Source organism: Lissotriton helveticus, chromosome 3_1 (assembly GCF_964261635.1).
Source record: "Lissotriton helveticus chromosome 3_1, aLisHel1.1, whole genome shotgun sequence".
NCBI lineage: Eukaryota > Metazoa > Chordata > Amphibia > Caudata > Salamandridae > Lissotriton > Lissotriton helveticus.
The window spans coordinates 1,752,830,055-1,752,974,233 of NC_136061.1; the positions used below are offsets into that span (position 1 = coordinate 1,752,830,055).

General features: G+C 44.7%; 1 protein-coding gene across 1 annotated transcript; it reads left to right on the forward strand.

Moving 5' to 3' along the window:
* The first annotated feature begins 18,293 nt into the window (after positions 1-18,293).
* LOC144823755 (uncharacterized) lies at positions 18,294-73,931 on the forward strand. The gene is made up of 4 exons (XM_078682559.1): positions 18,294-18,753; positions 55,299-55,480; positions 56,799-56,947; positions 71,177-73,931. The coding sequence occupies exons 2-4, from the start codon at positions 55,314-55,316 to the stop codon at positions 73,252-73,254; spliced, it is 2,394 nt and encodes a 797-aa protein (XP_078538685.1). The 5' UTR covers positions 18,294-18,753; positions 55,299-55,313; the 3' UTR covers positions 73,255-73,931.
* The last annotated feature ends 70,248 nt before the right edge of the window (positions 73,932-144,179 follow it).

Here is a 144,179-nt window from a genome sequence, read left to right on the forward strand (position 1 = left end):
ACGATACTGAGGGTAACGATTGCTAGGACAGCCATGGACAAAGAGAGGGAGTCGTTTCAGTTCCAGTAGATCAGAATGGACCTTATGTCGAGGTAATTACATCAGGAGTGTCAGAGCCATTTCTGCTGGATACTGGTGCTACAAAAAGTTTTATTATGCACTCGAAACTTCCTGGCGCACCTTTGTCTGGCAAAATGAATGTCTCAGTAGGTTTCTCTGGCGCCCCTGTTAGAAACCCGATCTCTAGTCCTATATTACTTTCTGTTGGCCCATGTGAGTTGGAAGCACCCCTCATTCTTACGACAGGTTGCGGTGAAAATTTGTTAGGTTTGGATTTGCTAAAAAGGTTATATGCGACTCTATACTGTTCCCCCTTGGGAGTACAACTTACTTTAGGTAAGAAAGTCATTTCTCCAATGTATTTGTCAAAGGAAAATATTCCTTTGACAAATACACTTCCTGATATACTTTGGGCTAATGGTTCTAATGATGTCGGTCGTTTGGAGATAGCACCGTATGTCATAACTTTGAAAGCCAACGTTAGGTTGCCACTTATTCCTCAATACAAAATATCTAGCGAATGCGAAAAGGCGTTGTTGACGATCGTTTATGATCTGATCGATAAAGATGTTATCGAAGAAACAACAGGTAACGTTTGTAACAGTCCAGTTTTGCCAGTCTTAAAACGTACTGATCCTTCACAGCCCCCTGTGTATAGGTTTGTGATTGACCTCAGAGAAGTAAATAAGGTAGTTATCCCACAGTTTCCAGTTGTCCCCGACATTACTGCTTTATTGACAATGGTTCCAGCTTCAGCAGCTTGGTTCTCGGTGATTGACCTGAAGAACGCTTTCTTCAGCATCCCGATTGCTGAAGAGAGTAGAGACCTTTTCGGCTTCAATTTAGGAGGACGAAGCTTCCGCTTCAAGTGCGCTCCTCAAGGCTACTGCGAAAGCCCATCAATATTCAGTCAGGCTCTGAAAACACAATTAGACGCAATTGTGCTGCCAGATGGGTCAACTTTGATTCAGTACGTAGACGATCTGCTGATCGCTGCAGACACTGAAGAAATTTGCAAACATGCCACATTGTCATTATTGCATCACTTATGTGACATGAAGCACAAAGTCTCTCTTTCCAAACTACAATTTTGCCGACAAGAAGTAACCTACTTAGGTCACATCTTATCGAAGGAGGGAAGGAGACTGACACCAGAAAGAATACAGGCAATCGCAGAACTAAGTGCCCCAAGGACACAGAGAGAGGTTCAAGCCTTCTTGGGCATTACATCGTACTGTAGACAATGGTTACCGAATTTCTCACTACTAGCTAAACCCTTGCTGGCACTACTCTGCAAAGACACACCCAATCCTATGCCCTGGTCTGAAGATTTAGTAAATATTGGGGTTGAACCCATATAGTCAATGGGACCTGGGTATTTATTCGGTATAGGAAGAAAGGGGTCCCAGACACAGCACAACAAATTCCACAATTCGAAGTAAAGTACATGGGAATATTTCACAGAAGGTCAAGTCAAGGTGCAAAGTGTTTTAATTTTCACAGCACCAGTGCTAAACATTCATTAGCTCATTACTCACAGCATGAATACACACATATTAAACATAATTACAATAAGCCCGGAAAGGGGGGAAAGAGGGAGAGGGAAGTGCAAGGGGGAAGGATTTAACATTTCTTGCTAGTTAGACATCACTATTTCAAAAAACATATTTACAAATACATGTGACCATGTTTGGAAATTCACAAGAGAGAATATACACAGATCCCCAAGCGTGGGGTCTACAACAGCGTGTGAGAAAACAACATCATATTTTGTTTTGTTAGTGTCTTTTTTATACAGAATCTCCTATATGGCTGTGTACATTAAACCATTCCGTGGGAGTTCAAAACAGTAGAGAAGTCTACGTTTCGACCCTAGATTGTAGGACAGTGTATCCTTACTAGGCGGGTCTTCGTCAGGACGTGAGGGAAGGGGAGGAGTGTAGGGCTGTTCCGGATTATTATGGCTCATTACGGGTGCACTGTTCCGGCGAGTCCGCATTGCATAAGGCAGAAGCGCTTAGGAATTCTCACTAGGTTCACATGCTGGACTTCACCGCAGAACAATCAGCCTGTTGCTTCTAACTGGAGGAACTGCATGGGACTGACAGGTGCAGGGGCTACGGTGACCGCCTGCCCGTTAACTACTAGTGCACCCGTAATGAGCCATAATAATCCGGAACAGCCCTACACTCCTCCCCTTCCCTCACGTCCTGACGAAGACCCGCCTAGTAAGGATACACTGTCCTACAATCTAGGGTCGAAACGTAGACTTCTCTACTGTTTTGAACTCCCACGGAATGGTTTAATGTACACAGCCATATAGGAGATTCTGTATAAAAAAGACACTAACAAAACAAAATATGATGTTGTTTTCTCACACGCTGTTGTAGACCCCACGCTTGGGGATCTGTGTATATTCTCTCTTGTGAATTTCCAAACATGGTCACATGTATTTGTAAATATGTTTTTTGAAATAGTGATGTCTAACTAGCAAGAAATGTTAAATCCTTCCCCCTTGCACTTCCCTCTCCCTCTTTCCCCCCTTTCCGGGCTTATTGTAATTATGTTTAATATGTGTGTATTCATGCTGTGAGTAATGAGCTAATGAATGTTTAGCACTGGTGCTGTGAAAATTAAAACACTTTGCACCTTGACTTGACCTTCTGTGAAATATTCCCATGTACTTTACTTCGAATTGTGGAATTTGTTGTGCTGTGTCTGGGACCCCTTTCTTCCTATACTGGTCTGAAGATTGTCAGACGAGTTTCCACGAGTTGCGTGATGCATTATGTTCGGCTCCTGTGTTGGGAAACCCCAACTACAGTAAGCCTTTTACATTATATGTCCACGAAAAGGAAGGTTGTGCATTATCAGTCTTAACGCAAAACTTTGGGGACAAACAGCGCCCATGCGCGTATTTTTCGGCAACTCTAGATCCCGTGGCTAAAGCCCTTCCAAGTTGTCTGAGAGCAACCGCCGCAGCAGCTGTCTGCATTCGACAGTCTGCTGGATTAGTCATGAATAATATTCTGATCGTTATGGTTCCGCATGCAGTAGACATTCTGCTAAATAGGACAAAGACACAACACCTCACTAGCGCTCGACTATCCAGTTACGAACTTACACTGCTAGCAAGTCACATCCACATAAAGAGGTGTGATACACTCAACCCCGCTACGCTACTTCCCATCCCGACAGAAACAGACACAGACAAGATTGATAACCATGACTGCTGCTTTAGGACAGAAGAAGAGACAAAAGGGAGAGTAGACTTACAGGACACTTCCCTTCCCGAATGCAATGATACTTTATGGGTTGATGGTTCATGTTTCAAATTGCCGAATGGTGATACGACTACAGCATATGCCGTAACGACATTACACACCATTGTAGAGACCGCGCGCATTTCCCACAATTCTGCACAAGCCGCAGAACTTATTGCGCTTACTAGAGCATGTGTGTTGGCGAAAGGAAAGCGAGTGAATGTGTACACTGACAGCCAATACGCCTTTGGTGTGGCTCACAGTTTTGGGAGATTGTGGCGTGAACGTGGGTTCCTTACGTCACATGGTGCAAAGATACAACATGGTCAGCTAGTTAATAAACTCCTTGAGTCACTGACCTTGCCACTACAAGTTGCCATCATGAAATGCAGTGCACACAAAAAGATTCAGGATGATGTTGGCCGCGGGAATGCATTTGCAGACGAGGTTGCGAAAGAAACTGCAAGGAACACAATGAGTCGAATGTATGTTGTGGGTCCCGCTAGATGGGTTACTGATGTGGGAATGTGTGAGGACACCATTGAAAGCGTGAAATCTATACAAGCCGAGGCCACTGAGAACGAGGTGAATGAATGGAGAGAAAGCACAGGTAGATTAGATGCAAATGGTTGTTGGGTCGAACTATCAGAACACCAGCGATGGCTATTACCTAATGCATATGTATTTGCAGTAGTAACAATGGCTCATGGAATTGCACACATCAGTTCGAGAGGAATATGGAAACTATTGGCCCCAGTATGGCAGAATAGTAATATCCCAAAATATGCAGAGAATGTGGTCAGAAACTGTATGGTATGTTTAAAGTACAATCCCGGTAGGGGAACCCCAACTCCAGCTGGTCATTTTGCGCCTCCAACGTACCCGTTCGAGGTTCTGCAGCTCGATTTCATCCACATGGAGAGGTGCAACAATCTGAAATATGTGCTCGTTGTTGTTTGCGCCTTTTCAAGGTGGGTGGAAGCGTACCCCCTTAAGGACAATACCGCCTTGTCAACTGCCAAAGCCCTTGTCAAAGAGTTCTTCCCGAGGTTTGGTATGCCTAGAATTGTCTGGAGTGATAACGGAAGTGAATTCATAGGATGCTTGATGAAGAGAGTGTGTGAGTGTCTAGGCATACACCAAAAGTCCCACGCTGCAAATCACCCCCAATCAGCTGGATTAGTAGAGTGCTACAATGGCACTTTAAAACTAAAACTAGACAAGATCCAAGCCAGTACAGGTCTTAAATGGCCCGACGCCTTGCCTCTAGCACTCTTGTCAACCAGAATGACTGTCCATTCCAGATTAGGACTTAGCCCCCACGAGATAGTGTTTGGCCGCCCAGCCAACGTCTGGGGCGTGCCAAGGCCAAAGAAACTCAGTGAAATAGAACACCCCGTACTGCTTGACTACTTGTGCGAATTGACAACTAAATTGTGTGTTTTACACCAACAGGTTCACAGTTCCTCTCCGCCAGCCTCTGACGATCCAGGTCACACCATCGTACCTGGCACGTGGGTTTTGGTGCGGAACTTCCAGCGCACCAACAACGAACAACCGAGGTGGACCGGACCGCACCTGGTACTTTCCACGAGATCTGCTGTTCGGGTGGAAGGCAAAAAGAACTGGGTACATGGGACCCATTGTAAACGGGTCCCTCTGCCCCTTCCATACGGCCGGTGGGTCAATAAAGGACTTGCCGACTCCGAGACAGAATCCGTACCTCGCTTCATCCCTTTCAGCGATGCACGTTTGAAAGAAACTAGTACCGAAAAGGAGAGTGATCATATTTTACAAGGACTTGTGTCACCGTCTATGCAATTGGACACTACCGAACCCGAGACATTGTTTGAAGACCACACCGTACCTGGGAAACGACGGTACAACCTAAGGTCTAGACAAAGAGACTAATAAAAATGCAAACTAATGTGAATTTCTTTTCCCCTAAGAACTATTTTTGATTTTTCAGCTCTCTCGTCCCAGGGAACTTGCTCATTTTTGATTTTCGAACCGCCATCCGGTTCTGCTGCTAGGGTCGCGGTTGAAGTCTGGGGAGTGCAACTGGGGAAGTTTTAGGTCCACGGTTCTGGTTGGTCCACGGGAGTTACCCCGGACTGAACAGAGCGCGCTCCCTGGCAGAATCAATCTACCACCGCGGGCAGCAACTAGAGGATGGAGTTTCCTAGGGTAGAGAGACCTATCAGACTCACGAACTTTGAAAAACAGTTCTGCACGATACTGTCCAAAAGAAGATTCCTGATAATATGTGTTTTCATGTTATGTAGCATAGTTGTGTTTTTGACTGGTTATACTCTATTCGTATTTAAAGTTACCTTTTTGAATGACACCCAGCCACCACCTCCTCCTACTATTTCTCCACACTACTTTCACCCTCTACCTCAACACGAGTCTGCCAGAAGACTCGAATTTGTAAATAACTCTTTCATTCAACTCCTACACCAACACCAATCCATAATGAACACATCAAACTGTTGGATATGCGGACTCATGCCACACACAACCGATAAGGGGATCCCATACTTCATTCTGCCATTCAGTTATTATGGTTCTCTGTGGGCTTTCCAGACCATGTTCCTATTCGCCCTAGAACCATACCCGACCCGTTCCACTGAGAGCGATTCCAGTAACAAGGCACTAATTGCAGGGATAAGAAATATGAGTAGGGATATCGACACATATCTGACAATCCCCAAAGATGAACTCAGTCCCTACACCCGTTGGAACGTGACCAAACATGGGGTTTACCTGATCAAGAGCCAGGCAGCAAAGAAATCCCACCCAGTTTGGGTAGTGCCCCACCGAGGTCATTTATGTTTACAGGGCATTGGTAGGGATCCCACAGCACAGTTAGGAAAGAGCATTTGCACAGAAACATACGTGTTCGCTTCCCGAACTTCCCCTATACTCTTAGCAGCCAAAGGCACGTATTTCGTCTGCCACGACCAAGCCTACACGTGGTTGCCCCCTGACTTCTCAGGTACATGTTTTATCTCATTTCTGCTGCCTCCCACCTACACGGCCAGAGCAGATTACCATCGGACAAGGACAGCTAGGGGTGTCGTGAGTAAAGACGACACCGCAAGTCAGGAATTCGCTGACTTTACAAAGGGTTTTCTGCCATTTTGGGGGCCTATGGTGAACAGCAGGAATATTCGTCAATTAGCAAGGCTAGTTGAATCCGCCGTGATTGAAACGGCCGGAGCCCTTGGCAATTTGACAACCGAGCTTCAGTCGGATCGACTTATGACCCTTCAGAACCGAGTTGCCCTAGATATCATACTCGCCGATCGTGGTGGTGTGTGTAGAGTCATCCAATCCAGTTGTTGCATTTTCATCCCTGATAACGCACCGACAGTGTACCAGGCCATCTCTAAACTACATGAAATATCTGGTTCCCTTCACGTTGAGAAAGGGGATTGGTCCTTGCTGGGGTGGTTCTGGGAACTGATCACCGGCTGGGGATGGAAAACACTGATCTTCATTGGGATGATCTTAGCACTTCTGTTTATGTTCTGCCTATGTGTACAGTGAGCTCCTGCACTATGTGGCCTCTGTGCTACTTCGTGTGTACGGAAGCCTGTGTCAAGGGACGAACGGAGTAACAGAATGATGCTACAGCAGCATCTCCACGAATTTCTTCATACCGATTTGGACTCAGATTAACGTGAGTTATTGCCTTACATAAGGGCAAAAGGAGGGTCTGTGGTTCTGGAAATCTGGACCCTGTTGTTATCCCGATATCGAGGTCCAATACCCGTGTCACAAAATATCAACGTACCATGACAAATTTGGTGTCAACAGACCGATAATGATTAGGACATCATTCCTATGCATTTGCATCATAATCGAAGGTTTCTAACACCCCTAAATCATAGTTTCCGTCCCGACCCTTTAGACTCCATTTTGTAAACGACATCCATCTTACGTCTTGCCCTCATGATAAGTCAATTAAAGGTCGAGCTTGATCCAAAAGGACACGTCCACCTTCCCTGACTTCCCCCTGACCTGTCCCAACTGACTCCACCGCTTTCAGCCAGACCTGTTTGGGCAGTTCCTCGCCCAGTGGCCGAATACGATAGCATCAATGCATAACATTCCACAAACCATTCACTACATACAGACCATGCTTTCTGCAAACATGCACCTGTCCACGTTCCTTGTTTATGGCCAGTTTTATGACTAGGAGGTGCCCTTCTTTATTGAGGTTTCATCGATATCTGATGGGAGTTCCGGGCCTAACTGGGTAGTCTATCAACGAACTGGACATCTAAAATGTGGGCTTGCTTACATGACTTCGCTCTTTGTATTATTGTAGAAATATGTGTATAGCCATATCATAAACTCAAGAATTCTTGCTCGAAGCTATTACCTTTGTATATAAGGAGAAGGCTGGTTCTGTAAAAACGAACAGTCTCCCGAGAACCTACTATCCGTGTGGTGTACTTCTGGGACACGTGTTACTTGGTAGCTACCAATAAAACTTGATCTTTGACTGCGACTAGAAGACTCCGTGTTTCTGTGGTCCGGAACAAGGGAGAACTCAGAGGTCTTCGGGTGTTATCCCCTGACACCAACGGGTTCCTAAAAACCTGTTACCTCAGTGGTGGTTGCTGACGCTTGGAAGAATTGTGATGGAGTAATAGGTCTAAAGACCATGTGCGGACTTCCTCGTAGAGGAGACCGTGAGTAAGGCAAGGAAGGCTTTCCTCCATTGTGCTCTGCGTTTAGTGTAGAAGATGATGTCGGTGGTCATGCGTCCATAGATGGGTGAGAAGTAAGGATCTGCAAAGGGGGTTTCTGGGTGGGATTTCAGAAAGTTGTGTTTGAAGGTTTTGGCAAATTTTTTTGAGAGCTTGGGGGGGTAGCTGATTGAGTACGTGTGGGTGCCGGAGAGTTCCAAGTCGACCTTGCTGGTCAGGGCGTGTTGGCATTTCTGGGGGTGCAGGGGTGGGGGGAAGGGACAAACGGAGTGCGGAAGGTACAACGGCCGGGCCAGCAATTATGGCTCACAGTGTCAGGGGCGTGGCAGCACCTCTGTTAAGTACCAGCCATTCCCTTACTGCATTTTGTTGCTAGGTGACAGAAGGCCCCTTTGTTTCCAGGACCAGCCAGACACAGGTTAGGAGAGGTGGGTGAGGGGAGGAGGGAGCAGGCAGATCAACTGGCTTTTGTTAACTTTTGCATAACCCATTTTTTTTATGGGAATGTGTATTTAAAATGTTTGTAGAACTGCCTTTGCCAGGGCAGTGTTTCGATGGCCCAGGAGAGGGGGCCCCTTTCCCTGGGCCTCTAAGCACCAGAGCAAGCTGCAAGGTCCATGTGTGAGGGCCCCCTTCCCTGGGCCTTGTAGCCAGTACTTCCTATTTCCTTTCCTTTATTTGTTTTTCTGTGAAATGAATCCAAAAAATAAAAACACTTTTGCTGGAAAGGGTCTTTTTTCTGACATTTTTCACTTCCAAAGTGCAGCCTTGGGATGGAGAGAAATAAAGAATCAAAATGTAAAAAATAATTAAAGCAAGACAGAGTGGGTCGAAAAGGGGCCAGATTGATGTTATTCACACCCAAAACATACTAGTGCCACTTTACAGAGTTTGCCAGTTAAGCGCTACTTTCGTTTTCTTGTCTTTCTCTGAACAGCATTGTTTTCCCCGGGTGGGGAAGTGCACCATTCCTGGATGTACTGCCATACCTGCTTGATGGGTGGATTGGAAAACAAAATGCAGACTCTGTATTCACGAATGTGGTCTTATTAAACCATATTGCTTATGTTTTGTAAAGATATAAGCAATGGACATTGAAACTGGTCCCTTCCGGGCCCTGTAGTCATGGCCATAACTTTTCATGCAAAAGCACTCATTGATTTCTGAATAATAAGATCAAAAGCGTTAAGGTAACAATGTTGCTCGTGCTTACAATTCACATGCTTTTACTTAATCTTACATTCCTTATGAGTGTTTGCTTTTTCCAGGATGTTGTCACTTTTTTGTTTTAGGCAGCATATTGCTCTTGTCTTGTGCCTAATTTGAATTGAGTCACCTTCAGGTGTTTATAACGGGCTCTATTGGGTTTTAGTTGAAGGCAGTGCGAGTTTCTCTCAGTGGGGCAGTATGGTGTTCAGTGGGGAAGAGGATGTGGCATTTTGGTCGGAGCTGCCGAATTTGGAACTGAGGATCGAGGTTCAGCCTTGATGACCAGTCCACCAAACCCCTCTCCTTGCGTCATGCTGTGATAGCACAATGGCTATTATACTTAAAGAGATAAGGAGGGTGGGGGGCGCCCTTCCTTTATCAAGCGTGTGAAATGGGCTGGGGCTTCTAGTCTGTAAACTTGTCCCATGTAGGGAAATGCACTGGCCATACTAAGGTGATTTCTATCTCAGATATTTTTCTATCTTCTATTTTTGCTTTGCTATGTTACGGTTTTACTCGTGATTTTGCATTGCTTTGTAATATAAATTTGCTCATAGCTTTATTTTAAAACGTTAGGTTTGTTGCTTGCTTAGTATTTTTGCTGACCCCTTGTAATTTCAACCGCTTAATGGGGTACAGAATGGGGGCGATGGGCAGGGGCACTGTATGGGAGGGTGACAAAGGGAATACCTCTTTCCGTGTTGGTTGCATATATAGCACAAATGGTTGCCAAGGGTAGGATTAGTGCACTGCAATGGGAAACAATAAATAGGAGCCATAATAGGGGGGTGTAGGAGAGAATGGAGGGACCATGTCATACTGGATACTTAAATACACCATACGCCACTTAAGACTGCATCTAAACACAATAAGAGAAGGGAGTTGCATCCTGCTGGGGTGTATTTTGAGCGGAGGGGCAGAAAAGTGTTGGATGAAAAGTTGACTTGGTAAATGATTAAGCAGTGGTTAGGAAGAGATTTCATTAGAATGACTTGGCCCATCTGCTCAGGAATGCCGGAGTAACAATTACCCTCCACTGTGTCTCTCCTCATCAAAAGCCGTTTGCCGACAATTCTCTATCTTCATCTCTTTTAAAAGTCATAAACTGTTCCTAAGCAGAGCACACGCCTCGCATGAGAAATGTTCTGTATCGAAGCACACAGATCAAGCACCCACCTTACCAGTAATATCTGCGGAACAATGGATACTCAATGGCAAATGCTTGATCAGTTTTATATCCTTTCACCCCGAAAAAGATGTTTCAGATTAAAGGTACATCCATGTCATCTGAGATCTGCGGAATAAGTGGAGTTTGCATAAAGCTACTTATCTGTCACCTCCATTGGGTAGCGGAAGCTGGTGCTGTAGAATACCCTTCTACACTGACATGCTTTCCTGCAGGTTGAATGGCTGGCATATGTTTTTGTCTATCAGCTCTTGTTATGTGATAACCTGTACTATTGCATTTTTGCTGATTTACGTAGAGCAAACATAACTAACATATCCCCCACTAAAATTACTTTCATGTTTCACCATACTAATTCAACACTAATACTTATGGGTTCCAAAGTAGCGTGCTACTTGCGCTACAAAACCCCTTCAGGGGTAGCAAGCACTATATAAATACAAACCTCTTTCCCTCTTCTATCCCGCCTCCTACCCTTCTCTACCCAAATAACTGAATAACCTATCCACTACTCAAATTACTTCATATTTTACTATACTAATTTTCAACACTAATCATTTATGGGTTCCGGAGTGGTGTGCTACTCGCCAGAAAAGCGCTTCAACACCCATCAGGGGTAACAAGTGCTATATGAAAGCAAACCTTTCTTCCCCTTTTATCCCTCCGCTATCCTTCTCACTCCAAATAACTGACTAATATCCACCACTAAAATTACTTTCACATTTCACCATATTATTTCACCCCTAATCCTTTATGGGCTTCTGGAGTAGCGTGCTTCAACACCCCATCAGGGGTAATCAGCGCTATATAAAGACAAACCTTTTTTCCTCCTCTATCCTTCTGCTATCATTCCAAATAACTGACTAACCTATCCACCACTTAAAATGTACTTGCATCTTTCACTATACTAATTCAACACTAATCCTCTATGGGTCCCGGAGTAGCATGCTACTCGCCAAAAAAGCGCTTTTTTATGCCTCGTCAGGGGTAGTAAGCGCTATATAAATTCAATTACAATACAATACCTTTGTTAAAGCCGTTTTTTTTCTTCACTAATTGCTGTCCCCCTATAACTGCCAAACTGAAGAAGATCGATACATTTATCAAAATAGCTCCAAACAGTGCCCTAGCAAGGCTTTGATGCCTACAAATTCAGCAGCTAAGTCCCAGGGGCCCATAGCTGATTGGACATCCATGCAGGATGGACAGAAGGGGCAGGGGAACAGTACCACCAGTAAAAACTTAAGTCCATATTACAATTTGCCAATGAAAATTAATGGTCGGGAGACTAAAGTTCTGCCAAGTATGAATCTAATCTCATCACAGAGAATCTCAGCCACCGTAGGAGTCCAAGAAAACTGGGAGGGAGGCACCACAAAAAAGAAACTAAAAACCTTCTGATAATTCATTCACCATCAGCAGCCTGCCCACATGTGGTGATGGCAGGAGTTCCACCATTGAGAGATGGACAGATCGGGTCTCATAGGGATCTGAAGAACGAGTGACTAAATATGGGTGGGAAAGTTCAGGGGCTATCAAACATCAAAAGCCCACGACATTCTTCTTACCTGTCGAGTAAAGAGGATTGGTAGGTGTTAGATCTGGGGGTCTCTAATTGGCAGAGGTAAGTACCTTAGACCAAGTAGGGACCCTTGCTTCTAGTCAGGGTGAAGGAATACACACAGTAGATAACCCCTGCTCCCCCTCTAGGCAGCTTGGCGCGAGCAGACAGGCTTATCCCCAAGGCAATGTGTATAATAAATGCACTTAACACAACAGTAATCCCCAATCCACCACAAACTGAGACCACACAGGTAAGTATATTTATAAAAAATATATCTTTATCTAATTGCAGCAGTATAAATCAACAGTATACGATAATTACTTCTTTTAGGCAGATGTTGCACTTTATCTTAATGGTTGCACGTAATGTAGGAAGTTCTTCTTAATAATGAAAATAGTCTCCAGTCTCTAAAATCAGTAGTGAAAAATACTGCTACTGACTTAACTCTAATGGGCTCTTAAAAGCGAATAGTCAAGCAATGCCAGCAGGTAAATAGCTTTTCAATTAAGCCCTCAATACTGAGCCCCCAATACTGAGCCCCCAGCCAATGTGAACGCGCCTCACTGGTGATCTTTGCGCCTTCGCGCCAGCACTGCAGGCTGTCTCTCTGCCCCGGCCGGTCCCGGCAGCCCTCCGCCCGCACTCAGGTCCTCGGAGAGCGGCGGGGAGCTGACTCGGCGCTCCAGCGCAGGGACACAGGCCAGGGGGCAGAGATCACTCACGCGGGATTCCTCGGCGAGGTCGGGTCGATCTTCCCCGGCTTCGGCCCTTCTTTCACGGCTCGCGGTGGTTTCCTGCAGGTCCCGGTCCCGCCAGCCAATCCTGTCGCAGCTCCGTGGCAAGCCTCCTTACACACCCGGGAGTCAGCCAATGGCAGCGCGGCTCCCGGGGCAGACCTACGATGACGCGTCCTGGGCAATCCAATACCTGCACTGCCTCGACGATGATGCTACGGCGCACGGGCCAATCCCGTCGCGGCGTCAGTGAGGGGGCTCGACTCGTGGGACCAATGGGAGCGCGGCGGCTTCGGTCTCCGCTACCGCAGCTCCTGGTCACAAAGGCAACTTGCAGAGGGTGTTTCTAGCCCCGGGCCGCGACGGTGATTTGGCGGCAAGAGATTTTCGGGGCCGTAGATAGCGGTCAGCCTGTTTCCTCACCAGCAGATCGACAGGGGGGATCCTGGACACAGGAAAACACCACGGGCCTTTCCTCACCCCTGAATCTGTGCCGATGAGCACAGCGATCGTTCCACACAGCTGGCAGTTAGAAAACACGCGTTTGGGCAGACCACCACACGATCTCCTCAGCAGTTCTTGGCAAAGCTTACGAACCTTTTAACCCTGGGTTCCAAACAGGAGGCCAGCTCTTCTCAGGCCCTTGGAGATTCAATTTAGGAGACACAGCACACAGCAAAGTCTCTTGGAGTTCAAGTAAGCAAGGTCACAGCACACAGCAAAGTCCCTCTTCTCCTCAACTTCAGTTGGTCAGCAGAACAGGTCAGCCCTTAGAGCACACAGCAAGGCAATCTTCCTTCAGTTCTTCAGCAGTCCTTCTTCCAGCAGAGGTTCCTCTTGATTGTAGAATCTAATTTTCTGTTGTCAGGGGTCCTTCTCTTATACCTCAAAAAGTCTTTGAAGTCCTTTGAAGTCTTTGTGCAAGTGGGCCCTGAGCCCGGTCTAAAGCAGTTCTGGGTGTTGCTGGAGCACTGGGGCTTTCCTGGCTTCCTTCTTCCTCTCAGTATTAGGGACAGAGGTGACAGTCGCCCAGCAGGGGGGTGGAGCCAGCATTGTGGTCAGGCAGGCACAGCCCTATTCACTATCAGATGCTATCTCCTCCCACTTCCCTGGCAGCAGATGCTGCCTTTCATCCACGGGCTGACTCAGACAACCTCCTGGGGGCTCTGCAGCCCCTGCCACACTCAGGCCAGACAGTCAATCCACAAACAGGCCCAGGCACACAGAAAGGTTAGACAAGAGAACAGCCACTTTCTAAAAGTACTATTCTCCAACACAGAATTTAAAAACAACCTTTACTAAAAGATGTGTTATTAAATTCTGAGTTCAGGGATATCAATCACTTATGTCCCACCTTGTTCCTATGAGAAGATAGGCTGGTATCCATTGGGACCAGCCTCCCCCATGTTAGTCTATGGAGCAAGATAACCTTACAGCAGTGAGCACACAAAATAGCTGCTGCTCACTACCAGAGCATGTGACCTGCACTAGTACATGCTCTACCTTACCCATACACTGCACCCTGCCCAGGGGGGTACCTTGAGCCTTCCATAGGGGTGACTGATGTGCACAGACAGGGAAGGGTTAGGCCCAGCCAGTGGGGACACTGGCCAGGCGGACATGGCAGTCCACTGACTGCACACAGGCACTGCGCTGGCAGGCCTGAGACACCATTTTAGGGCTACTCATGTGGGTGGCGCAATCTGCGCTGCAGGCCCACTAGTAGCATCTGTCATCACCAGCCCTGGCACACACAGTGCACTTTACTAGGGACTTCATGGTGAAACAAATATGCCAATCAGGTATACCCAATCAATATGACAATTTACATAGGGAGCACTTACACTCTGGCACTGATCAGCAGTGGCAGAGTGTCCAAAGCATCTAAACCAGCAAAAACGAAATCCAGCACAGCATCAAAAATACAGGAGACAGAGGCAAAAAGATGGGGGAAAACCACGCCAAGGGTGTCAGGTCTAATAGTAGGGGAACGAAAGACCGCCCAGGTGGCTGTGTAATCAGAATCAGGATACTCTCAGGAGATATTCTAAAGGGAATGGGTGGAATGCTTTTGTGTTCATCTCGCGGTACAAAAGGGGGTGGTGATGGACGGAGCATCTGAATCAATCAAACACTCACACCCAGTCAAAGGATCTGGGTTTAATCCATCACCGTTCTTTAGCCCACTCTGCCACCCCAGTTCAAACATGGCTATATGCAAATCAGTCTGACCCTGTGCCTCATGGGAACAGTCCAGCCCGAACTGCCAAGCCATGCCTTCCCTGGACCGCAAACAAGCTTCCGAGGACCGGTTTCTGGCATTCCAGCCGTCTTCAGCCCGGCTTGCTTGAATCTAGTGGCAAAGTGAGCAAGGGACTCACGTCTGAGCATACCCTGCCACACTTATGGCGGCCAAAAGCGGTACAAAAGGGGGTGGTGATGGACGGAGCATCTGAATCAATCAAACACTCACACCCAGTCAAAAGATCTGGGTTTAATCCATCGCCGTTCTTTAGCCCACTCTGCCACCCCAGTTCAAACACAGTCTGACCCTGTGCCTCATGGGAACAGTCCAGCCCGAACTGCCAAGCCATGCCTTCCCTGGACCGGAAACAAGCTTCCGAGGACCGGTTTCTGGCATTCCAGCCGTCTTCAGCCCGGCTTGCTTGAATCCAGTGGCAAAGTGAGCAAGGGACTCACATCTGAGCATACCCTGCCACACTTATGGCGGCCAAAACCCACCCCCTTTTGTACCGCTTTTGGCCGCCATAAGTGTGGCAGGGTATGCTCAGACGTGAGTCCCTTGCTCACTTTGCCACTGGATTCAAGCAAGCCGGGCTGAAGACGGCTGGAATGCCAGAAACCGGTCCTCGGAAGCTTGTTTCCGGTCCAGGGAAGACATGGCTTGGCAGTTCGGGCTGGACTGTTCCCATGAGGCACAGGGTCAGACTGATTTGCATATAGCCATGTCTGAACTGGGGTGGCAGAGTGGGCTAAAGAACGGTGATGGATTAAACCCAGATCTTTTGACTGGGTGTGAGTGTTTGATTGATTCAGATGCTCTGTCCATCACCACCCCCTTTTGTACCGCTTTTGGCCGCCATAAGTGTGGCAGGGTATGCTCAGACGTGAGTCCCTTGCTCACTTTGCCACTGGATTCAAGCAAGCCGGGCTGAAGACGGCTGGAATGCCAGAAACCGGTCCTCGGAAGCTTGTTTCCGGTCCAGGGAAGACATGGCTTGGCAGTTCGGGCTGGACTGTTCCCATGAGGCACAGGGTCAGACTGATTTGCATATAGCCATGTCTGAACTGGGGTGGCAGAGTGGGCTAAAGAACGGTGATGGATTAAACCCAGATCTTTTGACTGGGTGTGAGTGTTTGATTGATTCAGATGCTCCGTCCATCACCACCCCCTTTTGTACCGCTTTTGGCCACCATAAGTGTGGCAGCGTATGCTCAGACGTGAGTCCCTTGCTCACTTTGCCACTGGATTCAAGCAAGCCGGGCTGAAGACGGCTGGAATGCCAGAAAGCGGTCCTCGGAAGCTTGTTTCCGGTCCAGGGAAGACATGGCTTGGCAGTTCGGGCTGGACTGTTCCCATGAGGCACAGGTTCAAACTGATTTGCATATAGCCATGTCTGAACTGGGGTGGCAGAGTGGGCTAAAGAACGGTGATGGATTAAACCCAGATCTTTTGACTGGGTGTGAGTGTTTGATTGATTCAGATGCTCCGTACATCACCACCCCCTTTTGTACCGCTTTTGGCCGCCATAAGTGTGGCAGGGTATGCTCAGACGTGAATCGCTTGCTCACTTTGCCACTGGATTCAAGCAAGCCGGGCTGAAGACGGCTGGAATGCCAGAAACTGGTCCTCGGAAGCTTGTTTCCGGTCCAGGGAAGACATGGCTTGGCAGTTCGGGCTGGACTGTTCCCATGAGGCACAGGTTCAAACTGATTTGCATATAGCCATGTCTGAACTGGGGTGGCAGAGTGAGCTAAAGAACGGTGATGGATTAAACCCAGATCTTTTGACTGGGTGTGAGTGTTTCATTGATTCAGATGCTCCGTCCATCACCACCCCCTTTTGTACCGCTTTTGGCCGCCATAAGTGTGGCAGGGTATGCTCAGACGTGAGTCCCTTGCTCACTTTGCCACTGGATTCAAGCAAGCCGGGCTGAAGACGGCTGGAATGCCAGAAACCGGTCCTCGGAAGCTTGTTTCCGGTCCAGGAAAGACATGGCTTGGCAGTTCGGGCTGGACTGTTCCCATGAGGCACAGGGTCAAACTGATTTGCATATAGCCATGTCTGAACTGGGGTGGCAGAGTGGGCTAAAGAATGGTGATGGATTAAACCCAGATCTTTTGACTGGGTGTGAGTGTTTGATTGATTCAGATGCTCCGTCCATCACCACCCCCTTTTGTACCGCTTTTGGCCGCCATAAGTGTGGCAGGGTATGCTAGACGTGAGTCCCTTGCTCACTTTGCCACTGGATTCAAGCAAGCCGGGCTGAAGACGGCTGGAATGCCAGAAACCGGTCCTCGGAAGCTTGTTTCGGGTCCAGGGAAGACATGGCTTGGCAGTTCGGGCTGGACTGTTCCCATGAGGCACAGGGTCAGACTGATTTGCATATAGCCATGTCTGAACTGGGGTGGCAGAGTGGGCTAAAGAACGGTGATGAATTAAACCCAGATCTTTTGACTGGGTGTGAGTGTTTGATTGATTCAGATGCTCCGTCCATCACCACCCCCTTTTGTACCGTTTGTGTTCATCTCAGCTTGTTTTGCTCTCAGTGTGTGTGCCTGCTTGAGAATATATAGTATGGTGCCAAACAACAACAAATAACATATGGCATTAAGAAGCGGCAAATATGACAAAACAAGGAAATGTTAACATATCATCCTGGTTGGCTTTCATTTTGTGTAATGTGTTAACCTGATTGGTTTACATAAACGCATTTCTCATGCGTTTTGATATGTGCTGCAACTGGTACAGAAGTCATTATGTCTCATCATATCTTGCCCCTAGCCCCGCCCATTTGACACACCTCTAATTTATTTAAATGAGTGCCTGCACTTATTTTTTTCCATTTAAAGCACTGGTTTAAGCAGAAGTTAAGAGTCCCGAAGAAGAGCAGAGGGCATGGAAGGTAGCCATGCGAGTGAGGAAGATGAGGCAGTGAGAGACAAATGGGTGGAAGAAAGGGACAAGTGGCTCTCAAGTGGGAGCAATGTGAAGAGCAGAGAAACTAAGGAAGGGGTCATAGTGTAAAGTAATCTGATGCGCATATAAAGCGCTCGAATGCCCTGGGGTCGCGTTTGGGCTGTAAGCATGAATAACTTGAACGAACCGGGCTGGAGAAAGAGGGATATAGAGAAGTGCAAAGGAAAAGACAAAGAAAGAGAACGACGGAACCAGCTTAAATTGACCACGGGAAGGGAGTTAGGAAAATTACGGACGGATTTATACATTTCAGACTGCTGGTCCTTGTCGTTTAGTGATTGAGCCCTTCAGCGCTCCGAGGGGGTGGAGCTCTTCATGTCTCACTGATTAAGCGTGAGGGTGACGCTTCCGGTAGGCGGGAACACTTCCTGTTTGCTGTCTGTGCGCGTACTCGTCGTGAAAGACGTGCGGCGGCCTCCGACGGATTGACAGGATTATTTTTCAGCCGGTCTAGCGGGCGTAAGAGCCGTCGGTGCGACAGCGGGTGCGACGCACTGTATGGCTGGCCCGTGCCCACCCGGGGTGGGCACCGCTACCCGGAGGAACTTGCTACGCGAACTGAGGTTCTGTAAACAGAGGGGGGGCATTATCTTTCAAGGGGGCGCTGCACTGAGGGTCTGCGTGGGTGGCTGCACCGAGAGCTCTCACCACAGGAGAAGTAGTGGGCTACACTTAGTGTCTCTCAACTAAGGACTGCTGCTCTGGGGGGCTTTCACTACCCGGTGTGCTGCACCCTGCTGTTTCTGTTCACGGCAGTGCCTCGGCTGCTCTACCATCCACCGCCTATACTGGTCTGTGAGTATCTCCTGCTTGCTCTTTTTGTAATACATAACAGAGTAGCGACATCGAAATAATGGTTCTCTTTTGAAGGAATAGAGGCTTTGGCCATGCTTGCACATTGTGTCATGCCAGTTAAGAAATACTCTATCGCACAGCTCTTTATTGGCTTTTAAGAAGGCAAATATGCTTTTTTTTTTAATGACTATCTATACAAGTAGTACCGTAGTTATATTTTTATAGCATTTCTTTGAGTTTTCTTTAAATACTTTACGAAACAGAAGGCACGGGTCTACTGTTGTGCAGCCCAAATACTTTGTGATGGCTATAAAGTCGTCCGGGTACCTTGGTCCTTGCATGGAATTACACACCTAACATCTAACAGAGGATGCTTCTTGCAGGGATGCGCAGACGACTTGTGACAGACTGACCGAATATTACTTATCCGCAAGCATAGTCTGTTGTTGAAAATCAGTCACATGTTGTTTATGCCAAATAGGCATAGATAGACTCTGTTGACAGACGTACTCGAGCAGCTGCTGATGAAAGGCATAGACTACTGTCGAGCGAATGCTGCAGTGAGCAGGCACCCATGAAATGTAAATGTAGCCTGCTGCTTACAGCCTGATACAGACAGACACCCGTTACCAACCATAGACCCGCTGTGGAAAGACACATGTTGCTGCTATGAAGAAGGCATATGCTGCTGACAGACATTGACTGCTGCTGGCGGACTACCCATAACAGCCATAGCAAACTGCTTTTGAGAGACAGGCATAGACTGGTGCTGGCATACTCGTCCTGATACTGAGTGGAGTTGCCAGACCGGTAAGAAGACTAGGGCATACTGTTGCTAGCCACAATAGATTGCTGCTGACAGAGAGACCGTGGATGACATGCTGATACTCCCACAGACTGCTGCTGACAGATTCTTATACGGATTGTTGCTGACTAACTGGGATGCACATCTGTTGACAGACTTGATATTTCTGCAGCTGGCTGCCAACCGACTAGCATATATTGCTGACAAGCTGGTACATACTGTAGCTGGGAGAGACTGACACAAAGACAGACAACTGCTGACAGACCCGATACTCTCACAGATTCGTGGACATACAGGTGTGGCTGCCACTGATGTACTGATACTGACATACCTTTATTTTTCTATAAGAGTTTATTTATTTTTTATTTTTTTTAAAACAATTTTTATTGCAGATTTAGAAGTGTACAATCATAGAGACAGTTCCGCCTGTATCAGCTTATCGCCGGCCCCCAAGCATGAACAAATTAACACACAGCCAATCAGCCCTCATCCCGGAGGCAGGGCGGCGACAACCAGTAGTCCGTACAGAAACCAGGCGAGAAGACAACAACAGCAATATCTATCAAACATCAATACGTTCAAAAAGATCTGCTTTTCTTTTTCCCTACCTAACCCCTAACCCCAACCAGTAATATGTCCCCCCTGCCATAATAAAAGAGTATTAAACCAGGTCAATGTCCCGTGCCTCATCAGATGGGACTCGCCCCAACAAACTCAGCATTCTACAATCATTTCTCCATCCACTCTCAACAATCATCCTCAGTCTCGAGGCAAAGGTCCCATATCCCCCCGCCCACCACCCCCGCCTAGTCTCTCGACGGTGTGAGCTGAATTCAGGATGAAGTCTCATTACTCAGGAGCTGGGGAAGCAACAGTCATACACTCGTGCACCACCAGGAACCCTCCAGTACTTTCAGTCTCCCTGGCCTCTTTCCTGTGAATGATACTCATGCAGGGCAAGGACAAGACCCTCCCACGCCCGTGCCGCCTCCAAACCCTTCTCATCAGCTAGACGGGTCGCCTGTCTAAGCCTGACCATACTTTCACTTCTTGCCCACTTTTCCAGTTCCGTTGCCCAGCGCCTGCTGGACGGGCCCTCTAACGACTTCCAGTGCCAGGTGATTTCTCTCTGGGCCAAAATAAGTCCTAGGTCTATGAATTTACTAGTGATCTTCGTTTTCTTCGTGTGTGGGAACCAAAGCAGCAGACAGGTTGCCTTGTCATAAATCACCTGTCTATCTGTCACTTCCTTCAACAGCTCTCCCACTTCCGTCCAATACAGGCCCAGCTTCGGGCAATCCCACATCATGTGGTCCAGCTCCGCCCCTGGGAAGGAGCATCGTGGGCATGCCGCCCCCTGCGCATGGAAATGCCTTTGTATCCTGCCCGGTGTTAAGTAGGCCCTATGTAGTACAAAAAAGTGTACTTGTTGGAAACGGGCATTCCTACACCCCTTCCACGCCCTCCTCAGGATGTGACCCCAGGTGGCATCCGGGATAGGTTTCCCCACACTCTCCTACCATTTTAGTTTTAGCGTCGTGAGGGGTGACAGGTTCTCATGAAGCATTCGAGAGTGCAAACATGTAATTGCCTTAAACGTCCCCGCTGACATCACCACATACTGGCACGCCATCGTGGTTGTAGGTTCTGACTGCCCCGCCCTCCAATGAGTCTTTATGGCCGCAGTCACGGCTAGATGTAACAAAAAGTCCCCAGCTGGGATTCCAAATATGCCCTGCACCGCTCGGAAGGGAAGTAACTCGCCGTCGGAATACAAGATTTTTCTATAAGAGTTTAGTATTTGTTTTGTCTTTGTATTCAGATTAGTAAATCAGATCTGTTTACATAAATATCAAGAAAGGTCAGATCTGTTTACATAAATATCAAGAAAGGTCATAGTTGGAATCAATCAAGTAAATTGCAACGTGTTCCTTAAAGGAAATGAATCCCTATCCTTCTGTAGGAAGTCTAACCTACCAGAACCCATAGAGAGTCATTATGGAAAAGAACAAGATTTAAAGGAGCATTCAAATAGAATCAGATTGAAGCCGAACTCCCCATGAAGAGTAGGTCTAGAAACTCAACCGAGTCTCTTCTTTCAAATCAGCATCCACAAACAGTCGCAGTAGCAATTGTTCAAAGTTAAAACAAGCAAATAGTTACAGCATTAGCCATAACTGTTAAAGAAAATAGACACCCACAAAGTAGAAGGCGGGAGAGATCACCGTCGGGAGTAGCTCACAGCAAACCGAGTGAGAAGTGCTAAGGGAGAAATGAATGGTTGCAGAAGAATAGCCTAGACTGGACTTTCTTAATTCTAACTAGGAACACGTATATTATAAAATACAAAACATATGCAACAATCCATATTGGTGTTAGATCATCTTAAGCCGATGAGAAAAGGTATCTGATGGTCTGTGCCTTCTTTCTTGTTTCCAAGGTAAACGTACAGAGTCAGCAAGGTGCCATCTACACGTGTCAACTTAGTTGCTAAACATTCATGTGCGTTAGCTTTACTCTGAGTTCCCATGAGAACCCTGCAGTCTAAACTATCAACTATCCAGTATTGCGCTGCATAACAATGAACTGTTCTAATGTCAGAAACATTCTAGTTGTAACCTACAATATTAAGTCATGAGACTAATGTCTTCATGCAAGCATTATTGGGTTAATACACTATTCAATATTCACTATTGTGAATATGTGGAATCTAGAAAACGAACTAAATACGAGAAAATATAGCTTAGGAAAAGAAGACATACCTTTTTAAAGTCAGCACATCTACAGAGATGACACATTTTAAACAAGTGAAGTTGAATCATTTATCAAATCATATTTCATAGCTCAGCATTTCCACTAAGCAGTTATTTTTAAAGAAAATTGACTGAAAGGTAGATAATGGAAGATGTCTAGTCTCCCTAGTAGTGTAATTACAATTGGAATGAGTGCTTACTGCAAAAATCATGCTACACATTAATTTTGTACTTTTAAGAAAAATCTAATTTTCCTACATTTTATTCTAGTAAGCATTTTCGTGTTAATGTCTAGTGTAAAGTATGGCGTGTATTTAAGGTACATTCTTCTACTCAATCAAGCCCCAATCTGTTTATCTTAACCATCACACAGATTCATTTCCTATATGAGTTCGTTTCAGAGTGCACATTCTTCATCTGTTGAGTCTTGTCTATTCCTTTTTTGACCTGTAAATTTCAGTGTCTTCATGTAATCGTCATTCATGATTCCTCTCAAACCTAAATCCTTTTCATATAACTTTTTTGCATCTTTTCCTGTCTTTGTGTAAAATACATCTGCATCTTACTAAGAAAACAAAGAAATATTCAATATAGCCTTATAATAGCTTTCAAAATACCCTTTTCTGCAGTTGAAACAAATTCCCAATTGTGTAAACCTCTTTCCTAAATAAAAAAAAAAACACTTGGCGTTTCCAGTTAATGTAACTCAGGTTCTAAACCTGAAATGTTATCTGCATAGCCTTCCATTTCTTTATTTCCATCAGGTATGTATGAACAGCAGTGAGTTAATTTAAGCATTTGCAGACCCCCCCTTTTCTCGGCGAGTAGAATGTCTAATGCAAGTTGGTCTTGAAGTACCATATAGCAATCAACTCAGTGTTAATTACAAGCAAAGCTCCAGGTGTGCTCGTTGCCATCTTGCCAACGGTAGCCAGCTTTCTTTTTGACATTTAACCTCTTCGAAGCTTAGTGGAGCTGTGCTCATGACGAGCTGAGCTTGTCATAACTGCTGCGGAACGCCCATGCGGGGCTAATTCCCCTCCTGTGCGGGCGTTCCATGGAAGTGGGCGGAGTCGTGACGAGCTCAGCTCATCATGAGCACAGCTCCACTGTGCAGCATGACTAGCTGGGCTCGCCACAAGCACCGCGGCGTTGCGCCCCCCGCACTGCGGGATAATTAGCCCCGCATGGAAGGTGTTAAAATAATCCCTACAGGTGGAATGCTTGCTCCAAATATGTCTCCTACTAAACCTATTCCAGTTTCAACATTTTGTTTCTGTGTGATAGTGTCATTGTTAATGCGTCTAAGCTTTGTACATGATACATCTTAGGGATTCGTATGCCTAAATAACAAATACCTTTCCAAACAGTTGGCAACAAGAAATTAGAATTTAGTCCACAGTTATAGTCCACTCCAGGAAACACATTCTTTTCTCCTTGTAAGATTTGCCAACTTTCTCCTGTCAATTCAAAATTGTGTTCACAACTACTGATTTCTACATGTTTGTTTTGTTTGGGTGTCCATCTTCTGTAAATGAAATTATTTCCTTGGTGGTGGCATTCTAATCGGAATTTTTAGTAAACCATTTCTTTCTACATTCATTCTCTTCCTTTTTTCAAACATTTTCTAATACATCACTATCTTTATTGCTAGTTCGTGATATGTTAGTATGCTTTTCTTCGAAGGCAATTATATATATATATATATATATATATATATATATATATATATATATATATATATATATATATATATATATATATATATAATATCTTCCCCATTGTTTGCAATAAGCATGTTAGATTATTCTTATAAGTGGTAACACTATCTATAGGTCTGTGTGGAAAAAAATATTACTATGATGTATCCATTCCTTTTGCTTTCTGATGTAAATTCATGTTTTCTGCCAAAGGAACCCTGGAAAGTATTAGATCATAGTTAGAATGGAAATATTCAAATTGTCCTCCTCTATAAACTAATGAAAGTAAGATGCTGCATGAAATGGCGTAGGATAAAGGCAAATGGTAGTCTGTTAATTCTTCTGAAGCAGACGTTGGTAAGTGTGTGCAGACATAACAGTCCTTTGTGTCCATGGCATTAGGGTATTCTTGTCCTAACCTAGACAAAACAAGTTTTCAGATTGCTCTCAAGGGGTTCTAGCAGTTCAAGATTCACTTTGCACAAGTCTTCCAAAGTGACATTCAACGATGTGTTTACGTAGATTGACCACTCAGGTGCTGAGTATCTGCGACAAGGCGCTTTCACTTTTTTTTGGGATCTTCTCAGATGATTTGGTTCTATGCCACTTTCTTCACTGGACTCTGTTACATCAAGTATAATTTTGGGTATTCAAGCTATTGATGAGCTTCTTCTCAGGTTTCTGTGTTCATAGCCTTGTTGCCATTCTGCTTGTCGATTTTACTCACCTTGCTCCAGCACACGTTGCTTCACCTGAATCTTCTGTTTGTGCAGGCACAATTTCAGTGACACGTTCTGAGAATTAGTCTCTGCTCCTTTTTCTTTAGAGACTTCACCTCTACTCTGTGTAACTTCAGGCACTTGAGTTTCTTTATTGCAGCTTGTTGATCTTCACCCCTCATGCTGTTGCACAGGCAACAGTTCTGCTGGTCTGGGTGATCTCACAGGTGGTGCAGTCACCTATGTTCTCTGTTCAGGATCATAGACCAATATTGCTTCCTTTGGATTTCTCACATTCTTGGTGTGCGAGGCATGAATCTAGTTTTGAATTCAAGCACACTTAGCAGTAGTATTTGTTGTCAAAATGACCGTAAGGGGCCTTTCCATCTGGGCTCTAGACAAGTCTTCCAAACGTGCTTCTTCATCACAACCCAATCTCCAGGACTGAGATCTTGGCACTTATTTTGGTGTGGATCTTGTATTGCTCCCAAAACCTGATGAGAAATGGAACGGGCTACGTCAGCCAATCCCTTGCAGTAATCCAAATAATATCATCAGTGATATTCAACAGAGCATTTGCGGGAACAGCAGGTAATCTAATGGCCCTACCCATGAGAATTTCGTGCAGCAACAAACCTGTCTTCCATTCTGGAGAACTTTGAATGTTTATTAACACCAAGGGTGGTGCATCTCGTCATTTCAGAAAAGTTGAAGCACAAACTTTGGCCAGTTGAGACTACGAGAGAAGCACAGGCCATGGCAAGCATATTTAAATGGCAAGTGAAATGACAGTGAGCTGCTTGCTCAGGTTCTGCATCACCAGGTTTGAAAGGCTACTTATGTGGGTGGCACAATCTGTGCTGCATGCCCTCTAGTAGCATTTGAAGTACAGTCCCTGGGCATATTATACCACTGTCCAAGGGATTTGCAGATAATTTAAAATAAGCCATAAGCCAATCAAGTCTACACCAATTACTAGAATGTTTAGGAAGAGCTTGCGCACTTTAGCACTGGAAGGCAAAAGGCAAACAATTGGGGAAAGGCCACCCTACAGATGACAGGTCTAATACATTGTAACATGTGTACCTTTTCCGGCATTAATTTGTTGATGTATTACTCATCTGTGGCAAATTCTTTCTGCCAATGTGAAAAAATGAAAGAATGGTCGCACTCCTGTGTTCAAATAAAGGTGAGTAGTTTTAACTTCAGTTCAATTGTAAGGGTGGTATAGAGAATCACCTCCCGGCCTAGAGGTGTTGGGAAAAATGCAAAAAGAAGAAAACAGCCCGCACCACTGGAGGGACAACTCTAGTCAACACTCCTGCGCGAAATTGCAATCGCTGAATCAAGTCAACTCTTCTTTTATCGTTTATCACATATGTTTATTCATTGGTGTATTCCAGATGATAAGTAATCCATGCTGTTACGTAATTGTAATTATGTTGATCATTACGAAAAATATATACAGTCATCAATTTATACAATTCACAGGAATTATCAGTCACATCCCCGATGCATTTCGGGTCTAGCCCTTCTTCAGGGGTTAATTCCTAAAAAGAAAACATTAAGTGCTCTAAATAATCCTGGAGCAGAATGCGCAAAACAGTGTTACCTATTCTCAGTGAATCATGCAGGAAACCAAGTGCCTGTCTGAGTAAAACAAAGAATGCCCGTGACCGTTAGTCATTATCTTGAAAGTGAATGTGAGTCGGGAAAATGATACTCAAATAGCTGTGACATATAGTGCACAAAAGTGAGAAAATATGTAGAGACGATAATGGGGAGACTAGAGGATTAGTCATAGTGTAATAGATCTAAACTAGAAACACTCCCCTGTACGTATGCAGTCGTATCACTTAAAAAAACAAGAAAAGGTGCTTGAAACCGACCCGATTATAACCCAGGGTTTTCAAAACAGCGACGTTTGCAGTTCGAATAGCATGCTGTGTATAGTGAAATGCCGTGCAGAGTTTAATACCTGTGAGAAAAGCTCTAGGAGAGCGTGCTTCTGTGTGGATGTTTCCGCAATGTGGTTTGCCGGCGTTCGTGAACCCGACATTAATCAACACGCAAACCGTAAGTAAAACACGTTGTTGGAAAGAAATAGAAGATAAACGCGAGGAAAGTGCTCAAATGAAGAAAACAAGACTATAATCCGGTTCAGTGGTGTTAAACAAAAGAAACGTGAAAATAGCAAATTTCTAACTAGAAGTGTGAAAGCGGGCTCATTCTTCAACCCTATGCATGCTCAAATTAAATAAATCGTACCTACATATAAGGGTACCATTCAAAGATCAAAATCATGTATAATTCAATAGGCACAAACTCGAAAAAACCGAAACTAAAATTCATGCTCTAATGTTAGAGAATCTGTGAAAGAATGTGTAAGAATTATAATTTAAGCAGGACAATACCAAAAAACAGTTATTAAAACCTCCGCATTTATAAATGTTCCAGATGAAATGCTTTATAAATGACAGCTAAATTCTAGAACTTCATTAAGACCTTTGGGATGTAATAAATTCAGTTTGTGTAGACCATAAAGTTCACGTTGTAACAAAATATTTTTGTTTTCTCTTCATTCTTTAATGTCAACTTGTTCCAGTATCAAAAATCTCAATTGACTGCTGTTGTGATTCATGGCAGAATAGTGTGCTGCGACAGTCTATTTTGGATTCTTCAGTCATATATTGCTTTTATGTTCTATTAAACGTGTTTTAATGTTCAGTTTTCCCTACGTAGGGTAATCCGCAAGGACATTTCAGCAGATACACTACATTGCTCGTATCACAGGTGGCAGTCACTTGTAACTTGACAGGAGTCTCTTGGGTAGGGTGCATTAAAGTTGTCCCTCTTATTATGTTATTGCAACTGCCACGATTATGGCATGGAATAGTACCTGTATTTGTTTGGTCGATATTGTCAGTTTTCATATGCAGAAGTTGTTGCAAATTCTTCGTCCGTTGGTAAATTCTTTCTGCCAACATTCGAAATCTGGGATTGTACCAGCTTTGCCTAAAGTTTTGTCATCGAATCCCTACCTAAATGTGTGTATCCATGATAATGCAGTGTCGTAGGATACAACAATCTATCGGGCAACGCTGGTCTCTCATCAGGAGACATCCATATGTCATTTGCGTTTTTTTCACAACCTGCTTTTATCTAACTGCTCTATTTGCCTCTGAAACTTTTTCCTGCGCTCTCTTTAATTCATCCTAAGTATTAGTGACTTTCATCAACAATGTGAATTAACTCTCTTCCTCGGACTCGCATGTAAAATTTCCATTAAATGTGCAAGCCAGGGGGGCAAGATGGCCGCTGACAGGCCGTAGCACTCGGTCGCAGATCTCTCTCCCTCCTCTCTGATTTACAATGGCGAGTTAAAGAGAATGTTTTTTTTTTTTTTTTATAATTCTTCTTGTTTTAAAGCAAAAGAATAAACAGACATATCCGGTGCCATATATACATCCAATGATTACAGGGTGAAGCGGTACAAAAACAGGATATACATAAAGCTATAAAGAATTCTTCGAGAGGCCCGTACTATTAAGCACAAAATTAAGATTGACATCAGTATAATCGCTAAACAGTTTAGAAGCGGATCCTCGAGATCCCCCCCCCCCCCCACCCAGAAATCAAAACAGCAGGAGAGTCATGGCAACCTGACATTAGAAGATAAGGATTAGAGTCCGGATATTTCGACAATGTTACGAGTAAAGGAAAGACTAAGAAAAATTGAAAAAAGAGAAAAATGATATGGGCGATAACAAAATGAAAACAATAAACCCATTCCCCCCCCCACCATGCACCCCTGCAATCGGCTATCGCCTAACCCCCAGTAGCAGCGTGCCTGTCGCCCCAACTAACTAGGTTCTAAAAGAAGAAGAAGAACTCTACCGAAGTAGAGAAGATAAGTGGAGGAGGGCATATTCGTATGGGCTCCCGGTCGCCCCTCCCCCCCCGCCAGAACCGTTAATCCCCAGATTGAGTCAAGAAAGCTATCGGACATCAAATATGAGTCTCTACTAGGGAAACTTCAATCACTACCCAGCCTTCCTAAAGCATAAGTTTAACCTATCCCGTGTCCATCATACTTAACTCAAACCCGGTCTTTTCAAACTCATCCTTGCCCCTTCCGATAAAACACATGAGTCTCCTCCGGACAAGCCACCTCTTCCACAGGACAGTCCGAGTACGAAGAAAATATAATAGAACTCAATGCAGGACAAAGCAGAAGAGCGAAAGTACAGTGAACACCGTCAGGTCCAGAGACTCCCTTCCCCATTACGAACTCGCAGCGTTGATTCGTCCGCATCTTGGTGGCTCCAATGTATAGGGGAGTGACGCAGTTTCAGTCCGATAACAGTTTTCATCAGAAGACTCTAGAGTGGGAACATCAATCAGTCCTTCCATAGTCGGCCACGATCGTAGGCATAACAATCCATTGATGGCATCGAGTTTGTTCTCATCATCCAGAACACTGATCAAATGCTCCGACACCTCACACAGTACGGGATCTACTTCCTCCGTCAGAGTGGCCACCGTGGGTGTCTCGGTCGTCACCGTGTCTTTTAGTGGAGTAGGGTCCGGTCCAATTCGTACCATCTCAGACAGGCGCGCCACCATCATCTGAATGCGGCCTTCGACATACACATGAATTGACTCTATGGCTGCCAACACAGTTTGTAGCGACGGGTCATTTCCGGTCAGTTCCACTACTCTTTGATCGGTGCCAGTCATGATTGCTTCCCCCATCAAGTTCGATCACTCAGAGGGGGACAGGCGAGTCGGGGATGGTCGACCGCAGAGGGAAACTTATCAGTTGGTCCGATGATATCCTAGGTCCGCCACCGCAGGCAAAGACCCTGACCCAGCGAACACCAGCGGGCCCTTTACCGGGTCACCGGGCAGGACCCCCGCCCACAGCTACAACCGTTGGGCTGTCACCCTTCCTATGACTTTCACCAAGGCAGACAAACGTCATCCACCTCAATGCGGGAAAGCGAGGGAATTTTTTTTTTTCACTCCGGTAGACCGGACCCAATCACACCACCACAGCCGATGTTGTTGAACTGAACCCCGGATGGGCCAGTACTCGAGACCCCGGCTTCTGGGCAGAGCTCGGCTGCAAACTTCCACTCGGCATATCTTCGTCGGTCAAGCAGATAGAAAGCTCGGGATAGTACCATTAATCTCACGGCAGGTTCATACACACAGTGGCTGGGTACAAGAACAGGATAAATGACAGGATATTCCGGCGGGAGTCGGAGGTCGGCGGATCCGGGAGCCTACGTGGCCATCTTGGTTGCTAGCGTGGCTCCTCCCCGAGTTAAAGAGAATGTTGGTGCTCCCTACTTTACAGAATTTCACCTCAGCAGTGTGACGACAGGATTGTGCCTTGAGGCGGCAGCTACTGTATCCTGTAACCTCTTTTGTGGTGCTGGGCTGGCACAGCCTTGAACGAATAGCAGGGCTGCTGCAGCGACAGAGAGCGGGGCACACAATGGCGCAGAGGGGCCCGAAGCAGCTAAAGTATCAGAAGGACCCAGGAGCCGCTAAAGAACCAAGCAAGTATACCCCGGTTGTAAATCCAGGACAGCGTACTACTGGGACAGTGCGCAGGACACTCGCGAAGAAACTAAATGATCAGCAGGACAATGGCGGCAACATCGCGGCCGCCGGTAGTAAAGTCCCCCCTGATGCTGGTCGGAAAGTTGCATCAGTGGCAAAATCGGTGAAGGACACGATCAAATCTAAGGAAACTTCGCTTCGTCAGCCTACCTTAGCCGAGTCCTTCGCCGCAAAACCACTGGAGAGTACGGAAGCGGGATCTGATGAAGCCGGCCTCGTGGAAGCTGGAATCCGGTATCCAGGCAACCCGCGGATAGGGTGTTGCAGGCACCATCTGGGGCTGACGCAAGTGAAGGGAAACAGAGCGCAGAGTCAGCGGGCTCGGTCCGGGAAGATCACACCAGCAAATCGGGAGACTCTGCTGCAAGGGAAACTGGCATCGATGCGGTGGTGAAAGCTGGAACTTCAGCGGGAGAAGAGCTGGTGTTACCGGAGGATGTTGTGAGTAATCAGGAGCTTGGACCCTTATTAAATCCATCGGGCCTGCTGATTTCACAAATATCCTGCAATTTCAGAGGCTAGCACAGGATAGAGGTGCTTTGGGCTCACCTGAGGGTGACTGTTTTTTCTCTTTAAATGATGACTCTGATTTTCTGCTTTCAAGCGAAGGGAGTCTTTCTGGAGATGTGGACTCTGCAGACAGCTCATCTGTACAGAAGGCACCCCATAGGGGCACCCAGCGGAAAAGGAGGACCAAATCAAAAATCAAAATGCCTGATAGTTCCTCTAACACCGGGACAGCAAGGAAGCTCGTTTGGGACTATTCAGCTACATCACAGCTGTACCAAGATGATGGTAGGATAAATAAACGGGCGGAGCAGAATGCATCAAACAGTCCTCCTCAGCCCACCTCACTGGATCTTCTCTACACTACGCTAAAGCAAATGCAGGGAGAAGCCAGGACAGAGAGTCGGAGGGCCAAGCAGGCAACTAAAAAGATACAAAGTTCCCAGAGAAAAATTAACAAACTGTATGAAGACATGGCAGATAGGGTTGCCCACGTGGAGGAAAGAACAGGAAGATTGGAGGATGACGTTAGCAGATGGCAAACTTTCAAACAAGCACAAGAGAAAGCGGTTGAGGACGTCCATTGGAAGCTGGAGGATTGTGAAAACCGCCAGCGGCGCAATAACATAAGGTTGCTGGGGGTGGCTGAAGGGGTTGAAGGGCAAGACGTCAGGCTATTTGTAGTTAATCTTCTGAAGGGCGCTTTTCCCGAGATGGTCTCTTGGAACTGGGAGAACGAGGTACAGAGAGCTCGTCGGTTCCCTCTGACCCAAAAGAAAAGCTAGGAGGCATCTCAAGCTGAAAGACCTAGGGCAATCTTGGTATATGTGGGTAATTATCCTCTTAGACAAGAAGTCATGGAAAATGCAAAGCCTGAGTCTAGACGCACATTTAATGGTATTTCGTTCTTTGCCTGACCTGACTACTGCCACGTTAACGTAGAAAGAAGGTGGAGGTTAAGGCCGCTGATAGCTCCTTTTCAGGGACTCTGATCTAAGGCTTATCAATTGTATCCTGCAAAGCTTAAAGTGATCACTAAAGGGCAAGTCAGAAATTTTTTGCCGAGGTCCAGGCCCAACAGTATATGGATGAATTGAAAGGGCAGAAGGGGAGATGCAGTCGTGAGTCCAAAGGGTAGGCAACGTTATTAGGGGGATTCTCGGTCTATTGTTGTCCACTCCAGGGGATCCTGGGGTTCACCTTTTCCTTTTTTCTTATATTTCATTAGGTATCTGAAGACATGGTCTGTCATTATATGATTTAGGGACACAACCGGTCAGAAATAACAGAGAGGGGGGAGGCTGCGATTTCAGCGTGCCAAGCGGCCACATATAGGTCATGCTTGACCTATTTACCTGTAAGTGGGGTCCAGGGGGAGTGTCTCTTGGGTGAGGTGGTCGGAGGTGGTGGGGGGCAGAGGAGGGGCACACACAGCATAGCACAGCACGATATTCAAGGTTCTCTGATTCACTGGCTAAAAGTTTGGGACAGGTCTTTGATGTATTACGGATTGCTTCAATTAATATCTGCGGGCTTAACGATCACCTTAAAAGGCAACGAGTTATGGCTGTATTGAGATCAATGCGATTAGATCTAGTATGTTTACAGGAGATGCACTTAGAGGGGACAAGGGGCTATTTACTGGAACAACTGGGGCTTTCCCTGCTTGCCCATTCAAAACAGGGCGCCAAGACTAGGGGGGTTGCCATATTAGCATAAAAAACGGAGGTTATAGTTAAAAGAAAGATTGAAGATCAATGGGGTAGATGGGTACTCCTCGAATGCATAATAAATGGGGGAACATTAACTATAGGGTCGGTCTACGGATCTACGGAGGTTGACCTGGATATATTGGAATTTTTGGATCTAGAACTAGCCTTAAGGCCGGAGCGGATTATCCTGCGTGGTGACTTTAATATTAATAGCCTAGGTGGGCTGGGTACAGAAATTGGGCATTGCTATCTTGGCCGCAAAAAGAAGACATGTTGTGCAATATTGAACTTGGCTCGGCATAATTCTTTAACTGGTGTGTGGGCACGTCTGAATCCTGTAGATACTGGTAGTACATATTATTCCGCCCCACACAAGGTCTTTGTGAGATTGGATTATTTTTTTATCTCTAATTCCTTGCTGTCAAGAACCCAGATTGAGAAACAGCCCAGGATAATCTCTGACCACTATCCACTGGTATTAACTCTTAAACTTACAAAAGCAGTCAAACGGGAAAGTACTTAGACTTTTGAAAGAACGTTGCTCAAGGATGAAAGGTATATAAAACATGAATGACTGGATTCCAACTTTTTGGGAGATTAATAGAGGAAGTACCTCTTCTGGTGTCTCTTGGGATGCCTTTAAGGCAGGCATTCATGGGGAGACGCTGAGCTTTAGTCTATATAAGCAAAAACAGGAAGAAACAAGATCAACGAAACGTATTAAAGACGTGGTGGATGCAGAGGAGGAGTTGAACGTAGCAATTTTACAAGGGAACCCTCTAGATCAAGCACTCCTCAAAATTGTACTTACAAAAGCAGAGGCAATCGAGAGTATTGCTAGTAAGGCGGCAGCTAACTTCTTAATTAAGAAACAGCAATGTCACGAATTAAGTGAGCAGGCGGGGCACACTCTAGCGATACTTACAAGGCAGAAGGCAGCCTCAGGGGAAGTAAGAGAAATCTTAGACGGCAGAGGAGCTACAGTAACGGATCCTGGAGAGATCCGTGAGGTTTTTAGACAGTTTTATGCAGGGTTATATAATGAGTAGATGCCAAGAGATTTAACAGTCATTCAGGAGTATCTCAGGGATATATCTGCTCCCTGGCTCTCTGAGGAGGATAGGGCGGCACTCGATCCTCTGACCCTTGATGAGATTACTACAGCATTAAACCGCCTTCCATCTGGTAAAGCGGCAGGTCCTGACCAGATCCCTATTGAGTTCTACAAGGTCTTTCATGGGATTATCCGCTTCGACCTGGTGGATACGATGCTTCAGGTACAAGGTGGAGTCTCCATCCCAAATTCTTGGGCAGGAGCAGACATATTGATAATATTGAAAAAGGGTAAATCGCCTTTAGAGCCGGGGTCTTACAGACCTATAACCCTTATGAATGCAGACGCAAAAATCTTCTCTAAGGCAATGGCTCTAAGACTCTGTAGAATTATAGGGGAATTGGTTAGCCCTACCCAGCATGGATTCATCCCTGGGAGGGGTACAACCCAACACTTATGTAAAGTTATTATCCTCTTCGATGCAGTGGAGGTCTCAGGGGACCCTGTGGCAGTTTTGCTCTTGGATGCAGAGAAAGCATTCAATAGGGTCTCTTGGGACTATCTCTGGATGAAGAGGCGGGGAGGTATTGGGGAGGGGTACATTAGAGCAATCCAGGCTCTCTATAGAGCTCCCACAGCCCGACTCAGAATTAATAGAGGTTATACTGCGTCTCTTCCGATTAAGCGGGGGACACGTCGAGGGTGCCCATGCTCGCCATTTCTCTTCGCCTTGTATATTGACCCACTGATCCGTAATTTAGAAGTGAATGACAGGATTCCGCCACTGAAAATTCAAGGTCGAGATTTTAAAACTTTGGCATACGCAGAAGACGTAGCTATCGTTACTCCAATGCCTGCCAGGGCTATAGTAGAGGTGGAGTTAGAAGCCCAGGCATCAGGCTACGCGCTTAATGGGTCTAAAACCCAGGTAATTAAGAACAGCAGGGCAGTTTGCAATGACGGGCGAGTCATTGATTCTGCTGTCTATTTAGAAATTAGTATCTCTGCAGATCTTGATAATATTGTAGATGGAAATATTGAGCCTGTGATTGCTAAAGTCAAAAGAGATCTTGATAGGATGCACAACCTCCAGCTGTGTTAGTTGGGCGTACGAATGTGGTAAAAATGATTATTTTACCCAAGTTCCTTTTATTTATTCAGGGCAATTCCACTTTTTTTTAGGCCAAATGGTTTTTGGCGTTTGACCATTTAACTAATAGATTCATATGGGCACATGGTAAAACGAGAAGGGCGCATCGCTATATGACACTCCCAAGCCGCAGGGGCGGCTGGACGGTCCTAGATTTTAAAATGTATTACTGGGCAGCTGCCCTCCAGTATATGCAGGGACTGCTAGGTGGGGCGGCGGAGGATCCAAAGGTTAAATCTGGGTCTACTGAGATATATGAGATACTCATGGGCAAGGAAGCAGAGAACTGCTTTCTTAAGTACACTGATCCCAGCTACTTCAAAGGTACGAGGTTTAAGATGCTGCTGGCAGCCTATAAGATATGGGCATCCTTCCGTAAGAAATGTGGACTTGGCAGGTTCACCGTTTACACCCAGATAGTTCGGAATGTGTCCCTACGAGGGGAAATATTCGCGGATGCAGTCATGGCTGAATGGGGAAGGCAGGGAATTCAGAAACGGGGTGATTTGATGGAGACCAATGGGATTCTTCAGTTCTCGGAATTATAGGCTGGCTATGGTATTGATAGAAGGAACTTTTTTAAATATTTACAAGTTCAGAGTTTCTTTGCCAATAAGCGGGGAGGACCCACTGGGTTTGGTAAAAATAATATTTTGGATGTCATGGCGGGCGGGGCAAATTGCACTATCCGTAGGTTTTACTGAGAGCTATCTGCAACTAAGAGTGATGATTTGGGAAAATACGGTACTAAATGGGCAGAGAAACTAGGGATAGATCAGGACTGTTTCCAAGATTCACTGGAATTAGGACGGACCACTATGTTCTGCAGGGCTACAGGCCCAGCAGTATAAGACAATATACTCCCTTTATTACACACCCGGAAGGATAGCTCAGTGGGGGGGGGGCGTAGGTATTACGTGTCCACGGTGTGATAGTTTGGAGGCAGATGTAATCCATATTTTCGCATCCTGCCCTCAGTTATACACATTGCATAGAGCCATCAAAACCTTCATGGATAGATCCTTGGGGATTAAGATTTCCCTTACGCCGACTTGGATCATACTTGGGATAAGTGGTGAGTCTGAACACTGCCCCTCTTATTATTTCCTATTTATGGCTATGTCGGTCCTACGAATGTGTATTGAGAAGGCGTGGTTAGAAAGGGTGCCTCCAACACTGCATCAGTGGTTAGCCAGGCTGCTCTCTGTATATAATCTTGAGAAGGGAATCTATGCAAGGAAGAGTAGAAAGGGCAGAACTCTAGGGAATCGAATCTGGGAACCCATCCAGAGGTGGAAGGAGAATTTATAACGGGTTGTTCTTGTCCCTTTTTGTTTATTCTGGTTTTGTTATACAAGTTGTAATTTTTGCACTATCTGTGTACATCCCAGATGGGTGATCATTTATGTATTTCAATGTATGGTAACTGGATTCTTCACCAGGTTTCTGTTCTGGATTGGTGTACCCAGAGAAGGCAAAAAAAACTTATTGTGACCATAATTTTCCAAAGTTATGGACAACTCCAAACCCATGCTGGCTGGCAGTAAAAATGCTGACTCTCATTTATGCAGTTAAATTGCATGCTCTGGTAAGGTCTAGCAATTTGGCGACTTGTGCTGAGGTAACTCTTTAAAGCCAGGAAGCTTCAATAGCATAATTAATTGTGTACACTGCATATGTTGCTCTTAGTGTGGCATTGTTACCTACATGATCATGCCCAATTAGAGGTTTACCGTTAATGTCTGGTCTTTGTTTGGTGCATAAATCCGTGACATCTAGGTTATTGTGGTTAACCCCTTGGTCGTGGCTCTAATTTCGCCGCGGGTGGGGGGTGAGCGCGGCGCCGCCATGCTTGTGACGGAACCACGCCGTCATGAGTCACGGGCGGCCTGTGCTCATGACGCGTGGTTCCGTCACGGGCCGCCTGCTCTTTAACTCATTCCGTTGGCCGACGCGAGCACTACCTTCTGGTTGCTGCGCATGACCAACGGCCGACCCAGCTTCGCCCACTGCGTAGAACGCCCGCACGGTGGCGCAATGTCTGCCGCGGTAAACTGGTTAATTCGCCCGCCCAGGTTGGGAATTAATGCTGCGTTGGCGGAGCGGCAGCCGCATGGCGGAACCACGCCGTCATAAGCACACGCCGCTCGTGGCTCATGACGGCGTAGTTCCATAATGAGCAGGCAAGAGGTTAATTTCATCACAATCTGCATCATTTACAGATAACAAAGTTAAATGATTAAACACAATTTAGGCAACTGGGAAGACCTGCAGCAATGGGGTCCAGTGTAGTAAAGAAGTATGCCACCGTTTTTTGGGCATCTCGTGCATCTCTGTCCACATGGCCAAGTGATTCAATAAGGCAATGGTGTCTTGTGTACAAGATTCTTGTGTTTCTGATGGCACAAGCATGTCCTCAACATATTCCACAAGGGTCGATTTACTTGGCGTTTGTTAGGTCTCCAGATTTCTTTTCAGAATCTGGTTTAAAATGGATGAGACTCTATACCCTTGTGGGACACCACACCATGCTAATAATTTCTGTTGTAACACAAAGGAAAAAAGATACTGACTTTCTACATGCAAAGGCACTGAGAAGAAACCCAGAGATGAATCAATGACTGTAAACCACTAACCTGTGGAACTGCAACCCCTTGCATATTCCCTTGATCTCCTGCAAAAAGGATTCTGTAAACCTTTCTGAGCCAACCTTGTTTGTACCGACAAACTTCTCTTTAATGTTCTTCTGCTTTATGCCGAACTCGTCACTGCAGTATGTTACTTTTCTCAAGATTTCATAGGGTGACTTGTTCTGCCAACAGATCATGCTTTGAGTAATATGCATACAGATCTCTGGTTTCGGTCCTAAAAACAAACAGTGACACAAAATCCCCATATCCTTTTTCTTCAGTTTATTCTCATCCTATGTGCTGCTGAAATGCCTGAAACAATCGCTCACAATATTTATGCACTGTTTGTCAGCTCTTGGGTCGTTCTTTTAATTTTAATCCAATCCAAATCTCTCAGTGGCACTCTGCCTTTCAGGAAAGTAATCCCTGCCTCGTATTTCTCCATCACTATAGGAGATGATGCATTTGTCCTAGTCTCCCTCACTTTCAGCCATATTACAGCAGTCTTACATTCAGCCCAAAAATCAGCAGGTACTACAATGTCTAAAATGTATTCAAATCTGTCAAAAACGCCATTGGATTCTTTATGAACGTTCCACTTGTGCATACCATTGCACCGGTTTGTCGCTCAATTTCGGCAAATTGTCTGTAAATGCACCCAAATCACCTCTACTCCAAGGAAGATAACCATACATTCCTCTTGCTATTTCTGAGTGTTTATGATGATGTTTCTCCTTTGCTTCCCTTGTGTTCTACCCTGCTATAGCTGCTTCTCTTTTTCTTTTCATGCTCCTTTGCCCACTGAATTTAAAGTTTCTCGGTCTCACTCCATTTACAAATGCATTCGACTAATTCAATAATGTGTAAAAGCATTCCTGAAACTCATTTTCTCTTATTCTGGATTATCCAATTGGACCTTATAGCTTCTCTGCAGATGGAATTTTTTTTGCAAGATCAATCTTCTATTTCTGAGCCCATTTTGTCAATTTGTTATCATCTAAAGGGGGGGCTTGTAATCTTCCTACATAGGTAAATTAATTTCTTTCTTTGGTATTGCTCGATATGTTCGAATTCTAAACGTCCCCTTATTCTTTTAATTCCACCTTCATTTGAGTATCATTTAAAGGCTTTTCCCTTTCTGTGTCTGGCCTCTTCTGTACCTCTGTGCTTTCTGCCTTCCTAATTCCCTCTGCTTCTTCTAACCAAGCTGGCATATAACCCTCTTCAGTAGCATTTATGTCACTAGGAGTAATAGGGGATATGAAGACTAATGTCCCTTCATCTATAAGTGCTTGCACTGTCTGTGGGGGTCTCAACACAACAAGTTGAGAATTTTGTGAAGTCGAAACAAACCTGGTGATAGGTATACCTCCAGCGGCTTGATGAGCTTCTGGCCTTAAATCCTCATTTGGAGGAGCATTTGTAATTACTGGACATTTGCAGGCGTTATTTGGGCTCTGGTATGCACTCCAGACTCATTAGTCACAGTTGGAACTGCAACCTGTGGTCGAGCCACAACTGGTGGGATAACTTCATGTATCTGTACAGGTCTTTCAATCTGTGCTAAATCTGGATCTTCAGGAGCAGTTGCCACTGTGGCACATGTACCAGAACTTTATTCTGTGAAAGAAGTAAGGGTTGTACATGACGGAGGTCTTGAAGTGAGCATCTGGTTCAGAATCTCATTCCCTGAATTCGTATCCATCTCATCCCCATCTTTCTTTTGGTGATCGTTCTTACTTCCTTTCCTAGCTGCTTTCGTAGTAATAGATGGATATGGTCTTGTTCCCTCTATGTAAGTCCACCCATGTTGTTATCCCATCAAGCATCCGCATAATTCTGCACCGCCCGCCTTTGTCCTTCTCTGGTATTTTTTTCCTCTCCTTCTCCCTTGCAGCCTTTTTCCATACACTCAGAGCTTCTTATTGAGATGGTCGAGGTGGAGGCTTCTTCTCATACAACATTCCTTTCTAATCATCAAGAATTCTGGTATTAATGTCCCGTATCTAGGAAAGCTCAATGCACCTTCTTTCTCAGTGATTCTGCTCCATTGGCGAAGCCAAGAATAAGTATGCAACCAATGCTTAGTTGTCATAAAATGTGCAGGCATACCTTCAGAAGGTTCCTCTTCCTCTTTCCATACCAGAATCTTATGAACCTCTTTTTCAAATTCTACTATAGGAGTTATCAAATGCACTCTGTTAGAGTAGGCTACCAATGTCTCTTTCAGGGTTGCCTACAGCCAGTTTTAGCAATAGTTGAAAGAACTCCCCAGTATTGGTTGTCAACGCGTTTCGAACCTCTTGTTGGTTTTGGGTTCTCATCAGGACCCTGACTGGTTGATTTTGTAAGAACATGATTAAAGTTAGTGTTGGGTACCCATTTGTATTTCTATGAATTTGTGGTTGGGCTGTAGTGTTTGGCCTTGTATATTATAAAAACTTTTTACCTTTGTCTCCCTGTGGTTCTAATTATTGACCGTAATATTGAGTTCTTTAGCAAAAACGCACCAACGAACAATATAGGTTAGTTATTTCTGCTATTGGCAAAAACTTCTTGTAGGCAATCCTGGAAGAGACATTTGTAGCCTACTCTAACCGAGTGCGTTTAATAACCCCTACAGGAGAATTTGAAAAAGAATTTCGGAATAAGACTAACAATAGAAGTCTCAATACCATAGAAATTGGGTGATTAGTTTGTTACATTCAGAAATATGCAAAGCCGTGTTCAAGTCTGACATATGTTTTAGATGGGAAATGTATTTGATTTATTTTTTGTAAAGTTGTGTTCAATCTGATTTTTTTGTAAACAACATGGTTACTACCAAAGGGCTGTAAATAATGTGCCTTACACAGCAATTTGGTCTGAATAATATGTTTAGGTGTCTCTGAAATGTATACAAATATTATGAAGTCTAAAAAAACTCAAGAAGATTAAGGCAAATAAATTAGTTGATCTTATGGAAAAAGTGTTGACTGAATAATTACAGTCTGGATTCAGTGTAAATTTGCGAACTTCCTAAAAGTGCTATTTTCAGAATTGCGACTTAAAATAGGACTTTACCATTAAAGATGGTTTTAAACTTCAATTCTTTAGGCACCCAACTCTGCATTCCTGCTTGCTCCCAATGGAAAGTTCTCAGTTACTTTATTAGGAACCTAAAAGTAAATTACAGATGCCAATTGTGTGGGGAGGGGGGGTGCCAGAGCCAATTCCACCCCGTTTAATGGATAGAGCGCAAGCACTTTAGTACTGGTTAGCAGTGGGAAAGTGTGCAGGGTACTAAAAGCCAACAAAAACTAGTTCAGAAAATGGGAGGTTGAAGGCAAAAAGTTTGGGGATAACACTTCAGGGAGAGCCAAGTCCAACTCCAGACAAAAGACGATTCTGCAAATGTTTGTAAACATTGTATTTCTGACAACCCACAGAAAATCAAAAGTAATCCCCAGATCGGGTTAGGCCTTTTTATTCCTCGTCAATAATGTTGGCATTTTTGGTCACACCGTTGGTCTCTTCTTCCATTGCAACTGCTGTTACTGCTGTTGTCCCTTTTGTGCTGGCACTCGTTTTACCGCATTGTCCCTGTCACAGAGGCAGGTTTGACCCCTACTACAGATATAGCAGATAATAGCTGCTATATTCCCTGTTGCACTGGCAGCTGTTGTCGAGTCCCTTCTGTACTAATGTCATTGCTACTGTGGATGCATGCCAACATCACTGGGAGCACCAGGGGTATCATTTGTCTCAAAGAAACTCCGTAGTATGATTGCAAAGCCCCCACCTCCTCCAGTACGGAAACGCAGTGCAAAATATGTAACTGTCAAATCAACACTGCAACCCCCCCACTACAGCCTCTTTTTTGGCATCACATGCTGAAGCACTACAGCCTCTTTTTGGCATCACATGCTGAAGCTGTGTATAGCCAAACTTTAAAGCATTAGAAGAGCTGAGAGTCTGAAAGGGCAGCTTGGGAAACTTCTCAGCTGCAGAAAGACAGTTACTGGTCTGGCAGACAGCAACAAAACATAACAAGCATGTGCAATGCTATCGGTCTCGCCTTTGGGACCTTATATTTAGCTATGCAGCATATTAGCTTGGGTGCTGAAGCATCTACTGTTCTTTAATATGGAGGGAAAGTAAGCACCAAACTGCGTGACACGCCAGGTATGAGAACATTTGGAGAGAAATATTGCCTTTCAGTGGGAAATGGTATAGTCCAAATCTCTGTTTTTAATATAAAATCAGGACCTCCAGTAGTCCTATCACTGAAAAACCAAGATTTAAAAAAAATATTATTGTCTACGGGTGCTCGTGGAAGACCATTTCTATGGACTGGAATCTAGAGAATGCTAAAATGATTCTGGTATTTTACTGACCTCTGCTGGTCGGTTTCTATCAAGAAAATAGAAAAAAGGCCCTAAGCGGAAGCAGACCAGTACTAGGGCTGATCTCGAGAATCCACAAAGTACATACACATATAAGTATATAGTAAATTATATACAAGAGGTCTTGAATGCTCGAACTAAAAGGAATATGTGATTTAAGTAATTTTGGGGGGAACAATCCTGCTTGTATTAGTCGATTGAGAGGTGTTCTACTTGGCAGACAGGCCTGCATTAAACGGATTCAGACTCTGATAATCCCTAGGGCTTCTAAGCACTGCAGAGAATGAACATCTAACCAATAGGGCTCACCCCTGTTACTTGCAGAGACTTGGAGGACGTCAACATTCTTACAAATCTTTCAGACGGTGAACAAATTACAGTTAATATACAAGAAATATCTCAGGAACTCGGGATTGACATGTTGTATCCCAGGTAGAGCAACATCAAACACAAATCAGTATTCACTTGTATCCTCCACTGTGCAACATTATCGATCTGTTGTGCAAATCATCACTTAAGGAATTGGAGGACAGCCTTGCCGAGTATAAAAAGCAAAGACAGTATCTTAAGATGAACACAAGACTGAATAAAAGCTGTTCCCTAAGCACCAATTAAATCATAATATCAATGAACCTGATATTAACGTGAATGTAACCCTCCTTAAAATTATCACTACATGAAAGAAGCTCAAAGACATCTGGACAAAAAGACCGGATGCAAAAAAAAGTACCTCGTGCCCATCTGAAACAATACAACAGGAGCTGAAGCCCAAACTTGGAAGTACTTCTCACATAAGAAGAAAACAATACTTACATATTAGGACTCGGTGAATGGGCCCTAAACTATACAAAAGTAGCTACACATACACAAGAAGACGAATAACTTTGGGAGTAAACTGTATATGCTCTAATTTTGAAGACTATAAACTCTTACAAAAATGCATGAAGGGATTTCCAAGCTACATCTGCGTCACCAAAGACTTTCTACTTAAACTGCAAGACCTACAGTGCCAGACAGATCACACACTTGCTACTATTGATTCTTTACACTTCTGTCAGCCACACAGAGATGGAGATGGAACTGAATCAATACAAAAGTACACTATCGAGAGGCCAACTTGATAATTCTAGAGATGCTGGAATTTTGTCTACTGAATAACATCATCTCTTTCAACCAAAGACATCTACATACCAACCGAGAGGCTACAATGGGAGCGAAATCTGCACCACCATATGCACATCTTTTCATATGACAGGCCACAGGATCATGGGTTGTTGGATGAATACCTCAGAACCATAATCTATGTGTGGCTTTAAAGTACAGGGACATAGATGGCATTACTTTGATTTGGCAATGCAACAGAACTCTGCTATAGATCTATGCTAAACTAATGGATAAGAACCCTTTTAACTTTAAATTAACACCCAAGATATGTAAGTCTAGACGGACTTCCTGAATCCTAGCACGGATAAGAAGATAACCTCTAGACTTGCACTTGAAAATTCAAGTTACAGATGAAACTAACTGTGCCTTGAACTGTTAAAGTTTCAAGGCACTGGGAGCCATCTGGGAGATTAAGTGAGCTATTGTCCAGAGTCATGATGTGGAGCTGAGCTGCTGCCGGCACTGGGATCGAACCGTGATCCCATGCTCTGGAGTCAGAAGCTCTGGCTGCTGCGCCTCACCTCTCCCACATTACATTACTCTGTTACAAAATTACTCTGTTATTAGGGTACAGAAATGATTTCAAACCTTTTTTTTGTCCAAACAAGACACCATCTCGTATTGTGAATTTACTATCTTAATATGCCTCGTCTATGCAATATATATCTCTCTCTGTGCTGACTAATGAACTGATTGTTATATAGATTGTTGATACATCCATTACTACTATTCTCAAACCACCCACTCCATCCTCTCACCCCATATTCCTTAATATGACAGATACATTCTTGCTGCTGTATCTTGAGTCTACATGCAGCAGAACTTAACTGGCGTCTGTTACAATAAATAAGTTGTTTGGGCAGTGGGCCGATGATACTCAAATTATCATCTCCTTCATCTATAGCCTTAGCTAGACTCCACGCAATTTTTTAAAATCTTTGGCCTTTTAGATACCCAACAACTGACTAAAATTAAATGCAGACAAAACTGAAGTCCTTCTCTGTAGTCATCATTTAATTTCCTGGTCCCTCTTTTGTTGGCCTGCAAAACTTGCTTGTTGCCGATGGCACCCACTTCTGCTAAAAACTAAGCATTTTGGTTTGATGATGGTCTTTCATTTGTCAAGCAAATTGTATTATAGTTCTTTATAGCTTCACATCATAGTGCAAGTGCGAAAATTCAAATGTGGTGGAGGATGGCTGCACCCCCCCCCCCTCCCTCCCAATGTTTCACTTCCATCTATAAACTTTCTAAAAGTTACATGACCACATTATTCAGGCATACTCTACTTAACACAAATAGGGGGCCCTAAATGAATGATCGAGCAATTTGGCCAAATATTGCGAATTATTACAAACATTATAGATCTCTTTGTTGTGATTTGATGGTAAAAATGTTGATAATAAATTAAGGATAATTATAAATTAAGCTCATGAAGGGTACAACTAACTTAAATATTCATCTCACGATAGATTCATTCACCTTGAGCTGACGAAGTTCAGTACATAAAGCTTATCCCAAACATCATTAGCTGTATCCTGTGAAACTGTGATCAAGCACTAACCTTGGAGTCGGGATCCAACAGGAGCGATGTAGGGTTTTGCATTTCACCTTATCCACAGTTAATCACATATTTGCGATACGTAGGCCAACCTTGGACACAAGAAGGATAAATGGGATAATAGACAGTACAGAATGTGAATATTATCAATTCGACCTGCTACTCACCTGGGCAATTAGCGTCTGGGGGTTGCAGTGGATATCAAAAGGCAAGACAAACATTTAGCACCTAACCAGTACAGCACATTAACTATTGTTTTCTATAGAACTAATATATTGACAATATCTCTTTTTTTAAACCCTCTGTATTGAAGCAGGTACTGGTAGCTCTATAACACTGGAACATATATAGTATTGTAATTGTGATGGATGTTATACCACCTTCAACATAAACTCACTATCTCTAAAGTGAGGTAGTATTTGGGAAACTGAAATGTGATGCGCATTAATCAATACTACATAGCCCACAATGAATACCAATCAATTCTTTACATAAACATCACCAATATAATAAGTACTTTATGTACATATTGAATATCTAAAAGTCTTAATATAACCTGTAAAATCCCTGCCGTTACTTTAGGTCTACGATCCAGTAATGTTCAACAAACCATATAGTTTTCTACTACTGCAAGTGAGTTCAGCTATAATACTTTTGGTTCCTAAATATGCCTCAAATACTTCTCTGACTTTATAGTCCATGTTCCCAAGCATGCTTCAAGTAAAAGTAAACTGTCTGTAAGGTGCCCGCAGGAACGGGAATCAAGGATCAGGCTGCAGTGTATTGTAACTGCATTTATATAACACTTACTACCCCTGATGATGTGTCAAAGCGCTTTTTCGACGAGTAGCATGCTACTCCAGAACCCAAAAAGGATGAGTGGTGAATTAGCAAAGGGGAATATGAAATTCATTTGAGCAGGGGACATGTTAGTCTGTTATTTGGATTGAAAGGACAGTGGGGAGATCGAAGAGGAAGGGATTGTATTTACATAGCGCTTGCTATCCCTGTGAGGTGTTAAAGTACTTTTCGGTGGGTGGCAATCTACTCTGGAACCCAAAAAAGGATTAGTTGTGAATTAGTATGGGGAAATATGAAATTAATTTGAGCAGTGGACATGTTAATCTGTTATATACCCCTATCAATGATGAATAATACTCAGCAAAGCACTTATGAACAGACCTGGGAGGCTTATCAGAAGTTTGGTGCACCAACATCAAAAAGGAGCAACATCTTACATTTCTGAGGTGATTATATCACCTAATGGGAACATGTTGAAGCTGCACTTGACATCCAAAAACGAATTCAATACCACCAGCTGGGAATATAGAATAGCATTATTATAGTACATGACTTTTGCACCAAACTTTATTGGATGGATTAAGCTCCACTACACTTCACCTGCTAAAAAGGTTCAGGATAGGAGATATCGGAGAGCTGGGTGCTAAGAAAAGTACCAGCCAAGGCTCTTCCCTCTCCTCCCTCTTATTCGCATTAGTAAAGGAACCACTAGCGAGTAAACTTAGACAGAACTTGTCAGACTGGGGCATTCATGTGAAGATCAGGATGCATGATATTTTGCTGAATGAAGATGTATTGATCTAGTTATATCAATAGAAGCCCTAAGTGTTCTCCCTCCTAAAAGAGCTAGATAACTTTGTTAAGCTGACAAGTCTCCAAACAAACTAACTGGTACTACTCCATTTTGTTTGCTTTCGGGGGCAATGGTGGGAAGAGAAATGCAAGCTCTACCAGATCTAAGAATGAGATGTGAGGTTCACCAAAAATAACGCTGGGGCTTACGGCCTCCCCACAAAAGAATGTATGCAATTTATTATAATGTGCTCTTAGATTTTTTGGCTTTGCTTGAGGATGGATACCCCGGGGGGGTGGGGAGGGGAAAAACACTGGGGAAAACATTTGGGGTATCAGTCACAGTTGATGCTTTTTTTTGTCTGTTGTTTATGAATTATGCTTGTCTTCTTTTGTGTTCTGACACCCCAATAAAACAAATTAAAAAAAAAAGCAAGCTCTACCAGATCTAAGAATGAGATGTGAGGTTCACAAAAAACAACGCTGGGGCTTACGGCCTCCCCACAAAAGAATGTATGCGATTTATTATAATGTGATTAGAGAGTAATAGTATTTAAAAAAATGAATCCCATCTTGCATCAGGCTCTGGGTCTAAGTTATGGGAATGGTTGCTCTGGCGAACATGCTTCCCAGTTGTCGCCAAGTGCTCCAAGATTTAATGGGTCTCTCACAAACCTGGTGAGTTTCTTTTTAATAGTCCTCAAACTTTTACCTGTTCATCAATTCTTCAAAGCATTATTCCTGACAAAAATAATTTTAAATTAATATTTTCAGTTTTTCCATTTAGCTTCCTGCTAAGAATTTCTAAAGGCTTCATTGGAAGGGTATTGCTAGATTTTTTTGCCCTGAACTGCACCCTCAAGGAAGCACTTTTTCCAAGTAAAAACTATCACTTTTCAACCCTTGTTAAAAATACTTGGGAATTTAAAACTTTCCCCGAAATAGTCCAGGACTTGAGTTAGAATAGTAAATAAACCTCCTGGAATATCTGGGTGCCAGTTTCTCTTTCCCTAAAAGGACTGGAGTTAGAATAGTAAATGTAACCTTCTAGTGTCCGCCATGCCCACTGCGACCCTGAGGTGCAGTTCATGGCAAGAAAAACAAACGAGCCATTGTAAGCCTGACTACTTAATGCCTTTAATTTGAAAACCTACTCAGTTTGATTTACTAGAAAGGGAGTTTAGTAGCCTCCTAAAATATATGAATTTCCTGTAACTGTTCCTACAAACCATGGCCTTGTGCTTGGTCTTCAAATTTTGTATTTCTAATTCGAGTTTAAACCAAGCTGCGTCTGCTGTCTTCCAGAAATCAGCACCCACAGAGAGAGTCTTTCTCATAGAAGTCTTACACACATCCCAATTAATCTCATCTAAGAAGGGGTAGTTTTTTTTTAAAAAGACGCATCTGTTTCCACGAATTTTTAGCATGAGAATAGAAAGAAAAGTGTTTTTCCTCTTATCCAACCGTGTTCAGGTCAAATTTAGGGATTTGAGACCGTCCATAACCACAGGCAATACAGTATTCTTTAATAAAGTGAGACAAGGATGTGTCTCGCTCAGGGTTCCTTACCAATCTGAGATGTTCACAGACTACAAGCACCCCTTTTGAAAGAGGCTATATGCTGACAAAGATCTGTTAACCTAGGCACTTATCCATCGCTGAAAGCATATGTTAAAGTCAATATGAACATCCGGTCACAGAATTCTCACTTGAGAAAGGGATCTTTCAAAATATACAATTGAGCCTTGATGCCTGGATAAGAGAATGGCAACACCAATCTTCTCTTCTTAACCGCATGCGTGCGGGCGGAATTCCGCCCGTACGCTGGGTTTTGCGAAAGCGCATGTTACGTGACGAGCTGGGCTCGTCATGAGCGTGCGAGGAGGCTACGCCATGACGAGCCCAGCTCGTCATGAGCGTCGAAGGGGTTAACAGATGAGAAATGGAAATTAGATGATCACCACTTCTGGTTTAGAAATGTGCCTCTCGGACAAATAATCTCGGTTCTATCTCCAGCACCATGCAAAAAGTGTTGAAAATCCTACATGTCGTTGTGTAAGCTATATAGCTAGAATATGTTAATCGCTGGACATTGATAAGGTCACAAATCTGCATTTCTACACATGAAGGCATGGCATGTTTAGGATAGATTTATCTATCATCTAGTAGTATGTTTACATCTTGCATCAAGATACATTGTAAACTGGAACAAATGTTGCATCACATCCTAAAGAAGTTTACATTCATAATTGAGGGGCTGGGCAGCTGTAAGGTGAGTCAAGGGCCATGGTCGCCATTGTAGGCTACCTTGAAGGACAAATACAGTATATTGATTCATCTTATTTTCTAGATGCCCTGACAAGACACATGCAGGGCATATGTGAGACTTTAGAAAGTGCAAATTATAATTATTTATCGGTTGTTTAGATCATTTATTGATTTATTTAAAGCAAGAGGAAGGGAACTCCCTATGTCTTAACCTACGACACAGCTCCTACATCCTATCTTTCAAGAAAGGCCTCAAGACTTCACTCTTGAAATATTACCTCTGCGAGGAGTAAACAAATTTCTTGGCCCACATATACCACCTTCAACACAGTGCTCATGTGTTATCTTACTGTCATATCTGAAGTGAGCACATGACTTCTACTCAATTGTTTCATGTTGTTTGATCCTACCACCCTCTCTCAACCCAGCATCTCTCGCCTCCGCGTTTCTTGAGTTACTCACTCATGTACACCGTTTTGTTCTCTGTAAAGCACCTTAATACTGGCCAGGTGACAAGGCACGATATAAAAACTTCAAATAAATAAAATAATATACCGAACATATCACTTTGAAAAAGAGAAGAACAGTCTTTGTTGCTGAAACAAAGCTTGATCTAGGCCATTTGGAACTAGAGATACAATGCATCTAATGCACATCCAAAACGTTTGCATGTAACAAGGAAGGCCGGAGAAGGCATAACGATAGCAGGAATAAAGTGAGTAAGCGAAAGCCTTCCCTTACCACTGTCCAACCTAAAGTGCCCCCTTTTCCAAAATCACCATTTGTGAAAACAGTTGCAAAAGCATTTTGAAATGATTTTAGGGGAAAAAATCGATACCCCTTATGCTGAGAAATATCAGTATGCACCGCGCACCTTTTGTGAAGCTCCAGGAGTCATCGCTTGAAACCTTATGCAAATCCATTGCTGTGGTAGATAAGCTCTTGGCCTCAGATGAAGCCACCAATCTGTGCACTCGAACAGACTCCCCAATGCCATTGGTTGCCATTTCTAAACAATGTGAACCTTCCATTAAATCATGGGAATTGCAGTTTGTATTTGGAAACTGACACATAGTACTTCCTCTAGGTATGTAAAGTGTTTTGCCAGGCATCTGTGACATATTGTGATCTCCTTCAGTCCTTGTTTCCTTTTTGATGCTCGTGGCGCAAGCAAGTTTGGAATGTGACACTCCTGTATTTGCCAAGAGCTGCAAGGAGAGCCATAGATCATGACGAAAACAATCCCAAAAAAGTTACTAACGTATGCAGTACTTCGCCAGGCTATTTGCAGATTAACTGATGAATAAAAAAACAATTATAATGTACAAATAAATGCAGGCTATAGCAAACATTATAAGTAGCCTACTTAGGACCTGATTACAAGTTTTGGTGGTCCTGGAGCGGGCGGCACTCCTTCGCCCCTCTCCAGGGCCACCCAAATTTACTGCCGCCTGTCAGATTACAAGTAGTTTTGTGGTCTGGTCAACAGGTTGCGTGGCGGTCCCATATTGGTGCTTTTTAAAGGCTCATTGTGAGCCTTAAATAGCACTGCCACGGAACCACCAATGCACGTTCCTGCTCGGGAAGGAATGCACCATCTTGTGCATTCTTTCAGGTGTAGAAACGGGGGGTGCAGAACTGCAGGGGGGGTACAACATGTGCCCCCCCCCGGTATGCACCCCGTGCACATAGGCAAGAGGGGACCCTGTCAGGCCACCTTTTTTCCTCGCCACCAGCAGTTACATGGAGGAAGAACCTTTGTGACACCACTTGCGGTGAATAAAGTCTTAATATGCTTGGCGGTGGTCCAGTTATAACAAGAACAATGGTTCAAAGGTGGCCTGAATAGGTCCAGTAACACAAGATTAAATATTATTTTGTCTAGGGATTGAATCAGTTGGGGAGCAAGCTTCGTAGGGCAACATGTATATTTTTATTCCTTGTAATTTGATATTTACACAAATACATTCAGGTGCTCACATGAGTGAAAAAAGGTGCGCAACGTGACTGAGTGAAAGTGACAGTATACAAAATATCACACGGACAACAAAAAGAAATCCAGAACAATATGTACAAATAGGGAGATTTTCAATGGGGGTCGACGACATTTCAATCTTTAATGAGTCAAGATCATCATCAGGACAGAGTGAGCGCCCTGAAACTGAAATGAGAGTTGAGTAGGTATTAGCGCTGTGCCCTACTGGACAAACCATTAGTTAATGCAGTGCCAATGTGCTCCCAGAGCTTTGTCAAATAACAGTTAATGCAGAGCCCATGCAGCTGGATGGTAGAACAGTGAACGCATGCAGGACGCTTGTGCAGTACTGCGTAACTCTACTTACTATTTTATGAGGTAAGTGATACGCTGGTAAAAAGGATTAAGCATGATTCATTTGTCATTTCTAGTATGGTGCCACTGGCGGTGGTTCAGGGCACAAGTATATTGCAGACCTCAGACTGCCACAGGACTGCCAGGGAACGTGGTTCCCTGGCGGTTGTGGCAGTGCAATGGTGGTCCAACTGACAACGCCTTAATGGGCTGGCTGGACCACCACACCCCCGTGAGGCCATAGTTATTCCAGAGGAAATTATGAAAGCCTTTTTCTTAGTTTAACCCATTTGGCAATGGGATTGAACACCATATTATTGTTGACAGTTGTTTTTAAATTTACACAAATTGAACAATGAGCTCAACATTATCTTTCCTAAAGGTGTGCTACTACCTCATATCGCTCATCATACCTTCTGATAATACCAATGGGGTTATTGACCTGATATCATGATTGGTCTTCAATGCCACCCACATACTGAAGTCCACAAAGATACTGTAACACGTAAACCACAGCATAGAAACCGCATGCAAACTTTTACAATTAATTAAAGATCAGCACGCAAATTCTTGGCTATTTTCATCTCTTATTGCATCAGTGTACAATAAAATGAGATATACTACAAACTCCATAACATTAAAGTAAAATCCATTGTCATATAGCAATGTTCTTTTACATTTTTAGGTGTAAACATACCATTACTGCTGCGATTATTACTATCCTATGCCGGAAATATGACATATTGGCTTGTATTGGATCCGGATATAATGCATGTAAAAACATATTAAAAGTTTTACAATGTTTATGTAGTCCATATTAGGTCAGAAAACATTTTATCATATTTTATTTGGTCCCGATTGGAAGGATCTTTACACATATCATTTTAAAGAACCTCCTGATGTCTAAAATTAGTTTTGCCCTTCGTTACTCGGACTTATTGAATAACTGCTGCTTTTGAATCTTATTAACATTTCATCAGCTACATGATACATCTTCATTGGAACTGAAGTTTATGTTGCTGCCTTACTGTTGGAACCAAACTGAGCACATAGTACACCTATTTAAATGTTGTCTTTCAGGGTAGCGAGGTACACTGCCCATGGTGCACTCTGGTAGGTTTTGTGGGTAGAAACTCAAAGAAGTACACAGAGCATAAAATAATTCTTATTAAATCAACACATGGCCAATTTGTTGATTTTATAAAAAAGAAAGGTACTTTTGATTACATACAACTAATTATTAGACATAAAATTACAAATGTACAAAATGAAAACCAGACCTCTCTAGTCATGCCCCCTTCCCGAACCACCCATCTACTTAAGAAAGTATGTTAGTGATAAATAATGTAAGTTCCCCTCCTATGGGGTTGGTCACAGAGTTCATTCACTATTTAAAACCCCTTCTTTTTTTTGCATTTGTCAGAGTTCACAATGCAAAACAACTTCCTTCTGCATTTGCCAGAGAGTTAAGAATGTGAAATCTGTCCCCATTGCATTTGTCAGACATTTCACTGTGCAAAACCCCTTCCTATTGCATTTGTCACGGGGTAAACAAGTCGAGCCTCTTCCTACTATATTTGGCAAAGGGTTTTCTTGAACAAAATCCCATAGGCAAAAGATGAGGCAGAATAGCTATCCTATAAGGAAACAACAATTGTTACCCTGGCTAAGAATGTTTCCTTACAAGATTGTGAGCCCCTCCTTGTCAGAGGTAACCCTACCGCAACCTTCTCCTGTAACCGTCTCTTTAATACAGACCACCACATAACTGTGGTACATTCCCTTTCTAGACATAGTTTGAAACCTTCTTTCTCTGTATTCAAACCTATGCATCCCTGGTGACCTGGACATATGGTTTGAGAAACCTGATATGAGCCACCCTAGAATGTTCCTCACTGGCCAACAGAAGCGCTCAGCCTACATCATCATCCCCAAACCCACACACATTGCAGGACGCATCTTAGGTGTCATTTTCGCTAACCCAGACCTCTTCACGTTCCAAAAGATTACTCCAGTTATGTGCTCATACCACCACCTGGTGGCCATCCAACACAATACACCACAACTCACCCCAGTTAAATAAACCTTACCTGCTACTGCATATTGACCATGGAGCACACTGACATTTGAGGACCGAGAAGCGCAGTAACAGTCAACTCGGATCTGGACACAGTAAACTAAACTCAAAAACTCTGTGGATGGCTCCATGTAGCACACACTGTTGCCCCTCTGACCATAAATCTTCAAAAAAAATGTTTTAAGCAGTTGCGTTTCAACCCCAGTCGGAACACTGATCTACAACTCCTTAACGAGAGGTCTTCCAGAAGACTTAAAAAAAAAATCATACTCCTACATATGCCGGTTATTAAAGAAAACATATATGGACCTTCAAGATCCCAACAACTACAGACCTATAGCACACAGACCATCTCACTGAAAACTTATAGTAGGAGCAAGCTTTGCCAAGAGAGTGCAGTTAATTTAAGATACTTGCTGATTTCCAAACAGGATTTCGTCCAGGAATAGGCACTGAATCTGTCCTAATCATCATACAGCATAAACTGTAGAAACACAGTAGATAGAATGCGGCTGCTGCCCTTCTTCTCTTGGACCGTTCCACTGCCTTCGACACAGTCAATCATGACAACCTAATACAAAGACTCTGCAAAGCCGGTATAGAGGGTACCACCGTCACTTAGAATACAAATAGAACAAATGTCATCCATATTCCTCCTTTGTCATTCAAACCCTATAGAATGACAGCAGAAGTTCCTCAAGGCTCGATCATCTCGAAAAATGCTTTTCAAGTGCTACATGAAATTATTACGGGGAATGATGAATGATTTTCATTTCACTTGCTATAAATATGGAGATGACATGCTGATACTTCCTAAATTAAAAAAACTCCAAGGACATTGGAAACTTCAAAATCTTTAGTTTCTCCCAGGCCGTTGATCGATGGATGACATGGAACCACCTTAAATTTAGTTGGACCCAAAACATAATGCTCCCCTGTGTCTTGTAGTTTCCACCAATCTGTAGGAACTGTATGTTTGTGGACAACATAAGCTAGCCCATGCTTTATAAGTGTTTGGGAAATTGTAATTATTTTACTCTCATTCCTTTTATGAATCCAAAAATATTTGAAGAAGGCAACATTGTACAAAAACAACAATGGGAGAGGTAGGGAGAGTCAAGAAGGCTTCTCTCAATCCCCGGTTCAATGTAGATAAACAAAAAGAGAGAGGCCAAATCAGTCTAAAAAATGCCACTAGATTGGAGCGAGATAAATAAGGATCACACACTCACTTAGGGTGAAATAGGAAAGCCCTCACACACCGACCTAGTCAGTGTCATGCTTCATCATCGGGCCCCACCAAAGAGGCTGAGTGCCTCTTTGGTGTGCTACAACACCAGAAAGACTGCGGAGCTGGTTGTGTGAAGAAGGACGTGTTGTGAGGGTGAGTTAAATTAAAAGTGTCTAAACGAGTATCAAAGAAAAAATATTTTATTAAATGATCCCTAAAACACGAATTAACAGGTATTATGTGTCTGAATTTGGTTGCCAAGGTTTAGGAATGGTAAAATTCAGAGAAATACAGTAAATCAGTTAGTCAGTCAACATGTTTCTGCCATTTTGGAGGCTTAAATTTACCAAGGCATTCATCAGGACTATACCCCGGCGGTATGGACTCTCTAATCGTCCACCCTAACCAAGGGACGTGAAAGTGAAAAAAAGGGGGTGGGTGAAAAAGTGCATAAAAAAGGAGAGCAAATGCTCAATCCCAAAAAAAACTCCAAATTCGGGAGTGTTTCTGCACTTAAAAATTTGGCGCTACTTGCACCATGGGTCTCGGGAGGGGGGTTGGAGCGTGTTTGGCACATCGCCCTCGTCGCTCACAGCCCGCTTAGACACCTAGGATCTCCCTCGCAACCGGACCCCGTCTGTGTCTTGTAGTTTCCACCAATCTGTAGGAACTGTATGTTTGTGGACAACATAAGCTAGCCCATGCTTTATAAGTGTTTGGGAAATTGTAATTATTTTACTCTCATTCCTTTTATGAATCCCAAAATATTTGAAGAAGGCAACATTGTGACATTCATTGTGTATACAGTATAAAGTGAAAAGAGAAGAACAGTGAGTGAAAAGGGTGAAGTGAAAAATGAAACCATAAAATACCCCGTTGTACTATTTATTAGTATTGTATGCCTATGTCTTCCTTACTGATTTTGTCTACCAGTAATCAGTAACAGTTTTGGCAATTGTAATTAATCAAGATCACTCAACTACTCCATTGGAAACTTGCATGCTGTCTGTCTTATTCATGCCCCTGCCACGGAACCTAAAGTGCAGGCAGACAGTAATAATTAAAGCCAGCATTCTCATTGGCTGAAGTAATCACCCTGCGGCATACAGCGTGTTAATTGGCATCTCATATCATCCGTTACGCCTATGTATCCCATCCTACTGTCGGAGTCACATATATTCAGACCAGGAACTCCACAAAATAGAGGCCAAACAAAGGATTATGCAGTCTAAGGATTGTGCCTGCAATACAATTGTTGGTGTTTTCATGATTGCAGATAGAGCTGCTGAGAATGGAACCCAGTACCGAAAGTGACTGTCAGCTGTGGGAAACTAAGCAAGAGGGTGAAGAAGAGCAACAGCGTTTACAGAGAACTGAAAACTATTTAACTATAAAGGAAGAATCGCCGTCTCCTCAAAATCGGCCGCAATACCCACGAGGACCCACCAATTGTACCCGGTGAGTTATTGGATGTGTCCGGGACTATGATGATTCTGCTTTATTAACACTTACTTGCATGTTGATGCTAATATAAGGTGTTATGTCTATCGATTGATTTGCTATCTTGTGTGTGAAAACTATTTAATATAGGAAAATATATATTAAATGTTGCTTTGAGTATCAGAAGGTTCTATTCCTACTTAATGTGATGTGCATGATTTTCTGGGTTGTATGCCAGAAAATCATTAGCAAAAATATTGTCTTGCTGAAATATGTCTTGAATATCATTAACAATAATGTTATCCCATTAAGTGTGGATTTTCTACTATTAACTCCCAACAGATGATATTTTTGTAAACAATATTTGTGACGCAATGCTCATGAAAGGCGATATTTTGGGTTTAATATTCCTGTATGGTCCAATTTTTCTGTTGCCCAACTGCTTGACTTATTTCATCTTCATTAGATAGGATAGCTCACTTGGCAATGCTTTTTTGTTTTGCAACATTGAAAGCTACATGTTGGAGTACTTTGCTGTATGACATGCAGTGATTCCATAGATTTTGCCAGTATTTTTAAGGTTTTAAGTGCCGAGCTGTTTTAGTCTCGATTGAAATATTGACCTAGATATTTGTTACTTTTGGATTTGGAAGTAAAATAATTTCTTTGAAGTAAAAAGCGAATTTTAATTACTATTTGAATACTGATGTACTGGTACAAAATGGAAGCCATATCCATGTTTTCGTTTTAGCTCAAAATCCAGAAATGAAAGATTGAGCATCAAAATTACTAAAGCCCCTTTTTGTAGTGCATTACTCCTGAAGCTTCTGATTAGGATATATCACCAGGTCACTACGGGTGGAAACTTGGCCAGTCTGCCATGGGTCTTATACTGCCAGATTTTTCTAGTGGGCATATTGGTCTGATTATAGAGAGTAAAATTACACCGCTCAAGTGGTGGGTTGTATCTTACCCCTCTGTGAAGGCACTTCTAGGGTTCCTGCATACCCAGCTTTATATTTAAAGCCTCGTTTCATCGTGTTGTAGTGGGTGAGCGAGCACAGCAAACCCTTTCCAAGGTGCTTTTCAAACTTAGTGAACCTTAAAAATCCCACATAAATGGCCTTGTTGGAGTCAGTACTGAACCGAAAAATCATAGCTAGATATTCTCAACACCTAGCATATTATTTTCCGAGAGGAAAGGTTCTATAAATACCCAGTCAAGCTGTTCCGAAACAGTTAGAAATGCATCTTGTCAAGGTTTTAGCTTTAGTAGTTGAAAGTTTCAGTATCAAACACACTAACTGCAATCAACTCTTGCACTTCCTTTTGCTAGGGTAATTTCGGATACAGATGAAAGCAATTGCAGTTCCGTGGAGAGTACATCACAGAAGAGACAGTTGCCTTCTCTTCCAAAAAAATGTGGAGCAAGATATTACAAGACTAAATTTGACATGGCATGGATCAAGTCTGGTCCATTTAAAGGTAACTCTTGATTCATTGAGCAATGCTTTGGTTTCTGGTAACACAATAAATTCTGGTTGTCCATCTTTAAAGGGATTATTTACGTGATCAACAGAAAAAGAGCTTCAAGAAGCACTTCTAAAAAAGTGTCAGACCTGAGTACTTAGAGTACAGATTTTGATATGTCCGAGGTTGTTTGCATCTGCTGAAATACGTGGTTGTATTGCACTTTTTGCCTTGTGGGAAAGCTTATGCTCAACAAGTTTGTTTTTGTTATAAGTCAATAGTCAAGGCTACATATGTAGCCTTACCTGTTCATTATGAAAATCTTTTGCAAATGCAGTAGAACAGATGTATTTATTGTGAAAAGCATGTGTTATAGCTAATAGGCCTAAAAATGTGTTAAATCTTGTAGACAGTTATTTATTTATTTCATGAAATCTCACAAATAATCATGGTAGGCAAAGAGTTTGGTTTTAGTTATCTTCTGTGGCAAACCCAAAGGATAGCAGAATTACACTTTGGGAATTCTTGTTGTATAGTTTTAGGATAGTTTGTATATTGTTTTTGAAGCGAGGAAGGACACAAACGTGGGTTTCAGAAGTGATTTATTTCTCTGACCTATACAAACTATCCACCCCTGCCCACACACACAGACTTTCCGAAATCTAGATCTCCCACCCATCAAATTTCCACAATTTAAGGACCAAGGATTTTTGGAACTGTAAAAACAGCAGGACTACGTTGGTTATGATGGAAGAGCCATTGATCATGACTATAAGCCTGGTCTGTTTGTTAATGGAAGGTTATGACAAAGGCAGTAGGCTTGACTTATTTTTTGGGGAAAGTTCCTGTAAAGCCAGCTGGCCTTTAAGAGTGAGATGTCGTTACACTGTGTGTGTTAAAGTTCATAAAGAGGTATTTTGTTCAAGGGAATCTCACAGATTACCATAGTGGGCAAGGGTGTTGGTGTTTCTGTGACAATACTAAAGTGTAGGACATTTATACTTTGTAAATCTTTGTTCACCGTTTTAGGAAGGGATGTATATTGTTTTGCCAACTAACTTTATATAGATGTTTTTAATTGTTTACCAGTCGTTGCTTTGTGAGAAAGTTTAGACGGACTACAGAAGACCTGAGTTGGTGATGGTGACAAACCTGTGAAAAAGGTTATAGGTTCACTAGAAAAAGGTATGCCAGAGGCCATAAGTCTAATCTTTTAAGGTGGTAACTCCAGCCCCTGTGTGGCACCAGACTGTGCCCGGGAAGTTCCTGTGTGTGGTCGCCATTTTACATTCTTTTTTCCACTGTTTGGTCTGGAAGCACACTGGAGGCGCTCCGAAGAATCTTGAAGAATTGCAGAGTAAAGAAAAGGTCGAGGGTCTGAGTCCTCATCAGGTGTTGCCACTGCTATTGAGCAGGATGGAGTGCGGCTTGTTGTCCGAGGCAATGCTGCTGCTATTGTTGCTATGGGGCTGGTGGAAACCCTTCCCTGCCTGTAGATCTTCTCTGTGGGAGATACCCCCTCTCATAGATGAAACTCTGATTTGCTAAACCCCCATTTCCTTGGCTGTATTGTTGTCCTTCTTTATTATTTGTTGGAGTGCGTCATCTACGGCAGTTTCGAAGAAAGCTTGACTGTGCAAGACATGTTATTGCCTTTTGGCATAAAATCCGCTCCAAGGATGCTCATGAAATGCCTAGTGGCGGCAGCGTACCAAAGAAGGCAAAGTATACATGTCTACCCATACCTAGACAATTAGCTGGTAAAGGCTAACTCGAAACAGAAATGCCACTGAGACAGTCAAACAGTCATCAACACACTTCAATCCCTCGGGCTCACAATAAATGACAAAAAGTCATCACAACTCCCAGAGCAGGTGAAGGTGGTCCTGAGGGCAACACTGGACTCCAGAACAGCACGGGCATATCCAGTCTCCAGCAGTGCGAAGGCAATAGCAGAGCAAACTCTACCAGAAGGGGCAGTCTGGGACAGTAAGGACTGTCGTGAAATTGATGGGATGATAGCATAATACATTCCCCTTATACTACATACAAGAGCTGTACAGGAATGTCTTTATAGGATGGTCACAAACCACTGGGAGGATTTAGTAGTCATCACAGCAAAGTTTCAGAAGGAAATAGAATGGTGGAACCTGACAAATTTGAGGGTAGGAAGACCTTTCAAACTTCCAGCTCACATGGTGACCATACCGATAGATGCATCCCACAAGGAGACGTATCCCACAAGGGCTAGGGATCACAAATGGACAATTTGACTGTCATTGGTTTCTGCAGCCTTACGAACACCGTGAAGCACATAAACTGCCTGCACCTAAAGACTGTCTTCCTAATGCTGAAAGCGTTCCAGGCACATGTGAGGAGACAGACAGTGCTAATGCAAACGGACAACACAACAATGATGTTCTATCTCAACAAGCAGCGAGAAACAAAGTTGTTTCCTCTGTTGAAACTAGCACAGAAGATATGAAGATGACCATTACAACAGACCAACAGAACACGACCCTAGTAATAACACACCTCCTCAGGAAGCAGAACACAGAGGCAGACAGATTAAGTAGGCGAGAAAACACCTCTCATGAATGGGGGATAAAGCAGGTAGTACTGGACAGCATGTTCAGAAGCTGGAGGACACCGAGCATAGACCTATTCGCAAGTCCAGAAACCGCAGAATGCCAAGGCTTCTTGTCCTGGTTTCCACACCATCAGTCCCAGGGAATTCCCTGTCGATAGACTGGTCAGGGAGATTTGTCTAAGCTTTTTTACCAATTTCCACTTATCCCAACAGTACTGAACAATGCCCAACAACCTGGGACATCACTCCTAATCGCACTCCTGTGGGCTAGACAGACACAGTGCTGTCTGCTTCTCTGTTCCCTTGAGACTGGTTAATATAAAAGACGGATGATTGCATGGTCTTTGGGGCACAGCAACTTTATTTCTCTTTCCACAGACTGGAGATAAGTCCATACTGCGACCTATTATAACAATCTTGGTATTATACATTGCCATGATGGTACTTTACCTCGGTTTTTATCCTCTACTGCATTAACCATCACTTGACCCCAACCACCAGAGAGGTCCATTCTTGGCAAAGCGATACTGTACTTATTATACCATTTCTTGACGTAAACTACCCCAAGACCTCCTGTCGCCTTCTTATTAAATTGATTTGGACTACAATTAATTTGTATTGGCGTAAGGTAGCCATGCAGACTATGGCACTGCCTCTTTCACTCGACTCATATAACTTTATACACCTTATTTATATGTTGTTTCTGTGACTTCTAGGCCTGCAGCCACACCTCATCTGCACTTTTATTTCACTTTTGTGAGAAATGCATTCATTTGAAACTTGACCCCAGAAACTTCTAGGTACCAATCAATCCCCTTCTGTAATATGGACATAACGCTGCACCACTTACGAGCTGCTGCATAGATTTATGCTCCAAGGTTATTATACTTCCATTAATTCACAGGCCTCCATCACAAGGAAGCTCTATATCGGTGTAAAGAAGTTGAGGCAGTGGAGTTCGGTAACTTCCTTTTATTCTTCTTTCCCGTCCGGGTATAACTGCCAAGCCTCGAATCGCTGCTCACACACTGCGTTCCAGGTTCCACAAGAACACCATTCTAACCCAACACATCACCCTTTCTACTGACAAAATACACAAAGAAACAAGAATTACATAAAAAATGCATTAGAAGAGGACAAGAAAATTAAACAGGTGAAAAATATGTCCTAAGGAATGTGAAGAAGAAAACATGGAGGAACGAGAAAATTAACCAGAAGTTAAAACCAGAAAAGGTGAATCAAAACATTTTATAATCACTAAACTTTGCAGGACGTGACCTGGCTCTGACAGATGCTCTAACAGGGGTACCCAAAACCGAGCTCCCCCTGGTCAGAATAGGTCTTGAGTGCCACGACTCTCTTGCCCTGAGAGAAATCAACATTAGGCTGAGCTGGGTCAACGTGCACACCCATCTTCCTCCCAACATATTCCACCTCTGATTTGGGAACAACCGAAATAAAACACTTATTCCAAGTTTTCCCATTCTCAAGTAGCACAACATGCTTCCCCACCTTCTTAACCCTAATGGTTGCAGAAAAACGTGACCAACCTTTGCGAACAGAACCTAGTCTTTTAACTCTCACCCACCTAGACCGACAGAACCCAGTGACATCCATCCGTGGAATCGTACTTCTCCTGTACCGCAGTTCTCACATCCGCTACCTTAACCAACCTTGTAGCATCAATAATTTTCCTTTCCATCCATTCTTTATAGAGTTTGGAACCAGCAATCCTTCCCCTTAACAAGGTAAAAGGGAACATTCCTGTACTTATATGGGGGTCGTTCTCATGGCCCACAATTAATTCCTCGGGAAAACCTTCCTTAGATAATATAGCCTTGAAAAATTGAATGATGACCTCCGAGTTCAAGCTGTCCTCAAATCCTACCTCTGTCCATTCACCACATGGCCAATGATTTTCTTTATTGTGTAGTAAGATGATTCTGCACCTCGTAATGTCCTGGATACAAATGCAATTGTCTGTTCCTTCCCATCAGCCCTTACCTGCATAAGTACTGCACCCATACCTGCATTGCTAGCGTCCATGGTTATAATACATGAGTCATTAATATCAAACATTTTGAGTAGACAAGCATTAACAATTTCCATTTTGATGGATTCAAATTCCTTGTCACAATTATCATCCCACATACATTTCTTGTTTTTCTTCAGGAAACAATATAACCCACTGATTTTGTCAAAAACAAACAAATTTAGAATAATAATCTACCAGCCCGAGAAATTAACAGAGCTGGTCCTTATTTTTGGGTTTATGTGCACACTGAATGGCATCACATATTTTTACATTGGGCTTGACTCCCTTCCCAGATACTTGATGACCCAAATGATCAACACCCTCTTGGGTAAACTTGCATTTCTCACCCTGCTGTCATGCTCTCCCATAGATTTACCAAAAATTAGCATAACGTCCTAGAAGAACATTACACCTTTGATATCCTTGAAGGGTTTATTTATCAACCGCTGAAATACAGCGGATGCGGACGCCAGCCCAAGTGGCATTCGGATGTACCAAAATGCCCGTGCAGGCATAACAAATGACAGCAAGTGCCTAAAAACTCTACTGGTACGCTGAAGATGCATCCAGAGAGGTAAAGTATCTGGCATTGCCCAAAGTCGATCGCATCTCATTTATGTTGGGCAACGGTAGGCGATCAACCCAGATATTGAAATTCACGTCCTTGAGATCCACACAAAGTCTCATCGATTTGTCTGCCTTCCGCATTCTTCAGTTCCCATGTGATTAACAACACAATAATTTCCTGTATTGGTTAACAGTTGACCACTCGACACATAGTTCACATTCTGTTTTGTCAGTATCATGTCTGGGTGATTGGGGTCTAAGATAATTCCTAACTCACCCTGTTCATGCCACCCCAACAAATTTGCACCATCCTTGACAATGTACACAAACCCCACAGCATGTTTGCCATTGAATTGCAAATTAGCATCAAATCTCCCTACGACCTCCACCCTCTTGCCCCGTAAACAAAGATTTTTATACGAGACTCATGCACAACAATGTTCTTAAGTTCATAAGTGTCCTTTTCATTTAACAAAGTGAAGGGAGAACCAGAATCCGTGAAAATATTTGTTTCTCTCATTTACTGAGACTGTGCAAGATGAAGGCCTTCTCTTGCGTAAACCAGCCGTGGACAAGATTTCTACCAATGCACTCTCTACAAGGTTTGTTGAGGACAACATCAGAATCTCATTGTCTTCTTCGTTAGAATCGCAGAAACCTTCCTCAATGTTCTTGACTGACTGTGAGAGAGCAGATCGCTGGTTAACACTAGCTCTGCACATACGTGCAAAATGGCCTTTTCTCCCACACTTGAAGCATGTTTGAGATAATGCAGAGTAGAATCTGGCATTCCCAGATGAGACCTGCTACTACTACGTAAACATGAGTTCTCACACCTTTCTGACTTCTCACTCTTGGGTTTAGATAATTGACCATTGCCACTGCGCGACAAACTTGAGTTGGTTACTTTCACAACCTGTCTGGGGCAGGGTTTGGTGTTCAAGTGTCTAACCTCCGTAGATTTGGTACCTTCGTTCATTTCCTTCATACAGGCTTGTGAATGTTCAATACTCCTTGCTAGCTTTGGCACAGCTTCTAAATCCGGGTCATCAGTTGACCAATTTCTCCGGAACCTTCTTATTATTAGTTGTTACTATTAATTGAACCCTGATAATTTAATCTCTGAACTCCCTATAGTTGCATGTGGCAGCCATTGTTGTGAGGCTGCCATCAAAGTCGTCAATAGATTCACCTGGAAGCTGGGAATGTCGAAGAAACTTGTGGCGATCGAGAACTGTGTTTTTGTCAAGGGTACTAATGATGGAGCCATACTCGTCAATCGCTGTTGGAGAATCGCCGTTTTCACCACCCGATGTAAATACACTTACAATTTTTAGTGGCAAAGTTTTCAGAATGTTGCGACCTTCAGTGCCAAAATGATACACTAGAAGGGCGTTTTTTCTTTTTAGAGGTGAAGGTATCGCCATCAATTGCCTCTAAGTAGGCCTCAAAGATTTCTTTCCATTGCTGCCAGTTCAGTGGGGGAGTGCCAGGAGCTTGTAAAAAGGGTAGCGGTGCAACAGTTCTCTCCATGATTACCTGGAGGGCTGGGAGGGGACCTAACCACCAACGAAGATGCTGATGAGGACGCTGGTGCTCCGAAACTGCACACGTCCAGTCGCCGACTACCCCGCAATGATCATCGCCACTGTAAAGAAGTTGAGGCAGTGGAGTCAGGGTACTTCTTTACTTTTCTTCCCTGTCTGGGCATAACTGCCAAGCCTCGAATCCCAACACCCACACTGCGTTCCAGGTTCTATGCAAGGAACCACAAGAACACCGTTCTAACCCAACAGAACTTGACCAACGTTTCACCCCAGAAACGTCTAGGCGCCAATCATGCTCCTTCCTTAATATGGAAATCAAAATCAGAAGCAACCTAGATGCACTCAGTTGGAACAAATAAAAGGTAAAGCTGTAACATGGAATCAAAGTTAGACAATGTATTCAATTGCGTGCAAAAGGAAAAGGCCCTGCAAGCCTTTGGTCATGAATGAAGGAGGATCGCCAGACTTGGGTCTGGGCGGCCTGATGCACTGCTCTAATCACTCAAGGGAGTGTAAATCAAAATTGTTTCAATAAATGTCGATAAAGTTTTATCTGTTCAATAGTGTTAATCTCAGTATTCAATAGGGAATGTTCAAAGTCACATAATCCCAAAGTGAATGAAACAATTCTTCATAATCAGTTATGTTCATAATTCTTCAAACATAACTGATTATGAAGAATTGTTTCATTCACTTTGAGATTATGTGACTTTGAACATTCCCTATTGATTCCCTATAAAGAAACTTCAGCACTACAAGCATGAATCTGATGTCGTTTATTACATCGATGACTGAATACTGAGATTAACACTATTGAACAGATAAAACTTTATTGACATTTATTGAAACAATTTTGATTTACACTCCCTTGAGTGATTAGAGCAGTGCATCAGGCCGCCCAGACCCACGTCTGGCGATCCTCCTTCCTTCCTTAATATAGACATAACACTGCACCACTTAACCAGTTGCTGCATAGATGTATTCTCCAAGATTAATATACTTCCATAAATCCACAGACCTCCATCACAAGGAAGCTCTATATCTGCAATGCTTAACTAGGCAGTGGCACATTCTCAACTTGAACCGGACACGAACACTGGGACACTTTGAGAAATAATATCTTTATTGCCCCACGTTTTTGCACTGAGTGCTCGTTAGCACAGTTTGCGGTGTGTAGAGCACCGAAAGATTGTACAAATAATGAATGTACTACCCTAATTTGTTTGATCATTTTATTTTGCTTTTTCTCTTCTATGTGCTTCAGTCATAATTATTTCTTTGCCAATGTTTCTGTATGTCGAATATGAATGTTGCATTCATCTACTTTTTGATTTTAATATAACGCAGCCTTGGGAAAAAAAACGGCATCTTTTATTTGTATAACCCATTCAAATAAACTACTACGGTTGTAATGTAGATTATTACTTTTTAACAGTTACATTAAATAAAATAATTTCACTTATTTGATAGTGCACTAAAAATTACCTGCTGCTTACCCCATCCTCCTTAAATGTATCTTGTATTCGTAGGCATAGGGGTATTGCCAAGCAAGCAGGTCAAACAGTTTGAATATAATACTAAGCTGATTTAGATTAGCGTAGCCCCCCTTATTCCCCAATACCTAGAACGAGTTGTTGCAGCCCCCACATGGGCTAATCTCACCAGCAATCGCAGCCACATAAAGGCGGTTTTCTTCTGGCATGGAGGTCACCACAATTCGCAGTTGTGGCAATTTACATGCTGATCACAATGTGTGGTAGTTGTGGCCACACACCTACAAATTCAGACTGAACCACAGCCCTGACTAGGCCTCTGCCGTTTCAGTCATTGAGTCGCTGTTCCTGTTCGATTCAGTCCTGAGAGACTATTGCCTGCTGGCGCCGGCAGATCATGTACCTCAGGAAGGCTTTTAGGAATTTTGACAGAGGTATACAGCTCGTCCAGCAAGAGATTCAGACTTCAGTCGAAATGGAGACTGTCAGGCAGACATCAATGCTAATTACACTACAGTTCTCTGAGTATTCTGCGGAGCACTCCCTTCCTTGGTCATACAGCTGTTGAAACTGGAACCCAAAGTGGGTGGGGGGAGGGGGTTCCTAGTTTAATACAACAAACCCAGACAGGAGATCTGTAGCTAGTGTCCGATACTGTAAACCTTGTTCAAGTTGGCTCGCCTTCGAAGTGTGCTTTCCAGGCTATTTTCCAAACACAGCCTTTGTTTAGAGTGATGCTTCTTACAACAAGCTAGTCTCCAACTTGGATCAACCACAACTGATGCACAAAGTAATGTGAGGCTTCTGCACCTAGCTGTCATCAGCCAAACTTAAGGAGTAATCGGGGGGAAAAACAAAAGGGCAGGCCTCATTTAAAGGTTTCCTCACCTTGCACAGCATAGTCTACAGACTTGCGCCTCACCCCTACCAGCCACCATATAGTAGTGTCCAGGAAGACTAATCAGTAGGTTGTAGTTTAGGAAAAGACTCCATTAAGTATATAAAGGATCCTTGCCTCCACTCCTCTTACTCTAGTGTCTAGGTCTCCCCGTCTACCTTCAGGAAAGTGTGTGAGCAGTACACTTACTCTGTCTGGGAAAACAACCCTCCATTCCATCTTGTGCAAAGGCCATGCAAGGGATATCCAGAATGGATCCTACAGGCCCCATTACTCCGGCTCTCACACACCATGTATGTACCATGCAGGCTAAACACTTCAACTCTCATAACACATACTCTAGATGTTAGCACTAAGAACTGGTGTACTCGGGTAGCACAGATAAAAAGGTCTGCTCACACTATGGATTATCAAAACATGTTACACTGCCTCCAGCGCCCTGTGTCTACTGTCAGTCAGTAAGGACATGCTTAGTGCGTCCCTCCAGGTCATAGGACAAGTCCAGGACCTATTCATGGTAGAGAGAGACTTAGGCATCTACACCCTCTTTATTATTGAGACACCAGATCCAAAAATCGAGTCTGATGCCCGTTACAGGCAGTCAGCAGTACAAAAGGGGGTGGTGATGGACGGAGCATCTGAATCAATCAAACACTCACACCCAGTCAAAAGATCTGGGTTTAATCCATCACCGTTCTTTAGCCCACTCTGCCACCTCAGATCAGACATGGCTATAGGCAAATCAGTCTGACCCTGTGCCTCATGGAAACAGTCCAGCCCGGACTGCCAAGCCATGTCTTCCCTCGACCGGAAACAAGCTTCCGAGGACCGGTTTCTGGCTTTCCAGCCGTCTTCAGCCCGGCTTGCTTGAATCCAGTGGCAAAGTGAGCAAGGGACTCACGTCTGAGCATACCCTGCCACACTTATGGCGGCCAAAAGCAGTACAAAAGGGGGTAGTGATGGACGGAGCATCTGAATCAATCAAACACTCACACCCAGTCAAAAGATCTGGGTTTAATCCATCACCGTTCTTTAGCCCTCTCTGCCACCCCAGTTCAGACATGGCTATATGCAAATTAGTCTGACCCTGTGCCTCATGGGAACAGTCCAGCCCGAACTGGTTCAGATGCTCCGTCCATCACCACCCCCTTTTGTACCGCTATTGGCCGCCATAAGTGTGGCAGGGTATGCTCAGACGTGAGTCCCTTGCTCACTTTGCCACTGGATTCAAGCAAGCCGGGCTGAAGACGGCTGTAATGCCAGAAACCGGTCCTCGGAAGCTTGTTTCCGGTCCAGGGAAGGCATGGCTTGGCAGTTCAGGCTGGACTGTTCCCATGAGGCACAGGGTCAGACTGATTTGCATATAGCCATGTCTGAACTGGGGTGGCAGAGTGGGCTAAAGAACGGTGATGGATTAAACCCAGATCTTTTGACTGGGTGTGAGTGTTTGATTGATTCAGATGCTCCGTCCATCACCACCCCCTTTTGTACCGTTACAGGCAGTCAGGCACTCATGGCAGCAGTACATGCCTGTATACCATGCAGGGACATACTCATCAAAAATCCCCTTAACTTCTTGCCTTCTGCCATTTCCTTTTAAATGCACCCTACAGCTTCTGTAGACAGTCCTAACAGGCCATTCGCTTTTTGCTCATTTAGTCTGCCGTGTGCTTTTTTCTATGCGGCCACTATTTCTAAACTGTGCAAACATCTTGGAATGGTCATACCTATACTGACCCCCACAAGAAGTGGCAAAAGAGAGGAACTTAATGGAAGCAACATGATCCGTTCTTCCAAGATGCATGTTGTATGAACAAAGATATCAGGGTGCCTAAGGAAAAGATGTGGAAAAACAGAGTTTTATGATGAGATGAGAGAGTTTCTCTATTCTACCACCCAAGATGCATTTGGACGGTTACTCTGGTCCACTTCCAATGGCATGCCTCATCATCGGGTACCTCCTCACTATTACCAATGATTTAGGTATGTATCAATCTCCCTAGGGAACTCGTAGCGGGGTAGATACCTAATGATTGACACGTAGATTAGTAGTGGTCACATCTGCTTTGTGTGTCATCAAAGAGTAACCATACATTATGAGGTCTGCTCAGAAAGAGACGAGAGATTAAAAATGTAGGTTGACGTCAGTAGACAAATCCTTGTAGTTTAGGCGTCTTTTTGCATGATTACAAACAATGATGTTAGCAGGTCTGTGCTAAGCAAACCCTTAGTGAATAGAAATGTTTCTGCACTCATTCAAGCCTTGCCCAGGTCAGGGGTATTAGTCAGGACTGATCCTTGTCTTCCTACAACACAATCTAAACGCTACCACTAAATTGTATAGAGAGAAGAAATAGAAAGGAAATGTCAGGTGAGAATTTAGTGTCGGTCAGAGATGGTACTGACCACTTTTTCCTCTACGTAATAGTCATTTAACATGACCTTATTACCCTATTTTCGTCCTCCTGTTGCATGACCACAGCCAGCCCTGCTCCCCTGTGTTGGTGACCGTGCTCTTAAAACCATACTCTTTCCTATTATCAACTCCAGAAAATAAATCACCATTTGCCCACATCTTTTCATCAGGTCCAGATAACTTTTGCCTATAATTAAAGCTCCCAGTTTTCAGTTTTTACTGATTTTTACAGATAAATACAGAGATAAAACAATCCAATTTGCTGTCTGTATTTATTTTTAAATATGGAAAAATACAGAAAATGATTTTCCATTTGGGCGATCCCACTACTTTCAGTCATGTGTACTAGATCAGTAGCTCTGCAGACTGACAGGTAGGGAGTAAACAAATATAACAAAAGTTCCTAATGAAGCTTAAATAACTGTTGCAGTAAAGCGGTTTGAGCTGTTCTACAATTAAAATAATTTCAGATGACTGAATTATGCTGTAAATTGCTAAAACTGATTGGACATGTAAGCACATTTCTTGATTAAATGTGGAAATATACCTATTGTAGCTTAATTTTTTACACTAATCAAATATGGATGAATACAGATAAAACATGGAAAAATATAGATATATACAAATGGATAAGTGTAAAAAGGAAAAAATACCTCTAAACTGGGAGCCCTACTTGTAAAATTTAAATTGTCTATAATGTAACATTGATTTACCGTTGGAAGATGGCTACCTTAGATCAGTGCAACAGTAATACAATACATGCTTTTAGCATTAGAGGATTGACACCCAGTTTGATGTTTACGTAGCGACAATCTTGGAACAGCATTGTGCATAGTGTATTATGATTTTTGCATTTAATGTTGTTTTTGCATTGTGTGTAAATATATACCCACCAAGTTTTGGAAGGAGCTTGTTTTTATCTTCTTATTTCATCCTTGCTTTAATCTTCCATATACTTGGTCAGTTTAAAGCCTGTTTCATTAAGGCTGTGTAAGTGGTTTAATGCACAAGTTAATTGGTGGATGAATGGATGGTGTATTGATGAGTGGTCGTGCGTGTATTAATGATGGCTTATTGGGTGCCTATACTAATCAGTGACACTTGTTAAAAACCAGTCCTATTAGTATCGCCAGCACTTTTCCAATCTTACCAAGTGCTCTCATATTTGCTTTGAAAGTACGGACCTGAAAAAACAATCCCATAATTATTCAAATCTGCTGCCACTTTGCTTACAGCTTGCCACATACAAATAAATAAACACATTTAGAAAATGGGGGTGCCGCAATATCTGTTGAATATGATTAAGTGCCTACATTCTAACAACTTTGCCCAAGGGAGATGTGGTCCAATGGGAGAATTGACTGAGCCTTTCCCTGTCCAAAGGGGGGTGCTTTATTGACTTAGCAATTAATTTTTGTGGACAGTTCGGACACCCAGTCACTTGCAAACATCAAGACACCAGCCCTGATGTTTGCAGGTGATAGGTTGCTCATATCAAAGTCCCCCATGGGGCTGCTAAGGATAGATTCGACTTTTTCTCTACCAAGAGAGGACTAGACATAAACCTCTCCAAAACTAAATTTATGGTGCTCCATCCCTGTAGCTCTACATGGCGTAACCCTGTCCTCCAAGGTTCCCATTTGGAGAGTGTTTGCACGTTCAAGTATTTGGGAATAATCCAAAATGAGCGCTTTAACTGAGACCCGCATATCACTAGAAGCAGGCTAAGGCTTGAGCAAACTATGGCCGGGGTATCATAAAGCTGCAAAAGAGCTCCCCCATTCGCCCCATTTCACCAGGACTACAGGTTTTTCCTGTTATATTGGAAAAGGCTCTGGTCCGCCCTGGAGCTTGCTTCATATCAGGCAGGGCTGCAGGAGACTTTATGTAGTACAGGTGCAAAAGAAATCCCATGGTTTAAATAGATCCGGGTTACATTCACGAACATTGGGCTTGGGCAACTTTGGGATGCTCCCACGGAGTGCAGCTAAACATCAAAGGCCCAAATTGGGATGCCTATCGGCAATATAAACTAAATCATTTGCATACTAAGTCACAAGTAGGAACTTTAACTCTGAACTAGCCTCCAATGGAAGGATGGTTGTGGGCTGGAGTGCTTCCTGGATGATATTGAGCTGGTAAATGCGAAGAAACTTTATTAGAAGTTCAAGCATGGGTTTCTACCCCTCCATTCTTTTACAACCAGATGGGGGACTGATTTGAAGCCCTCTTCCCACCAGTGTGCCTATTGCCTCTCAGCAAGTGAAACAGTAGAGCAAGTTCTATTTCTTTGTCCTGCATACAAAGGCCTAAACAATTTGCAGTAGTACAATGACACCTATCTAGGTTCTATTGTTTTTTAAATTGGACTCTTTCAACCACTGTAGTGCACTATTATTTTATCTAAGTGAGTATCCTTGAGCTGCCCATACTAAGAAAATAATATAGAAAATCCGGCTGATATAGCCGACCCTTAATGAGCCCATTTCTAAAGACTCTTTGAGGTTTTTGTTCCTTTAATTGTTGTCTCTGTATTGTGGTAGCATTTTAACAAACGATTTATTATGATTGCAATTGTTCCATATATTTATACTGCTATGAGTTGTGACTAGTATTTATCATGTTTTAAAAATATATATATTTGCACTGTGTAAATAAAGTTTAAAGTTGAATTTAGAAAATCCCTTTTATCTTCCAGGGATCATTGTTCCTATCAAGAATGATTCCAACTTCTTCCGTTGTTTGATTTGTGAAAAGAATGTATCCTGCTCTCATCAAGGCATATATGACGTGAAACGCCATGTTTCAGGTAAAGCACACAGAGCTTTGGAAGAAAAGAAGATAAGAAACAAGGCAATTGCAGGGGCTTTAGCAGAGCAAGAGTCAACGGAAGAGTGGATTGTGAGACAAGCTGAATGGAATTTCACTAAGTTTTTTGCTGAGCACAGAATCCCTTTTGCTGCAGCTGATCACTTGGTCCGTCTCATATGGCAAAGTTTTCCTGACTCTAAGCTTGCTCAGTCCTTCGCTTGTGATCAAGCACGAATAGCCAGCATATTGAACGAAGCAATTGTACCAGAATTGTTATCTAATTTAACCGATGACATGAGGTCATCACTGTTCAGTCTTTGTATTGATGGTAGCAGTTATCGAGACCCTGAACAAAAAGCATGTCCATTGACCGTACGAATTTTCGACTCTAGGCAGGGCCGAATATGCTGCAAATTTCTAGACCTCTGCATAAGGAAGTTTGACACCATTGAAGGTGTATTTGCTACAGTTTGCAATGCTGTGTATAAACATTCCATTCCTTTGGAAAATTGTGTCGGGTTTGGGCTTGATAATACCTCTGTTAATATGGGGAACCTAAGCCCTATAAAATCTATGGCACACAATTATAATGCAAACATATATTTCATGGCATGTCCATGTCAAGTGGCAGACAACTGTGCCTTGCAAGCCTCATCTGCTTTCTGTAGCTTACTAAAAGATTTTGATGCAGAAGATCTACTTGTTGATTTATACTGCTGGTTTGAGCATGCATCAAAAATGACAAACCTGTGTGGTCCGTTTTGTAAGTTTGTGGACTCCGATTACTGTCAGGTGCTGAAGGAAATTTCTGTCCGTTGGCTTGGTATGCTTACCGGTTTGGATCAACTTATTCTTCACTTTGACTCCCTTCGTTCTTATTTTTTGTCAACACCGGATATTGCTGGAGCTTGTGAGAGCAGAATGCAGAGGCTGTTTCACTGCTTTAAGAATCCTATGACTGAGATATATTGCCTGTTCCTTCAATCGTCATTACCAGCATTTGTGAATTTCAATCTCTTGCTGCAGAGAGAAGACCCGGTCATTCATCTGTTGTATGACGCCATTGTAGATCTTCTGGCTTTGCTATTAAGTAGAGCTTATGTGGGTCAGGTTGTTCAATCGTTCATGAAAAACCCAGAAGCCAGCCTTCCAGATCTGAGCTCCTGTGACTGTCAGATCCCGGATTCAAGTCTCTATGTAGGTATCGGTGTACGTGGAAAGCTGAAGAACATGCTTGAAATGGGGATTATTGAGCCACAAACACAATCTAATTTCTTTGAAGCTGTTCGATCTTTTCACCAGGCGGCAGTGAAGTGTGCATTGGAAGTACTCCCAGTTCATGATGAGGTGCTCAAACATGCTAAAGTCTTCAACTTTTTTGAAAAACATAAATATGGGTTTGAAAGTGTGCTCTTTATGGTGGAGCGCTTTAACGCCTATCTAAAATTTACAAAAAAAGATCTGGCCTGCCTTGAACAAGAGTTTGTCACTTACAAAGTTATTGAATTTGTAGATGTTCCTGCAAAAACCTGGGAAGATGCTGCCATTCAAGTGACCTGTGCTAGTGGGGAGGTTGCTTCGTATAGAATAGATGTTATCTGGTTTCATCTTGAGCGGGATTTCATCTTTCGAAGCACCCAAAGGAGCAAGTTTTTTCTACTTTCTAAAATTGCAAGACTTCTCTTTACTTTACCTCACAGCAATTCCGATGAGGAGCGTGTGTTCTCAAGTGTAATGAACAGTAAAACTAAGTCCCATGAAATTTCGTGTGATGATAGGACCTCATTGTCTATGCTGATATTCCAAACAAATAGGCCACGTAGTGAGCCTTTGCGATACGGCTTCACACAGGGAGGTAAGAAACTAGCGCATTCTGTGGGAGAGTCAAGCCAGAACCAAGACCGAAGTTTGTCTGAAATCCAATACTTCAAAGAGGAACAAGGGAGTGAAACTTTGATAATTTAAACGATCAGTAAGCGTATTGAAATTTTATGGGGAGTCGAGCGATAATTCATCAGATGTTTGGTTGCTTTTGATGCACTTTTGGTTGTAGAGACGTGATTAGTCCTATTAATTCCTTACAGAAATACCTGATCCGCCTCTAACTCGCTTCTTAAACCAAACCTAAGCCAGACATTAGATTTGAGCCTAACATCAACTGTCTCATGCCTAGCTGATTACAAAATAGAAAAGACGTTAATAAACAAAACACTGGTATCTATCAGACTTTTTGTATGTTTGCAATGTGTTTTTGCTTTCTTTGAACTTAGGGAACTTGTCCTCAATGACTTATATGAAACTGGAAAGAAAACATCTAAAGCTGCTTGAAGTTGCACAGTTGTTACACTATAGCATCCAGAATAATGTAGATTACGATGTGAGGAGCAGAGACACACAGAAGAGTTAATATATGTTTTATTGAGCTTTATATTTATTTCTAACATTTATTATTGCTGATTCCTATTCTGGTTCTGTAGGTCATTAAATGACACCCAAATGTCACCATCTAACAACATTTTAGTTTATAATATTCTTTATTAAAATATTTATACTTCATGGATATATAAACACCATAACCAAGTGGTTTCTGAAATAAGGGGCTTCTACTTGAGTTTTATAAAAAAATAAATGTTTGAAATGTCTGTTTTTTACTGAACACGATACTTCATGGCAATGTACTAAAACCCAAGATCTTTTGGTCTGTTGTGGGGAAATTTCTAATGGTCTCCGAAATGCATGTTCGAGGCATGTAAGTTGTAGATCACATGCTTTACATGCATTGCATAGCCTGCCATCTAGTGTTGAGTCCGGATGTTTGCACTTTGTATTTCTTCGAAGAAGCCTTTTCCAGTCATGAGGTAGGTGACTCCTCCTTTTTGTGATTTTTCGCATGGGCATCGACTCCATTGTTAGATTGTTTTTTCCCGCCATCGGGTTCGGTTGTGAATTGCGGCGCTCGGGTTCGGCACCGTTTCTTGGGTTACCTTTGACGCGCAATTCACTACCCTCTGCGGTATTGTTTCTCGATCGCGTTTCCCATTCTCCGCATATCGTTTCGACTCAAAACCTTCGATCGGAAAACTCATGGAGGGCCGTTGGGGCCTACCCGCGCCTTGCTCGCTAGCAGTCGATGGAACAGACTCCAGTCCCTTGTGTTGCGTCTAGTTTTCGCGCACCATCCTGCACGAAGTGTGCAACCTCTGTCTCTCTCCGGAATACGAAGAGAAAGATTGCGATGCATGCCGATCGTTTCTATCGAAGAAGACGCTTCTTAACCGTCAGGCTCGACGTCACCAGATGCAGCATCAAGGGGGTACCGCACCGGACATCTTCGCCGAAGATTTCAATAAAGAAGAACAAGCTCAAGGTGCAGAGGAAGCAGAACACGTCTCCGTGTCTGAGGCCGACTCCGACAAGGAAGAAGAGAAGCAAGTTACACCTTGTCAGCGTACAGTAAGTACAGAAGCCCCCTTGCCCCAACAACACCAGACCAAAAAGGCTCCGGTCCTTCCTCTGCCTGCGGGCCAAGGTCTGTACCGAGAAAAAGTTTTGAGCGCCCCGCCCTCTGGCCCGGCGCCGACACAAAGAGAAGCCTTCCGGCTCTGGATTAAGTCACCCACAAGTCGGTGCCGAACCGACATCCTCTGCGTCCAAATCAAAGCCTGTCGTGGTCCACATCCCACCTTTATCAAAGACTAAATCTTTGGAGCCGAAGGGTTCGGAGCTGAAACGTGTGGTGCCAAAAATGGCAAGTAAAGACAAAAAGACTCCACCAAAGGAGCCTCGGTCCGACATTCCACCTTCGGATCCGAAACAGGAAGAGCTGGTTATGAACCCAGAAACTGGACCTATCCAAGCCACATTACCTGAAAAAAGGAAGGTGGGTGAACAAGGGAGTACCACATTACTTTTGAAGAGGAAAAATGCGGGTAGTAACCCTTCACCACCTTATATTACACCTCCTTCACCCACTGATCCCAACTTACTCATCATTCCCACAAATTCACCACCACCACTATCACCTGACCCACAGGATGAAGGGGATGGGGGAATCAGGATAGGCCACTTGATACTGCCCCATGGGAGGACTATGACACTGACCCAAACACGGATAAAGACCCTGACTTATCTCGGTCCAGACCCTCACCAACTGGCCACAATATTGGATACATTGAGCTACTTAACAGGGCTGCTCATTACAATAGGGTGGAGCTACATAAGGAGGCTTTAGAGAAGAATTTCTTATTTGAGACCCTAAGTTCCTCTCAAAGAACTACTTGTACACTACCAATGCTTAAGGGGATGCTTAAACACGCAGACGAGGTCTTTAAACCATTGGCTGCCTTCGCTTTTTTGCGGCAGTGCAGCCGTTTTAAAAAACGGGCGCGGTCGCTTCGGCCTTTGGCCAACGGCAGCACCAGCGAGGTAGTGCTGCCGTCGGCCAATGGCTGACGGCAGCAGCCAACGGGTTAAAGATCCTGTAAGGGCAAGAATCATCATGCCTAGGGTTGGAAAAATATATAAACCTGCACCTACTGACCCTGCCTACATCAAAGGTTAGCTGCCCTCAGAAGCTCTTGTGGTTTCCAATGCTCGCAAGAGAGCTCACTAACAGACCACAGGTGAGGCCCCTCCTCCTGATAAGGAGTCTAAATTAATTGATTCCTCAGGCAAAAGGTTTGTGTCACAAGCGGCTAGTCATTGGCGCATTGCTAATGCTCAGGCTCTGCTAGCTACATATGATAGGGCTCATTATGATGAGTTAAAAAACTCATGCAATTTCTGCCTGATGAACATAAATCTAAGGCTAATGATCTTATTCAGGAATACAAACTAATCACCAATACCTCCATCAGGTGCACCCTAGACGCAGCAAATACAGTAGCGCGCTCAGTAAACACCAGCGTACTGCTACGCAGGCATGCTTGGTTGATGATTTCAGGTTTAAAACCGGAGGTGCAAGCCTCTATTCTCATCCAACCATTTGACAAAGAACATCTCCTTTGGTCCAGCAGTTGACACCTCACTGGAAAAAATTAAAAAATATACTGAGGTGGCAAAGTCCATGGGAGTCTTGTAGGTACCTACAAATAGTTTCCTTTTGCCGCTCCTTTTACAGGTGTGGTGCCAAGAATATTTCCAGAGAAAATCCCTCCTCTTCCTACAAGGGCAACAACCAATCACCATCACCAAGAGGCTATTTCAAAGGAGGTTTTAGAGGAAACAATGGTAAGGTAAGAGGCAGAGGCAGCTCCACATGCACTTATCCCGCAAATAACAAGCAGTGACTTCCTTCCACTACCCCCGATCATTCCACTCCTGTTGGGGGACGTCTCTTCCAATTGCTCCCTGTCTGGAACAGAATCACCTCAGACACATGGGATCTACAAATTATCCAATATGGTAACTGCCTGGAGCTTACAGACACTCCCCCAAACATTCTTCCATGATCACATGCAATGTCACAAGAACATCTTACCCTTCTAAAGCAAGAAGTTCTCTCTCTGTTCGACAAATGAGCTATAGATCCAGTCCCATTAAAATATCAAGTGACCAGGGTATACTCCATGTACTTCTTAATTTCCAAGAAGGACAGCTCACTCAGGCTTATACTAAACCTCAGTGATCTAAATCTATACATTCAGTCAGACCATTTTCACATGGTCACACTCCAACAAGTGCTCCCGCTCTTTCAACAAGGAGACTTTCTGGCCACTCTGGACTTAAAAGACGCCTATTTCCATATCCCAATACACCCTGCTCTCACCGCAAATACCTCTGGTTCATAATAGGAGACCAGCATTATCAGTTCAGGGTTCTCCCATTCGGAGTAACCACTGCAACCAGGGTTTTCACCAAATGCCTAGCAGTAGTCGCAGTTCATCTACGAAGACAACACATTCACGTTTTCCCATACTTGGTTGATTGGCTCATAAAAGCCAGCTCGCAAGAAAGCTGTACACGTCACACTCACAATACAGTGCAGTTGCTCCTCTATCTTGGATTCACAGTAAATCTGTCCAAGTCCCATCTCCAACCATCCAGCACACAGGCGTATCTGGGAGCCACAATAGATACAAAAAAGGCTTTGGCCTATCCCAATCCGGCCAGAATCCACAACATGCAGACTCTACTTTGTCAGTTTTAGCCTCAACACTCATTGCCAGCTCAAGTGTTCATGCAGCTACTGGGGATGATGGCGTGTTGCATTCTAATATTCCCTTACCCAAGACTTCAAATGCGTCCCCTTCAAGAGTGCTTAGCACATCAGTGGAACCAGGGTCAGGGTCTGTTATCAGATCTAGTGTTGGTGGACGGCCGCACCCATCGCTCTCTGCAGTGGTGGAATCCACAAAACCTTTAAAAAGGGCGGCCCTTCATTGACCAGGTTCCACAGGTAGTGTTAACAGCAGACTCATCGCTCACTGCTTGGGGAGGTCATTTCCACATGCATGCAATTCAGGGCATGTGTAGCCTGCAGCAAAAGCAGCTTCACCTGAATCATCTAAAGCTGCTAGCGATTTTTCTAGCGCTCAAAGAATTTCAAGTTCATCCAGTAGGCAATGATGTCCTGATCCGTACAGACAACATGACAGCAATGTACTATATACAAAAACAGTGGGTGGGGAGACGCACTCTCCCCAGCTGTCATAACTATCACGGACCATCAGGAGATGGGCCATACATCACAAAATGTATTAACTCGCAGAACACCTTCCAGGAGTAAACAATCAGATTGCAGATTTGCTCAGTCGTCAAAGACAACAGATCCACAAATGGAAACTCCACGCTCAAGTTCTCCTCCCATTTCAGATGTGGGGCTTTCCAGCCATAGATCAGTTCGCCACAAACCTAAATGCAAAATGCCCAAGCTTCACATACAGGTATCCACCACACCCATTGTCTAGAGGCAATGCATTATGGATCAATTGGTAAGGGATATTTGCCTCCGCTTTTCCGCCTCTCCCTCTCATTCCATTAGTGGTTCGGAAACTCAGACAGGCGTCCCTGACACTAATCCTAGTTGCTCCAACATGGGCCCATCAACCCTGGTTTACAATCCTGTTGGATCTCTCAGTAGTTCCTCACTAAAAACTACATATTAGAATCAAACTCCTCGCGCAGACCCATGGAGAGATAAGGCATCCAGATCCCAGTCATCTCAACCTTGCGACCTGGCTCCTGAAGTCTTAGAGTTTGGCTACCTAATTCTCCCGCCAGACTGCATGAACATCATCAAAGAGGCTAGATGTCCTACACAAGAGCTTGCTATGCAGCAAAGTGGAAGTGGTTTGTCATATACTGTAATAACAATCAGATCAACCATCTTGATCTTTCAGTTTAAAACATAATTTTCTATTTATTCCATCTGCAACGGTTCAAATTTAGCATACACATCCATACGCTTGCATCTTGTGGCAATAGCTGCATACCTCCAGAATAGACAAGATCTGTCTCTCTTCACATTGCCTGTCATTAAAGCATTTATGAAGGGACAAAAAGTAATTCCTCCAAGACTTCCACCTGCTCCAGTGTGGAATCTCAACGTTGTCCTCACCAGACTCACGGGTCCACCTTTCGAGCCATTGCACAGATGGGAACTGCAGTTTCTCACTTGGAAGGTAGCTTTCCTCATAGCTATCACATCACTGAGGAGAGTGGGTGAGCTTCAGGCACTAACCATAGAACAACCATTTTTACAATTGCTCCAAAACAAAGTGGTTCTTCGGACCAACCCTAAATTCCTACCTAAAGTAATTTCTGCCTTTCATAGCAACCAATCTGTGGAGTTGCCCGTTTTCTTCCTGCAACCAGATTATGTGGCAGAACATGCTTTACACACCTTAGATGTGAAAAGAGCATTACTCTACTACATAGAAAGGACACAAACTTTCCGTAAGACAAAACAACTATTTGTGGCTTTTGCTCCACCACTTAAAGGCAATCACATATCAAAATCAGGTATTGCACGGTGGATAGTTAAGTGTATTCAAACATGCTATGCAAAATCAAAACGAACATTGAAAATTCCTCTTAGAGCGCACTCCACACGCAAACTAGGGGCTTCTATGGCATTCTTAGGAAATATACCCATAGATGACATATGCAAAGATGCAAAATGGTCTACACATTCACAAAACACTTTTGTTTAGATGTGTTAGCAAGACAACAAACTAGTGTGGGCCAAAGTGATTTACGTATACTATTTCAGACAACTGCAACAGCTACAGGTTAGCCCCCGCTTTGGGAGATAACTGCTATATAGTCTATGCACAGCATGTGATCTACAGCTTACATGCCTTGAACGGAAAATACTACTTACCCAGTATGCATCCGTTCTTGGCATGTAGAGCTGTAGATTCACATGCGCCCACCCACCTCCTCTGGTACCCATACCTGTTGCAGTGGCATCTTACTTAGATACATATATACATGGACATCTCTTTCTACTACTCTCACTAACTCCATTATCACCCTCTGCGGGAAAAAAATCTAACAATGGAGTTGATGCCCATGAGCACAAGCACCGAAAAGAGGAGTCACCTACCTCGTGACTGGAAAAGACTTCTTCGAAGAAAAACAAGGTGCAAACATCTGGACCCAACACTAGATGGCAGGCTGTGGAAAGCATGTAAAGCGTGTGAATCTACAGCTCTACATGCCAAAAACAGAGACCTACTGGGTAAGTAGATATTCCTTTTCAGTTGCAGGTGAGCAGTTTTTTTCTCAGGTACAACCCTATGGAAAGTGAGAAACACTTAAGCCTTCAGAAAAAGATGAAGTCTTTGCATAGCACTCAGAAGGTGGAATATCCTATGCTCCGATATAGTCATTTGTCAACCAGAGTATGCTGTACAGGCTGGTCAAATATATGTGCTATGCAAATGTAATCTGGAATACTTCATTCCAGCTTTTACACTGGGCAGATTCTTAGTGTAATTCTACCAAACCACCTTAGTAGACGGTTTTATGTACAGTACATTTGATTGTAAAACACACAATTTGTAACTGGTGGGAACTCATCTGGTATGAGGACATGTGGACCAGTGGTAACTTTGAGAGGGTTTATTGAAGGCTGCGAGATACAAGGACCCACATGGCCTTAGCAAGAGATAGTAAAATCTCACCAGCAGCAGATGTTTCAGTAATTTGTCCATACATCCATATAGTAAGTGGGAATGGGTTTGTAGATGAGAATGTAGTTGTGAGTAGGTGTACATAGGCATGGTTTCATAGCTGTTGATAGGATAGGTATGTTTGAAATGGTGTATATAAGAGTGGTTAGACTGAATGTAGCAGAGAGGTGTAGGAGATTTAGTGCAGGTCTGTGTGTGTGACGGAAGTGGAGGTGCTTGATAGGTGTGGGTTAATGGAGTTGTCAAAAGTCCATAGAAGTTGGTCAAACATTTGTGTGAGTGAATGCCACAGTGTGTTTATGTAAAATTGAATCAACACTGACAAACGTATCTGTTGTGGCCTCGGGTGTCAATTGTGATGAATAGGCATGAAGAAGGCAGTAACTTATTTTGTTATGTTGTGCGCATGTCCGTTTTAGGCAAGGGGGAGACGAAGGCTGCTGGTCTATGTTAATTCAAGTCCGGTCGTACATCAGATAAAGACTGAGCAGGGGTTTCCTAATGAAGTAGCCACCTTTCCATGATCACTTCATGTGATACTTTGCAGAGCTTGGTGGCTGTGTGTATTGTAGAGTGTTTTGGGGGTTTCATTCTATATCCCACGCATCTATATTAAGCCATCTTAAAAGGTATGACTTAGCCTGATTTTGAACTTATCAAGTTTGATTACTAAAGACAATTTTTCTTGAGTTACAGCCCCCTTACCATCTTTTGGAGTGCATTTTCATTTGAGAGATAATTATAGGACAGATATCAATTCTGTAATCAAAATGAAATGGTCTTAAGTCCTGAAACTCCAATGGTAATTATTGGTCTGTAGCACAGACACTGCCCAGTAAGCACCTACTCTACTGGACCCAATTAAAAGACCTCCCAAACTTTTTGTGTCTTTTTCCCATAGTATGAAAATATTTGAAGAGCTGAGTAACGGGCTCGATACAGGTAGTGAGTGTTATAAAAATAACCTTGACCGGGCACCCAACAAGTTAGGCAAGTCAAAAGGGTGGGCAGGCAACAGAGCTAGATGTAGTCCAGTGGGTACATTTTAGCATGGCACTTGGTAACTTGGCTTCTAATCTCTGCTTTATCACTAAGTGGTACAGACATTTATCAAATATATTGTCTTGTCCAAAGATGAGTTGCTTCAGAAATCTACTGATCCTTTAAAAACATTTTCTTGTCCCTTTTGATGCAATGCAGTGAGGTGACAAATATGGCAGCATTCTCATTATATAGTAACATCTTTAATTTTGCCAGAACACTAAATATCAGGGTTTGGAATCGAATGCAGCTGTGATTTTGCCACCTATCCGTACAGTAAAATACAGGGGGCGCAAGTAGAGAGGCCGCAGTAGTTCCAGGGTTGAAATGCCCTGGGATCTGTGTAGACCCACAAAGGAACATGCATAAGAGTATTCATAAAATCCTCCCAAGCTGCTCCCACACTGGAAATGGTTGGAAATATGTTCCTGACAAGGGTAGGAGTAAAACTTTTTCTAGAGTGTGGAAAAAGTAGTGTAAGGAAAGTGAATTTGAAATCGCTTAGCAGCTTTTTGCATGAGTAAACATACAAGTGTATATTTGCTCAGGTAAAAATGGAACTCACAGAAATTAAGTATGGTTTTCAGGCCAACTTTTGTAAACTGTTAAGAATTCCATATTTTTGTAAATCATCAGTGGAGGGTCAAATATCCACAAGTGCACTTCAGTGACTTTCTTTAAGAACTGAAGAACAAAAACAATTGCCAATGCTGAGAACCAACAAGTCAAAAGCAACAACGGAAAACTGGTGGTTATGAATGTATCAAAAAAACACCTGCTTTATAAATTGCAAACAATACTTTTTAATTCCTTTTATCGCAATTCTTATCAATTTTTGCATGAACACAATTTTAGTACATGGGAATACAAAAAACATTTATATACAATATATACAAAAAGAAAGAGCAAAACAATACAATTGCATGACAATATTTACATATCAGACACTCTTGGCCAATCCAATCACACGACAATTCTTTCAAACCAAAACAACACTCATGTAGGAAGATAAACAAAAAAAGGGGGGTGGGTGGGTCTCGATGTCAAAATGGGGCTTTCAACGATATAATCGAAGGCAAAGTATAACTGAGTGAAAATTGTCTTTAAAGCAACGTAGAAACGGGCTCAAAAAAGATCCCCTATAAATTTAATGGATGTCCTTAGAGTTGCTATCACTCCAATGACCCGAGACCAAGTGGGTCGACGCGTTTCGAATCTCGTGAATGCCGAGATTCTCCTCAGGACCAGTCATGGAACTGCAAACAAAATAAAATAAAAAATGATTTTGAGGACTGAGACCTAAAACACGAGCATGCCCCTATTCTGCATCACACAGACGCCAGTACCTTAAATTCCTCACGTTTGGATGCCACTGGGGTAGTATTCCCACCGGAGTTAATTTGCTGGAGCTGGAGAGGGAGATAGAATTAAAGTGACGGAAAGTCTCAGTGGGTGCTGATTCATACTCCAACAGCACATTCACACTCGCTCAAACAAACGCTCTTACCCGCTGGAATTCAATTGCGGTTCCTCTCAGTGTGACTCAAGCCAGCTGTCCACACGCGCCCGCTGGAAAATGACAGAGTGGCGCGATAAGACACGGTTTAAATTACTCTTGGGACAAGCTTATGAACCAGACTGCTGGGGGCAAAAACGGGGGCCTGGACCTACCTTAGCGGGCAGCTTAGATGCTTGAACCTCGTCTCACTCGGGGTTTGGGTGCGACTAGGAAGTTGCTTCCTGGATGTAAGTGCTGAGGCCACTCCCCCGCAGGAATTTTGGGAGATGTAGTTTGGAAAGTTCGTTCCTCCGCAACTTGTCCTATAGACCGTGGTAGCTTCGCCCTAGTGGACAGGAAGTCTCTCAGCTTGGTTTATAGATCTCCGAAATTTCATTGAGTCCGCTGAAGGCACTATTATATTTCATAATTAGCAGCGCTTCGCGCTGACTTAGCTTTGCCTCCACATCTCCTCCTCGCGCGTCCTTTTCGATTTTAGACAGAACAGTCCATCTGATGTCGGTATTTGCATGATTTTGAGTTTCCCAATGATGAACTAGCGGGGCGTTCTCGATCTTGCGACGGATTCTTGATTTATGCTGCGTTATCCGTTGCCTTATTTCCTGTGAGGTCTTTCCAATATAGACCTTAGGGCAAGGGCATACAATAGCATAAACAACATTGCGTGTTTTACAATTAGTAAAAACATCATGCCTCCAATGGATGTTATTAAAGGAAAACACAGACTCCTCCATTGTTGTTTCGCAACAGGCACAAGTCCCGCACTTGTGATGTCCTTTTGTCGGTGGTAGACCGAAAAGGCTCCTCACTGTGGGTGCTTTGTTAATGGGCAGAGCTGCTCTCACTATGTGGTTGGCCACACTTTTGTCTTTTTTTATAGGCAAATAGCGGAGGTGTCTTGAAATCCTCATGGAGGTCCTTCAGTAAGTGCCAATTAGACGTGATCAGTTTTTTGTGTTGATTGACTGCTGGACAGAAGGTGGTCACGCAGACTAGCCTTTTTAAATCTTGTTTGACTTTTTTCTGCAGAAGTGTTTCCCGCGGGGTCCACCACGCTCTTTTGATGGAATTTTTCAGCAGTTTTTTCGGGTAGCCTCTCTGGATCAAGCGGTCTTTCAGTTGGTTGGCATGTTCAAAATATTCCTCTTTGTTTGAACAGTTTCGACGTATCCTAAGAAACTGTCCAAACGGCAGGTTCTGTCTTAGGCTGCGGGGGTGGTTGCTGGTGAAGTGTAAAGCTTTATTCCTATCTGTCGGCTTTCTGAAAAGGGTGGTACATAAATTGCCTTCCCTTGGTATTACTTTGACGTCCAGGAATGTCATGGATTCATTAGAGGCTGTACACGTGAACTTGATATCATTGGTTCTTGAATTCACCCAGTCGATGAATTTGTTAAGTTCTTCATGTCTTCCAGTCCAAATGAGGAACACATCATCGATGTAGCGCATATAGCTAGATATGCAATTGCTAAATGGATTATTATTATAGATGAATTTGTCCTCAAACAGTCCCATAAACATAACCGCTAATTCCGGTGCGAAAGGACACCCCATCGCTACGCCCTTTATTTGATAAAAAAACTCGGAATCGAAAGAAAAATAGTTTTTTTGAAGAGCGAAACTTGCCAATTCAATAATGAATTCTGTCGGGACTCTCATTGGTCTTTCCCTGGTTTCGAGGAACACGAATAGTGTCTCCAAAGCCTGTTCTTGTGGGATTTGAGTATAAAGTGATACAACGTCCATGGTTACTAGCAGTTGGTTATCATAATCAAACTGAATTGTCTCAATTCTGTTAAGAAAGGCCGTCGTATCTTTCAGATGTGCTGGAATAGTTTCAATAAAGGGTTTCAGGAAGAAATCGATATATTTTGCCACTGGTTCAATAAGGGAATCGCAGCCTGAAACTATCGGACGGCCTGGTGGATTGACTTCATCCTTGTGCATTTTAGGCAGCACATAAAAAACTGGAGTGCGAGGATTTTTATTTTGTAGGAATAGCATTTCCTTTTTGCCTACAAATCCTTGGTCGAAACCCTTTTGTATTATCTCAAAGAGTTTATCCTTTAGTTCAAGCGTAGGGTCCTTGCCTATCCGTCTGTAACACTGGTTGTCATTTAATTGCCGATGTACTTATTGATATCCCAAATGACAATCGCTCCTCCCTTGTCCGCTTGTTTGACCACAACTGTTGTGTCATTCTTGATAGACATTAATGCATCCTTTTCCGTTTTGGGGAGATTATATTTGGTATAGCATTTCCTTTTTTCCATTGCCGAGATGCCTGACAGTACTGTACGTTCAAATGTAAGAACTTCCTTTGGGACTTTAGAGCCCATAGGGAAAAATGTGGACTTCCTTTTAAAGCCTGTTACTTCCATAGGTTGTTCTTCTTGAGAGTCTTGAAAAAAGGTTTTTAACCTAATTTTGCGGCAGAATTCGAGCGTTTCGAGTTTCATTTTAACAAAGTCAGTAGGTCTCGTAGGTACGAAATTAAGACCTTTAGTTAATATGGCTGTCTCTGCTGTAGTCAAGCTCCTCTCCGATAGATTGAATATGGGCGATTTACTTAGCTCTTGTAGAACTGTCGGCGGGTTCTCATTTCCCATGGCTGTGAAAAACGGACCCGACCCCTGCTTCTCTGCTGGCCTCGTCCTAAAAAAGGTTGTTGATTTTGTTGCTGTTGTTGTTGGTCTGGTTGGTTACCCTTTTTATTTGGTTGTCCCCTGGTAGTATTATCGGTGTCACTTCCCGAGGAGGAGGATGTATCTGAAAACGTCAAGAAGTTACGACGTGATCTGCCTTGGTTGTCCTGTAAGAATCTCCTTGAATCAGACCGTTGGTAGAAGTCTCTGTTTAAATACGGATACACGGATTCGAGGGAGAAGTTCTTTTTATCAGAATCAAATTTGTTTGTTTTTTGTGTCACCGTGTAATCTTTAAAGTCTAAGATTTCTTTTTCTATTTTCTCCAGTAATGTTTTTGAGTCCGTGATCAATTGGTTATTCTCAATCTCTCTTTGTAGGGTTGTGATCTCTTCCAATTCTTTAATTGATATTCTATGTGCTGTCTCTATTGTAAGGACCATCAAATCCCTGCTGCACTTGGTTTCGATTCCACTAAACCCTTTCTTGTAATCTGGATCGTCTGTGAATACCACAGGAATATTACGAATTTGAAGACCTGATGGAATGGTCCCTGCCTTCAGATGTTGTAATAAGAAATGGCCGTGCAGATCAGTTCTAATTTGTTTTTTGCGTAGGCGAAGTAGTTTACCAGACTCGTTTTGAGTATTCGCAGTAAGGCTAAGCGCTGCCGATGCAAAAATTGGGGGGTCTCGTATCAGATTCTGGATGTGTTCCTCGCTAAATGCAAGGGTGTCTTTTTCAGCCATAACACAACGTGCAAACACAACTGCAATCAAGCTCACAGTGAATAGTTGAAGAAGAAGATAAGTGAGGACATAAGGTTTAACACCATATACAATTGTCCATCAATGGACCACACTATTACCACCGTGAAACACTAAACCCTGTGGCAGCCACTTCTCTGCCCAACAGGACCTCGCGAGTAATCTACCCGCACCAAAGTCAAAAAAACAGAAGAGGGTCTTGACTCCAAACTCAGCAAGGCCGAGTCGACCTAAGCTTATGAAGAACAAAAACAATTGCCAATGCTGAGAGTCAACAAGTCAAAAGCAACAACGGAAAACTGGTGGTTATGAATGTATCAAAAAAACACCTGCTTTATAAATTGCAAACAATACTTTTTAATTCCTTTTATCGCAATTCTTCTTCAGCGGACTCAATGAAATTTCGGAGATCTATAAACCAAGCTGAGAGACTTCCTGTCCACTAGGGCGAAGCTATCACGGTCTATAGGACAAGTCGCGGAGGAACGAACTTTCCAAACTACATCTCCCAGAATTCCTGCGGGGGAGTGGCCTCAGCACTTACATCCAGGAAGCAACTTCCTAGTCGCACCCAAACCCCGAGTGAGACGAGGTTCAAGCATCTAAGCTGCCCGCTAAGGTAGGTCCAGGCCCCCGTTTTTGCCCCCAGCAGTCTGGTTCATAAGCTTGTCCCAAGAGTAATTTAAACCGTGTCTTATCGCGCCACTCTGTCATTTTCCAGCGGGCGCGTGTGGACAGCTGGCTTGAGTCACACTGAGAGGAACCGCAATTGAATTCCAGCGGGTAAGAGCGTTTGTTTGAGCGAGTGTGAATGTGCTGTTGGAGTATGAATCAGCACCCACTGAGACTTTCCGTCACTTTAATTCTATCTCCCTCTCCAGCTCCAGCAAATTAACTCCGGTGGGAATACTACCCCAGTGGCATCCAAACGTGAGGAATTTAAGGTACTGGCGTCTGTGTGATGCAGAATAGGGGCATGCTCGTGTTTTAGGTCTCAGTCCTCAAAATCATTTTTTATTTTATTTTGTTTGCAGTTCCATGACTGGTCCTGAGGAGAATCTCGGCATTCACGAGATTCGAAACGCGTCGACCCACTTGGTCTCGGGTCATTGGAGTGATAGCAACTCTAAGGACATCCATTAAATTTATAGGGGATCTTTTTTGAGCCCGTTTCTACGTTGCTTTAAAGACAATTTTCACTCAGTTATACTTTGCCTTCGATTATATCGTTGAAAGCCCCATTTTGACATCGAGACCCACCCACCCCCTTTTTTTGTTTATCTTCCTACATGAGTGTTGTTTTGGTTTGAAAGAATTGTCGTGTGATTGGATTGGCCAAGAGTGTCTGATATGTAAATATTGTCATGCAATTGTATTGTTTTGCTCTTTCTTTTTGTATATATTGTATATAAATGTTTTTTGTATTCCCATGTACTAAAATTGTGTTCATGCAAAAATTGAGTTTGGAGTCAAGACCCTCTTCTGTTTTTTTCTTTAAGAACTGGCCTCTACTTTATTTTTATGTTACCCGTAATGGTTTTTCACGGCTCCTCCATTATTAATCTTTTTTTTAATATCTGCATGCTTCAAACACGGTTGATGCATGCCTATGGTTGTACAGTAGTTTATTGAAAAGTTTTTTCATTTGATTTGAATATTTTTTGTTCGTGCCTTTTTATTTTTGAAGGCAAACCATTATCAATATTGCTTTCATGCGTCTGCATGTAATCGCCGAGTATTATAAGTAGCCTCACATTCTTAAATGTTGCAAACGTGCACACGTTTTTATACTAGATCCACTCTGTGATGCACGCTCAACTCACAGCATTTTCTTAGGACATTCACTCTTTATTTATTTATTTAAAGAGTTTTATATAGCGCTGGCTAGACCCGCAGGTATCAGAGCGCTTTACATGAGAATCAACAATGTGACAGAAAGAGATCAACAATTACACAATACATCAAAAAAATAGGGAATACATTAGGAGAGGAAGAAAGGAGAGAGAAAAGTAGTGGAGGGGGCAGGGGAGGTGAGAAAGGGAGGATAAGGGAAGAGACAACAAGGAGAGCTGAAAGGAAGTCTGTCTAAAGACCGTCTGGGTAGGTGATGACCAAGGAGGGAATCTATGGCCCATCTCCCCTATAGCTAAACCAGGTAGCTCCATCGGGCATCAGATAAAATAGTTCAGTCTCAATACATTGAGGGAGGAGAGACGGAGAGACTTAAATAGAGAGAGGATGCGGGAAGAGACGACAGGAGAGACAAAAGGAAGTCTGTCTAAAGACCGACTTGGTAGGTGACGACCAAGGAGGGAATCCAAGGCCCATCTCCCCTATAGCTAAACCAGGTAGCTCCATCGGGCATCAGACAAACTAGTTCAGTCTCAATACATTGAGAGAGGAGAGACTTAAATAGAGAGAGGATGCGGGAAGAGACAACAGGAGAGACGAAAGGAAGTCTGTCTAAAGACCGACTGGGTAGGTGACGTCCAAGGAGGGAATCACCGACCTGTCTCTCCTATAGCTAAACCAGGTAGCTCCATCGGGCATCAGACAAAATAGCTAGATCTCAATTGACGAGGGAAAGTTCACAGAAAAACAGGGTGGGGACTAAGGGCCAGGACAGGTGGGGGCAAAGGTCAGTAGCAGGAAAGTGAAGAAGAGTAGAATGGGGTATTGGGAGGTGGGAGGAGAGAGATGAGGTCAGGAGAGACCCAGGAGGGTTTGTTGCGGCCGTCATTTTAGGCAGGTACAGGCAGTATTTCAGGAACTATTACTGTGTGGGGTGACTTCATCGAAGCTTTGTTGTCTTACGTGTCCCTAATAGTAAAGACTTCAGAATTAATGAACAATAAAAATTCCAAGCTATTGTGTAGGACAGTTTCAACTTGTTTATGCATTTTTGACTCCGAGGTGATGATTTACGAATTTCTGACTCTACTTTATTCCAGTAGCAGCTTCACAGTAATACCCTTAACATATTACTTATTCCAAGATCCTTTGGGAAAAATGAAGTACTACACAATGTCCAGTTGCATTATTGCAAGGTCATAACGTCACGCAGCAATCCAATTTCTTCCTCTTTCTTTGTATGATTACACTTGGTGTTCGTGAATTCAACCACAATCCCGGTTTCTTTTCCGTTCCTAAGAGAGCTAAACACAAGATAATCCGACAATCCGGGCTATAAAAGTATTTCTGCTACAGATCACAATATCCACATTTCAGTAAACATAAGTTTATTGAAGAATCAAGAAACCCATCATTACATTCTTTCTGTAATTTCAAAGTAGATAATCCCTTTAAATTACCAGGTGGGTAATTGCAGTGTCCATTCAGGCTGTTGACAACACAGGGTGGGATAAGCCTCGCCTCCATGTATTTTATAAGATTGAAACTTTACTTGACAATAGTGATGACATTTTTTTTCTCTGTCGGGACCAGAAGCTCAGATTATGCTAGCTAAAAGCGTACTCACCATTTTTACAATTGTTATCATTTTTTCTACAGATTGTAAGTAAAAGTGTATAAAAGTTGAGCCGGAGGACCAGTCTTCTGCTTTCCTTGTATCATCTAGATGAGTTTGATGGAGTGAGCCCCAAAAATGGATGCATCTTTTCCTGTGGCCTTTGGATGCTAGTGAAGGAGACCGCAAAACAAAGTGTCTTCAGGGAAGTTAGTAGTAGGGAGATGCCTGCTGGACTAAACTTACTTGTCACGTTCTCATAATCTTTAAGAAATTGTGCTACACATAGTTTGGAGACACAGAACTCAGGATAGGAACTAACCATAATACGTCTGGAATAGAAAAGGCAACTCCATGAGGAGTAAACCCTACCTTTTAGGTCCAGTACTGTTATGTCCTAGATCCTTTTACCACACCAATCATAGGAGATGGATAATGTACCTGATAGCTCCATGCTTGAAAAGGACTGGTTTTAGTGCCAGGAAAGGAACACATTCAAAACACTATTGACATCCTGAAATACTTTGGTACCAGTCGAGTTGAGTTTAACTCCCCTCTAAAGTTGAGATGCAAGAGGATGCTCCCACACAGGTGCAACATCCACCAGAAAATGACAGACTGATCTAGTCAATCTGAGAGAATTTACCATGCTTCCTCCTGAAGCTATTTCGGATAGAAATTTTAATACATAGACAAGGTTGGTCCTTCCTGGATTGAGCCTCCCTTCTTCACACCAAGAGGACAATCTTGAGCAGGCCGATCTGTATCATTTAACTGTGCTGTCTGACCATACTCCATCAATGAGAGCTTGAGCCTCCCAGAAAGGTCTAATATTGCCCATCGTTGCCGGTAATCTGGCATGCCATGAGTCTCAATGAGCCCTCTTCCATGAGGTGATGATGATGTCCTTGTCAATCTGTGAGAATATGTCGATTTGGGGTGGTGGGGACGGATTGTTAAGTCCTAGGAAAGTTCCATGAGTATCATAAACCACACTTGCAATATCCAGTTTGGCTTGATGAAAACTAGCTTTGCCCTTTGTCGCATCATTTTGGGCTGCCACCCTTGTTATTCTTCTGAATGGGGGAATGCATAGTTGATCTCAGAGCCCTAATCTTGAAAAAAGGCATATGTCTCTGCCGCCTCTGGTCTTCAATTGAAATACTGTGGAAGTTGGTGATCCAGTCTCGTTGCAAATAGGTCCATGTTACATGGACCCCATTGTTTTAATTGTGACTTGGAAAACTTCTGGTAACGATTTCTACCTGATGTATATGAATTAATGTAAAAACCAAAACTGGAAAACCACTTTGGAGGAAACCAAATCATGGAAAATCAAAAGATAATTTTAAGGAAATACTAATAAATCGAAAATTAACGGAAACATTTTAAAGGAAAGATAATTTTAAGGAAAAATCCAAATTACATTAAACTTGGGTGGTCTTCAGGACTAATGAGGGTTTTTTGGATTTAGGGATACGTAATTTTTTAAGACTGTTTGCCATTTAGGTGTCGTGAATATGTGAAGTTCATGCTTAGGAAGCGGGTTTAGAGTTCAGGGATGGGTGGAGTGTGGGGGTGTTGAAGGGTTTTAGGGTTCAGTGATAGGGAGAGGATGGGGTGGTGAACTTTTCAGGGTTCAGTATTGGGCGTTGTTTAGAGTGGTGAGGGGTTTTAAGGATTCTGGGACTGGTGGAGTTTAGATGTAGAAGGGAGTTTTAGGGCTCAGGGATAGGAAGAGTTTGAGTGGTGAGGGTTTTTTGGGGTCGTGGGTGGTGTTTAAGGGCGGTGAGGGTTTTTAGGGTTCACATATGGGTGAGGTTTGAGTGTGGTGAGGGGTTTTAAGGGTGCCGGGATGTGTGAGGTTTAGGCATAGAAAGGTTTTTCGGGTTCAAGAATGGGTGGAGTTTAGGGGTTGTGAGTGGTTTTACGGTCAGAGGTATGTGAAATGTAGGGGTAGAACTAGTTCTTATGGTTCAGAGATGGGTTTAGTGGTTTTGTTTTAGGATTCTGGGAAGGTTGGAGTTTGGGGTTGGAAAGGGCATTTAGGGTTCAGGAATTGGATGTAGCTTAGGTGTGGTTAGGGGTTTTAGGGGGTAGGGGTTGATGGTGCCAAGGGATTGTGAGTAGCCTAGGATGGATGGTGTTTAGGGGTGATGAGGAGTCTGCATTAAAATCATTCAAAGTAATTGTTTGACTGTGTAAAATATCTAAATCTGCAATAATGCTCTCTGAAGTAAAGCACTGAAAAAATATCTAAGACAAAACTGATTCTAACAGTAAGACCTGCAACCTTTGTATTTACACCTTAAAAAATAAGCATGAAAATGCCAAATTTTGAACAAAAAGGCATTCTATGAATTGGTTTCTATGATTGGTAAATCTCATTCATTCTGAAATTTTCCATTAAGTAGTGTAGGTGAAATGGTTTCTCAGTAATTGTATTTAATGAAATAGGTTTTCTATGATATCACACACCACTAATTGAATGGACTGGCGTCCTGAAAATGCTGGGACTGCCAATAAGCGGCTGTGTCCCACTCCTGACAGATACTCTACTGTGACCACAATCTGATTCTGAAGGTAGAGGTGGCAAAAAACGTTCAATAGTTCCGTAAGCATCTTCGAGTTTGGGTCCCCTAGGTCATTGATATAGTAAACTGCTGAACCTTTGTCCATCTTCAGCAGAGCACAACAGTTCACTTTGTCTCTCGTCCAGCATTTGACTGTGAAGGAGCTCGCAAGCAGTCCCTGACAGTTGATGTGGAGCGGCAGCTCTACTTTTGACAACTGACTACCTGTCACAATCTCTCCACACCTTGATACCCATCCAACTCTGCTGACATCCGAATCTATATTGTGGTCTAAAGTCAATCTGAAGATCACTCTCCCATTCCAAGCTTCCACATGCTAAAACTACCACCGAATCTTGTCCTTTACTTCCTGTGAGAGGTCTACTTCTATAGAAAGGATATCTTCAAGCATATTCCCAGGACCTGTAGTGTAGAGATCCTGGGAATACTCTGTGGATGAAAAGCACCAGAAGTGCCACCAGGCAGCCAGTTGTCAGAGAAATCAAGGGACAATTCAGGGTCTTCCTGAGATTCCTTTTGACTTTGGCCATGTTTTTGTTAGGTAGCTTTAGTAATCCTTCATTTGAGTCTATCACAGAACTGGAAGTTGGTTTGCTGAAGCGGCTTCAACTCTGAGTTGTCCTGGTTGCTATAAAACTCTGCATCTTGTAGTAAATTTAACAAGAGGGAGAGATTTTGTTTGAGCCCGTCTTTCGGGTTGTCCATTATAAGGAGGTCATCAAGATATATTATGAGACGCACACTCCTTACTCTGAGGAATTCCTCTTCTGGATGTAGCAACTTAATATAGCACCAGGATGCTGACAGACCAAATGGTAGAGCTGTAAATTAGTAAATGTGTAGACTTCAGGCAGGATAAACCTGCGGTGGTGGGGAAAAATCAGGATTGTCAGATGGGAGTCCTTGAGATCCAGCCTCGTCCTCCAGACCTGCAGCCTGAAAACATCTCAGAGAACATGGATCCCCTCCGTCTTGAAGTGCCAGTAGACTACCCACTCACTTAACTCCTGGAGGTTTATTACTGGGCAATGGCCTTTGTCTTTTGTTTCTGTACCAAGAAGATATTGCTTAGAAATCCCCTTGGCTATGATTGTGTGGGCAGTGCATTTATCTCCTGTGCTATAAAATCTGTATTGCTGGCTGAAAAAGTGATTGTCATCGGTTTCTGCACTTGCTTGGCCGATTTGTATAATTCGATCATGAAACCCCTGACCGTTTGGAGGTTCCAGGCATTGATGGATATCCGAAGAATTCTGTTATTCTCCCCCAAACCTGTGCAAGAGTGTGGGCTATTAGACTTACCAGAGAAACCTCCTGAGGAGTTGTTACTGGAGCCTCTAAATATGTCTCTAGAACTTCAGCCTCTATTTGGACCCTCGAGAGGGAAAGAAGCCACCAAAAATCCAGCGATTTGAAGGAGAGGCGCTGGGCAACTGCCAATTCGAGGAGGTGCGGGTAGCCCCTTTTTGATGGACTTGGTCATCCGCTACTAATACTGATTGTGAGAGGAGGAAGCACGAAAGGTTTCCTTTATACCCCCTTGAGGTGGAGCACACGACCAGCGTGGTATATAGCTGCAAATTGGAATACAGCTGATCAAATTTACAGACTCGTGTATGAATGCACATTGATGACCCCGTGTGTTAAAAACTTTTTTTGACAAGGTCCATCCGGGCTCGGATTCTTTTTTCCTTTAGAAATCTAACTGAACAAGGGCTGTCTTTAGTCCACTTTTGTCCTGAAGAAGACCCTAATTATGTAACTACAAATACACGGTCGAAACGGCGACGTGACACTATCTCATGTCCAGGCTCACTATAGCTAACCATTTATGGAACTAGCATATGTTAGAGTGAAAGACTGGAAAAGGACAGAGAATTTATGTCTATGATATTGTTTTGTTTGTTTTTGAATTTGAAAGGTCACTCATTTCACTTGTCACCACAGTCATCCATTGAATTGTCTGCGTATTTGTTGTGTTTTTTCGTAAGACAGCTTGTATCTATTTTCTGTGGAAAGTGCTCACAAAATTAAAAAACCGAAAAATCTGAAAAAATAAGTAATACATTTATATATTTGTGATAAATTGTTGTAGGTGTGGTACATTCATGAGTGTTTAATATTTAGTACAATTCAATAGTGACTGTGAAGGAATGTTTTGGTTATTAACTAGCACCCCATGGTGCTTACCCAACGGAACCAATTGTAGATTTGTAATTACATACCCAGGTTCCGAGGGATACAGGGTGACCCCAATGATCTTAATGGTACCAAATTTATTGTAGCGGTGCCTTTGATCTGTTCGGTATCCCTGCCCACGCAGAGCACCTTGATTGTGGAAACAGCCAGACGAGCATTCTCTTCCTCTCCTGATCCTTCCAAAAATCTGCTGAACAATTATTTTCTTATTTGATGCCTGGGCCTTGTCTAGTGACACAAACATGAAGGTGTATTTACCCATTTCCGCAAGGAAAAAATCCCCGAAGATACCCCCTTGGTAGACAGAACCCATCTCCAAAGAGGCCAAGTCTTGTAGTGTTGGACCTGCTTTGATTAATAAGGATCGGTACTGGCGGTGGAAATCGCACATTCCCGTTTCCTGGGAAAATATTGGCCCTTTGGGCACTTCCAAACTGGCTATTAGGGTACATTAAAGATCCTGACTCTCTGGCCTCTTCTGCCATACTAAAATCTTTGTATGGGGCCCTGTCATGTCAAGCAGTTTATACTGACCAGCAAGCTGTGGTCTGTCTAGTCACTTCTTGGGGTCCTTTGTGAACTTGCTGAGGAAAGTAGCCATTCTTTTGTCTATTTCTGGAGTGGATGTGCAGTACATATTGTGCGGTCCAGTCGTTATGGAACTTGGTTATGTCAAATTCTATATTGTTGTTGGAAGCCAAATGTTCTCTTACCGGTCAGTTGTTTCCTGACCATTGGAGAGAAGTCCGCTGTTATCTATGCTTCAAAATAAATAAAAGGAATTTCACTTACTTAAAGTGTCCAGATGACTATCTTCTTTACAACAGAATTTGGCAACGGTCCTGGTCAGGAAAGCGAAGTTTTCTTGACAGTGAGTTGGGTCTTAAGAACCTCACAGCCTGCGGCCTGTTTGGAAAAATAATCCATTGCGTGGAAAAAGAGAAGAGCCAATAGCATTCGTGCACCGAAGACGTTCCGGACTGTGTGTCCTTTGGAGGTTTCCCAAAATCCAAGGTGTAAGCCACAGTGACGTATGGAATAAACGTCGTCATCCCTGTTGCCTCTACACATCTTGATTGGTACGTCACTGTGCGTCCTATGTGCATTTCAGCCATCTTGGATTACTTTGCCCATGTTCTTCAGGTCAACATGCAACCTATGCCTGATGAGTGCAAGAAAGCCATTTGTAGGTTAGAAGCTAGGTACACCAAAGAAGAAAACCTAGTTATGAATAGTTACAAATTCTATACCCAATACCAAAACCAACACGAATCAGTAGACTAATTCATAGCTAGGTTGAGGGAATTGTCCATTCAGAGTAAGTTTTTGTTTTTAAAACTTTGTTTATTATTTTGGAATGGTAGATCGTATATAAGACACAGCACTCCGTACCCCGCAGGAACTGCCACAAGCATATTACAACTCAATCAATGATCTACATAGTTACTGAGAACAAACCCCCCCCCCCCAAACTCCCCAGCCACCGACCCCCCCTCGGCCCCCCATTAAGTATAAGTTTGGATTAATGACAGATAAACTGATTAGGGATCAGTTAATTGTCCAATGTAACATTAAGAAGATACAAGAACGGCTTTGGGCCGCGAAAGACCCCTCTTTAAAAGTTGCCATTGATTTAGCCATGGTAGTGAGGGTTGTATGAGAGAGTTGTAAAAAACAAACCACACCCATGACGTAGCTGAAGTATCAGCGAGTGGTGCGTGTGAAAAAATGAACGTGGGAGGAGTAGCTGTGGTTAAGAGTAAGGGAAAGTTTGTGAAGAAACCAGTTCACACCAAGCAAAATTCTATGTATTTTAATAGGTGTGGGAGTAATGTTCATTCGTGTGACTCCAAATTTTGTTTAGCAGCTAAACAAGAGTGCTTGAAGTGTCAACGAGTGGGGCACTATGCTAGGGTGTGCAAAAACAAGTCCCGCACCAGGGTAGCCTGTGTCCGAGAGGTAGATGGTGAGTACTGTGGACCAGTCAATAGGATCCTCATTGTTGATGATGAGGTAGAACAGGATAAGGATGACAGATGGAAGAACCGACCCAAATCTTTATTTATAGTGGATGAACGCAAGGTTTGTTTAATGGTTGACACTGGGTCTAAGTACACCATAATTCCCGAGAGTTTGTTTGAGAAAGATTGGATGTCAGAAAAATTAATGCTCAAGGATATTTCTCTGGGTGGATATCGGGGAGAATCCATTGATGTACTTGGATATTTTGAAGCAACCATCAAGTTTTCTGGTAGAGAGATTTTTGGCAAAATCTATGTAGCGGAACAGGAACCCCACCATCCTGGGCTGGGTGCATCAGTGTGATCTATGTATCCTCATTAATCCCACTCAAGTCTTGGTTGTTCAGGATGAAGGAGTTGAAGGCATCTTAAGAGGGGCGGATGCAGTTTTAGGAGAAAAATTGGGGCAACTTAAAGGTTATGTGCACCGTATCCTTTTAAAGGAAAATGATATGCCTGTGCAACATAAGGCGAGGAGAGTGCCTATTGTGAGGGAGGAGGTGAAAAAATGTATAAAGGAGATGTTAGAAGTAGGTGTGATTGAACCGGTGGAGGCATCGCCTTGGGTGTCTCCTGTGGTGATCACAAAGAAGGCTGATGAGAAGTTGAGATTTTGTGTGGACTTGAGGTCCTTAAACCAGTGTGTGGTGGTTGACACGTTTCCCCTACCGAACATCAGCGAGTTTGGGACATCTTTCAAAGATGCGAAGTTCTTTTCGAAACGGGGCCTAAAGAGTGCTTACCACAAGATAAGTTTGCACAAAGATTCTAAACCTCTCAACGCGTTCATCACCTCATAGGGAACATTGCAGTTCCGACATTAACCCTTCGGATTATCTTCAGCTGCCTGTGTTTTTCAGCGTTCGGTGACTGAAATCTTCAAAGGGATCAGTAATTCTGTTTATTTCCAGATGACATTTAGATTTTTGGAAAATCGATTAAAGAACATAACAATGACTTCAAATCAGTGTTGCAAAAATTGGCGGAAGTTGGTTTGACTCTCCGAAAGGACAAATGTCTGTTTATGGGGAAGCAAATTGAATATTTGGGGTACACCATATCTGCTGCGGGGGTTCAACATAAAAAATGTTTGTGTTCTGCCATTGACCTAGCGCCACCTCCATCAGATAAAGATCAATTAAGATCCTTCATGGGCTTAATTGAATATTATTCCAGATTTATAAAAATCTCTTCTGATAAGACTGTGTGTTTGAGAAGTTTGCTCTCAAAAGGTGTAGGTTTTGCGTGGGGTGAGCAACAGCAAAAATGCTTTAACAACATTAAAAGGGAGATATGCGAGGCTAATGTTTTAACACCGTTTGATGTAAGGCTAATGTTTTAACACCGTTTAATGTAAGGCTAATGTTTTATGGTTTAAATATTTTATTAGGTTTTTCAAACAAACAATACGTTCCACCAGATCGGGCTGGAGGACAGCCCTCGTGCACTGTACTGCATTTGTTAGCAAGTTGCTGTTGAAAATAAGGAGCGTATACAAACAGAACAACACCCACACTATGTGGGAAACTGAACCCACCTTCCCTTCCCCTCCCACCCCGTTCCTTGTCCACCAAACAAAAAAGAAAATATGCAGTGCTGGAATCCTGCGCTAGAAGTTCGGGCCCTACCCCCTGTCTCCCTGGAAGTCCGAGATTTGCAACAGGCGGAGGTAACTTGGGCAGGTGACTTGCCTAAATTCAGAGGCCAGAAGGGACAGAAAGGGTTGCCACAACTTTATAAACTTTGAACTCCTTCCTGCCATCGTCAATGTCAATTTCTCCATCCCCAAAATGTACCATAGCCGGTGCAGCCAGCCTGTAAGAGTAGGGATCTGGGTGGTGCGCCAGTGTGCTAAAACATTTTGTACTGCTGAACCCAGCGCTATCGCCATCAGCTGGCCTCAGCGGGATCTAAGTGGGAAGGTCACCTGGTTTGGGAGACCCAACAGAACATAGGCCGGGAAGCGTAGTATCTGTGTATCTAGGTGCGTGTCTATCTCGCCTAAGATCTGAGTCCAGTACCCCTGAATGCGCGCGCTGTCCCAAAGCAAGTGTACCAACGTGCCCACCTCCCCGTATCCCCGCCAGCAAGTGACATCTTGAAAGGGGTCTATGGAGTGGAGTCTGTCGGGGGTATAATACCAATAAGACACGTTTGGTGAGAGTTTCTGTCAAACCCATGTGGTAAGCCGGATGACAGGCCCTGCAATATACTCCTTCCCATTCCTTGTGAGTAAGTGTTCTGCCCAAGTCTCTCTCCCACCTCACGCGGCTGGCGCTATACTTATGTGTATTCCGGGTGAGGAGCATTTTATAGAGGTAGGATGTGAGTTTCTGATCGGATGTGCAGGTGACCAACCACTTTTCGTATGTAGTCAGGAGCCTGTTGAGACCCGGCTGCATCTGGGGGTGGAGGACCCAGTGTCAGATCTTACCATTGCGTAATCACTCGGAGAGTCCATGGTCTATTTTCAGCTGGTGGAACGGTATAAATCCGTTCAAGCCAAATAAATGGCCCGCCGAGCGGCAGCCCGAAGACTGCCATCTGGTGGCGAACATCGCTTCCTTCCCCGGTTGGAAATCAGGGTTTTCAAACAGCGGAGTAAGAGTGCGAGGCTATGGTAGTGAGGTTGTATTTTAGATTGGTGTGGTCCCATGTGTCTAGGATGGCCCGGGTGATGTGGGACACATACAGGGATTTCGGCCTGCCATTCTTGTTTAGGAAGGGGATACCCTGCAGCGGTTTGGCGGCTATTGCCTGGTCTTGGAAGAGCCCGTGTTTCTCCGACTCCAGGCGGTTCCACTCCACCAAGTGACGTAACTGGGCCGTCTGGAAATAAAGGAGGAGGTCGGGGACGCCAATTCCCCCTGCCTCAGGGGGAAGCATCGGCAAGGCTTGCTTCATCCGAGGTTTGTGGCCGTTCCAAATAAAGCGTGCAAGTTCAGATTGGGTCTGTTTAATCTAGCCAGCGGGAGGTCGGCGAGGTGTGAAATATATATATATATAGAATTTGAGGCAGAACAGTCATCTTGATCACAGCTATTTTACCAAGCCAGGAAAGCGGATAGTGCCTCCACTGGCCCAGTTCTTTGCGAATCTTCTGACGCAAGTTGGTGTAGTTGATGTGCACTATGTCTGCCAGGGAGGAAGTCAGTTGGATCCCTAGGTATTGGATCGTTTCGGTCGCCCACTGTATGGGGTGGCACTCTTGAAGGTATGCAATGCTTTTGCAAAGGATTCCAAATCTGCTAAGCATACCGGTAGTGTGCGGAGAGGGTCCGATATAGAGATCAGGACATCGTCAGCGTACAAATGAATTGTGTGACTGTAACCCCCGAACCGGATTCCGGAGATCCCATGGTGAGTGCGGAGGCAGTGTGCCAGTGGCTCCATGTAGAAGGCAAAGAGCGGTGGCGACAGAGGGCATCCCTGATGTGTGCCCCTCTCAATGGGGAAATGAGAGGATGTGTGACCGTTTACACATACTGTCGCCGAGGGGAATTTGTAGCAGTTGAGGATGAGTGTACGGAATTTCTCCCCCACTCCTGCTCGAGTCAAAACCTGTTCCAGGTATGGCCAGTGTACCCGGTCGAAGGCCTTTTCGGCGTCGACGGTAAGAAACACATATTCCCCTCGCGACAAGGAAGCTTTTTCAATAAGATGGAGTGCCCGTTTAGTGTTGTCGCTTGTCTGACATTGGGAAATTAATCCTGCCTGGTCCGTATCGATGAGTTCAGGCATATAGGGCAAAAGGCGTGCCACTAGTATTCCAGTATAGAGCTTCAGATCAACATTGAGGAGGGAGATGGGCCGATACGCTCCACACACCGTCCTGTCCTTTCCCGGTTTCGGGATGACCACTATGGAGGCCTCGAGCATTTCCGTCGGGATCGCGCCAGGGTCTGCGAACGGGTTAAAAAGCTTGGTTAGCACGGGGGCCAGGATTGTGCAAATCGTTTTGTAGAAATTCGAGGTGAAGCCATCCGGTCCTGGGCTTTGGCGCGTTTGAGTAGCGAGATGGCCGCAATGACCTCTTCAATCCTGATATTGCGATCGAAGTGATCTGCCTGAGCCTTGGTCTGGCTGGGCAATCCTCATGGGCGAGGTGGGAGCCGGAGTAAAGGCGGGCATAGAAGTCCCAGAATGTCCCAGCAATCTTTGAGTCGGATGAGGCTCGCCTACCATCGACCCGTTGGATCTCCCTCACCCCTTGTTTTTGGCGAGTCTCTCTCAACTTCTGAGCGAGAAGACGGCCACATCTCTCTCCACCCACATAGTAAGTGTGCCGCAGCCGAAGAGCTGCGGACTCCGCTCTGTCTTGATCTAAGGCGGCTAGCTGTTGTCGCATAGCTTTAAGTTGACGCCAAACCCAAGGTGCTCCAGTTCGCTGATGGATTTGCTCCAATTCTCTAGTTTTCTGGGAAAGGTAGCCCCTCTTGCACTTACGTTCTACATTCTCTGCGGTCGAATAGCTATTAGTTCCACTCGGATAACTGCCTTCAGCGCCAACCATTGCGTGGAAAGTGAAGTGTCAGTGTTAGCATTATGAGCAAGATGATCTTTTATGGATTGCTGTATCTGTTCTGCAATGCGATGAAGAAGGGTTTCCCGGAGGCACCAGACGCTTGGGGAGCACTGTGTGTGTGTGTGTGTGTGTGTGTGTGGGGGGGTGAAAGTAACCATGACCGGTGCGTGGTCCGACAGAGAGGCCACCCCTATTTCTACGTTCTCGACCAATGCGTGTATGGGAGTGGAGGCCAGCAGATAGTCCAACCGAGTGTATGTTTTGTGCACATTGGAGTAGTAGGAGAATTTGCGGTTGTGGGGATGCGCGTAGCGCCAGAGGTCATGGAGATCTAGGTCGCGCAGTCTGGTTAGGCCTGTCGCGGAGAGTGCACCTGTCTGATTAGTACGCTGGCAAGATCTGTCCGCTATGTTGTCTAGGACTAAGTTTAAATCACCCACTAGGAGGAGTCTACGCTCTGTTGTAGAAGTCTCATTGGTGAGTGCTGTGTGTAAGAACCACTCCTGACCTTCATTGGGGCAATATATGGAGCCAATAGTGAATGCGAGGCCGCCTAGGGTCAATCGGTAAGTGAGGAGCCGCCCTTTGATTTGTCCCTGCGGAATCGCTGCGCAACCAAGATGGCCACCCCCGCTGATTTAGTGGGACCAGCGAAAAACAATTGGGACGGGAATCGAGGTGATTTGAGACGTTGACAGTCTCTCACCAGTAAATGTGTTTCCTGAAGGAGACATATATCCGCTCCTGTACGTTCTAGACAGGACAGTACCGCCTTACACTTAACAGGGTTGTTGAGACCCCACACATTCAGGGTGAGTATCTTAAGAGTGTTAGGGGTCATACTGGGAAAGTTGGGAAGCGTGCTCTAGGTGGGGACCAGCACCGCCAACATTGTAAATGCAGGGCCGTTATCGAACAGGAGGGCCCGGAGCGGGCGAGCACACGCAGCAGATAAAAAACGGTGGACAAGGAACCTCAAATCCCCACAAAAACAATAGCCCCTAAAGATTGAGAAAAGAACACATTCACTCGTAGTCCATCATCCTTCGGTGATTGGAAGTAAGTCATCTTGGGGGAAACTTTGTGTTCACAGGTGGCCCCCTTCCCGCCAACAGCCCAGGGCACCGTTTGAGTCCATCAAACCGGACAGTTGGAGCCGTATAGGTCATCCAGGTTGGGATTTTAGCCAATTCAGCCGAGAAGGTCTCAAGGGCCTACCTATGGCACTGTGAAATTTCCACAGGAGGAGGCTTTTAGGGTCGGCGTCTCTGCCCCTGTTGGTGCCATCGGGGCTTAGCATCATCTGTGTCCACTTTAGGGCCTTCCTCTCTGCTTTCTTCCGCAGGGGGCTCTACACCGAGCAGCCGACAGACCTCTGACAGGGAGTGTTGCTGATACAATTTGTTGTCCATGTGGAACACCACCCGGAATGGATGGCCCCAGCTATAAGAGATATTGCGTTGTCGGAGGTGTGTTGTGATAGGTTGGAAGGTTCTCCATTTCTGCAGAGTGAGTGCCGCCGAATCCTGGTATAGAACGGGAGTCTGGCCACAAAACGACAGGGGGTGCATTTGATGCGCTTTTTGGAGGAAGTCTTCTTTAGTACGGTAGTCCTGAACGCAAACCAGGATATCGGGCGGTGGGGCTGTCGTAGCCTGCTGAGGGCCCACTCTGTGTGCTTGGTCCAGGCGGAGGTCCGCTTCTAGAGGTCTGCACAGAATATGATTGAAAAGTTCCCTGGTGTATTTGAAGAGGTCGCTCGTGTCTGCAAAAGCCTTCACAAATCGAATCTGAATGTTGTGGCGACGGGAGCGGTTCTCCAGGTCCTCGAGGTGTGACTGCAGGTCTATTTGCTGATCATGAATCCTAAGGACCTCCTGCTGAAGCGCTGCCAGTTCCGCATCTCTCCAAACGCTCTTGTCCTCCAGCTCGGCGACCCTTTCACCGATACCGTCCATTTCTCTGCGGACATCTTTAATCTCTGCCGTTAGGTCTCGCTTGAGCGTTTGAAGATCCTCCCGCAATGCGACAAACATAGATTCCAGGAAGGCCTTGGTGATCGGTTCCCTGCCGTCGCCCCTCGCGGACGTGGGGTGCTCAATTCCCGTCGCTAGCGTGCTGATCGGCCTGCGCATCAGTGAATAAGTCCTTCAGAGTTCTGTCTTTATGCCCCCGGGAGGAGGACATATCGCGCTACAGTCAAAGTCCGGGTGAAGCACATTCAGACCTGTGCGGCCGCCTACCTCTGTCGGGCTACCCTCTGGCGTGCGAGATGGTTTACCAGCAATGCTACTCAAGGGTGGACAAAGATGCAGAGGCACCCCACAGTTCTGACGGTGCACCTCAATCGTGGCCCGCCTTATACCAAGCTGCCTTGGATTAAGAGCCTCCAACATCCCGGCCAGTGCACTTCAGTCTCGACCCTGACAGCTCTGAGGGTAAGATAAGGTAAAAAAAAATTGTATGATTAATTAAAATCTTACAGTTAAAAAATCTTTTTACACACCCTTTAAAACATAGCAGATAAATCTCAAATTCTTAATAATCTTATTCCAACAATTTCCTCAAATAGTACAAACAATAAGTTATAAACATCAATTCAGACCATCATTTTTAGAAGTCCTATTAGCAAAAACTTAATATGAATAGTAGCAATTATAAGTTAATTACTTATGTGCAAATTCATTTGTATAGTGCAAACTTTGTCCCTATTTATTAACAACTTCCAGATTTTCCCAGCACAATTCACTGACATCCAATTTATTTTTTTCAAATATCAAAAATTTGGTGAAATTAGCGTTCATTATAATGTCCATTGGTCTAAAACAAACTACCGTAGAATGTCTACATGTACGAACACATCTATCAAGGAAGCAGTTTTTCAGATATCGCTTTCTTTCAGCCGTCATTGCTGCACATATACAGACCAAATGGATAATATTTTCTTCTTATAAATTGCATAATCTGCAGGGAGTCTGCAGAGATGGTCTCAACCAAGGCACCGCATGTTTTAAGCCTGGAAAGTTGCTGAATCTTGCTTTCATAAATACATTTTTGGTTTGCACAGTCCATGCTGTTTCTAGTTAGGGTTGAACTTTAAGTGTTGTGTATTCATTCACTATCATCCATGCATGTGATAGCTTAATAAACAATTCTTTGTCTTTCAGAAGTGATAGATGTTTTACTGATTTGTTAGTTATCTTCTTAAAAACTTGTGGGGTTAGAGCCATTTCCCAGATACCATGAATTGACAATTCTTTCAAAGCCATATGAAAATATTTATAAAAAGACGACTTTTGATTCCGTTGTATCTCTTGCCACAGAAGACAGCACATTGAATTATTAATATTGGTTTTAATTTGTTACCATGTCCTTACAAGTTGCTGGTTGTAGAAGCCAAATTCCAGCCTGATCTGAGCAGGCGATGCATTCGATGCAAGACAAAACAAATATTTTAAGAACTTTGTGACAACATTATTCAATAGTGTAGAATCCATACCACAGAGAAATTCACTTCCATAAGTAAGGCTAGGGAGAAGTTTTGTTTTTATTACTTTTAGTAAAGGGAGATAAGCAGGACCTCCCAAGGTGCAGAGCTCTTTATGTTAGAACTGACAGTGGGCGTCGGTCTTCAACTATAGGCCTTCTGGTATTGCAGCAATAACTGCCACACCCAGCCCTGTTAGAGCGCCTCAAGGCTAACTTGCAGCACCCTCTGCCATCCTAACATTTGCATCCACTCGCCCAGTTTGCTGTCGGCTCTGGTTTTTAGTGTAGTGATGTCACAACAATGATCATCTGAATCTGAAGTATGCGGCCCGGACACCAAAGCAAAACTAGAACAGGAGAAAGGGCTATTTCAGTCAGGAACTGCACTTGTGATTGGCTAGTTTTTATTGTGTGCACGCCACGGTCTGTTGTTTCTGGATTATTCATTGTGGCTTCTTGGTGACAGTGGACTGGCTCAGGCTGACCCAATGTAGAGACACTGATAGTGAACAGGTTCACATTTAAACGCCCAAAAGGTTATCCATAATACTTTCCTTTATGGAGCTGCAGAAACAATAAATATGTATCGAGAGTTGCACATTGTATATTTTGCTACACTACTAAGACAATAATGCACTGGCACAGACTAATAAACGTCCAAAAACTGGCTATCGTGAAATTGTGAATGGCGAGCTGTATGGCACAACTACATGGCTTCCTGGGGAAAAGCAAGACTAGAAGCAGAACGAACCACACAAACTATTTGCTAGTGTGCATGCCCCATTCCGTTCCTGGACTTTTTGTTGTGGCTTCTGAGAGAGGATAAAGTTAAAGACGATCCCTGCTAAAGAAGCTGTTATGGAACAAGTACTCACAATACTCAGTGTATATTTGAAATTTGGGCTGCCTTCTGGCCAGCTGTGCTACAAACCTTTTGAGGAGCGCCAAAAGAGAGCCATGCACATCAGGAACGGTATGCAATGTGTTTGCTTTGCCATAAAGACCATACTGTACTAGCATGGATTGCCGAGCCTCAAACCTACATATAATGGAGTTCTGCGAGATGAAATGTGTGAAAGGAAACAACATGGGAAACCCGGAGCTAGACTATACATTGCTAAAAGGCTATTTAAACCATGAAGTTCACCCTTGATTAGCTGGGGTGCACACCCCATTCTGTTGTTTTTAGGTCGAGCCTATCTCATTCCGCAGGAATGGATAGGGGAGAATTTTAGTGGGCAAAATAAGTTCTCAAACCATAAGGGCGGATTTCAAACAGTTCACGTGAAATCACATGAACACAAGCACGTGCTTTTCCCCACATCAAAGCCATCAGCCTCCCTCCCACAGGCTTCCCCAGCGTGCGCACTGCGCGCTGGCCTCACTTCTCCACCCCGCTAATTGCTTGCTCTTTCATGGCCGCCAGGCCGTGAGCTACATCAAAGGGTTCCGCTGCCCCGCCCCCTGCTTCACGGCCGCTCACATTAATTTTTTTCCTTGTTTTTCACGTTAGTCTCCATCCGATTAGCTTCCCGCTTCCCCCTCCTTCCTTCTCTGTTGATTTTCCCGTTAGTCTCCATCCGATTAGCTTCCCCCCTCCCGCCTCCTTCCTACTCCGTTGCTTTTCACGTTAGTCTCCATCCTATTAGCTTCCCCCCTTCTCGCCTCCCCCTCCTTCCTTTTCCGTTGCTTTTCACGTTAGTCTCCATCCTATTAGCTTCCCCCCTTCTCGCCTCCCACTCCTTCCTTCTCTGTTGCTTTGTCAGGTTAGTCTCCATCCGATTAGCTTCCCCCCTCCTTCCTTCTCCATTGCTTTTCATGTTAGTCTGCATCCGATTAGCTCCCCCCCCCCTTTATCATTGCAGCTATGCTTGGATGAGAGCCTACGTCTGCCCTTTCACGGCCGCCAGGCCGTGATCTACATCAAAGGGTTCCACTGCCCCGCCCCCTGCTTCACGGCCGCTCACATTTATTTTTTTCCTTGTTTTTCACGTTAGTCTCCATCCGATTAGCTTCCCGCCTCCCCCTCCTTCCTTCTCCGTTGCTTTTCCCGTTAGTCTCCCTCCGATTAGCTTTCCTCCCTTCTCGCCTCCCCCTCCTTCCTACTCCGTTGCTTTTCACGTTAGTCTCCATCCTATTAGCTTCCCCCCTTCTCGCCTCCCCCTCCTTCCTTCTCTGTTGCTTTGTCAGGTTAGTCTCCATCCTATTAGCCTCCCCCTTCTCGCCTCCCCCTCCTTCCTACTCCGTTGCTTTTCACGTTAGTCTCCATCCTATTAGCTTCCCCCCTCCCGCCACCCCCTCCTTCCTTCTCCGTTGCTTTTCATGTTAGTTTCCATCCTATTAGCTTCCCCCCTTCTCGCCTCCCCCTCCTTCCTACTCCGTTCCTTTGTCAGGTTAGTCTCCGTCCGATTAGCTTTCCTCCCTTCTCGCCTCCCCCTCCTTCCTTCTCTGTTGCTTTTCATGTTAGTCTCCATCCTATTAGCTTCCCCCCTCCCGCCTCCCCCTCCTTCCTTCTCCGTTGCTTTTCATGTTAGTCTCCATCCGATTAGCTCGACCCCCCTTTATCATTGCAGCTATGCTTGGACGAGAGCCTACGTCCCATTGTCACTGGCTTTGTTACTTAAATCTGTGGAGATTGAGTGCTATCGGGACACGCCTCCAGATCTATTTACAGACTGCAATATTTGTATTGGCATTTTGGGGGGTGAAAGGTGCTTTATAGAAAAACAGCAACAAACCAATTTCGCCCCAAAGTTTTACCTGGTTATGCAGTGAACATTACTGAATGCAACAAGGCTCGAGTGCAACCGATCGTGGTCAAGTCAGGCCACAGTCACGCCCTCACTATGACTCACTATCTCGCCAGTACTCTCTACCGTCTCACTGCAACGCCCTACCACTCCACCACTCACTAACTCCCTCACTGCAGCACACTCCCACTCAAGTCCTCACCACAGCCCTCACTGCAACATCCTCCCACTCCAGCATTCACTAGAAGCCTCACTGCAACGCCCTACCACTCACTAACTCCCTCACTGCAGCACACTCCCACTCCAGCATACACTAGAACCCAGCATACACTAGAACCCTCACCACCACAGCACCACTCAGCACCACCCCAGCATCACTCAGCACCACCACAGCACCACCACATTATCACCCAGCACCACCACATTATCACTCAGCACCACCACATTATTACTCAGCACCACAACAGCACCACCACAGCACCACTCAGAACCACCACAGCATCACTCAGCGCCACCACAGCATCACTCAGCAGCACCACTACGCACCACCACAGCATCACTCAGCGCCACCCCAGCATCACTCAGCACCACCCCAGCACCACTCAGCACCACCACAGCATCACTCAGTGCCACCACAGCACCACTCAGCACCACTAAGCATCACCACATCACTCAGCGCTACCCCAGCATCACTCAGCACCACCACATTATCACTCAGCACCACCACAGCACCACTCAGCACCATCACAGCACCACTCAGCACCATCACAGCACCACTCAGCACCACCACAGCATCACTAAGCGCCACCACATCATCACTCAGCAGCACCACAGCATCACTCAGCAGCACCACAGCATCACTCAGCACCACCACAGCACCACTACAGCACCACCACAGCACCACTACAGCATCACTCAGCACCACTACAGCACCACTCAGCACCTCAACAGCATCACTCAGCACCAACACAGCATCACTCAGCACCACCACAGCATCACTCTGGAACACTACAGCATCACTCTGGAACACCACAGCATCACTATGCGCTACCACAGCATCATTCTGCGTCACCACAGCATCACTCAGGGCCTCCACAGCATCACTCAGGGCCTCCACAGCATCACTCACGGCCTCCACAGCATCACTCACGGCCTCCACAGCATCACTCACGGCCTCCACAGCATCACTCACGGCCTCCACAGCATCACTCAGGGCCACCACAGCATCACTCAGGGCCACCACAGCAACACTATGCGCTACCACAGCATCACTGAAAGCCACAGCATCACTCGTCGCCACCACAACATCACTTCGCGCCATCACAGCATCAATCTGTGCAACCATTCAACAGCTGGTTCAAATATGTTCTCTCAATGTTTCAAGCTTTATTACAAATGTCACAAAAATATGTTAATATTTCACTTCTGTTCTTGGATTTTCGTCACAATAAACTACACTGAACATAATCTTCACAAAAGTTATTTACAAAAGTTTAAGCTATTGCCATTATAAATTACAATCACTTTTATTTAAGTATTAATAATTTAAAAAATTTAAAAGCCATTGTTATTTGTAATATCAATACATCTAAGTCACGTAAATACAAAACATGTTGCATTACAAATGCTATAGGTGTCACATTTGCAAAAGTTATAACTATTGGCATTGTAAATGACAAAGCTATTAATTTAGCTATTTTCAAAACCAACACATAAATTAAAAAAATTGTCATTTACAAGACCAATAGCTCAAACTTCCCTAATGCGAGACCTATTGCATTGCAAATGCTTGTTTAATCAGTTTTTTTAGGTCTCGTCCTATTAATCGCGCAAGCGATAATAGGACGAGAGTATAGAGGCTCATCCAAGCTTTGAAACCATCGCGGATTACGTCGAGTGCATGTGCACATGCACGCGCTTTTTACCATTTGCTCCCCGAGCCGCCTGCCTCCGAGAGCTTCACTTCAAAGGGATCCGCTCCCCCGCCCACTGCTTCACACTTTTCACGGCCGCCAGGCCGTGTCTTGCATTTCTCCTCCCCCCCTAATTATTCACCCCTGCTGTTGCTGCCGTTTATCTCACTTCCTGAAGAGCTTTCACTCTTCTGTTCTGTTGCTAAAGAAATGTTCTATCCTTCGCAGGTATAAAGAGGCAACACATAAATGAAACAAGAATTTACAGTGCAACGGTTTCGCCTTTGGAGAAGTTAGAGCTATTGGCATTGTAAATGACAAAATTTGTATTTATGTGTTGGTTTTGAAAACACATAAATAAATGGCATTGTCATTTACATTGCCAATAGCTTAATCTCTCGCAAAGATTAGGTGTTCATCCAATCCTTGGCCTCTCTGCAAAGGCACTGAGCAAAGGTCACGTATACCGGCTGCAGTTGTTCAATGCAAACGCGTGATTAGGGTGGCTCTCTACGCAAACGTTAGTGTGCATGTTTAAGTCATATCCTTAATTAAATAGGCCCCGTTCCTTTCATTCTTCTCACTTTTTCCATCCCAGTTAAAGCCCTGCGCACCGTAATGAATGACCGAGATGAACTACAGAAAAAGGTCCTAGACAGCAGCCTGCTCTCCTGCGGAGAATGTCGTGCGAGGCGAACACTCGTCTGCAGAGAGATGCTGCGACCAGGTAAAGACCCCTTCCCACTCATTATGGTCAAAACCCACCCAACGGTGTGCAACGGCACATAAACTGATAGTTTATGAGCAAATCGATAGTAATCGTTGTGTTAATAGACAAATTTGGCGAAATCACTTAGGTGCCTAAGTTGGAAGAGGCAGTCAAGTGATTAGCTCCGTATTTCAATAAGCATAGGAGCCGCGCTGGGAGGTGAGAATGCCTAACCAATGCAGAGCTGTGATCCAAAATGGTTTCAGTGCGAGTGCACACTTAGCAACTAATGTTAATTTTGAAGCCAAAAGGTTTGTCTTTGCATACAAGGACACTGGCCTGTGTTGCCTACTGTGTCGCACCACAATCCAGGGTTAATGGAAGCCCACAGAATTATGTTAATCAACTGCTACTGCAACCACTGGACAACTCCGATTTACAGGATAACCACTGAGAATGTAGATAATTCATGCAAATGTCTAAAATCCGGATACCCTGAAAAGCAGCCATGACTTCAGCCTTCCTGGACCAATGCTGGACACCAATTACTTTGCCAAGATCATCTTTCCATAACTCAAATAGCTGCCCCCCTGTAATCCTAAAGCTGTAATAGACTCCACCCTAGCCCTATCACCTTGAGTATTATTCAAAATAGCCCTAAAGCATCAGCTCCGTCAACCTAAAGAATGTACCTTACCTAGTATCATCTTCACAACCCACTGAAAGCAACCACACACATCCTGTAACGAAATGTAAAGTTTCAATGTTACCACCATAATAGCGACAGATAGCAGCATGCACCACCATCACAGCCAAATAACTCTCTCTTAATGCCCATCCGTGAATTGAAACCTACCAATGTAAACTCCAAAGCATTTCAGCGTATTATACACAGGCACACAATTGTGTTAAATAATAAAATTAATGTGTAGTTATATAGTGCTCCCTACTGCACTTATGCAGCTCACTGCTGTAAATAACATAGATAAACATTACCAGACTTAATGGTAATCAGTTCGAAAGGATGGAAAGCAGAACCAGTTTATCTGATTTAAACACAAAACCTGCTGATCACCACATATCTTAGTGGTGAGTATTTAACTCACTGAGCCATTTGAATGCCTTTAATAAATACCTAGACAGTTCCCTTAACATGGGTATTTCTCATCAAACGTACTGAACACAATGTCATGATTTGGTACTGACCTGTGATATGTGGTGCTGTGAGTACGTGTGAATAAGGATATGTAGGCGTATATGTGTGTTTGTGTACACATGTGGTGGAATCTGAAAGATCCGTTCGTAGAGTGAGCTGAGGATGGCGAGAGGACACTAAAACCTGCTTCTAATTACTTCCCTGCAGTGTTCGTAGGTGATGAGGACACCGCAGGTCAGGAACAGCGCATTAGGCCAGGCGCCCTTCCCATGAGAAAGGAATCTGGCAAAAGTCCATTGAAGCAAAAATGCAGCGTAGTACTGGAGCTCAGACAGGTGTGATAGCTCAGTGAGTCAAGTAGATTAGAATCCTGGGCGGGCCGTTCTGCCTTTCTTCCTTCGGAAGTCATTTAAAAGAGGACCATTGAAGGGGGCATTGTACGGGTTGTTTTACAGTGCTATGAATGGTCAGAGGTGCGACAGCAAGCACTAGAATAAAATCAGAGCGTTAAGAGCAGTCTGTAGATTCATTGTCACGACAGACCAGCCTGGCACAGCAGGCGCTCTGGTGGTATGCATGGTCCGGGCAGTATGATCCAGTCCTTAGCAGATCTCTAGGGAAGGCGGGGGAAAATGGCAGTGCGGGGCTCGGGCCATTTACTGTGCTCACAATAATCATTAAATGTATTCATTCCCATAGTTTATCTTGACCGCAATTGCCATTAAATATTCAATATTTGTGAGACTAGTTGTTCAACTGAAGCCATTGAAAACTACAACTCCCAGAAAACACTGGATAACGTGGTGAACGAACTACACATCACGAGCTTTAACAAAATTATTTCAGCCGGCATTTGATATAATATTGAGGTTAGGATTGGGTCTACTAGAACACAAGAAAATCATACAAAAGGCAGTCTCCACCCAAATGTTCAGCCATAAAAGCCCGCTCGATGACCCTGTGTGTTCCGTCCATTAAATCATGTGTTGCTGCCTCTGGGGAACACCGCCCTGCTCTTCAAGGCTCCATCTCCCACTTTGGCATCAGCACACAGCACTAGGGAAAGCCAAGGATAATGGCAGTGCACGGCTCAGGCTGAGAACAAAGACAAGGCTTCCGGGTTTATCTTGTCAAAGGCGTTGCTGGAGTTATAGCCGCATGAGTGCGTGGCTAATGCGTCCCCACCCCCAGGGGGCATCGCGGGCCGCTCAGCAGCTCCATGACCCCGCGCTCACTGAGGGAATGGGAGAAAGCGCCACCCAACCCCCACCTCACATTCGGATCACAGGGGGAGGCAGACCGTGCAGCCAAACCGCTAAGGCGGCTTTTACATGTTGTGTCTTCGGACTGCACAGACGCGTGGGAGGAGAGACGGCCGGGGAGAGAAACAAGCTCCCTCACAAAGTCCACCAACCGCTCCTAGGGTCAGACTCCTGCCAGACTCCCGTTAAGTGGAATAATCTGACAAGGACGGTGTTGCATCACAAGCGAACGGAGGCGAACGCCCAATGAGAAAGTCACTCCAGTAGAGGTAAATGTGCACCCTGGGGTAGCCTAAGCGCGTCACAGGCTCAGTGGGGAACCAGCCCCCGCCCCACTCACTCTCAGCTGCCCGGCCCAATGGGCAGAGGGTCCAAGTGATAAGGAAAGGTTACCTGTGTCAGAGAGCGAAATTTGCATCCACACTGTCTCGCGTCCCATGAAGCCCATCATGTACTGTAAAGGAGGAGGGCGAGCCGCGGAGTAACAAAGGTTCAACAACTTCTCCTCCATAGGAGGCGATGATAAATCTGTGAGCGGCTTCGTGCACAAGCCATAAACTCATGGAGCGCAAGTGTGTTCCAAAACAAGAGAAAGAGAGGATGCACTAACCAGCTCTGAAGCTCAGTCATTAGCTGTAAATGAGTGGCGCGAAAGGAAACCAAATTTCCATGTTTTCACTGCGCACCTAATTGGCATGGAAGCGTTCCTTTTGTGTTGCATCTCAAGGCCATGACAGTTATTTTAATATGCAGCTTATCTGTGTGAAAAGCGGCCAAAGCTGGATTGCTTTGTTCTCCGGTCACTGCCAGCTATGTTCACTGCGAAGCATAAATTGTTAGCAGTATAGTAAACAAGTCAGGTTCCGGGCCGGCCAGCCAATCACAGCGCGGCCCGGGGAATGACGTCACGGGGGTGTCCCGGGCCAGCAGCCAATCACAGCGCGGCCCAGGACAAAGGGGCGGGCCTTAAAAAAAGACCGAGAAACGCCCCCGAATCGCGTTTTCACGGGAAAGCGTGATTGACAGCCAATCTTTTCCAATGGCTAGCCTCCATTTATGGAGCTAGCCAATGGAAGACAGAGGCGGAACCAAAGCCCATATGTAGGATCATGAGATTTCGCCCTGGGCGGAGCAACTGCTACGCAGTTGCAACGCCAGGGCGAAACCTAAAAATTGTCATTTACAAGACCAATAGCTCAAAAGTTCATAATGCGAGACCTATTGCATTGCAAATGCTTGCTTTTTTTTTTTTCTCTGACCAAGCCCTGTGGAGTTGTCAACCCCCTAGGGTTCTAAACACACTCGCTCCCTCCTGCAAAAAAGGTCTATATAGAAGTGCTCAGATAATGGCAGTGTGTGCCCACTTAAAGCTGTACATTGCATGTGGGAGCTGCACATTTGTGGCGTGCCTGTCTCTTGGCAACACGCCCATCCACTGCTGTTTCTATGCCGAGCCCAGCCTGGACCCTCGTTTTAAAATAAGGCGTCCAAGCATAGTGCATGGTAGAACAGATCGATATGGAAGTACATCCAGATTTGAAAGCTTGTAACCCCTGCCTCCATGTAATTCAATGGATGGACTGCGTCCTCCTTGTGATGCATGGAAACCTAGGAAGGTCAACGGAGCTTTGCAAATGTGCATCCATTAATTATGCATATTTTCGGGAAACTGGCACCGGTGGAGACCATAGTGACATTGCAACTGCCAATAGAAATATGGAGCACAAAAAATAAGAGAGGGCAGAAAGAAAGGGCAACCAATAGTCTGAACTGCTCACAGAATGAACGAAATGGCTTGGGTTGAGGGAAAGGGCATCGACAGACAAAGGGTACAGACGGACCGCAGAATCTCGGAGATGCAGACGGAGCACAGACACAAAGGACACAGATAGACGGGCATAAGGACCACAGACAGTAACCACATAATGCAGAAGAAAGATGGAGCAAAGAAAGAGAAACAAAGAGGTAGGACAAGCACAGACAGGAACTCCTGAGAGATGTGAAGGACACATAGGTGCACAGAGGAACAGAATGACACATAGAAAGAGAATGGAGAATAGAGGAACCTAATGTAGGCGGCCTGCACAGTAGGGCAGAGGGACCCATCCACCCCCCGCCCCCGTTCCCATCAGTCCACGAGTGAACTGCAGCAAGGAAATCAAATGCTCACGTTTTGCCTCATGCCTTCAGAGTCCATAGCTGTCATGATTTCAGATTGCTTGTGTGTTACATATCTATATTTCAGTGTGCTTGTATGTAACGTTTCAAATTCAGAACCTTATGCATTGTATTTTAAGTGACACTTGATCGTGGATTGAAGGAAGCAAGACGTTATGGCACGTTTCAGAAATAAACTATTTATTGCGTAGTGGTGTAGTTTGGAAACTGCATTTGTAACACCTCGGAATTGCCATTAATCTTTCCTTTTTTAAAAGGACCATCCAGTAAGCATTCGTAGCATCTCACCAACCTAGACTTCTAGGGGACTACTTTAGTTAATTAAAGTTGATTGTTTTGCCTGCTGCATTCAGGTAAATAAAACAGTTTTTAAGCCTCACCACTAACATCTGTCAAACACAGCATAGAAAGCAGGGAACTCCTGCCCTACCTACTAGGAAACTGACATCTGATCCTCCAGAGACAAGCTGCATGGGGAGCCTTGACCTGCAACAGAGGGGGGGAAGTCCAGGTACCTTTGTTTTGTTGCACTCCAACGCGTCCTTCGTTTTCAGCCACTTGTATGGTGCCTTCCAGGACTTCTAGGCACATTCGTCACCGTTTGAATGGTGAGATCCTCTGTAAATCTGTGGGTCTATGTTGTTTTGCCCGGAGAAATAGCCTGTTGAAAGAAAGTGGAGTCCTCAGATGAAACTCCTCGGAGAATTTAGGAATTACCGTAGGAGTTGGGTATGGTGTTTCCACTTCTCCAGTAAAACCTCTATATATAAGCAGATCCTCTGTGCCCAGATCCTAACCCCGCAGTAACGCTTGGTTGGGGGGTGAAATGTCCCAACCAAGTTGTGGCCTACTTATAATTTACCTCATAATGATGGGGGGAAAAAGTGATTAGGCTTGTATACAAGTAGCTTTGTACTTTTAGAATGAGCTATGTAGAAGGGCCTGTGAATGATTCAGCATGTGGTTACATGGGAGACTGGGGGGTGGGGGAGGTTAAGCTGCGGAACTAAAGGTGTAATGCACAGTGCAGATTAAGAAACCTACTTATCTCTTTGAATGTTAATAAGGAGGAATGTGGTGGCATGCTGTAAAGCAGCCCTCAACCAGCAGTCATCTGGTCTTAAAATCTTTCATATGGCTGGCCAAGTGGGCATTAGTATGGTATGTTTTATGGCTGGTCTGCCACAGGCGAAGGCTGTCCAAAGATGTTCGTCAGAAAAGACACAGCCATTTGGCGGCTATGTCATGGGGTTATTATCCCACAACCACATCCTCAAAAGGCATAACAAATATGTTTGAGCGTTTTTTTTTAAAAACATTGGAAGGTCATACAACAACACGGCCACCTCCCAGCATCTTTAACCGTCTTTTCATTCTGTCATTACTGGGGGGGCCACATCCCCAAAACAAATACTCCTGGCTACAGGCCTATATATGAGTGACACCTGTTAAGCTACCAATCCACAGCGACCAAGATATGGGAAGGGTTTCACCTTACATAGGTGCTAAACCATAGTATCTCTGCCTGGGATTTTAGCCATGCCTGTCCATCCTGTGGACTCTCATGAAACACTCTCTGTGTTACTTGCTTCAGACCTGTTACAAGTGGCCCAGGAAAGATGAGTGGATGTTAACAGCTGGCCGCTTAGCCGGTATTGGCTTTCTGGGAGTGTACAGGAGCAGTTGGCAGAACTAATTGCAGCTTTAGGACAACCTCTTTTGACTTAACGATGCCAGGGAGGGTTTCTCCTGTCCATTCCCGGGACCCTCCTAGATAGTCAGGTTCCAGCCACAGTAGGAGGATACACCAGTTTTTACCCTGTCCGGTAGGGCAGTGGCCGAGGAAGATGATAACAGCCATGTCTGGTTGCAGCTGGGTCCTGCCATTCTGAAAAAGGCGATCCTGAGTAATTTTACCATAGGGCACTGATGAAGTGCCTCAAAAGGAGGTGAGGGAACTGTGAGAAAATAGTTGGGGCTGGGTGGGAGATTGAGATCCCCTCGGATCTGCATGGGAGGAGGGAGGCCCCTGGGTCCAAGTGAGGTGATGGAAAATCCGTAGGCAGTAGATGGTACAGAGCTGCTGGGGCTATGGGCGTGAAAGAATGTGTGTTCCCCATAGCCACTGTGATAGTTTCGTGTAATCCAACTTTAAAGGTACCTGCTAAGGTGGCTGTGGCCGCCCCCACTACACTACGGAGGGGTGTAATGAGGACAAGAGCATACTGCGGTAAGACGTCTCTACTTTCACCGGGTAGGCAAGCTTACTGCTCCCAATAATGAACCAGCTTGGGGCACAGATCTACCAAGGCATGACTTAAGTACCTAGTTATGTCAGTGGCTGGGGTTAAATGTCAATGGTTGGTATTTTGTGACTTGCCCTCTTGCTCGTGTTTCTGCCACTGGCACCACAACTCAGGGTGTGAGCCGCCTCGTGGGTGGGCGACACTGAAGCCCTGTACTGGGTTCGGCCTGGAGCTGCAGCATGTCTACAAAGACCGGTTCCTGAATCACACCATTGGTAGTAAGATCACCAGAGGACTCCACGTCACCAAGAATCCTCCATCCTGCGATTTTAGTTCCCAGATGTTTATTTTCGGCCGTGCTGGTTCACTGTAGTGAACCAAGACCACAACTCCCAGAAGGCATTACGATGTTAAATGAAAACCGAGGGCTTGGGCTCCGAGTCCCATGTGACGCGAATCCCCTGGTTACCTTATTGGGAAGGTGCAACTGAGGATACAACCTTGCTAAACATGACAACACGATATAAGAGGATGCTTTGTGATAGTGAGCAGAGCGGGCTGTACCTTGACAAGTGTCAGTAGAGGTTTTGAGTTTGCTTCTGGTACTTTTAGGGCTGAATTTACCGTCAGAAAAAACAAGCGTGGCAAAAAAAAAAATGAACCGGCTGTGTGAAGTCACATGGGCAACGTGGCCTCTAGAAGTTGACTAATGAAGGCAAAGGTCGGGGAGCAGGAGTTGTTACAAAATATGTTTTCATGGAAAAACCTCATCCAACGTGGAGACCGAACAGTGAACCGAGTCAAAAGGCTAGGGTTATTTCTGAGAAAGCAATGTTTTTTTTATTATTTGTTGCTTCGAACTACCAAAAGTCTGTTTGTAAGCGCTAGGGGCCAGGAGTAAGCATAGTGCTAGTTAGTAGAAAGAATGTTTACCCCCAAAGTCGTGACATCACACTGGAGAGAGCGACAGACCGCTTTGAATTGCTGGCACTAGGTGCCTGACTGGCAAGCATGGAGGGAGGAAGCAGGGGAGGGCAGAAAGGAGCAGATCACCAAAACCGTGCTTACAGCACAACATGAGTGCCCTCTGAGCAAATCCAGAAAAAGCATATATACTGCTGAGGATTCTCTGGAAACAAAAGACATACCGATTAAAACAAAGCAATCTTTCTATCACTGATGTCAATAAACAAGCATCCAACTGCAAGGGTGCTGCAGGCCTTACCTTAGGTGAAATAGCTCATTAAAAATGAAAAGTGATACAAGAAAGATATCCGCACCTTGGTTCTGTAAAAACGTGAATGGTCGAAGGACATTGGCGAGAGATCTGAAAATGGAATAAACAATGAACCTCAAATCAAAAAACTGGAAAAATATCTTAAAGAGCAAAGCTACTTACTTTCAGAATGAGGTGGACAAAGCAAGAAGTAGGCCGAAAACATTTTTACGCGCGAGCAACAAAATGGCCATTCCTCCGCAACCGTTTCCGCAGCTAGAAGGTTGGCAGGACTACGAAGTTTTCTTCAGACTGGCAAGGCTATGGTAGAGTCCGACTCCAATAAGTCTGAGAAGAAAATGGGATATGTTATTCCCTAGTTTGGCCTTTAATATTAGTCGGAACCATTATGCCAGTTTGGAACTGGAAGGTGTTGGGGGCTTAATGGGTTCATTGTAGACTGATGGGGTTTGAGTAGAGTCATGCAAAAAGAACAAGTGATGGACAGAATGCAGAACAATGTCATACATCCACCACAGTACAGAGATCTGGGCCTAAATCCATTGTTTTTTTGCTCACCATGCCATTCCGGTTTGGACCCAGCCATATGCAAATCAGTCTTGACCCTGCGCCCAATGGGAACAGTCCAGCCTGAAATGCCAGGCCAGGTCCTCCCTGGACTGCAAACAAGCATCCTAGGACCGGTTTCGGGCTTTCAGCCAGGATAGCTTGACTCCAGTGGCATGGAGAGCACAAGACCCACGTCTGGGCATACCCACCCAAATCGGGATGGCAAAGGATAGGTCTATCAGAAAAAGGCATTTTAACACACAGTGAGGCCTTTACAAGACGGAGGGGCTGGGCTAGTACCCTACACTTAGTCACAACAGGAAATTAAGGGATATCCGTACATCACTGGGCTTTCGACTGGTCACCCCAGGCGTACATAATCTTCTGTGTAAAATGGAGAGATGTTGCAGAGCACAGTGCAACCTCATCTTGATTATTTGTATATGGTTTTATGTCACCAGACGGTCGCTTCAGCTCACTGAAAGGGGGAAAAGGTAAAAGCTAGAAACCTTGGGCAACTTGCTTCATTTTATAAGATATGAGTGTCGCCTTTAACCAGATCCAGCTCCAAAAAGGAACAAGCATAGGCAAAGCCAGTAGGTCTCGCCTATGCAAGAGCTTTAGGCTTTGCCAATATGTTTAGCCATGTTGTACACCAGGATACTGTTCAGCATGGCTAAAGTTAGTGAGGTAAAGGAGAGTGGTGTGGAATGTCGTTAATGAGTGTCCTAAAGTAGAGTGGAGAGTTAGGGAGTGACGCAGAAAGTTGTGGAGTGGTGTAGTGTTGAGTAGCGCGGAGTGTCATGGAGTGTCGTGGAAGGAGTAGTGTGTTGTAGAGTGGAAGGGCATGTAGTGGAGTAGAGTGTCTTAGAGTGGAGTGTCTTAGATTGAAATGAAGTAGAGGGTGTTGCATAGAGGGTTGTGGAGTAGAGTAGCATAGAATGGAGTAGTAGAGTGGAATTTATTTTATTTATTTTCAGAATTTTGTATAGCGCGAACAAAATCCTTGCAGATATCAGAGCGCTTTACATACATAAGAGAGGAGAGCGCATTAAAGAAAGATTAATAAGGCAATTCGTACATACATATGAAAGGAGAACGCAATAAAGGAACTTAATAGGCGATTTGTTCAGGGAGCGCACAATGCCAGGGTGTGATTGTGTGGTCGATTGAGGCACTGAAATACAAGGGGGAGGCAAACAGTAAATGCATAGTTAATGTTCAGATGAATATAGTGGAGTGGAGTAGTGTGACAGAGTGGAGTGACATAGAGAGTCATAGAGTGCAGTGATGTAGAGTGGAGTAGTGTGTCGTAGAATAGAGTGGAGTAAAGTCGCATGGAGTGGCGTAGAGGGAGTTGTGTAGATCATTGTAGAGTAGCATAGAGTGGACTAGAGTTTAATTGAGTAGAGCATCAAGAGTGGACCCTCATGAAGTGAAGTGTTGTAGAGTGAAGTAGAATGGTCTAGTGTGAAGTGGCATAAAGTCCTGTGGCGCAGAGTAGATTGGCATAGAGTGCAGTGGCGTAGTGTGCATTGGTTTTGAGTAAAGTGGTATAGAGTGCATTGATGTAGACTAGAGTGGTGCACAGTAGAGTGGAGTGGCACAGCGTAGAGTGCAATGGCACAGAGTGGATCTATTGACTGGGGGTTCATGTATGATTTATTCAGCATTCCATTCATCATTGACAGAGTGCAAGGTTACAAAGAAGATTGATGTAGAGTGCAGTGGCGTAGAGTGCATTGGTTTTGAGTAAACTGTTGTCGAGCTCATTGGCATAGAGTGCAGTGGGTAGCCTAGAGTGCACTGCTGTAGAGTAGAGTTGTAGTGAGTATAGTAAGACTGGTGTGGAGTGGTGCAACTTAGATTGCAGTGGTATAGAACAGAGTGCAGTGGTGCAGAGTATACCGTCTCAGAGGAGGGTGAAGTGGTGTTTGGTTGAGTGCAGTGGCGTAGAGTGGATTGGCATAGAGTGCACTGACATAGAGTGGAGTGCAGTGGCATAGAGTGCAATGTTGCGGAGTAGAGTGGTGTAGAGTCGACTGGAGTGGAGTAGAGTGATGTAGAAATAAGTGGCGTGTTGTAGAATGAGCAGAGTGGAGTGGCACATTGTGGAGTATGCATGGTGTTGTAGCGCACTGCCATTGCAGACAATATATCTTCAATTGAAATTACCTTTATTTATTTCGCGTTTTATAGAGCGCAAACTTGCCTCAAGAGCATCAGAGCGCCTTACAAGGGATGCATAAATAGCGATTAGAATGGGTATAAAATGATATGGTGCATACAGGAGTTATGATACGGGTAGGAAGCATACAGTAAAATGTAATATATAAGGGGGGCAAAATATGCAGTGCGGGAAGTAGAGGCTTGTCAATGCAGTTCTGAGGTAGTTAACCCCTTTACTGCTGCCGTCGGCCGTTGGGAGCACTACCTCAGTAGTGCTGCGCACGTCCAACGGCCGACGCGGCCCCACCCGTTTCTTAGAACGTTCAGCACTGGCGCTGAACGTTCGACGCAAGAAACGGGTTAAAGGGGATTACAGAATGAGGCTTAGCATTGTTACATCGCACAGACATACAGTTTTTACTGATGAAAGTCACACCTGCTGTAGTGATCTGCTTTGCTCGTATTAAAATATTTGTTTCCACCATACTTCAGAATTACCCCCAGTAGCCAGCACGATTGTCACATAAATCCTCTCACTCTTAAGATTTAGAAATGTAAACACCAAGCTCCCTCAAAGACAAAGTCAGAGATTTGACTTCTGTCTTTGAATGCACATAAAATTTGACAAAATAAGAAAAAGATTTAAAGGCCAGTTTACAGAAACCGAGCACTTGGGAGGTTACAGTAAATAAGGTATAAGCCACGGAAGGGACGAACTCAAGCTGGACTGCCTAAAACAAATAAAGCCATCAAATAGAAAGCCAGAAAATGTAAGTTACAAACCACAAAGCCAATGGTCAGCAATGGGCGGAATGCATTCCTAGGTCAGTTTTCTGAATGTCCCAAGAAGTCTTTGGCAAACCAGACAGCTGCGCTGTCTGATAGGCTGCGACCTAAAAAGTGAAACTCCCAGTCTCCCCGTGTTTCGTGCTGTTGGGACTCGGGAGTGGTTACGTCACACTCACGTCATGACCGGGCTCAGAGTCCCAAGAGCAGGCTGCAGGATCTGGCAGGCTTGCACCAGCGGACATCGTATGCTATCACAGTGTCACACAATCAAGCAGCCTCTAGGCTCCCACTTTCAGGCATTACTTTATGTGGCATCAACGTGCAGTGAGAATATGTTGTTCATGTATGCCCTACTTGCTATAATCTGGTTGTAGAACATAATTTTAAAGAAATAACCTTCCTCGATCCCTTGTTTGTGAAAACCGGTGTCTCGGGATTCAGTTTAGAAGGTGTCTCAACTCCCTGGGATATCGCCCCAGTACTGACCTTTGAACCGGTTTCACACAAGGCACTAATGGGTCACACGGCCGCGGCCCTGACCCAGAGTATTTTTAACTCTGCACCTCGCCGAATCATAACAACCGCACGTCATGTGCCCAGGCGTTGAGGCAACAGCATTTTCCATGCGGAAGTTGTCTCACGAAAAGCACTTCGAACCAGACCATTTTTATTTTTATTTCAGCCAGTCACATTATTAGGGATTTTGGGAGTTACAGTTTCACAGTTCGCGTTATGGGCTCATCCAACGTGCTTAGTGCTTAGTGCTGCGTGCCGCAAAAACAGGCATGGGGTAAGCAAACCATGACATGGAGGTGGTGGGCTCCTGTGCACACGTAGTAACAAGAAAAGGTTTGAGAAACTAAAAGATCCAAAATGCAAAGTGCTGTTGGCAAAACGTCAGGGTGACAGGGAAACACATAAGGTATATTATAAGATATATTATAAGGCATATTATAGGGCAGCAATCTTAAATCACTATATGTCCTGGACTGCCACTTTAACTGGCAATGAGTCTCAAGTTTCTCTTTTCCAGGCTTAACCAGAGCGGGACAGGCCTTAAGGAACACAGGGAAAACTCCCGGCAGGTCGAGAACTTGGGCCTGCCACAACCATGGCTAAAGCCCGGAAGGTGCTCACCTCTCCTCTGCGTTTGTTCGGCTGCCACTCCCGCCCCACCGGATTCTCCTTTCCCCAAATTCTCCTATCACCCATCTCGCTCTCTGATTTTATGTTTATCAGGTGGCTCAGTTTCACCAAGGACACAATGCTTAGCGGCAGTACCACTTCCCAGTTGCCAACCCCAAATCCCAATAGTAGAGGCCACGCTTATTTGTTTGGAAGAGTAAATGCTTTCACCTACCAGCGATCCGTCATCATTGCACTTTGTGCTTTACATTTGAAGCAGCAGTTTTCATTATTCCCTGCCCCAGTGAACATGCACTGGTATCCCCTTCACTCAGTCAGGCACACAGTGACCTTTCACTTCCGGTGGATGTGATTCCATGATCACCTTTTTACGGGAGACATATTTCATTGTGCACAACTTCCAAGTTAACAAGAGGTACAACCCTCCAGCCCTGTCATTGCAGTAAACATGTGGCTTTTGTTCTCTGAAACCGTTATGGCTGTGCTTAGTTTCCTAAAAAGGGTGGCACTGATGGCTATGTGACCCTACCTTGTAAGATGTTGGCAGTATACCTTGATACTCATGCCTTAACTCAATCTGCCTCTTGTTTCGATCCCCACCGACGCATGGCTGTCACAGTAGCAGCTGGTGTCAGGGCAGAGTAGTAAAGCGGGGCAGTGGACAACAATCAGGGAAAAAAAAGAACTTATCTGCAGCCCGTATGCATCGCCGTTCTTCTGCTCCTCTCTGGCTTCACTGTAGCACAGGCTCCCAGATTGGCCAATCCAGACGCTACTCTCATGCTGCTGGCAGCATGAGAGAAGCACCAGGATTGGCTTAAGCAGCTTGATTTGCGCTCCCAGAGAGACTGGGAGCCTGTGCCTGCTATCTCCAACCCAGCAACGCAGCTCGGGTTGGAGTCATCTCAGTGCGCATGAGGGTGGGTTTAGCCGTCCTGAGATAGACTGCCAAACCGACATGCGCACTGACAACAGTGCCCACCAACCCCCCTCTGTGACTGTTACCGCGATGGCCCTGCCCCCAAGTATTGGCCCTTGGAAAAAAAATAAAACGATAAACCTGTTTTATTTCAATTTATTTTTCAAGTTTTGAGGCTGCTTGCAAGGGTGGGGTGGTCGACTCCACGCTCCTCCGCCATAACGGAGGAGCCACCGCTTGCCTGTCATCTTTGACAGGCTTGTTTTTCAGGAAGGTCTAAAACTAGAAGACGTAGTGCGAGAATATACCCAACTATTGTGGTGACAGATTGCCAGGCTCTGACTAGTGTTACCAATGACAAAACACAATAAAGACGTTGTAAACCAAAGCATGCATGGCCCAGGAATTCAGCACAATGATGACATGTAACGTCTTGTACTATTCATGAATGTTGGATACAAAATATATTCACAAATCATTTATTTCAGGACGATGCATATAATAGAGATCATCAGATCACATTTGCTGTGTGCCAGTAGTGCAGCTCTACATTAACCAGGTTATTTGTTGGCATACCCTTGTAGTAGGGCCCAGCTTGCATTACAGACGTCATCGCCCTCCTCCTGTAATAGTTATGCTCCAGTGTCAGCAACGGTGTTTTGTGAGCAGCATGCATAATGCTGCACAATAGAATTAAAGACAGGTCATGTTAGAATTTGCATAAACAAAACAGCATAAACAAACCTGGAAACCTGTGTGCATTTGGTGAGTGTTCCTGATCTTAAAAGAAGGCTGATTCAGTGGCAGTGCCACCAGTGTCTGCATACATCTGCCCTCAAAAGCCATAGCAAATGAGTGCACATTTTCAGCACTGCCTAGTAATCAAGAACCCATAACCTCACTCACTACCACTTGAATCTGGAACTCACTTCCGCCTCAGCTCCGGACCACCTCCTCCTCCCAGGCCTTCAAAACTAATCTCAAAGCTCTCCTTCTTCAAAGACCCTTCCAAATGTAATTCACGCCCTCTCTATTATCTGAAGGAAGTCCTTCCATTTTGTAAACTCTGTTCTACATGACTATAGAAATGCCTTCCCAATGTGTTCTTATGGTTTGAGTGTCTGCCACTTATTGCAGTATTATACTTCGACTTGTATTGTGTACTCCTTTGTAACATGCACACGTCACATTCCCTCGTGTAATGTATCATTTGCTACCTCTTGTATTTTTTTTTTTCTCTTGATACATGCACAAGTGCCACCATTGCCTCATGAAACGTAACGTTTGTTCTTGTGTTTGGAGTATCTGCCATTTAGTGCAGTATTATACCTCTACTTGTACTTTGTACGCTTTTGTAACATACACACCTCACTTTTTTCCTCCGGTAACGTATCGTTTGCTACCTCTTGTATTTTGTTTGCTCTTGAAACATGCACAATTTTCACTATTGCCTTATGTAATGTAACGTTTGCTTTTGTAACATGCTGACTTGTAATTGTTCCTCATGTATCACTACTGTTCCTATTGTGAAGCGCTCTGACACCTTCGGGTAAAGTCCGCGCTATATAAAAACGCATAAAATAAAATAAATAAAACATCTGCCCTCACAAGCCATAGCAAATGAGTGCACATTTTCAGCACTGCCTAGTAATCAAGAACCCATAACCTAACTCACTAGCATAGTGCAAGAGTTTGTTTTTTAAAAGCCTCTCTGTGCACATGGCGTGCAACTCAAGTATGAAATGTGAGTTGAATAGAACATTCCTCTAGGGCGGGAGAGGAAAATAGGGTGAACAGGGATTTAACCCCTTGATAATCACCCAGCCTGCTTTGATAACCTACCCCCCCAGGCAAGCATCCAAAAGAAAACAAAGCTCAACATTGTGTCCTGATTTCTATGATGGGACACTTGATGGGTAGTCTGCGACCTAATTGATGACTGTGGCCAAAGGGAAGAACAACCACTTTGGGCATTGTTTTTTGCCTGAATGTTCAAAAGGAATGCCAGAGACCTTGTTTATATTAATCTCAGTGCCTTTCCCTTCTCTAACAAACCGGAGAGTGAGCGAAAGAAAGAGATAGAGAAAGTAAGAGAGAGAGAGAAAGTAAGATGAACGCATCAGTGAAAGCAACACAATTAATTGACTGGCAAAACAAGTGAGAAGAAGAGGGCTCTGACTGCCACAACCCAACTTCCAATCCTACAGAGGTTTGTCTCTGCTTTAGGTCTTGAGCGAAACACATGCTTGTTAAGCAGCCGATAGACCCAACACACAGCTAAACGCACCCTTTTTAAATGTCATGTGTGCCAGTGAGATGCTGGATGCCACCTTAATCACAAAACCAGCCGAGATGCCAGGAAACGCAAACATTGCCTGATTTAAATGTGCCGTAATTGGAATCTGAGCTGTAACTATAACTGGTGGAACTGGATTCATTGGACATGACTGCTACATCCAGCGATATCGGTTCTGTGCCAATTATTATCCCTTATTTTGTGATGTACAGTGAAAGAGGAACCTGACAATTTCAGAGCAGCATTTAAAGTCCTTTTTTTAACGCCTTCGAAGCGAGTGACGGAAAACCCCAGACAACATACACGATTGCTGCCAGTTGCCGAAATTGGAGGCACCATCAGCTGACTTCGATGGTGAACAGTGTACAGGCGAGCCAGGATCACTCTCCTAAGCTTTTCTTGCAGCCTCGCCAAGTACCACACATCTCGTGTTACGGCAACAAATTAGTTAAAAATCTCTGCATCACCACAAGGTCCAGATTAATCATGAATGTCAGCTGAGCTCTCGGGACCACATGGTAATGTTTTTTAATTTTTTATTTGTCTGTGACTCAGAGACTGTCCCTGCCTCTCTGCCATATGCTGGTAATCAGGAGGCCAGCAAACAACTCTAAACTTCCTCTTAAGAGTGTTGTTCACTACGATTGGAGCATGACTTCTTAGGATGAATTCAAGAGAGAACAAGCATTTGCAATGCAATCGGTCTCGCATTTACGGGAGTTTAAGCTGTTGGCATTGTAAATGACAATGCCTTTTATTTATGTGTTTTTAAAACCAACACACGCATATAAATGGCATAGTTATTTCAAATGTGAATAGCACAAACTCTAGCAAATGCGAGACCACTTTCATAGTGGCTGCACCCCTTTCTTTAGACGTTGCTGCTGTATTCAGGTTACAGCGAGCCGCATCTAAAGAAAGGGGGGTGGTCACCATTAAAGTGAAAGCACGTCATGGGGCGCTTTGACCCCCCCAAAAAACATTTGTTCACAAAGAAAATGCTTTTGTTGGTAAAGCACCTCATGACGTGCTTTCACTTTAATGGTGTGCACACCCCTTTCTTCAGATGCGGCTCGCTGTAACCTGAATACAGCAGCAGCGTCTAAAGAAAGGGACGCGGCCACTGTGTAAGTAAAAGCATGGTATGGGAGCTTTCACTAAAAGAAAAAAAAATGTTTTCTTCCATAGCACGGCCGCCATACTTGAAGCGGACCGCGCTGCTAAAGTAACTAAATAACAAAACGTGGCCGCCATTAGTAATTAAAATAAAGGCGGGTGGTGTGCTGCTTATAGGAAAGCACGTAGTGGGTGGAATAGGGGCAAATCATTCAAGAAAATAGTGCTCACAGCCATGATAAGTGCTACGCAAACAAATGATAGACGGAAGGCTGAATAAATCATACATTCACCCCGTCAAGAGATCTGGGTAAAATCCATTGTTCTTTTGCTCACTATGCCACCCCAGTTTAGACCCAGCCATATGTAAACAATTCTTGACCCTATGACTCATGGTAATAGTTCAGAACAAACTGCCAAGCCAGATCCTTCCTGGACCCGAAACCGGTCCTAGGATGCTTGTTTCCAGTCCAGGGAGGACCTGGCCTGGCAGTTCGGGCTGGACTGTTCCCATTGGGCCCAGGGTCAAGACTGATTTGCATATGGCTGGGTTCAAACTGGAATGGCATGGGGAGCAAAAAAAGGATGGATTTAGGCCCGGATCTCTGTACTGGGGTGAGTGTATGACATTATTCTGCATTCTGTCCATCAATTGTTCTTTTTGCATTTGTCACCCAGAGTGGAACGGGTAAGCCCCGGACGTGGGTCCTGTGCTCTCCATGCCACTGGAAGTCAAGCTATCCTGGCTGATGAGGGTTGAAAACCCAAAACCGGTCCTAGGATGCTTGTTTCCAGGCCAGGGAGGACCTGGCATGGCAGTTTGGGCTGAACTGTTCCCATTGGGCACCTGGTCAAGACAGATGTGCATATGGCTGGGTTTATACTGGAATGGCATGGGGAGCACAAAAACAATGGATTTTTCCTAAGATCTCTTTACTGGGATGAATGTATGTCATTGTTCTGCATTCTGTCCATCAATCGTTCTTCTTTTTGCATAGCCAAGATACAGCAGACCGTGTAACAACACAAGTAAAAAGTCCAGTACCATGGGAGGTAACAAAAGCAGACAAGGCGGTACTAAGGAAGCCTATTCATGAGTGAAAAGCAATGATTTAGAAAAGACAGCAGCAGGAGGCAATTGAAAAGATGGGCAGGACATGGGCGGAGCTTCAAGTCCCTAGCTGAATACAGCGTGCCTCGCAGAGCAACGCATGTGCTGCCCTGGCTCAACCTAAAAATCATTGTTCTAGGACACAAAAAACATTGGTAACTTGGCTAACAAGTTTTAGGGTGTTCTTTCCACTTTTGATCACGTGGGACCTTAATTCCACAGCAGATAAATACAACACATGGAAGGGCAACCTAATCAATGAATATGTTCCACTAAAATGCAGTTCTCAACGAATTATATGCAGAAAGAAAACATCTGAGACTCCTTGAGAAAACATGGAAACCAGCAACTTCACCTTTGATTCATAATCAGAAATAACTGTATTTGATCTTAAATTGACCACAAAAGTGCATCCAAAACTGGCAACTGCATAAAAAAACAATTAATATCCACAAGTACATTATAAAACAATTTATGTGGGAGAACAAAAACCTCAGGAAAAAAGAAAAGGGTCTGCTAAGCACTCCTTTCAACATGACTAAAAATACTCAATATCTAAATTGTACTAAAGGGGGGCCAGTGATCCAGCTATACACCAATGTAAAGTCAAGCAGAAAAAAGGGCAAGGCATATTCACGATGGCAATCTTCTAGCAGGATTGGTCAAAGAGCCGTTGTGCCAAATCCAGAGCCACAACCTCACACCTCAAACATAGAGGAAGTGGCAGGAATATTAAAAGTTACATGGCGGACATGGACTGGTGCATGTTCGGGGAAAAAACGGTATACGTGTCACGGGGATGCCCCAAATAATGGTCCTTGATTTGGAACAACTGAAACGATTACCGAGGCAATATCTGCAACACCCCCTCCACCCCCTCCCCACCGCCTCCCAGGGTCCCTCTTTTTGAGGATCCACCAACACCATAAATGATGTATTTCCTGATGTGTGGTACTTTTTTATCTGTAACACTTGTGATTATCAATGTATTTGTGACTTACCTCCTCTTTGCTGCAAGCTGGTTTACCGATTCAATGGGTTTAATAAAAAGAATTATTAAAAAAAAGTTACAAAGGAGTGGTAACTGAAGTGCTAAAAAAACAAATACATGAAAATGTAAAAAGACATATTTGAGGTCATCGAATAATGGGACATAGATCTGCCAGGCTTAATAAGAATGTGAGAGTGAAAATCACATAATCATAGCCCTGCCCACTTTTGCAATGGTGTACGCAAGGTGTACGCAAGGGAAAGGGGGGAGAGGGGCACAAACTGGTCCAACACTGAGCTACATCATCGCATTGTCCAAAGTCATTGGTCAAAGTAGAGTCTGGAGGGGGCTTCCCTTGTTGTCCCCAAATTCCGCCTGATTTTTATTCCTGCTCTAAGAAGTGTAAACTGTTGCTATGATATCAGCAGAAGCTAAACGTTGAAGAAGATGCAGTGCCCGCATGCAATGTCTTATAGAGAGTTTAAGAGTTCTTTAATAGTATGTGATCTTGGTAGGGTATAGAAACTACAAACAAGCATTTCATGTAAGGTACCTTGTTTTTTGGCCTTATCTTCTATCTCGCTGGCCCCATCTGATGCCTACAGCCGTTTTTGTTACTCAACATACAACACTACCAGAACTTTCTCCTGCTGAGGTTCTGACTCAATGTATTCAACCGGTTGGTGGCATTCCTGTATTGTAATAACTGTAAGCACCTTAGAGTCTAACTATTCTCAGGGCTTCCAAAAAAACCTACAAAGCAAACCTTTTGAAAGCTAAATCTAGCTGCATTAAATCCATGCTTCATGCGACAAAGAATTGTCTAAAGTGTCTTTTGATATTGTGAGAAAGTGTCATCTTTCTTGCCTTGGTATGCCCCCACTTTTGTCTGAACTGCTGATGTAATTTGACTGAGTGTGCCCTGGATCCCTGCCAACCAGGTACCAGGGCCTGTGTTCCTTCCCTACAAAGAACAGCTATGCTGAAACAAAATACCCAATTGGCATCTCTGGCCACCTGCCAGCCCCTAGTAAATAGTACCCTAGGTACCATGGGCATGGTGACCAGAGAAGACCTCTGAGGGCTGCAGCACTTATTGTGCCACCCTCAGGGACCCTGTACCCTTGCACCCACACACTGCCTTTGCAGGCTGAGTGCTTAAGTACAGAACTAAAGCAAGAGTCGACATGGCACACATCCCTGTGTGCCATTCCCACAGAACCCACTGCCCTGGCATACTCCAGTCACCCCTCTAGCTGGGTGCCATATGCCAGAGGTGAGGGCACAGGGGCATGAGCCCTGTGCCCCTACAGTACCCAGGGCCATTCCTGGGCACTGTAAGTGCAGTGATACCATTTAAGAGTATATGGTGCTGGGAGGTCGTCATTATGAACTTCACAGCACCATAATGGCTACACTGAAGACTGACAAGTTTGGTACCAAACTTCTCAGCACATTAAACACGCACTGATGCCAGTATGGGATTTCATGTAAAATGCACGAGAGGGCATCTTAGAGATGCCCTCCAAAACCCAGACCTACAATCCACGTCTGGGCTGAGTGACTGCAGAGGCTGCCACACAGCAGACATGTTGCTGGAACCCTGGGTGGAGAGCCCCCCGCTCTCCTGGGCCTGTAACAATGCACATCGTGGGCAAGGTGATATGTCTCCTCCCCCAGGATGGACAGGGTGAAGCTTCAAAGGCGTACCGCCTCTGAGAGCTTCTCCAGACCATTTGCTGTACCCAGCAACCAGCCCCCCACCAGGTCTACCCCCACCCTGGCGGGAAGACTGGCGGGAAGCCAACCTGTGCCAACTCCACCCCTCAGGTGAAGGAGGCAATGTGAAGCACGACCCCGGACCCCGGCCATCTTGTAGATGGGGAGTCCTGCCCAAACCCAGCTAGGCTCCTGCCCCCCTCCCACAGGAGAGGAGCAGACTAGGGGGTGTACTCACCCCGGGACAGGGACCCAATGGTCCCTGTCCTTGCCCTACCTGTAACGCCCCTAAATTCAGTATTTAGGGGCTCCCTGAACCTTTCTTCTTTAGACAGACCCCCCAGGATATAGCGGCATGGATTGGCAAATTTAGCGGCACAAAAATGAAAATTTAGCGCCACAAAAATGGAAATTTAGCGGCATTTAGCGGCATTTTATTTTGGGTTTTTTGCAACACCAAACACAGATATCTTACTGTTTGAGTTATTTGACAACATGGAGCTATGTACATTTTGTTTATTTACAATTCAGCCCATTTGTTTTAGTTAAAAGGCATGTTAATCTTGGCCATGTACGTTCAGTTCTTGTGAGCACTCCAAATCTAGACCAGTATTGTGCTGCTGGTTATAATGTAAAAACAATAATGCCCGGATCGATTGCTCTGAAAGGGACCGTCGTCTGGAAGAGAGAATAATTTTGTATATGCTGTTGCCCCTTTCAGCATCTGCAGAGCTTGTCACACAGTCCTTGTACACAGCTGCAAGTTGGGAAAGAGCTGGAATGCGGTCAGCCAGCCCACGCCAAAAGAGGTCGGTGTCAATAAGTCCAGAAACAGACGCCTGCACTGCTTCTGGCCCTACGTTTTCAAAGTAGAGGCGAAGCTCCTGATCGGGAACTTCGCTGAAACCAGGGATGGCTGAATAGGCACTCTTCTCATTAGGCAGGATGCCGAGTCGCGCAGGGTTGAAAAGGCGCACTTGTTTCAAGAATTGTATGCCTGGCTGGGCCTCCCCCATGTATTTGGCCACCTTTTCTAGTGAATGTTCAAAAGCTTCATTAAGCTGGGCTGTTTTTTTTTTTCTGTGCCAGACTTAATTTTGCCCCTGCAGTGGTCTGTAAAAATGGCTGTAGTGACTCCACAGTGAGGACTGAATTGTTGGTTAGGTTCATGTGGAGGTCCTCCAAATAATCATATACCTTCATGGTCACTGGTGTCTGACTCTGGAATAACTCCATCAGGTTTAAAATGCTTTGCCATTTTTCTGCCACAATGTCCAATTGGACTTTAATGCACTCCCTTTGGTCGGTGTTAAAAATCTTCTGTAGATTTTCAAGGGAATCTGGGGGAGACTTGCGGAGTTGCATCTCTGACTCCACAAACCCAGCATAGGCCTCAAAGTGCTTGCAGTGGTACTGGACAGCGGCAAACCAAGAATTCCAGCGGGTACTGCAAGGGTCGGGTGCCACCCGTGCCTTCATCCCATGGTTCTCTGCAAGATGGTGCAGGTACCTTCTCTTTCTGCTGCCGGCCATGTAAAAGATGCGGGAGAAGTACAGCAGGAAAGCATTTAGCTCCACAAAAGGCTTCCTAAATGACTCTCCAACAAGATTCATTATGTGTGCCAAGCAGGTGATGTGGATGGAGTTTGGGTACAGATTCCTCAACACTGTGTTGAATGCCTTGAGCATGTATGCCGCGTTGTCAGTGTTGAAGGAAACAACGTTCTGGAAGTCTATGCTGTACTCTGTGAGCACCTTTACAACAGCTTGCGCTACAGTCCCATGGTTGCACTGGGATAGGAAGACTGTGTCCACCAGGTAGGTATGGATCTGACGGGCACCCTGCGGAGAGACTACTGCAACTAGCACATTCAAAACACACCGGCCTTCGACATCTGGTGTTTCGTCAAAGATAACGTTGATCTTCTGATCTTTCAATAGCTCTTTCAGCTCGTTCTTGGCATTTGTATATCTCTCTGGGAGATAACGTTCTTGCAGCTGATGACTCCCAGGTATCGCTCCACCATTCCGTACTCGCTCATGTAGGAACTTGCGCAACACAGGGTGGTCGGTTTTGCTGAGCGGAATGTTCAACGCGGTGCAGACGTTAACCCACTCACTTATCATTTCATGGTTTGCGGCACCAGCAGCTGTACTCTTTGTGAATAGCGAGTTTACGGTCATCTGCCGTGCACGTTTTGGCGAAGATTGCAGGTCAGGATCATCTGAACAGCGCTTCAAATGTTTTTGGGACCGCACATGCATATCCACAGTGTGTTTCCGGATGTGGTCCACCGCCACATTGCACACACTGCAAAACAGCACCCCACCGTCAGCGTGCATCACGGTGCTGTAGTCTCTGGCCCGGTCTGCTGCGGTTATCTGGGTGGGCAGATGTGATCTGTGCTTCACACCCATTGCAGGCTGCAGAAACTTCTCCATTCTGCTTTTCTTGTGGTGGCTTGTTGCTCCCTTGTAAGACAGAAGATCTCGCTGTTGTGGCGCAGTCAGTTAACTCACCTACAAAGATAGTTGGTATTACTAAAGGCACCTCAAAGGGAGGAAAGGCAATTGTTGAATGGAAAGTTCAGAAAGCGCCGGTGCTCAACGATAAGAAATGCATGCAACCCTGAAGCACAAGTAAAGTGACAAACCTGTTGGGCCATAACTGCAATGGTAAATGCCAGTCCCCGAACGGTGTTGAGCAAACAGACAGAACAGTGTGAAAAGCGCAGGGGGAAAAAGCCATAGCAATTGTTGAAAAGCTCCAAGTAAGTGCCTGGAAATTAAAAATGTGACATGCCAACGGTTACATGGGTGGTGCAAATTGGACCAAAACGTGCCCGGTCAGCCACGTGCAAAGAAAGTGAAAGAATTGCCCCAAAATAAACAGTTATGAAATTCCCCAGAGGTGCCCACAACCCCAAACTTACCAGTGCGCTGCGGCAGCTGACCCAATTGGCTCTTGCACCAGCAGATTCTTCCCTGTGATGCTCTGCAAAAGAAACCAAGTAAAGAGTTAGGAAACTCACCAGGTGCCCTCAACCCCAAACTTACCAGTGCGCAGCGGCACCTGGCCCAATGGCAAGTAAAAATTAATGCCAAAGGGTCAAGATTCAGGACAAAAATTCAGTACAGTGACAGTAAAAATTAATGCCGAAGGGTCAAGATTCAGGACAAAAATTCAGTACAGTGACAGTAAAAATTCAGGCCAAAGGGTCAAGATTCAGGACAAAAATTCAGTACAGTGCAGAGAACACAACAATTGCCCAGAACCAAAACAAACAATTATGAAATTCCCCACAGGTGCCCACAACCCCAAACTTACCAGTGCGCTGCGGCAGCTGACCCAATTCTGGCTCTTGCAACAGCGGATTCTCCCCTGTGATGCTCTGCAAAAGAAACCAAGTAAAGAGTTAGGAAACTCACCAGGTGCCCACAACCCCAAACTTACCAGTGCGCAGCGGCACCTGGCCCAATGGCAAGTAAAAATTAATGCCAAAGGGTCAAGATTCAGGACAAAAATTCAGTACAGTGACAGTAAAAATTAATGCCAAAGGGTCAAGATTCAGGACAAAAATTCAGTACAGTGACAGTAAAAATTCAGGCCAAAGGGTCAAGATTCAGGACAAAAATTCAGTACAGTGACAGTAAAAATTAATGCCAAAGGGTCAAGATTCAGGACAAAAATTCAGTACAGTGACAGTAAAAATTCAGGCCAAAGGGTCAAGATTCAGGACAAAAATTCAGTACAGTGACAGTAAAAATTAATGCCAAAGGGTCAAGATTCAGGACAAAAATTCAGTACAGTGACAGTAAAAATTCAGGCCAAAGGGTCAAGATTCAGGACAAAAATTCAGTACAGTGACAGTAAAAATTAATGCCAAAGGGTCAAGATTCAGGACAAAAATTCAGTACAGTGACAATAAAAATTCAGGCCAAAGGGTCAAGATTCAGGACAAAAATTCAGTACAGTGACAGTAAAAATTCAGGCCAAAGGGTCAAGATTCAGGACAAAAATGTTGGCACAGCTTGCCCATCAGTTTACAATACAATTTCTTATGCAGGACCTAGAATATCAAGTCACAGCTAATTTTGCAAATTAAAAAAAAGAAATTTTGCCCGCCGGGGGCCCGCCGCGTGCCCCTTGTGCGGCGGGGCCCCCATAACAAAGGACACCAAAAGAATTTATGGCCCCCGGGGGCCCGCCGCGTGCCACTTGTGCGGCGGGCCCCCACAACCAAGTAAAAAAATTAATTTTGCCGGGCCGGGGCCCGCCGCGTGCCCCTTGTGCGGCGGGCCCCCACAACAAAGGCCACCAAAAAGAATTATGGCCCCCGGGGGCCCGCCGCGTGCCCCTTGTGCGGCGGGCCCCCACAACAAATTAAAGCAAAAGAATTATGGCCCCCGGGGACCCGCCGCGTGCCCCTTGTGCGGCGGGCCCACACAACAAAGGCCACCAAAAAGAATTATGGCCCCTGGGGGCCCGCCGCGTCCCCCTTGTGCGGCGGGCCCCCACAACAGATTAAAATTAAGAAATGTTGCCCGCCGTGGGCCCGCCGCGTGCCCCGTGTGCGGCTGGCCCCCACAACAAAGGCCACCAAAAGAATTATGGCCCCTGGGGGCCCACCGCGTGCCCCTTGTGCGGCGGGCCCCCACAACCAAGTAAAAAAATGAATTTTGCCCGGCCGGGGCCCGCCGCGTGCCCCTTGTGCGGCGGGCCCCCTCAACAAAGGCCACCAAAAAGAATTATGGCCCCCGGGGGCCCGCCGCGTGCCCCTTGTGCGACGGGCCCCCACATAGCAGCCAGCGTTAAAATGATGAAGAAGGTACCTGGCTCTGCTGATCGGGTTCGTCTCTCGTCGTCTCTTGGAGGTACCTTGGCCTGCTGCTCGGGTTCGTGTCTCTTGTCTCTTGGTCGTGTCTCCCGTCGTCGGTCGGCGCCGCGAAATCCTGGATATCCTGGAAGCACCTCTGACTGATCGGTCGTCGTCGGAAGTGAGGAGGGGTGGAAGAGGGCAGCAGGCAATAGGAGAGAAGAAGAGAAGACGAGATTGGACGAGATTGGCGGCGCGTCCAATCGAAAACGGCGGATTTCGCGGCCGGTTTGCAAAAAATCGCGGGATTTGCACAAAGATGCAAATTTCGCGATTTTTTTGCAAATCGTGAAATGCGATAAGCTGGAGGGTCTGTTTAGATCCCGATACCAACAAGAAGAAAGAAGATCAAGAAGAAGACCCGCCGCGCACCTGCTAACAACAGGACAACAACAACTGACTTGGCCCCAGCCCTACCGGCCTGTTGATCCTGGAACCTGCTCCTGCCTAATCCCGGTGACCACCGCAGGCAGCAACCTTGAGGCACCCAGAGGACCTGCCTGCCTTGACCCTCTCGAAGATTGGGACTCCCATCAGCAGAGGCTCTGCTGCAACAACCCACCTGGTGCCCACCAGGAAGCTCCGGACCAGCCCACTCTGCACCAGCCGAGCCCGGGCCGGGCCAACCCGAACCAAGACCACGAGGACGTCCCCCGGCAACTGGGACCCGAAGTCCAGTGCCCAAAGACCCTCCTCGACGAACCAGTCGATGCCTGCAGACTCAGAACCAGGGGCCACCCCAACCGCGACCAGCCGAGGGTAAGCTTTTCCGACACCCAAAGACACCCTTGCACCCGGCGCCCAGCAGCCCCCTGTGCCTCCCTTTGGGGTACCTACCTGTGCTCCAACATCCCAACTTACCTCTTGAAGTGCTGTTCGTCCCCGGAGAGTCACCGTCCCCGAGCCTGCAGCCTCTGTTCCTTTGTCAAGATTCTCATTGGATAACATTGAGCGCCTGACGACTCAAAAGCACCCTGCACCCAGCTGCCCGAGTGCCGCTGGCTGTGACCGCTCTGTCCTAATCTACTTCCCCCTTGCCCTGAGCAAGTGACCCAGAGTCCAGCTCCCACAGCCGCGTGGCCTGCTAGCCAGCCGCCACCAACCAAAGGCCCCCCTGCCTCTCATTGACTAACATTGGGCCTAACTACCTCTGCACCCGGCCGCCCCTGTGCCTCTGAGAGTGTACTAACTGTACCTACCTGATCCTGGGGGACCCCTGAGTCTGTGCCCAGAACCTTACCTTCACCAACCAAGTACTCACCTGGAGGCCGGTAATTCACTTACCTACCATTGGATAACATTGACCCATTTTGACTCAAAATTTTCTAAGTGTGAAGTTTTGAAAACTGAAAATATCCCTATAAAATCAGCCAAAGTCCGAATTCGAAAATACTCACCTGTGATCAGGGGAGAAGCCAGTACTGTACCTTTCAGCCCAGTACTGAACCGCCAAAGTAATCCCTAGCGGGTTTACTAGTAACCTGTATTTTTCTCCATAGGAACACATTTTCTAAGTGTCTACTTTTGAAAACTGCAAATATTCTTCAAAAATCGTACGAAATACTGAAACGCAATTACCTACCTGTTTTAAGTTAAGCTCCCAGTGCTGGCCCTAGGAGACTAGTGCTGGGTTCCAAAAGTAACGCGATCGTACTTTACCTGTAACCTGAATTTCCTCCCGTTGAATAACATTGGGAGAATCATCTTGAAAAGTTTCTAAGTGTGAACTTTTAAAACAGCTTTATATTCAGGAAAAATCATCACTGTAACTAAAATGTTTTTGCTAATCTGGTTTCAGCTTAGAACCCAGGACTGAATCCAAGATCTAGTCCTGGAACTACCAAAGTAATCCATAGAGTAATCAACTGTACTTTCCTATGAAAACCCATTGAGCTCAATGCTAGAATGTGTTTCAGAACTGTATTGCTATTAGCTAACCTGTAATTATTGTGTGTACAAACTTATTGCTCCTCTGCAAAGTATCTACCTAAGAGTACTCTTATCTCGAAAGTATATTTTTATAACTGTCGGTTCTAAAAATAAACAACTATATCTAAGGATATAATAACCATTGGCCTGGAGTTCAGTTCTTGAGTGTGTGAAACCTTTTGCTGACTGAGTGTGCACAACAAATGCTTTACACTGTCCTCTGGTACTGCCTTACTGCTCGACCAAGCTACCACTTTGGAGAGTAAGGTCAGTTCTGACTTTAACCTCTGTTAAACCTTTGGGTTTTGTGGACTTGATAGACACTGTACTGCCTTATGGTCCAGTATATATAGAGCCACCTTCTCACATTGGTGGATCAGCGGTGGCATAGAAACTTGCATTTGTTAGACTACTTGGTTACCATCTGATCACACGACAGAACTCATAAATTGCCTTTAGAATTCCGAAATTGGTCTTTTCCAAAAATACTAAAAGTCTGATAGGGCCTTGCTTAAGTCCCATTAGAATTTTGTGAAAATAAAAGTCACTATAAGCTAGGGTAGAGGGTTAGAACTATCAGGTTAGAATGTCTCAACAGAACCCAGCTTTTAGTGAAGATAATACAAACATGGTGGAGGAACTCGACCTCACACCCTACTTGCACCTGTACTTCAAGGAATTGAGGGCCCTATGCAAAGTAAAGAAAATAACTGTAGGTCTGCATCCAACCAAACAAAAGCTCCAAGAGCTCCTGGCTGAGTATGCTAAAGACCACCCCTCTGAGCAGGGTGACACCCAGCTAGAGGAAGAAGGAGTGGATGAGGAGGAGGACACTGATAATCCCCTCATCATTCCTAGGGAGGAGGGGGTCCTTTTACCCCTGACTCCAAGAAGCAACCTCTGAGAGTCTAGGGACCACACAGGTGGACTAGTCCCCAGGGAACACATTGGGGAAAGCCCCAGTGAAGAGGACAGCTTCCTAGAAAAGTTGGCCAAGAGGTTAGACCTAGAGACCAGGCTCTTGGCTCTAGAAAAAGAAAGGAAAGAGATGGGTCTAGCCCCCATCTCTGGTGGCAGCAATACCCATGACAAGGGTAAAGAACAATCTTATGACCCTAAAATCCCCTAAGGGATTGTCCCTAAATTTGAGGAAGGTGATGACATCACCAAGTGTTTCACAGCCTTTGAGAGGGCTTGTGATATCAGACAGCTAAATAAACCTCTCTGGGGGGCACTCCTGTGGGAACTGTTCTCTGGTAACTGCAGAGACAGACTTCTGACCCTCCCTGGGCCAGATGTAGGGTCCTATGATCTCATGAAGAAGACTCTGATTGAGGGATTTGGACTCACCACTGAGGAGTACAGAATTAGGTTCAGTGGGGCTCACAAAACCCAGACCCAATCCTGGATAGATTTTGTAGACTACTCAGTAAAGACACTGGAGGGTTGGTTAACTGGACACAATGTGCATGACTTTACTGGACTGTATAATTTGTTTATGAAGGAACCCATTTTAAGTAATTGCACAAATGAAAAGTTACATCAGCATTTGGTAGACCTAGGTCTAATTCCTCCCCAAGAATTGGGAAAGAAAGCAGACAACTGGGTCAAGACTAGGGTGACAAGGACAGCCACTGGGGGTGACCAAATGAAGGTGTTCACAACCCCCCCCCCCCAGGGGAAAGGTGGTGAGAATCCCCCAGATAAAAAGTCTGAGTCTTCCAAAGGGCCCCTAAAACCTGTTCAGGTGGGTGGGTCCCAATATACTCCCTGTGTGCCTCAGCCCTATAGGGGAAGAAACGTTGATCCTAACAAGGCCTATTGTAACAACTGTAAGACGTTGGGGCATTTAACTGTAGACAAGAACTGCCCCTACAACAAAGCCCTAAGGCACCCATTCCAGCTACTCCAGGGACAGTAAATCTACAGATCGGATCAGAGGAGTTACCAGAGCAAATCTGGGAATACACTCAGGCTAGTCTAGTCTGCTTGGGGAACATGGAGGTCCTAACAAGGCCTATTGTAACAACTGTAAGACGTTGGGGCATTTAACTGTAGACAAGAACTGCCCCTACAACAAAGCCCTAAGGCACCCATTCCAGCTACTCCAGGGACAGTAAATCTACAGATCGGATCAGAGGAATGCCCAGAGCAAATCTGGGAATACACTCAGGCTAGTCTAGTCTGCTTGGGGAACATGGAGGTTGCCAGTGTGGCTGGGTGGCCAACCAACTGTAACAAATATATGCAATACCCCTCCATCAATGGAACCAGAGTAGAAGCCCTGAGGGATACAGGTGCCAGCATCACTATGGTAAGGGAAAAGCTGGTTTCCCCAGAGCAATACCTGATTGGGAAAACCTACCCAGTCACCAATGCTGACAGCATTACCACCCAACGCCCCCTAGCTATGGTAACATTAGGATGGGGGGAGGTTACTGGCCTGAAACTGGTAGTGGGCTCACCACAATTGCCAGCTGTCTGTCTGCTTGGGAATGACCTGGAGACCTCAGCCTGGGCTGAAGTTGAGCAAGTAACCCATGCAGTCATGCTGGGTATCCCTAAATTGGTGTGTGTCCAAACCAGAGCACAGAGCAAAAAGAAGGGTGAACAAGTGGGGTTGGAGCCTGAAAGTATGGCCCAACCAACCAAGAGAAAAAGCAAGGAGACTGGGGAACCAACTTCTACACAGCCAGCCTCTCAGGACCCCTCTCCTCGGGGAGAGGACTTGGAAACCCTAGAGGGAACTGAGCCTATGGAGCTTGAGCCTTACCAGGCTGGATTCCAGTTCCCAGGGGGAGCCACTAGGGAAGAGCTGGGCCAGGGCCAGTGAGACTGCCCTACTCTTGAAAGCCTGAGGCAGCAAGCAGCTGCAGAAGCAAAGGGAGATGTCAGTGGTACCCACAGAGCTTATTGGGAAGAGGGATTACTGTATGCTGAGGCAAGAAACCCCAATCCTGGAGCTACCAGGAGAGTGGTAGTGCCACAGAAGTACAGGAAGTTCCTCCTAACTTTGGCTCATGACATCCCCCTAGCTGGACATCTGGGGCAAACCAAAACTTGAGAAAGGTTGGTTAGCCACTTTTACTGGCCCCAGATGAACCAAAAATGGTACCTGTCAGGCCAGTGGCAAGATGGGTGGCAAGCCAAAGGCCCCCCTGAGACACCTATCAGTGGTGGGGGTGCCCTTTGAAAGGATAGGTGTGGATATTGTGGGTCCACTGGAACCTCCCACAGCCTCAGGGAACAAATTCATTCTAGTAGTAGTGGATCATGCTACTAGGTACCCTGAGGCAATTCCCCTTAGGGTGACGACAGCTCCTGCAGTAGCCAAAGCCCTGCTAGGTGTCTTCACCAGGGTAGGGTTTCCTAAGAAGGTAGTTTCAGACAGAGGTACCAACTTCATGTCTGCTTACCTGAAACACATGTGGAAGGAGCGTGGGGTGCAGTACAAGTACACTACCCCATACCACCCACAAACCAATGGTCTTGTAGAAAGGTTCAACAAGACATTGAAAGGTATGATCATGGGACTCACTGAAAAACTCAAAAGGAGATGGGATGTCCTGTTGCCATGCCTGCTTTTCGCTTATAGGGAAGTGCCACAGAAGGGAGTGGGGTTTTCACCCTTTGAACTTCTGTTTGGTCATCCTGTAAGGGGACCACTCTGTCTTGTAAAGGAGGGTCGAGAGAAACCTCTCCAAGAACCCAAACAGGACATTGTGGTCTATGTGCTTGGCCTAAGGTCCAGAATGGCTGAGTACATGGATAAGGCATCCAAAAATCTTGAGGCCAGCCAGGAGCTGCAGAAGCACTGGTATGACCAAAAAGCTGCCATGGTTGAATTTCACCCTGGGCAACAGGTGTGGGTTTTGGAGCCAGTGGCACCAAGGGCTCTCTAAGACAGATGGAGTGGCCCTTACCCTATCCTGGAGAAAAAGAGCGAGGTCACTTACTTAGTGGACATGGGCACCAGCAGGACACCCAAAAGGGTTATCCATGTGAACCGCCTCAAGCTCTACCATGATAGGGCTGACCTCACCATGCTGATGGTGACTGACGAGGAACAGGAAGCAGAGAGTGAACCTCTCCCTGACCTCCTCTCTACCAGCCCAAAAGATGGGTCAGTGGATGGAGTAGTCTTTTCAGACACCCTCACTCCCCAACAGCAGGCTGATTGCAGGCAAGTCTTGCAGCCGTTTGCTAGCATATTTTCCTTGACCCCTGGTCTGACCAGCTGGTGTACCCATGACGTGGACACTGGTGACAGTAACCCTGTCAAAAACAGAATCTATCGACAATCAGACCAAGTCAAGGAAAGCATCAAAGCTGAAGTCAGCAAGATGCTGGAGCTAGGGGTGATTGAACCCTCTGAGAGCCCCTGGGCCAGCCCCGTGGTTCTAGTCCCCAAACCTCATCAACAGGGTGGAAAGAGAGAGAGGGGGTTCTGTGTGGACTATAGAGGGCTCAACTCTGTCACCAAGACAGATGCTCACCCCATTCCAAGAGCAGATGAGTTGATAGACCAACTAGGGGCAGCCAAATTTCTAAGCACCTTTGACTTGACTGCAGGGTACTGGCAAATTGGCATGGCCCCAGGAGCCAAAGAGAAAACAGCATTCTCCACCCCTGATGGGCACTATCAGTTTACTGTGATGCCTTTTGGGTTACAGAATGCTCCTGCCACTTTCCAGAGGTTGGTGAACCAAGTCCTGACTGAGTTGGAATCCTTCAGTGCAGCCTATCTTGATGATATTGCTGTCTTTAGCTCCACCTGGCAGGATCACCTAATCCACCTTGGGAAGGTTCTGCAAGCCCTGCAATCTGCAGGACTGACTATCAAGGCATCCAAATGCCAGATAGGGCAGGGCACTGTGGTGTACTTGGGCCACCTTGTTGGTGGAGGCCAGGTCCAACCCTTACAGGCAAAGATCCAGAGCATCCTGGACTGGGCAGCTCCAACCACCCAGACTCAAGTCAGGGCATTCCTTGGCTTGACTGGATATTGCAGAAAGTTTGTGAAGGGATATGGGTCTATTGTGCCTCCCCTCACAGAAATCACCTCCAAGAAAATGCCCAAGAAAGTGAACTGGACTGTTAGCTGCCAAAAGGCTTTTGACACCCTGAAAGAAGCAATGTGCTCAGCACCCATGCTAAAAGCACCAGACTACTCCAAGCAGTTCATAGTGCAGACTGATGCATCAGAGCTGGGGATATGAGCAGTCCTCTGCCAGATCAATGAGGAAGGCCAAGACCAACCTGTTGCTTTTATAAGCCGGAGGCTACTCCCCAGAGAGCAGCGTTGGAGTGCCATTGAGAGGGAGGCCTTTGCTGTGGTTCGGTCCCTGAAGACGTTGAGTCCCTACCTGTTTGGGACTCACTTCCTGGTTCAAACTGACCACAGACCTCTCAGATGGCTAATGCAGATGAAAGGGGAAAATCCAAAACTACTGAGATGGTCCATCTCCCTACAGGGTATGGACTTTGAAGTGGAACACTGACCAGGGACTGCCCATGCCATTGCAGATGGACTTTCCAGGTACTTCCACTTAGACAATGAAGACTCCCCAGGGCAAGGTTAGTCTCATCACCTTTCGTTTGGGGGTGGGGGGGTGTTGTGTGAGAAAGTGCCATCTTTCTTGCCTTGGTATGCCCCCGCTTTTTTCTGAACTGCTGATGTACTTTGACTGAGTGTGCCCTGGGTCCCTGCCAACCAGGTACCCAGGGCCTGTGTTCCTTCCCTACAAAGAACAGCTATGCTGAAACAAAACACCCAATTGGCATCTCTGGCCACCTGTCTGCCCCTAGTAAATGGTACCCTATGTACCCAGGGCATGGTGATCAGAGAAGACCTCTGAGGGCTGAAGCACTTATTGTGCCACCCTCAGGGACCCTGTACCCTGGCACCCACACACTGCCTTTGCAGGCTGAGTGCCTAAGTACAGAACTAAAGCAAGAGTTGACATGGCACACATCCCTGTGAAGAACTGAAATCTTCATGCTCAGGGACTACTTACTATTAGAAAAAAGAACTTGGCACAGAAGCTGAAAATATGAAAAGACATCTTTATTAAATTTAATAAGTGAGGCCATGTCACACAGAAGCCGTAGCAACTGAATGAGGTAGTCTGAGGAATACAGAAAACAGAGGCCTTTTATATGCTTAGGGTTACAAACTTCAGCATACAAGTAAGGGGCAGTCCTAGCTTTTGCAAGCATGCAAAAAATGCCTAACATGGACATGCAAGGTCTGCCAAATGACAAACCCATTTTACAGTTGTCCGGCCCATAATCAATCATTGAACAAACCCAACATTCTTCTTTAGACAAGCCGGACAAACCCATAATAAAAGGACCACAATCCATATCATAATCAGACCATAAAAGAAGGAACAGAAAGCAGGATAAGGGGTGTGTGTGTGCAT

What these genes read in the sequence shown, in the direction of transcription:
- LOC144823755 (XM_078682559.1), top strand. Translation starts at nt 55,314, where the DNA reads ATGGAACCCAGTACCGAAAGTGACTGTCAGCTGTGGGAAACTAAGCAA. An exon ending in GGACCCACCAATTGTACCCG is followed by an intron (nt 55,481 to 56,798) that starts GTGAGTTATTGG and finishes TCCTTTTGCTAG; the next exon opens with GGTAATTTCGGATACAGATG. An exon ending in CAAGTCTGGTCCATTTAAAG is followed by an intron (nt 56,948 to 71,176) that starts GTAACTCTTGAT and finishes TTTATCTTCCAG; the next exon opens with GGATCATTGTTCCTATCAAG.